This window comes from Rhopalosiphum padi, chromosome 2 (assembly GCF_020882245.1).
Source record: "Rhopalosiphum padi isolate XX-2018 chromosome 2, ASM2088224v1, whole genome shotgun sequence".
In the NCBI taxonomy this organism is placed as follows: Eukaryota; Metazoa; Arthropoda; class Insecta; order Hemiptera; family Aphididae; genus Rhopalosiphum; species Rhopalosiphum padi.
In genome coordinates, this window is record NC_083598.1 from 86,678,555 (window position 1) to 86,804,007 (window position 125,453).

At 29.9% G+C, this 125,453-nt stretch overlaps 5 protein-coding genes across 7 annotated transcripts; 3 read left to right on the forward strand and 2 right to left on the reverse strand.

Annotated features, from left to right (window-relative positions):
• The first annotated feature begins 497 nt into the window (after positions 1 to 497).
• LOC132922007 (ankyrin repeat domain-containing protein SOWAHB-like) lies at positions 498 to 55,913 on the forward strand. 2 transcript variants are annotated; one of them, XM_060985304.1, is made up of 9 exons: positions 501 to 838; positions 907 to 971; positions 1,036 to 1,244; positions 1,321 to 1,486; positions 1,658 to 1,792; positions 10,367 to 10,405; positions 10,465 to 10,566; positions 55,746 to 55,757; positions 55,875 to 55,913. In XM_060985304.1, exons 1-9 carry the CDS (start codon positions 712 to 714, stop codon positions 55,896 to 55,898), a joined length of 879 nt encoding a protein of 292 aa, XP_060841287.1. In that variant the 5' UTR covers positions 501 to 711; the 3' UTR covers positions 55,899 to 55,913. The 2 variants fall into 2 exon arrangements, with proteins under 2 accessions (XP_060841288.1, XP_060841287.1); XM_060985305.1 differs by lacking the exon at positions 1,658 to 1,792 and having other exon boundaries at positions 498 to 838.
• A 7,472-nt stretch (positions 55,914 to 63,385) lies between these two features.
• Positions 63,386 to 89,728, forward strand: LOC132922008 (ankyrin repeat domain-containing protein SOWAHD-like). Of its 2 annotated transcripts, none has more exons than XM_060985306.1 (7): positions 63,386 to 63,436; positions 76,434 to 76,523; positions 82,636 to 82,708; positions 82,832 to 82,924; positions 86,905 to 86,934; positions 87,690 to 87,832; positions 88,550 to 89,728. In XM_060985306.1, the coding sequence occupies exons 1-7, from the start codon at positions 63,401 to 63,403 to the stop codon at positions 88,748 to 88,750; spliced, it is 666 nt and encodes a 221-aa protein (XP_060841289.1). In that variant the 5' UTR covers positions 63,386 to 63,400; the 3' UTR covers positions 88,751 to 89,728. The 2 variants fall into 2 exon arrangements, with proteins under 2 accessions (XP_060841289.1, XP_060841290.1); XM_060985307.1 differs by having other exon boundaries at positions 63,422 to 63,440.
• LOC132922575 (uncharacterized) lies at positions 69,778 to 71,917 on the reverse strand. The gene is made up of 2 exons (XM_060986155.1): positions 71,623 to 71,917; positions 69,778 to 70,321 (listed from the first exon to the last, which is right to left on the reverse strand). Exons 1-2 carry the CDS (start codon positions 71,915 to 71,917, stop codon positions 69,858 to 69,860), a joined length of 759 nt encoding a protein of 252 aa, XP_060842138.1. The 3' UTR covers positions 69,778 to 69,857.
• A 474-nt stretch (positions 89,729 to 90,202) lies between the features above and the next one.
• LOC132922006 (histidine--tRNA ligase, cytoplasmic) lies at positions 90,203 to 91,817 on the reverse strand. The gene has a single exon (XM_060985303.1). The coding sequence runs from the start codon at positions 91,798 to 91,800 to the stop codon at positions 90,316 to 90,318; it is 1,485 nt and encodes a 494-aa protein (XP_060841286.1). The 5' UTR covers positions 91,801 to 91,817; the 3' UTR covers positions 90,203 to 90,315.
• A 134-nt stretch (positions 91,818 to 91,951) lies between these two features.
• Positions 91,952 to 99,385, forward strand: LOC132922005 (ribosome quality control complex subunit TCF25). The gene is made up of 10 exons (XM_060985302.1): positions 91,952 to 92,381; positions 92,466 to 92,657; positions 92,716 to 92,936; positions 93,413 to 93,498; positions 93,564 to 93,694; positions 94,129 to 94,322; positions 95,502 to 95,912; positions 95,993 to 96,245; positions 96,904 to 97,079; positions 97,145 to 99,385. Exons 1-10 carry the CDS (start codon positions 92,244 to 92,246, stop codon positions 97,359 to 97,361), a joined length of 2,019 nt encoding a protein of 672 aa, XP_060841285.1. The 5' UTR covers positions 91,952 to 92,243; the 3' UTR covers positions 97,362 to 99,385.
• The last annotated feature ends 26,068 nt before the right edge of the window (positions 99,386 to 125,453 follow it).

Below are 125,453 nucleotides of genomic sequence, written 5' to 3' on the forward strand. Positions count from 1 at the left end.
TGATATGTTTTTGTTATTGTAAAATATTTTAAAATAAAGGTAGGTATAACTAATAGCAAACTAGATACCTACCTGGCACCTACTTTCAGTATCTATTCGACTTTTTGAGTACCTAACGAGTGACTGTACACTTACAAATTTGAAATTTTTATGGAAACTGTAACAGAATGGTTATGCGTTAAATAATTAATTAACTTATTTTCCAAAAATACATGGAATAAAAAGAAAATGGCATTCAATTTAAGCATTTGGTACTGTTATATATTTAAATAATGTTTGTATAAAAAAAAAAATGTACAATAATATTATTTATGTGCAGGTACTATAGGTACGTTATATAAAATGACATATGAAAATGTTGAGAACCCCTGATATAGACACACGTTACGGTGTTCATATTGTAGCCTAGTATAAGGTACTATTTTTTTTTTTATAACTGTCATAATCACGGTGAATTGATAACGGATTCTTGAATATTTTTTTTTTGTTATCAGTATTTAGTATTTACTAATTATTTTAATTGTTTGGAATTAAATAAAATTATTAATTTAATACTTTGTAGTTTCTTGTGTTAATTGAGAGTTTGTGTTAAGCGTTTACATTTACAAAGCTAGTGTTTTTGGCTATTCACTTTGTAACATTTATATAATTTTTCAGATATTTAAATGCACTTTTAGGTTGTTATATACTTAGTAAAATTATATTGAAATTATGGCTGTTCCGAATGAGTTAAGTTTGGAATCCGTCCGTGATTTCATGATTATGAACGATGGAAAAGTTACTAATCATGATCTAGTGACTCATTTTAAATATTTTCTAACAAATCCACAAAACAGAGGTAAATCCATTTGTTTTACTATTATTATCATAATATAGGTAGTTGGTAAAAACGTTGTTGTTTTCTAGCTGAAGCAAGACTTAAGTTTAAAGAAATTGTGAACACTGTGGCTACCGTTATCTGTGGAGAAGATGTAATACAACAATTTAATCATTCTTGTATAATTATACACAAATATTACTATTTTTAATTTTTAGGGAGAAAAGTATTTAATGCTTAAACGTCGCTTTCGAGTGGCTGGTTGTATTGGTTTATCATTAGAACCCTCCATGAGCACAGCTTCTTCTCTAACTTCACTAACTTCTTATCCTGGATTATCTTCTGTACATCATTCATTATCACAAGATTCTCTTATTGACCCTCCTAGATTTCAACAAAGATCTCCAATGGTATCACCATCGGCTAGGTATGAATGGCAAATAATAATCCGTGTTCTAAGTAATTCATTAAATGTTTAATTAACTCTCAATTTCATTCTATAGACAACCTCCACCTTATCGTCCACCACCTTCTCCTATTGCATCGCCTAAAGAATGTTCACCAACTAAAGAAGCCGCACCACCTGTTCCTCCTAGGCGTAGAAGTTCTGAGAAAATTAAATTGATTGAATTAAGTGATAATGTTATAGTAAATTCTAAGGATAATTATGTAAGTAAACTTTCTTTATATTTTGTTTTGGTTAACTCTTTTTACGGATTTGTTTTCAAATGGTTAAAAGTAGCACAGCCGGATTATTTTGCTTATTTTTTTTTATGTTTATGTGTTTTGCTTATTTTATTATTATTTTGTGTTTTGCTTTTGCGTGTATGTAATGTATAGAAAGAGAATGAACAACCTCAGCAGCCTCAGATAAGCGTAAAGGATCGAACCCAAAAATTCAACCGGATAGCATCTGAAAATGCCTTGCATTTAGCTAGTCAACTACCGTCACCAAATAAGAAAAAAATAGAAAAGGTAATTTTGAATAATTCTTTTGCTTGTTTTATGGTTAAATTTAGTCATAATTATTAAGTGAATTTCTATAGTATGAATATTTATGTTTTTAAAATTTGAAATTGTTGCTTTTTTCTTTATTTACAAGATAATTTTTAAATTGCTTGTTTTATTAAATTACATTAGTAGCAATATAAAATGTTTCATTTTATTTTAAATGAAATAAATAATTTAAGGTCATCTCTTTAGGAATAATTCAATTTTGTAAAATCTTAATTATGGGTATTTAAACTAAAATATTATAAAATAAAAATATTGTGTAAGAACATTAATAGTGGTCAGTGGATTAGTAATATGTGAGTTATGATTTATAGTTTTGGTCATTCAGTCATTGATTTCACTGTGAATGAAGGTAGGTTTATGTATATTATATTTTAGCATAATGAATTTCCATATAATGTAGAATTGTTTTAGATAGAATGATTTATTGTTTAAATAAAAAATTTGATTTTGATTCAAAATTATAATTTTTGACATCAAGATTATTTATTTATTTTATTATTTAATGAGTATGAAGCTTTAATCCTATTAAGTTTCTGATATTGACCAAGTCTGGGTTTCTTATCACTGTATTGTTTATAAATTATACTCATAAAATTTTTATACATAACACTGTATTAGAAAATTTATAAAAACTTATTTTTTTATTTACCATTCAAAATAATTATTTGGGTATTTGTGTAATTGGAAATATGCATACAATAAAATAAAAAAAAGCTTTTAATGTATGTATGCAATATGCATATATTATGTACATTATTTTAAATTTAGATGAAATACATTTTATTTGTTGAAATAGTAATTGATTGTTTAATAGGTATTTTATATTATTTTATAATTTATATCATATTTATTAAAAAAAAAAATATTATTAATTATTGATGTGTATGTATGTCAGTATGTGTGTGTGTGTGTGTGTGTGTGTGTGTGTGTGTGTGTGTGTGTGTGTGTGTGTTGTATGACAGTACTGGCAATTGTGATTAATAAAATATTAATATTATACTTAACGTACCAACTCATATTACTTGCATTATGCATTCAATTAATTATTAAAAACTATTTATATTTTATTATTTATGAAGACATAAACATCACTCTAGTTTCATATTTTACATTAGTAAGATTCTAATTAAATTACACATTTTAGATAATACCTATCGTCTGTTATTCATTTATTTTTTGTAGTATAATATTATATACATAAATATTTATATAAATACAGTAAAATCCCGTTAGAACGAACTCCAGGGACCGAATTTTAGTTTCGTTATAACGGAAATTTCGTTGTAACGAAAATTCGTATAAGCTCTTTATAAGCCCCGATTTTCGGCAGGGGACTTCTATGACTTTCGTTATAACGGGATTTTTTGTTGTAACGGGAATTTACTGTATAACATTCTTTAAATATTTAAAATAATTAAAATTGAAATGTCTCTGTATACAAGGGTTAATTTTTGTAACAGCTGAATCGTTTTTGGCGGTATTTTCAGAGGTAGGCAGAGAACTTTTCAAGGAATGATCTTGACTACATTTTATCCCGTAATTTAAACTTTAAAGGGTGATGTAAACACATCATGTATACGTTTTATTTTTAAAATATGAAAATTTCAGTTGGCCGTTGGTCACACTGAAAAAAAATTATTATTATTATTATTATTATTATTTAATTTGGTTGTCGTTGACTAAAAAGTTTCTTTTTAAAAATATTAGGTACTCTGTTCGTTTATTTAGTTTATTATTCCTTTTTTCCTTGAATAAATTCGAGTAATTCAGCAAGTATTGTTTAATGTAAACAGTGAATCCAATTATTACAATTTATTTAGTAATTTTTGAATCGTAACAAACACCTACAAACTATTTAGACAACGTGTAAATTTAAATGTCTGTGACTATTAAAAAATAAATACATTTGGAAAGATTTTAGTTATTTGGTTGTGATTCAAAAAGTAATTACCATGACTTGACATTATAACTAATAATTAATGAAAGTAGGTACTATATATAGACGTACTTAAATAACTTTTAAATAATTCAATCATTATTGGCTTAGTTTTAAATGTTTTAAACATAAACCACCCACCCCCTGTTTAGCAAAAAAACATTGTATTTGGTCTGGATAACGTAAACAAATTACTGCTTTTAAACATTCACCCCAGGTCTCAATAGTAATTATAAACTTATAATATATATATTTTAGATATTTTTGTCATAATATTGTGTCGGATCTATAAGACAAATTAATATTAATTTTGGATATTTGCCAACCGTTGAGGTATGTACGTAGGGTTTAAACTTCTACGTGATCATTCTTCTTTTTCTGAGTGTTATCCGCCCGGCGCGCGTGTGTGTGTATATACTGTATAGTCTCAAAAACATCGTGACAATAATGGTTGACTAAAAATTACTGCATCCGTATAAGTATATACACGTAATGCTCTCATTAAAAATGAAACGGTTTCCTTTCTATATAAACATCGGGTTAGTTAAAAAAAGAAAAAAAATCGTAAACATGTATACAATATATAATATAGTTTATTATGAAATCAGTGAGAGCCAGCTGGGTGGGTGGGCATGGGGGACGATGAGCTATAAATCAGCCAAGCCAAACCGTATAAAACATACCCCAATGCGCGCCCGTAAGTTGCTGCCACCGGCTGATACTCTAACTCGCGCGTATACAGTGTTTGTGTCGTATTTAGGACGTTCCGTTCGGTGTCGACGCACTTGAGCGCTTGTTACGTTTTCTGCCATCATAATCATCACATTATACGTCATCGTACAATATATATGTATATGTTATTTCGAATTAATAGCATACGAATTTGATATTCAAAACGGAGAGTCGCTGTTTGGTCGTTATTATTATTGTTATAAATTATCATAATTATTATTATTGAGCGGACGATGGGCTTTCCAGTAAATTTTCCGTTTAACATGACCGACTACTACCGTTGTTATTCATAATATTATATGCTGGTGCACGCCATCACTGCCATCGCCGTCGACGCTGCTGCTGGTCGGTGACACATTATGGCGAAGTCCACTCCCAACATTCGGTTTATATAATTTATTGGGCAAGGGCCATAGCCACTGTTATTTATTGTCCACGTCATGGCCACCTAGAGCGGATAATTTTAATTAATTAAATACACCGCGGGACTTAATGAACTCGATTGAAATTTGGGGTGGCGGGGGTAGAGAAAAGTGTAACATTCATTAGTATAGAGCTCCATACCACCACTACCGTCACATTATATATACGCATATATTTTTTTTACAGAAAAATACCCATTGTAATCATTAAAACGTGTATTCCCGAGGATATGTGTGTATATTTTTTTCTCTATGTCAAGAGACATATATACATAACAGGCTTTGAATACATACCTATACATATTACATACACTCTTCATAATCAACAGTAACGTGCATTAATTTTGGCTAATAAATTACTTTCTACCAATAAATAACAATTAAGTTAAATTAAATTAAAAAAAAAAATTAAAAACACATGAACACTGAATTATTATTATTTTTAATGAAACCGTGGCTCTTTGGCTACCAAAGTTGTCTCTCAGGTAATGGATTTTATTCTACTTGTCTTGTGTTGAAAAATGTTTTGTTTGATCTAATGAGTAAATTATATTGCTAAACCTTACAGTCTATTGCTAATATTAATTAAACTAATTATTTAAAAACAAGTAAATCATATTTATTTTACTATTACCAAAACTATATTATACTCATTACAATTTTATACCATTATAATATATAATATTATACGTACTACCTATAGCGTTTAACATATTCATTTCATTTTATTTCCTAATTTTTAAATTTTTAACTTCCAAGAAATTGAACGTATAAGATTATCCCTATAATGTGCCACATTATCACATATTTTCATTAAAGTTATATATATATATATATGATGTAATTGGTAATTGGTATGGAAATTACAATTTATTGACTATGTACATTTTATTTTATTAGATGTGTATATGTATGTGAGTGTGTAAAAAAAATGTCAAAAATCGTTAAACAACGATTAATAACATATTGTTATTAAAGTAGTTTATACAATAAATAACATTGATGAATCATATTTAAACGATAAACATTAAGATATGCCATATATAATGATTTAAATTATTATTTTGATAATTATACGTTTCTGTTTTTTATAGTTTTATTAGATAATGTCATACGTAGCGTATGCCTTATTTTCGAATAAAATTACCATAATATTATAGTTCATTGTGTGTTCTTAACGTGTTTGATCAATTATTCATAATTTTATTGTATGTACTCATATATATTCAGTAAGAAATTAAATTAACTTATAAAATATGTGGTGGAGTTTCTTTTTTTTTAATAAGTGGCTTTCGATAAGACATAAACAACCCGATTTGAATGTAATAGAAAACAAATATGACGATGAAAAGATATGTGTTAATATTTCGCATAAAAAAATATGTAATTTGGTGAGTTACTAAAGTTTATACAATTATTACTTATTAGGCACTTAACGGATAACTTAGATTAAAAAATAACATTTCCCATTGTATGCGTTTTAGTAGTTGTATGTATCTACCAAATACAGCTAGTAGTACGAGTACATAATAATATATAGTTTCATTAGAGCTAAATGTTTTTCACTCTAAATTTATTGTGTCATTAAATTTAAATTTGAATAATAATTTTTTTACTAGTATAAATTTTCTTTGGTAATAATAGGCATTATTATATGACTTTTACTTTAAGTTTGGAAGATTAGGATTTTTAATATTCCCACGGTCCAATGAAGAACATTAATAATTTTTAAGTTGCAAGAATAATATATGTCGTTAAGAAAAAAAATTGATGCGAACAAAACATATAGTTTTAAAATTGTCTCATCAATGTTAATAATTGTATAGTTTTATTAACTTTCTTATTATCTTCTGTTTATTTTCTCTACAATTAGAGAACATCTATGTTACAACTAGAATTAAGGTGCATCTTCAGGCGGTAGTTGGGTAACAAATTGTCTACATTATATGATTATTATCTACAGTTGTGTGCGCGCTTGTATATACAATGTTGCTTTGTTATTGTGTTTTTATTGCACTCGTTGTTGGTAGCATTTATTTTAATAAATAAACATCTATTACTTAAAAATTTTAAACGATACGAGTCGTATAATATATTTTGCTTATCAGATATTTTCAATTTAATAGAAATAATTGTCCTGAAAAAAATCATTAAAATATTTGATGTATTTTATCCAACTATTTTAATAGAATATTTGCAAAATTACAAAAAATAAAATTTATTAAATTTAATACAAACACAGTTTGATAGATAAGATTTTTTTGTTTTGACAAATTGTCGTTATTAAATTAAAAATATATAATCTTTCCATTACATATAAATTATCAAAACGTAGTTTTCGGCCAAGATTTATGTAATTCTTAAAACCATTTGACATCAGACGGCTGAACAGCTTTTCAACTATATTGTTCGTGATTTACGGTCACAAGCAATTATTTTATTTTAAATTACCTCTTTCCCTCTCCTATTAATAGGTGCTATGTCGTAATAAATTACGTCCTGAACAATGTTGGTATAACAATAAACAAAATCAATACCTAGTAGATATCTTGTTGGGGTAAATTCAAATCGAAACCTTATTTCAATATTAAATTTATTTATCAATTGGATTACAGTTCAGTTTTACTGATTTTGCTTACAAGGTGTTTTGAAACGCGGAATATCAATTCGTCATAGTGTTACCAGCATTGTGCGTGTTTTATTGGCTGTGCGAAACCTTATGATATATTGATTCTGTCAATATTGCATGAGGGGATTATTTGGGCGACGGATATAAAATTCAGATAATTTGTGCATTGTGCACATAAAGAAGCCATTTAAAACAATAGAAGCCAAACATTTATAGCGTCTCCAACAGTGTTTAATACTTTTAAGAATGCTATTTCTGTAAATTTGATGAAGTTGAAATATTTATCTTCTTGAAAGTAAAATTATCATCTATAACCATATTGTTACTACTAACATACAATTTAAATATTTAACGGATTCCTTATAATTAAATGCACGTATTTGTATTTTGATTTAGTAAATAAATTTACTTTTTAAAAATATAATTACCTTATAATAGCTTACAATGATAATTATTTAAGCCCATAAAATATATTTTATTTATGTTTTAGCAAAATGTAAACACTTAATTGAAGATGTAGCATCTATAGTTGTTGGTTACTATAAACATTTTAATAATTTGTTTCAAACTGTTAATTTTATACTTATGAAATATTAAAAATTTGGTTTATTATTAAATAATTCACAGTATCCTAATACATTTTTTGATTATATAAATTTTATTAATTATTTTAAAATTCTTATACTTTTCAATTTTAAAATGACTAAAAAACAAGTTGTCTATCTGTGATTACTGATTATCACAAAGTTATTTAAATTGTACAAGTAAGCCTAGTATTACATACATTGGTTTATTTTTATCAGAATATTAAATCATAAGTAGTTAAAAGTCTTACGAATCAAAAATATAACAATAATGATATGTTATTATGGTAATAAGGCACTAAGGCCATTAAGTGATAGTCTTTTAAATTTAATATTATATTTTAAAGACAAAAATACCTATATGCTATATATGGGTGGGTATACGGCAAACTTATGTGGTTGTAAAATTTACTCGATTTTAATTAAATACATATTAAGCTCTATACAATTTTGGGTTTAGTTCTTGTTATATATTTTATGATATAATATTTGAATTCATCATATTTTAATTATACTCAGTTTAAGAAATTTAAATGAGAAAAAACTTGCATTTAGTATTGTATTTTCATTAAGATCAAAATATATGGGTCAAATGACTTTTTTTTGTAATTTTATGTTGCCCAATTGATATTCAATTGGGGTTTGGATATAATTATAAAATATATGTAATTGTAATTATATTTTTACGTCATCACTTATTATAATAAACTTTTTAATTAAATATTACAACAATTATTAATAGGAGATTTTTATGGCTATTTGCTATGAAATATTATCTTAAAAGATATACATTAATAATGTAATATTGGTCGTCGAATTATAATGTATCTTACAAATGATTCTATGCTATATACAATACTTTTAGATAAGAAATAAATATTTGAGTTTAAATACTTTGGTCCTTATTAATATTATAAAATGTTAAATAACTATTATCTCAATATTGTATATATTTCATATTTAATAATGAATAGATAGGTACGGTTTTTTCTGACCAAGTATTGCCGATTTTAATTTTATAAATTAGCCTAAAAAATATGTCTTATAAAACTGTGTAGTCAGTCATTTAAAATTGTTTTATTGATATTTTAATTTTAAACATACTATATTTTATGAGTCACTATTATTTATAATTCTAACATAATTTCCCTTTCAGTTCTATCACTGAATTTTTTTTTTTTTTTGATTTTACTATTACTATATAATACTGTTTTTATTATTATTATTATTATCATCTTTTTTGAAACTTTTAATCCCGTGCTCACATTTTATAATAATAATGATACTAACGAGATATGGCCTCTGGGGGAAAAATATGAAAGAAAAACCACCACTTACCGTGCGGTTTCGAGTGCAATGCGAAAGTCTAATGATCCGCGGCAACAAGTTGCCCGGCGGCTCCGACGCTGTTGCCGCGTGTCCGCACGCCGCCCGAAGACGTTAGCTTTTAATATTTTTCTCCCCTAAATACACGTGCATCGTACACGTGTCCATTAGTTTTTGCAACCCACTTCATTCATTCGATAACTAAAATAAATTTGTCATGGGTCATGATGACGAAATTTTCACGTCACCGATTATAATTTGTTCACACGATGTTATATTAGCTATTTATGAGCATTCCACGCGTGTGCCGTGTATTATGTTGTTTTTTTTATTCTTAATCTAACCTATATTTTATACACATCCATTGTATAAATGTGCGTTTATTATTTATGTTAATTTGGGAGGATGTAATATAGAATTTACTCAAATGTTCATTTTGGATAATTGAGCCGGTTTATAAATATCATATAAAAATGTGTCTGTTGCGCTCTTTACGTATTTATACTAAAACCAACTATTTCTCGTATATAAAATATAGAGAATAAACCATAAATCTCCTGGTCGTCGCGCCCTCTGAAGATTAATAGAGTGACAACATAAAGAGGTCTTGAAATTCTCTCCCTACTGGCTATTAGAGTAATTAATAACTGGCGGCCAAAAAAAGAGGGTTTAAAATATAAACAGGGGGCATGGGGCAAATAGCCAAATATATACAATGTGTATATATGTCTATGTGTCGAAAACTATATCGAGGTCATAAATACGCAATAGGCTGATGAAAACATGCAAGTTAATTTAATTGCTGACCAATGTTTTTAAGTTCACAAACCACAGTTCAACTGTTTTAATATTATATTAGCCTATGTCATTATCCATTATACATATTTGGTTGTTTTTTTACAGAACGATAAAGACGAAGAAGACACTATTTCTATGACATCGGTAAGTGTAAAGTATACATTAGATAATATTTGTATTAATTAATTATTGATTTTCAACAGTTGGATCCCAAAACTAAAGAATGGGTCGTAAAATCAGCAAAATGTGACTATCAAGCTTTAGCAAAACTTGCTTCTGAAAATTCTGGAATTGCAAAATTCAAGGTAAGGTTATTTTTTATTACACGAATTCTGACTTCCAGTATATTTTTCTTAGAAATTAGTAAAAAATATATTTAGGAGAAGGGATTTATAATAATTTAAAATATTTGAATTCAAAAAGCATACAATAACATATCTATCTATCAATACTTAATCTATATGTAGATTTTTAACGCAAATAAAATTTTCTATAGGTTTTAAATAGTATGTATTATTTTGTGACAAAAAAATAAATAAATAAATAATCAAAAATTTGAATTATCATCAATTCATCTACAGTTTAAGGCAAAAATAAGTTTATGTATAACTTATTTTCATCGTATATTTAGAACTGATAATAAGCTTTATATAAGCTGTATTTTACTAAAATTTTAATAACAAAAAAAATAATAACTATTAAGTTTGCTAATTAGATTATATTAAATATACATGTATTTATTACTACTTTATATTATATATTATATAGTATATACAATATATATTCGGTTTACATAAACGACTGAGTAACTTATTTCCTATAAAGATGCTTATTTAGCCAATTTAGTCTTGATAGAAACGTTTGATCATTATCGTGAAGTTCTATTGTTTTTACGATTTTATTGATAAAAGAACAATGGAATTATAATAGTTGGATATAGCGAGTCGACTGATCAGTGATCATTATAAATAATTCTAAAGTTTCAATTTACTATATAGGTAGTAAATAATATACTATTATATTTTTTATATATGATGTATTTATGTGTGCGTGTGTGTGATATAGGTTATTATTAAATAACGAAACATAATCAGTATAACTTATTATGATTAAACATCAAACAATTTTTTATACATAAAAGTATACAGATATACGTGTTTAAATTATTATATCTATTGTATTTGATCATTTTTTAGTTAAATCTTTATGAACATAATCCCGTCATTTATATTTTAGAACATACTATATACATCGTATTTTATTTAAGCTAATAAACTAACTTTGGTAGGTACTAGGTATCCTTATATTAGTTTTATATAATATACTATTTTATATATTATATTTTTAATATCAATTATTGTAACTTTATAAATATTCTTATACCTATATTCTTCTCATATTGTATGGTAAACAACATTACTGAAAATTTGATTGATTACAATTTAATTGGATATTTTTTTGATTCAATTTTTCATACACTGTACAAGCATCTATTTTTTATAGATACCGTATTTCTGTATTTCTTTTATAACAATTGGATATTTTTAAATTAAATATATTTTTATTTGTGAATCGTGTGTTTAAAATACATAAGTCAGTCGTTAATTGCAATCAAATAAAAAAATTTATAATAAATATTATTAAATGTTCCTACATTGTAAATATATTATCTTTAAGTAATATTAAATATTCTGCCGTAAATTATATAAAACATGTATTAAATATCGAGATAAAGATAACAGAAACTGTTTATTCGAACAAAATATATTGTAGTTTTTACTTCACATTTTTATAAATGAACTTATAATATGAGCTTGAACGTTATAAAATGTTATCGATGTTTTAACTTGATAGTGGTCGACGGGAATTGTATTTCTTTTCGCTGCACTTTACCTTAGCACGTCCGCATAACAATCGGATTATAAAGGGACTGGAAAAACTTGTCTCCTAGTTGGGTTATAAGCGATGAATATACATAGTGTATAATATGTATATGGCACGCAACAAATTTGATAATCAAAATCGTTGGCTTTGAATATGCAAATCCCAAAATGTAAATTGATCCTGACGGCCGGGACCTCGTTTCTCTTTGTGTGGCCGATAAACACATACACACACACACACACACACACACATACACCCGTAACACCCGTAATAATTAAATCATCCCGAGGACACAGAGTTCTGTAGTGTGGTGAAAACAGTGTTAAAGAGGAAGAGGGGGGAATTGTCCCCTGCGATTAAAATGCCGGACCCGGGGATATTTTAATTAATGCCCGGGCCCGAAAACCGGGGGACCTGTGCCAAAAGGCGGGAATCTCTTGCCAACCACCGCAAAACAAGTCTGCTGTCATCCCTCTGACTATAATATACAATACCTAACTCCTCTTGCCCATAACTGTGCCCGCGGCCAATGTACTGTCGAATAATACCAACGGGTAGTACAGTTCGCGTGTATAATAATATTATTCGGCCTCCAGGATGCCTCCGGGACGTACATGGGTCTCAATTAATTCCGCCGCCGTTGCTGGACACGGTTTTCCCAAAATGCAACCATCACCACCACCACCGCCCGTCTGCCAGTCCCTTCCAAACAAACCATCGATCCCATTGATTTCCACAATAAACTATACACGCCTCTTTCCGTCTCTCTCGTCTGTTCGCGAAATTAGGTGGCCAATCAGTCCATATATTCTGTATAATATGTTTATTATAATTAACTTTCGTATAATGAATTGGTAAATAGTTTGCATAGAATATGTTCGCATGTTAAAACGTTTTTGAAATTCTGTACATCTGACGTAACAGAATTAGGGGAGACAAGGGTTAACAACGTTAATTGAAACACAAATCTTGATTTACACTTCCTATTGATATTAACATTTTACCAAACTCGTTTGTTATATGAAAACATCGTTAGAATATATTAATAAAGCAATGCGGTAATCTATACAAATATAATTTAAATTTGACTATCACGTAAATAAATAAATATATATATATTATATAGGTTATGACAAGAATTTTAATCTCAATAGTAATATATTTTTTTATTATTTAAAAATGTAGGTGCCTATTACGTATAATTGTTTAACTTGTTAAATTATATTATTATAATTAAATCGTTAAGTGAATAATACAATATAATAAATTATTATCACGTATTTCATATTTTTTTCAGATTAAAATTATTCAGTTTAATAACATATTTCAAATATTTCAAAATAATATATTTTTTAATTTACAAGGAATAAAAAATAGTAAATAGTAATTAAAGACATATATTGAGTTATTTAACTGTGAAATATATTGCATGGTGTCAACGTATTATTTAAAACGAGTAATGTCATAATAAATTATAATTATGTATATATTACTATAATACGTACGTACTAGGTTATATAATGTATTTAATTTTGATTTCTAATTATGACTTGGTAACTATTTATAAGGTCTATATAATATGTTGTTTCTATATTAATGACTTAATAATGCTGTTGACTATTATGAGACATTAAAACGGTAAGTTGTATTTTAAAATGTTTTAATTACATGAAAATTCCAGAAATATAATATTATAGTTAGTTAACATTTTTTTTTTAAATTTATTTGAGATATTTTGATGGAAGAAAATACTAGTTTGATAAATAAATGAATGTTTAATTTATTTATGACTGGAAAAATTGTGCTCAGTTGATGGTCATACTTAATTTTATTTAAAAATAAAAATATATTATTATGATTTTAGCTGTTTTAAATAATACAATAATTAAACGGTTAAAGACTAGTGATTGTGTTGTATTAATTGTATTTAAATATTTAATCAGTGTTTTTTTTTGTAAAATTAAAAATTTTTATTAAACAATATTAAATATAGGTTTAGTATGCTATAATAATTATATTATATTGGTGAATATTAATTTAAATGTACCATTAATACCATATAATATTTATGTTTTGTTTTTCATTAAAATCTTTAATTGTTAGACGCCGAATAAATAGAACTTCAGCTGATATGTTAAATAATTATGTTGAACATCTTTTAAGTAAACTTGAATTTAAATTTTGGGATAATGACAAAATAATATTGCTCACTGTTTCTAATATTGACCAAAATATGTTGTTTTGGAACATTGCAAAACATAATAGTATAAGAATCTTACATCATATATATTTCATATTAATTTAAATTTATGCTTGCGAATTTTCTTGCTAGTCACTAAATTGTCGACCGAAGAAAAGTAACTCATGATTGACATAAATAATGTAATTCGCCCTGCAAATTGAAAGATTCAACCATGACTAGAATAATTCATTAATAATGGTCGTTGGTTTAAAAGTTAGGTTTAAATTTAAAAGGTTTAACTATTTTCTATATAGTTATATTTACTCATTTTTAGTTATGTTTATTAATTATTACTATAGGTAGTAGTTAATCACCTACAATAGTAGGTAATACATTTTAATTTTTGTGTTTACAAATTATATTTATTTACCGGTTAGATCTAAAACGGTTTGACTTTTAATTTTCGTTTAATTTGTTATTAAAACAGAAATGCTTCATAAACATATTTATTGTTTTATTTTAATTTTATATATTTATACACGGTTTTTAATCTAAAAAATTACTGATTGTTGAATTATCTCAGCAATTAGTTTTATCAATAAATATATCAATTAAATAGAGCTTTGTACTACAGAATCAATCTGTCAATTTAGAATTAACGGACTTACAGAGATTTCGGGCTTAAAAAAATCCTTCCCAACAGATGATTGTGGATTATTTTGAAAAATTAAACAACTTACTTACTTAATCGTAGTGATAGGGGTTTTTTTTTATCTATAAAAACGAAAATTCATTAAATGTTTGGCCGTTGTTGTTTATTTAGGCGCACCCAACGGAAATGTATGGTTTGGTTCCCTTTCAAAAACAACAAGTCCATTATTTTAGTGGCCGTACGCGTTTCTGACACCCTTCAAACTTCAATATTATTATCACTGACTCGAGACCGCGCGTGATAGCAGAGCCATAGCAGTGGTAGTATAGATATATGTTTACGTGCGTATATATATATACATATTATACACGGTTCAAGCGCGTGCCGGTGATATATTATTATGGTCCTCGGGGAGAGGCTGTCACAAAGCGAATAGGCGGGTCATAGTGCGATCCGTCTTCTCCAACGAACCCTTTTAATCCGCAGCCACACTCTTCCACTTCGCCCTCGCGGGACCTTTGTTTTACACCGAGTCTGCATCTGTTGTCGTGTCGTATTGTGTGCGAGTGAGCAGCGCGCGCGCTATACTCGCTGGCGGCCGCTGCTGCCGCCTATCCGGCAAATAAATTGGTTGTGCGGAGAAACCGCCAATTTATGGTTTTTCAGCAACACACCCATCCCCCTATATTATTTCCTCTACTTGTTCCCGAAAATACCACCATTGACCCCCTAGTGTGATCGGAGGGGGTGTCAAAAGGATGAGAGGGAGAAAGCGAAAGGCGTTAACCAGCCCCTATTTTTCTTTTACCCCTTCTCCCGTTCTCATTGACGTCTTATCCGAACGACTGTTTTTGGACCTCATTGCAATTCATTGGTAAACATGCTATACGTATATACGATTTTCCTACGCTCATTTGTTTGTATTGCTGCTAATTCTGTCGAGTATTCTTGAATATTAAACTTACAGCATTGTTCTGTAGAATTCAAATTATTTTAAATAAATTGGAATCAAATAGTATATTTATTTTAATTTGATTACTTAAATAGTGGATTTTGTGATCACAATTAATATTATTTTCAATTATGTAATAGATAACGATGATTTATTCTTAAATAGTTCAAATTTAAAATGTATTTTGTTTTAAATGTAATATTTTTATAAGGATAATATATTAGATAATTATATTTTTATTAGTTAGTTTCATGATTAAGTTTTATTTCAAAGCAAATTATTTGTAGCTAATAGTTACATAAAAAAGTGAAATTGTTGAGGTTGAAAATAAGAATCTAGAAAATAAGGCTTTATAATTTATTTTTTATACTAAAATACTGTAAATACCCGAGTAAATTATTTGATTATTTACAAAAAAATGATTATTTCAGAAATATAGTATCCATTAAATTTATCAATACAATGTCTTTTCAATATATTTAAAATTGAATTAAATAATTCAATTTTGAAAATGTATGTTTGAAAATACAATTTTTTCAACTTTATGTTAATGACTATTATAATTTTTTTATGTTTGTATAATAATAAATTATAATTAAAAAAAAAAAATTATAATAATAATATGTATATTCAAATTGCGTAAATCATACGAACATTTATTATATTTTAATCATTGCCAATATGAGTATTAACTTAAGTACAAATAATTAAAATAAATTTAGAGTAAAGGGAAAAATATTTGTGTTCAATATTTAATGTGATCTATGAAACCATATACGTATTTAATTGTTAACTTTTTCAATAATGTTTATGTTATTTGAGAAGAAGGGTATGCCCACACTAAATTATTACCTTATTTTACATTTTAACTCATGTCTAGTTAACTTTAGATTTAACTATGCAATATATGTTAGGGATTTTATGACATGTGTTTTGGATCGACTTTCATCGTGGCATTATAATTACCTAATTTGGCCGGAATATTCTAAAGTGAAGTAGGTTTTACTCAATTAATTTCGATATGAAAAATATTTTTATTTATTAATAATATCCTAACTTGATGATAAGTAGATACTCCATCATGCCACGTGTGTTTATTTGTACATTATAATTCTAAGTTATGTTTGCTTATATATTTTATATTGTTATTATTTTCAAAATATATTAAAATTTGAGTCGTCCTGGAATATTAAAATAAGACATCCTTTTCCAATTTTCTATTACATCTGATAATCATTCATTTTCTACAACATTTAATTATATTTTATTATGATAAACAGATTTAGAGCTATAAATGAAATAATTCAAATTTTATTTTTAGGTATTACAAATTAAATATAACGTGTAACGTTAAATATAGTATATTTTAAAATTTAATTTTGTCACATTCAGTAAATCTGTAGCAAGTTTTATTTATAATTATATTCTTAAATTGCAATTATTTAAATAAGCTGAATTTTGGATTAGAGTGAAAACAAATTTAAATTATTAAAACTTAAAATTTTTTAACTATAAACACACAACTAGCATTTATTTTGTTTCTTGTATATTTTTTATCGTGTCGGATTCGTACACGTGGTCTATTACAAAACGTTTGTAAAAACTTATTGTTTACAAGATGTATGATAATTATATGACATCTGAATAGATACATATACTTTTTGTCAACGCATGTCACGTGCAAACATGAATAATATTTTCAATACAATTTTATCATTTTTGTCAGAAAACACGTGTCGGCGACATTGTTTCTCTGGTATAATATAAAAAATAAGATATATAATTAAAGATATCATCTTAAATTTTTATAATTTGTTCATCGGTCGAATAGTTGATACAACTATGCAGTTACACTGTAGCTTAACAGATCGTAACATTTTTCGAATGTCAACGACTGGCGCTTCGTAATGTTGTAAAGATAATAAGTCATTTTGAAAAAAAGAAAATAGTGTTCTAACATATTATAGCCTTAACATCGTGACTCGATGTTATACGTGAACGATACATTTGTTCGTATATGAAATGCATTAGTATTGCCGATTGCTTGTTGCTGTATTACACGCGCACTGCATATATCGAGTACAAATTTCGTGTGTATTATAATATAGTTTAGTGAAATGTGCCAAAGCCAAATTGTTGTGAGGAGCAAGTAGCCACTGCTGTTTTACACAATCGGAGTTAATTAACCATTTAATATCGGTAGTTTTAAAATAGCATAACGAAGATAAGGAGGGTGATGGGGAGAGTATTGGAAGACTTGCACATGTAGAACAGCTCATATTTTTTTCCCGAGTAGTATCTTTACAGGGGGAGAGGGTTAACAAGCTGTGTTTTACAAGTGCTTTCCGTTGTACGACTTAATGTCGTCTACTTTATACCGCGCGACATTTTGGCACTGACTAATCGCCGTCCATCGTGTCGTCGTCCAATGTATTTTATACGTAGTAGTCGCTTCGGTGTTACGACACCGAAATAATATTATTATTAACGGTCGCCTGTTGGTTTTTGGCAATCAACTTTATAAACAACTATTTTTATTCAAACTCCCGATTTAGGATACGGGGCCATTCGTATAGGTACTTTAAAAACACAATCGTTAAAAATTTTTTTTTTTTTAAAACAGCAAATATTCTCAGTAAAATATTATCATCTGTTCTTCCGAGATGGTATAAATATTAAATTAAATAAAAGACAATGTTATGAATCATACATATTATACGAATAGGTATATATTATGTACCAATTTTTTTGGCTATAGACAACAATCAATCAGTTTGGAATACAGATAAATGTCGATTGATTTATTAATTTCAAATGCAGACATAATTTTTCTTGGTATTTTATGAAGAGGAAAAAAAAATCGCACAATAGCAATAACTTCTGTTGTACATCAAAGAGATTGGTGTTAATTACCGAATTATTAATTGTAGAGGTTGACTTATTTAGGACGGTTAATGCAAGGGAAAAATCATAAAAATAAATGCCGATCTTTACCGTTCGTGGAATAACAATATATAATCGAAAAAAATTGATGGTATCGTTGAAACAAGTTTGCGAATTATAAAAAAAAATACACTTGTCGTCGCATATGCTTTTATGATATTACAGACACGTGGAATGCTATTGGTAAAAAAAATATATTGTATAATATCATAAATTCGTTCACATGACATGATGTATGGATAATATACACATAATATAACCTATAATTTTATAGCTATAGTAGCATACTATAAAACAAGTTCGATATATTATTGCCGAATTGGATGATTTCCTGTTGCTCAATAGTTGCAGAATGAATGTTAATAATGCGATAGATTAGTTGTATTACGACAAGAAGGTATCGGGGAAAATCGGTTTCGTGATTATAGTTTACAATTAAAAATATTATGCTTTACAATAATTGTATAAATATAGTGATTAATTAGTTATTCATTTAATCTAATAACTCTGTAAAAATGCTTGACATTTTTAATTTATTTAAAAATAAGTATTCGTGCATTTTTATTCTATTTTAGTAATTTTAAATTTGGTGGCGTCTGTATTGGTATAGACGATATAACATGTCATACAAGAGCATAAAAATACTGAGTAATGTATGATAGGTGATGTGAAATGAAATTTATTAAGGAGCTAAAGTAAAGATGTATTATACGTAATTGATTTATAAATTAGACAGATTGATATTTGACGGGGATATTTTATGAAAGATGAATCCCCTTGGGTGTTTGTATACTTGTTAGTGCTTAACGTTCCATTAAACGGCCTGCAAATTAGATTCCGACGTTTCATATAGAAAAAGTTCCTGACCCTAATTGCATTTTTAAGTGCAAACCATTGACGCGTGATTTGTGAAATAAGTACGTATATAAGCTGCATTAGACGAAATATATAGTTTTTGACTCGTTTTATAGATTATACCTATATAGTATATTTATTTTGATTTTTGAGAAAAGGACTTTAAAGCATATAGACAAATAAACAGATACGCGTTGTTTAATTTATTTTAACAGTAAGTAGTAGATATGTATAAACAATAGGAACAAATAATAATAGACTTATTATTATATACTGTATATAAATGGTTTTTATAAAACACATTTATATGTCCTTGAAAATGAATACTTAATTAAAATGTCTTAACACATCAATATAGTTTGTATTTAATATCCATTATCCTGTGTCACATTAAGAATTTTTACGATTCATTAAATCGTACGTATACAAAAAAGTGTGTTTTTATGTGATAATTTCTTCTTGTTCAATAAATCATATTCGTACTCGATGACGACGTATAGTCGTAGCATTAATTGTCGTCTGACCATCGCTGACGCATGCCAAGATATATATAACCCATTTGTAGTCAATTTTTACAAATATTTATCTTTTACTGTAATTATTACGATATATGTTTACCTACATCACATTCGTTAGGTTTTTGTCGTTGTTATATTATATCTATACATACATATTATGTTATATTTATTAGATGTGCGCTGTGGTAAACATAGCTGCAGAGTACATCGTTTCTGCGATTTCGGTGAACCGTGCCGTGCACTCGTTAAGTTTAACCGTAATTATATTATTCGAACGATTAAAACTTCATAAGACATTTTCCGAAAACGGTAGCCCGAGGAGAACACGTCATATTTTCCACTCCCACATCGTGGTACATGTTTTTACCATATACTCCTTGCGCCCGCGGCCTCGCGCACAATTAGTGAACCAAAAACGCAATACGACAACGACGACGGATTTCAATATATCTATGATACGTACAATATAATATAGTTACAGTAATAATAAACAGTACGTAACAATAACTCAGTAATATTATTATGAGCTATTTCGTAGATATACCTATAATGTAACGTATATTATATACTAATTAGTATAGCACTATGGATTTTGCCCGCAGGGGGGCTGTATTGGTATCGTTATGAGTATTATGACGCTAAAGTAGCGGAGGACACAAAAATATTATTTCCGTCTGTTTTCGACTGGGTGAAGGACGGCATTACACGCACGCACGAGTGCTCTACTCGTCCGGTTCGAAATACGACGACTATATCATAATATTGTATATACATATATAACACACGGCATCATGATGATATATCCTCACAGTCATAGTCGTGCGTATACATATACACATACTCGACGTCTGACGACTACTGTACGCGTTTAAATATTACATATATACTCCTATTTCCACACCACGTAAGCATAAAACGTACATTGTACGCATAATTAAAACTCGCATATTTAACAACACACTCAGCAGCTCTGCAGTAATAGTCCCTGCTCGACCGCGCGCGCGTCCCGTTCACTACTAATTAACTAGCCATCATCTACCCGCGCGACGGTGTCGAGAATTTCCATTAAACCTGCAGAAAACAAGTCAAAACACGGCCCTGGATACGCATGTACGGCCGCCGACGACCTGTCCAACCTTGGAAGCGAAGGGCAGGAGGGTGATGAACGGGTGACCGGTGGAGGGGGTTGTATGTAGAGGGTTTTTATGCTCTCGCCATGTGTGTCATAATTAGACGGTCGTATATCATGTTATTATATGAGCCGAGTATATATAATAGTGCGTTGGTTTCGGTATAGCCGCGATGGAGGGAGCGGTGAGCGGGGCGCCGAATTAGATCACGTGGCCTTTTTATACTAATTAACGTGAGTTCTCTCCGCAAAAGTGTCGCGTTCCGTGTTCGCGCAATTTGTTTGGGGTTTAAACAAGCAAACTGCACGTCTTCAAGACGTCTTGTACTCTTGTTCGCACCACCACCACCACTACCACCACTACCATCACTACCACCACTAGCCGTGACTTATACACTGCATCCCGTCGACATCGCGGAGTATACGTCCGGACGATCCGTAGTCGCGCTTACCCCATGGTCCGGTTCGTGGGAAACGAATGACGCGCGACTCCACGTGGATATATTTTTTTTCCGACAGGGTTCGTACAAACCTGTACTCAATTATACCACATGTATAATAGTCTCGTCATACGTCGTAATATATCAAAGTCGGGTTTCGTATACAAATCGCATTCAAGATTTACCCCTTCGAACAAAATATTTATATATTTTTTTAGATAGACACAAATGCATATGGTTGACTATGAGCGCCAATATACCTCTATTGGTGCGTTATATACCGTGAACCCAAATCGGGCGGCGGCACCCTGGCGCCACCTCGCCGGATACGATCGGAAATTCATCGCACGAAGAAATACCTGTTTTTTTTTTTGTTCACCCAGAATTATTGTCGTATATTTTTTAATGCGTTTACGATGCAAATTTATTCAATCTCAAAACTAAAGATGCGTGTGTATACTACGGCCACTAGGCGCTTGAAAGTACTAGCCTGAAAAATACGATTTTCGAATTGAAGGTGTTGTCGCACGCATTACGTTTATAAAAACAATATGTTAATGAACACGAAACATTTCTGTGTATAAAATAAGAATAGTATAATAATATACACAATAAACATTTATCAAAATGTTATTTTTTTCTTCAAAATATCGAAATAAATAACTATTTACTAATACAAACAAGTATATAATATAATGTAAACTCTTCGTTTTGTTAATCTGTACAATAGCTGGAGTATTATCTTACAATCGATCGATTATCTAAAGTCCTATGAGATTATATATGTTCGTTAATCGTTTATATGTAGTTTCCAGACTTCAAACTAAATAAAATGTTTTAAATAATCAGTTACAACAAAAATATCTGTATAGTACGTTACGATTTTTGATCATATAACATTACGTTAATCATACCTATATGTATATATAATATGTGAAAATATAATATTCATGTACAATGCAGAATTACCTGTTACACAATGTTTTAGTTTAAAATATATTGAGCTAGTACTCTACAATGTTCGAATATTATTGTTGCTCAATTATATAATATAAAATAAATAGTATACCTTCATAAAATAGCATCTGTTATAATGTTATATAGTATCTATTTAACGTTTTAAATATTAGCGTATATAATATTATGGAACCTCCCCAATCTGTAGCGACGATATCCTTGTTGTGGCCTTATATCGAAGGTGGTTCAATAAGTTAGAACGAAGTCGATGAGACGTGTTCGCGGAATAACGAAATTAAAAACTCTGCAGAGCTGTATATATATATATCGACAGAGAAAATAAAATTGCCGCCGGCGGGTGCGTCCGGGTGATTTGTAGTCACTACTTTTCCACAATAAGCAACAATGTGTGTGCACGCGCGCACGCGTGTACATATAAAATATGCTTTATTCATACACGTAACATATTTTTAATAGGTTGTTAACGGACGGCCGTATAGTGATGATGTTATAAATCAAACTGTGCAGGGAATCTGCTGTGTGGATACCTCTTCGATATAATTCTCTTTGGATCTCATATACATGTAGGTAGGTAGGTTTCTATATGTATATATGTGTAATATATATTTATTTATTATATGAACTGCAGCCACCGCGATAAATATCAACGTAATAATACAATTAGGTATAGGTACGTGAATGATATCGAAATACAGCTGACCGCATTGAAACGATTCGATATTTGTATACATCATCGACGTTTAGATTGGAAAAATTACTCGGTTCACGCCCACCGTTTGTACATACGTATAGGTATCTGGTATATTGTCCGTGCGAGTGACGCGAGAGCGGATGAGGTGGCCGAGTAAAAAAAAATAACGACACGAAACCAATTCCAGATTTCAATTCCGGCGGGTTTAATTAACAAACACGGCTACTTTTTCTATTTGTATATTATTATAATTTTTATTATTTTTACCGTCATACTCCTCCGACACATTGCAGGTCGTGGTGTACCTATGTAATATTTCAAAATAATATACTTTATAATATTCGTATACACACTGGTTGTCGGCCGGTTATTATAGCAGAATGCCAGGTCGGAAGCGCTGAGCGTCCCCCAGACGAATAAACGTCCGCGGGCAGTATTGAATGATAATTGTGCGCTTTTTATTTATGTGATCGCGTATCACTTGTGTACCGGGATAAGCAAATACAAAGACTATTACATTATTTATGTGTATATTATGATACGTCCAATTTGTTTGGAAGCCAATGATACCGCCGGCCGCTGAAAAATTATTGCTTTATCGGAACTTGAATAATATATACACGCATTGTAAATGATTCACTTCAGAGAGATGTATATCATATGGTACACTTCTTAGTATAACGATATTTGCCACCACTAAGGTATGCGATTCCTTACCACAATGTTAAAAATTGTTTTACATTTCTTTTTCATATAATTAATGTACTATAATTTGTATTATCAATTTTAGAATTTGTATCATACCACCAAGAAGAATAGTCTTAATAAACGCAAATAATTATAGCACAGTACATTTTTAAATCCCTAGAATATTTCAATTCCAATTTTTTCCCAACTATTTAAGAGTATACTGAGTATAAAAAAAAATATATAAAGTATAGTCTGCCAAAATTAACCGTCTAAGAAATAATTTTTAATTTTTAACTCTTGTTCGGTTATTATTATTGTAATCAGAAGATTTTCAATTCGAGTTTATGGAGGTAAATATGGTTAAAAGTCCATCTTCTTTCATTTAATATCCATTATTAAAAATTGCAGATAATAATTTAAAAATATTATTGATGTCTGCAAAGTATTATCATCGATTCGAAAACATTATTTTATTGTTCATATGCGTATTGGTGACGGTTTCTGTTGTCCATAGAGTAGTTGGTACATTATTCCCATGCGTGAGTATATTATATTTTATGTGTATAATATATAATATGTGCTGCGTAAGATCCGCCAATGATTCGCTTTTCTGGTCGCTCGGCGTATGCAATAATATATATTATAATATAATACAACTTTGTACGTAGGCGTATGCCGCTGCAGTGAAATAGTGCGGCCGATTTCATTATCGTTATTATTATTGTTCAGTGGGAAAATTGTGTGGCATTGTTGCCTATTTATCTCACTGCGGTGGCATGTGGTACAAAATCGTGAAGATTATAACCACGAATAGTTTCCAGTATAATATAATATACTTACAGTTAAGAGAGAGATAGAGAATTAGTGAGCAGAGCAGAATAAAAAAAAAATACACGGGTACATTTATAGAAAGAAAAAAAATAATAATTGTCCAGTGCAATTAAACGTTACTGTCCGTCTCAGTTATAAATCCCATTTTATTCCAAACAAGGAAATTAGCAATTACAACATTACACATATTATAGGTGTGTGTACAGATATAATTTTCTTGTGACGGCTAAAATAATATCTACGTTACGGGAATTTCAAATAATGTACATGTTTTATAAATATATAACATTTTAATATGTATATAATATTTTGTGTTAAAATCTCGCTTCACAAGTCCAGGGATGTATGGAGAGTGGGATGCTTAGGGTTAGACATGGATTAAAAAAAAAAAATTATTATAAACGATTCATTAGAAAAGTCTTAAAAATAAAATATTGTAATATTGTTGTTCGTATTCATAAAAAAAAATAGTTATTTCATTATAATAAGTAGTGGAAATAAACGATTTTAAATTTTTACCCTGTGGACGGTTCTGGTACTACTAGATTCTTAAATCGAGTTCACATTATGATAATAGTATATCATGGTAATTTAAATAAAAACTGTCATCTCGAGAAGTCTGACTATAATATGATATAGTTGCAGTCACAATGTCATAATATCTGCATAATAAATAAATATAAACATTTTATTATTTATTATTATAGTGATAGGTGTTTATTATATAAGCTAAATAATCCATATATTATTTATATAACTATATAATGTACGCATAGTTTAATTTTAGCTTTTTTTTGTTGAGCATTTGAGTATTTGTACTACCTAATCTTTTTTTCTTTATTATATTATAAATATCTACTTCAAAATGCATATTTTTTTTTATACTTATAGATTGTGTTTTTTCTCACTGATTCCCTCTCAAACATGTTATATTATAATATATGCTACTGGTCAAGTCATCGACCTAAGTATATTTTGTTGTCAGTATATTTATTTAAATAGTATTTAGAACATTTAGATAACACTTGATTTCAATTGAGTTGATTATACAAACATATGTTACTCAACTTTTTTTTTAAATTTCCATTTAATTTGTAAAACCCTATACCAACTTAGCAAATCAGCAAATTTCTTTATTTTGTAAGACTTAAGTAAAAATTACAAATGTTATCAAATTAATAACATTTTTGGCATAGCCTCATTGGTGCCTAATTATTACTTAAGTTTTCTGAACATATCAAGCCTTCGAGTTTAATTGCGTAGGTATAGGCCACTATAAAAACATCTAAATACTTGAATTTTAAATTAAAAAATAAAATAAAATCTTGATAAATTATTTACATTTAACCTTATTCGAGTTAAGTTAATTTGTGTATAAGACCACCCTGTATTACAAAATCGATTTTCTCATCGTACACTGTTATGATTGTGTAGGCGTTTCTCGTATTTTACGTATTTAATTGATATAAAAATAATATCAATAAATCTCTTGAGGGGCGCTGCAGTGTTTGTTTTGATTCGAGTCGACCAACAGAACCGGCTCCCCATCTGGCTCAGACCCCGTGGCAATAATAATGTGCTCGCGTGAAGAACAAACCTCTGGAATTGCCCGCGTTTAGTCCTCATGATCTGCGTTAATGGAGTCGTAAACACATGCGGTATCTAATGTAGTAATGTCCGACTGTTATTAATCCATTGTCTACCCCAACGTGGCGACGTACACACATATATTTATTCAATTACCTTTATAAAGTTTCGTTTTGAAATATATATATATCGAACTTCCTAAGGGAATGTAAAATAAAAATATTTTTTTATGATCCAAATAATAAACGTTAAAATGGTTTTATATGTAAATAATAAGATTTAATTAATTTTACCATTGTGTTTTATTTTACCTAATTTATAACTGTAGTTACATACATATAATATAGTTTCGATTGATTTACACAAATGTATCTATAACCATTATTTAACGATTTCAAACACCGAATATACTAATAGATATAAAGAAGATAATGTGTGTATAATATACAATTAGTCTACATTATATAGCTGGTATACTTCATAATCATGTATATTTTAGATTTGTAACGGAGCGATGATGTTTTCTTTCTTTCAGTTATCACATTATGTGTTTATATGCCTTATGAAGCAGTAAAAACACTTATGTTTTTAATTTTAAGGGTAGTTTTTTACGTGTGTGACTTAGAACAATTATTGTAAATATTTTCATTTTTTAACATATATTAATTATATTAACATTTTCTACATGATATAATTTTTAAGATATTTTTCTAATTTTGAGCTACTTACATGTAAGATTTTTGATAATTTTTTTTCTTTATATTATATCAATAAAAACATTTTTGTTTAATAAAAAAAATTGAAAATTAAATCTAAGATTTTTGCATAATTTTCTATCGTAGGTATTTAAAAATAGGATAACGTTAGATTTATTTTTTTAAGCATTTAAAGTTTAAATTTCGATAAAATTTGTCATAATCACGAAAATTTATAAATTATTTTGTAGTTGAAAATGTATAAAATATATAATTTGTATAACTATAATAGCTTGAAAATTGTGTATACGATTTTTTCATAAGTAGTTTATATTCGAACCTAAATCTAAAAAAATATATTAACTTGATTTTTTATAAACATTTAAAGTTCAAAATTGAACGAAAATAAGGTAAATTATTTGAAGAATAATAGGAATTTTATTTTTTTTTTGTTATTCAAAAATAATTTTGCATGCGTGAAATTTTTAACGTTTATTATTTTGATATATATACTAGCTATTTGTAATCTATAGCAAAGTGTGATTTACTTATTTAAAATCTAATCTAAAAAAAATAACCTTATTTTAATTTTAATTTATTCATATTAAATCTACTATTGAATATTATTGAAAATTGTATAAGTATTTGGAATTGTGAAATTAAGTTAAATGTTGAGGTATCTATCATGTATGTACTATGTATATAACAATTATTATTTTTATTATACCTATGAAATGTGATATTTTATACACAAAAAACTTTGCAATGGATACGATGTAATCGACGAAATATTTTATTTTTGATTTAACATTTTAACACCTACGTGTATTTTTCGTTACTCCTTAGTTCTCATGCTATACGTACACTGCACAGTGTAAGGATATTTTTACTTTCTATACACAGGTCAGTTGTTTGTCAATGAAAACGTATTCCCGGCAGACATCTCTGTCGGGCATCAATTCGCGGCGGGCGCCGGTATGATATCATTGCACCTTAATAATAATACTAATAAAAAAACAACCCTGACCTATACCCAGACCGATATGAATCTCTATCTATATCATCGTCGTCGTCAAAAAAAAAATCGTGTACATTATATTGGTATACGTAATAAAAACCGTCACGACCTGTAAAAACGTATCCTCGTCACATAAGTCTATCTGCAATCTGCATAGGCCCAACGGTATAATGTAATACTTCGACGATAACCGATCGAATGAGTGGTGTGTGGCTACCGTAGTCTACTCTCTTTGCCACAGCTAATTATTTGTCCCTTCGCTGGCTGGCTCTACGCTGCGTATATTATATATTATATATATATATATATAAGTTTGGCAGCGTCGATGCGCCCCCAAAATTTATTACGGTTCCCCGCAGTAAATATTTCTACCCTTCGCGCGCCGTCGGCGTCGTCGTCGCCCCGTCGCCCGTCGGGTTTTTCGGATTTATTGTCGACAATTGTGTAAACTCTACCCCTCCGCCGCTCTTGTCACATGCCAACGCTGTACGGTATTTCCGTATAACTGTGGACGGATTGTGCAAAAATAACCCTTGGGTGATATATCGTGTGCCACTAGACAAATGGCTTTCTTTGGCACGATATATAAAACGCTTTCTTTAATTCTAATTGTTCGATTTTGCAGTTGTTATATTACGTTATGTACTATATAGTAGTATGTACAACTCGATGCTGTGAAATGTGTGCGAGCACTACACCCGTACATTGTATAATTCTAACTTGATAACATTTTCATTTGAATAGAATAAAATACGAACACAAAATAATATACTGAAAATTATAATGAATACGTTTTTGTACCTATACTTTAAACACATAATATTCATATACGTAACTATAATATGTTATGTAAAATATACTTACCTATATTTTAAAATAAATTGACTATAAAACGAACCCAACATTTTTGATTAATGAAAAAAAGTACACTATAGAGTACTCGGTTTTCATAAAAATCTAGTATTTAATTAAATTATTTATTCTTACATGTTTTGTCATAATTTTTTTAGTTCAAAGAATATTTTAAATGTAAATAAATTTAAAATCTTAATAATAATGTAAATAACAATTAAAACGAGATTATAGATTGTTTTTGGTTAGTTCAAATGATATTACTTAAATAATAAGCTATAGGTACTATAATCTTATTGGGTTGTTTGCGTTTATAGAATATTATTATAATATATTATAATAAATTGAACACTGTTATATTTTCATCTTGTTATAATAAAAGAGCTAGTCAATTTTAATCCAATAATCGTGTAACGTATTGTAGTTATTTTATGTTCTGAAATATTTCTATTGACATTCATACATATGTTTTTCTTTGTTCAATAGTCAGTAGAAAAGAGGCTCTAAAATGACAATTTTTCGTTAAGCTCTTTGTTCGTGTACTATAAGTATTTTGTGTACAATTTGTTATTGACGGTTCATCGAAGTTATACAATGTCCAGTTTTGTTGTTCACGGATTAAGGTAGGTACTGTCGTCTCTGACGTACGTGCGAACACTTGGTGGGTGTGGTCACCGCACCGATAGGATTCATCGTACACATCACGTATGTCATATTTGCAAGACAGTTTCGCCATAAATCTTAACGTATACCTTTTATGGGAAAAACGTTCGGATCGTATTTTTTTATGTCTGGTGTGCGTGATAAATGAATCGGAAACCCTTTCAACAAAATAAAAGGAATTGGGTCTATAGTAAACGTTTTTGAAGAGTTGTCAAAATTTTGTGGCCCTCAGAAATGTAATGAATACCTACCTTTTTCCTTCACGAATTTGCCGACAATAAAATAATAATAACAAGTGTAAAACTCGTATTTTTATGTCAATCCCTTTTCGGCCCAAGTCCGTTGCCGCCTTGACGAACAGATGACAAATGGTTATTCAACGTGACGTCTGTGACAATTGCTATCCGCATTGTAGCGCGCAATGTACTTTGTACATACAAAAACAGTGATACACCTGTGTGGGATTTATCGTTTTTTAAATTGGTGTGTTAAGGAGGGCTGATATGTGCTTAAGTCAACAGTGACGAATGTGACTCGGACTACTTAAAATAACAAGACACATGCCTGGAATGGAGGGAGTAAAAAACATTTTTTAGCTGTCCGGAATGTGAAACAGATGACTTAATACGTGTGTGGTTTTCGGATAATTAACTGGGATACATATTTTAAGACGGTCTTGTGAAAAAAACACGGGCCATCTGATGTATGTTTGCATAAATAGCTAGGGTTCTCTATTGTGAATGTATATGAGATTGATGGCTAGCTGTAGTGTCACTGAGCTATATTCGATTTCACTGCGTCGCCGTTACTGCCACCTTTACTGGCTATACTACATTATACACAACCGTCGTTATAAATTATAATATATATAGTAATTGATGATTATAGTATACATTTTAAAATATAATTAATTTATATCTATTATTCATGTACAATATAAGTATAGACTAATGTAGATAATATACCATAAAAACCCTATTGTATAATTGGGCTCGCCCATTTAAATTGTTATAAATAAATAAATATTGATGCCTAATATTATATTTAAATATTTATGTAAACAATTTTAATTAAAGTGTTTGTAATAATACATTTATCATTATTTTGGGCATTTTATAGGTAAAGTCCCAATTTTTTTTTATTCAGATAAAAATATCGAAAATTGTTGTTAGCAATACATCGAACAAATCAGTAATTCCGTTACCATATATCCCGTATTATTGTATAAAGTTCCTTGGAAGAGAAGATAACTTCAAATTCGTTTTTCTCGTTATTTACTTTGCAGAGCAAGTAAAAGTTATCTTTTTCTTTAGTTGTTGTATACTACCCTCGGGACTATTCGGTGCGAAGAGACGAGGCCTTTCAATTTAGAAGCTTAGACCCTTTTGGTTTAAACTAAATACCTATAAAGACGCAGACTAGAGATAACGTATCAACCCCACACTAATGTTCGAGAACAATATAGAAGGGGATACTATGCGTGTTAGGGTCCAATACCCTCCTGATTCAATTAACTAATCAAATTAAATATCATAATTGTTTTGTTAAAGTATTTTACACTGTTGAATGAACTAAACAGATTTTGTCTTAAATTTAACTAATCATAATATTATTTTTAAAAACATGTGTTATATTACATACCTACCTAATAATATTTTTGTGTATTTATTTTTCTGCGGTAGTTAACGATTCAATCCAATTATAATTTTGTTTGTCAAGAACAACACAATTTATCATCTCTCATCGCATATACCTTGTATACGATTCATAGTACTTACGGTATGATAGTTTTTTTTTTTAGTTCACTAACAGGGTCCTATTATAATTCCCCTAAGGCTGTAGCCCACCATTTATATCTTTCCTCTACTTTCCTCACCTAAAATACCCTACGAAGAACCAAAGTATTGTTTCATTCGTTTACAAAAGAGTTTGCTTTTAAATTATTCGATTTGTATCTTAATATATGATAATTGATTACCCGAAATAATATACCACTCTATTCCTTGAATAATTGTCATATTAATAATAATGGTAATGGTGCACCACCAGAAAAAAAATCAGCTTATTATTATTCATCTGATTTATCTGGAAATAAAAACACATTTGTAACGTACCCACTACTACCTATATATGCATATGGATTACTATAATGAACACGGTAGAATTCTTTTCATTCATAAGAAGTTCCATTTGACTGTAGACAGGTTTAGAGTTTTGAAAATGTTTTATCTGATTTGTAGTTTTATTCAGTTTACCTACCACCTAAATTTATACTCTCGTATTTATTTACTTGTTCTACAGTTATTACTTCCATAAAATTCTACAGACCTTGGAATGCAAAATGTTTTGGATGATAACGGGAAAAACTGGCCTACGGCATTATTAAATAAAGAAAATGCACCGGACGCTACGCGTAGTATACCTAGCGCCGAGTTGCAAATCGGATGTCGCAATCACAAACACGTTTGCCAGACCAATAAAATAACCATAATTTCATCTTTCCAACTATAAATTTCATCGTATTTACTATTTACTGACCAGTATATTTTATTTTCTGTACTGCATTGTTGGCACACTTTAAATGTATATTTAACAAAACAAAAATGTTTAGTCAACAATTTAATATGTACCATTATTCAGTTTGATTACCTAGTTACAGTTTATAGTCGTTTATTATGTTTATTAACAACATGAATATATTTTTTAACGTAGGTACCTAAATAAAATATAAGAATTTAACATTTGTGTTAGATTCTAAACGAGGTGAAGAATGTATTTATTTTAATAATTTAACAATGATTTTTGTATGTATAACTACTAACTATTCTCAATAATTGGGCGAAAAAAATGTAAAACAGTGGTGTAAATATTTTATGCAACATTAGTTTTTACTAAAATTGATTTTGTTTTATTGCTGTCTTTCAAAAAAGAAAAAAATTATTTACTTGACATTTTTACCATATATTTATATTAGCGTTTTATAATAATTTTATGATTTTTTAAATATTATGGATTTTTTTTAATATATAATATTTGGAATCTTTTAGTTTTTTCCGATTTATGTTTTTAATATTAGTGTTTTATTGGTTAAAACAACTTGACAATTATTGTATGTTATTATTCATAATATTTATTAAAATAATGATTTTAATTAATTTGTTATAATTTAAAAAATTTAAAGAAGTTACTTTATGCGGTGCGTGGGTTGTTTACATTTTACAAACATGCCATGTAAAAAGTTACGTTTAGGAGAATTATTTTGAGTTGTTAGTTATAATACTATAATAGATTGCCTCAATATCATAACTTTTTTAATCTACGATAAAATCAATTTAAAAAATTCACTCTTGAATAAGGGGATAACATGTGACGAGTTCGATCGACGAAGTACCCATGCCATACGTATGTCTGACGCTGAATATCAGTTCCTTACTGTTGGGTATATAATAATTAATAATTAATAAGCCATCTTATTTATAATAATTAATATATTATTTTGTTTTGGTTCCTCGTATTGGCATCATTGATATGCAATCATAATAATATATAGTATAATTTAGGTACTTATCTGACTTTTATAATTATTGCACACGAATGAACGAAAAACCGCGTTTTTAATTGAAGACTGAAGTATAAGTATTTTTTAGTGCAATTAATTCATAGACCTTTTACTTTTTGAGTAAAAGGTTTATGGATTAATTTATATATGATATATTATGTTCTATCCCGTATTATTTATTTCCTTGAATTAAAATATTGATTGTAAATATTATAAAAACAACTTTTTTTTAATATCTATGTACTTAATTAATAAATATTACTATAGTTTATATTTACAAATATCTTCAAATAGGTAGTTATTATTAGTTATTACTATCATTTATATCTTATTATTAAAGGTATTATATTTTAAATGATGGCTATCTAACCACTGCAACCACGTTTAAATATACTCAGTATATAAAATAATAAAATATCCCCATAAAACTCGTTTAAACTTTAAAATGTAATAAAATTCTGATTTACATCTAATAAAATTTCATATCAAGATTTGTGGCATCGTAAAATAAATATCCAGGTAAAAATTACCTACACATTATATGGGCATGATAATGGTTTTTTTTAAAACGTACAAATTCTTAGTCTATAAGAATTATTTAATGTTTTAAGTTATTGTTTTACACTTTAAAATAAAAAAGGGATCTTTTTATTCTAATTAAATCCAATATAGATGCGCGTGTATTTACAAATGGTTGTCGTTTATTGATTTTTATAACAGTTTTTGTGTATCAATTAACTCATTGAATATTGAATAGGCGTATATAGTTATCAATAAAACAATTATTATCATATCTATAAGTTATAAGTTATGAGGAATACTTGTATGTAATATGTACTGTAGCAGTCATCTGCAGATTAACTTTTTACATTAATTACTTTAAAACGAGTATCTTTCTATAGTTAAATACGCATAAGAGTCTACTTATGTTAATTTTTTAATCCATTTGAGTTATATATATATATATAAATATATTGTTTTTAAAATTTTTATCTTGCCGTCTACTCGGACGCAAGGTAATTTTCCAAAATAGCGCCAACTTGGAATGATTATTATGTTGGGCGTGGGACGAGCGATGAGTTATGATGGGTGATAAATTTTTTTGCCGAAATAAAACGGCCACGATGAACAATAGGGGCCGTCGTATTCTGGAAGAAAACGTCTAAAAATAAAAACCGTTTCTAGCCGAATCGAATAAAAACCACACCAGGGCCCCAGTCGGTGGGCACGGGTATGGCAGTTTATTAGCTGTCTGGCACCATTGGCCCTGTCCCACTGTTTTATTATTATAATATTATATACGATGCGGGCGCCAGTTATAAATTTGCCTACTTAGTTCAATTAACGGTGTTTGTTTTTCGAAATAATATCCCAAAAATTCCACGCGCGAAACCTGACTCTGAAACAGCCGGGTTTTTATCGGTTCCAAGTGCTGGGGGTCGAACAGGAAGTCTCTGATATCCATCGGGATCCATAAATCATTCGGGAGACCTCATGCCGGCCGCCGGCGCCATCGGTCTGTCACATCAGTTATACTACTGTATATATTTGGTTTTCCATCTGTTTATTGCCCGATATTTGGTATGATTGTTTTTTGTAAAAAGATTTCTGGTTAGGTTATTTTATCCTAATTTGTGCTCCCGAGAACAATGCTGTCTGCCTACAGCCGGACTGATCAAGATATCACTGTTGGCCGTAATAATAAATACGTATACTAATTCCGCATTGAATGAAACCCGATTTCTGTCTATACATACATATATAGTATATACATTATACTATACTATACTATAACATAATACAATTTATTCGAACTAAATTATTTTATTATGATAACACTGAATTGTTTTTGATATGATCTACATATACATATACTTATAATAATAAATGTATATGCAACTGCAGCATTCAATTATATTTTAAATTTGTAAAAGCGGAACAGAATATTATGTTTAGGTTGACTTATTGTTTCAGTTTAGTTTGTATTATATATAATTCAAATACTTGTCGATAATAATGAACTGAATTCTTTTAAGCATTTTTTTAATCTATTAGTTATAAACTTATTACTGAATTAAGAATAATTAATTTACAATTTAAAGATAATTCGTGACAGGTATATTTTTATAATTAGTAATAAATGATGTCAACAGTAAAAATTAAAAATATTTATTTTATCGTATTTTATTAATCGATTAAAAACTGGTGCAATGTAATTTATTTTTATTTTTAAAATATTATTTAAATACGTATAATGAAAATAAAAATAATACATACTACCATTATAATATGTACCTATATATATATATTATAGCAAATTAACTTATGGACTGTACGACTTTAATTTTGAATGAATATTGAATAATATATATATAATTATATATTTACTTATACTCTATATAGGACAGTCCTAAAATAATAATATGCATATCCAAAACATTTTTTCCTGTATTTGAAATATACCATTTGTACCTACATTTTCACTTTAAATATATGTGCGATGATTTGAGGGACATGGATAATGCGTGAATAAGAAGCCACCCATTAGTGACACTTGGCTGTATTTTAAGATTAAACGATTTAAATTAATTATCCACGTTATATAAATTATTTTACCTAATGAATGTATTCATTAAGATTTCAAACAAAAAAACTATTAGATATGAATCTAATTTATAGTATTTATTTACTACCTATACCTAATTAGGTTTGAAAAAAATTGAATTGCGTTGCAGATTCATACAGTAACTATATTGCAGCTTTTGAATTGAAATTATTCACGAAATATATAAATGTATTATCTCTGTATAACAGTATTATTATTATATTTATTAACCTATATTTTATGTAGTATATTGAATATTTAAATCAAAATGAATACTTATTCGTATATGGTTTGTAATATAATGTCCTAATAGGTATACATATTTTTATATTTTTAATTAAAACTGATTAAAACTCTAGTTTTTTTTTCGTTTTATACTCGGTTATAGTGAATACATCTTGTATTGTATATTATAGTTTCTGTGTAGTTATATGTATATATAATATTATATACACTATATATATATATATAATGTATGTTTAATCATCATGCATTCCCAGACAGGCGAATTAAACTAGTTTGTATTATTTATATTTTTAACATACTTTACTGCATATTCATAATATAGGAGAATAGTTTAATAACATAATAATATATACAATATACTGTTTTTTTTTTTGTATCTCTTCGCCATCACAGCCATCTATTGCGAGAATTCCTGACTGAGTAGCCTAGCCAAGTTTACCGACGAATTGCTGCTACTGTTATTATATAATGATATCGTTCTAACGTGTCGCGTTCTAATATCGTATGTGCGATTAAAATAAAACCGCTGTCGTCAAACCGGAGCAATAATAATATAAGAGAAGAGCTAACCGCGTGATGTGTATACGTTGCAGACCCACCGTCGTCGTTTATTGTCCCGACTGCGAGGACGATTTTTAATCACGGCGCGCTAACGGACATAACAGCCCTGTTGACGTTTGGATCTGTCAACAAGTCATTTAAAGAGGGAGACTAAAAAAAAAAGAATTAAAATAATAATAATAAAAAAGAATCGTTTTGAAAAATCTCAGAATAAGCCAAAAAAACAACGGAAATAGATGCGCCAGCATCAGCAATATAGCGACGACGTCATATTATTATTATTATGATTATTATTATTACTACTATACAGTATCCAATTTCATTTTCATCGCAGCGTTTTCTGTTGAAAAAAATCTCTTCTAAGATAAGCGCATGTATTTCAGCTCCCGGGGCACACGGCCGCCATTACCGCTGGAGACGTATATATACACATAATAATATAATAAAAACAATAATAATAATAATATTGTCGTAACTCAGCTCCCTGGACAGCAACGGCTATAGGTAGGTAGGTTGGTTATAATATCACATGTATATGTGTACACGTACACATTGTTTCCAGGACCACGGCGGCTGCTGGTCACTATACACTCACACACACTCACATACACATATCATACATATTATACCTATACTGCCGATGTGTATAGATAACGTTCATTACACGCGCACACAATGCTCCCGCCGCCGCCGAGAACATGTTCATTTCGCTTGCTAATTGGTCACCTGTACCGCACTGTTGAACGAAAAATGGGAAAAGAAAAAAATAACATACATACGTACACACTCGCCAGTGCACTGTGTTGGGAGACGGTAGTTGAAATCTTACGGAAATTTAAAAAAAAAAAAATTAAAAAATGTAGACCGATTGCTGTGCCTGGACGGTCATCCGCAGCAACCGCCGCCACAACTCCGGTCGACAATGGGATCGTGACCGCGATCGGTCGTCGTCGTCGTGTACCCCCGCGGTTCACAATGGTGGACCGGCGATAAATTTATGCTCGCGTGACATTTCGACCGCAGAAAAATGCACGCGACCAAAAGAAAACGGACCAAGACAATAATATTATTATCGTGTATACGTTTATTATATATACGCGTACATGCACGCCGTAAACTTACGCTGCTATATAGTATATATACCGCCCGAACGTGTTGCCCATGTTTATATAATATTATAATAAACCCGCTCTTATGCATAATGTTATGCACTAGTCGAAATCGGGTCTTCCGCTCGCTCGTTTGCAGGTTGACCTATTGAATCTATTCCGATGTGGTACCATACCCTATGATTGCACCGTGTATCCGCTAGAGTATATTTAGTTTAAACACCCATCCATATATGAACACTATGTAACATCAGGCAACAGTGTCTTATCATTTGCTATTATATTGATATGCTTCAAAGCACGTGTAAGTCCAGTCTCAATTTGCTGCAGTCTGCTATCAAAACAAATCACTCCGAGTGATCTCTAATAGATTTCTATAAGTTTTATTCGATTTTCATTGGATTTGGTTATTTAAATTTAGTATATTTACATCGAATTTCGCAATTTGCATCATGACAAACGTATAGATATTTTAATAACAGTATAATATAAATATAATATGCCTACGTTATTCAAGTGAAAGGATACAAAAATATATTTTTATTTAAAACAATTCTTTTTTAAATTTTCTATAAATAGTTTAATTAATAAAATTAAAAAAATATATACAAATTTTCCAAATGTATTCGTTACTAAATAATTTAACTTAGTACTCTATTAACCGTAAATTGATGTATACTTTAGATATATGTCCAAAACGTTTTTTTCTCAGTTTAAATACAGCAGGATAACCAAATGTGGTTTGTCGCAAATACATTTAATTACCTTAAATTACACAGAACTCATTTTATATAACTATATAGGTAGTCTTAATAAATCCGATAGTGTAAAGTAAATGTTGTGCGGTATGCCTCTAAAGTCTTCCCCTCGATTATAGGTAGGTAACAAATAAGACACTCCCCCGTAGGTTTCGACTGTCAAGCACGTCTCTGGCTAAAACACGTGTGCCATACACACATGAAAAGCCCTCCCCTCCCACACATTCTTCGGTTAAAAAAGTCTCGAACCACTGCGTATGTGTATCATATACCTACACGGTTTTCGCGATCACACGCGGACACTATAATCTGACGCGGCGTATATATATATATATATATATACAGGATTATAACTTCCCAGCCATTCTCCTCCCTATATCTCTCTCGCGTGCCCAAACCCATAACACCCTGCTCGCGGGTGGTGGCGCTCACTACACACATACACTACGTATATCGCATTATACGTATAGTGTTCGTATTATTATAATATCCAACCCTCACCTCCTCTCGTGCGCTGATGCGCGCGCGTTCTCTCGTGTTTGTGTGTTTGTGCGTGAGCGTGTGCGCGCGCACGCGGGCTCGCAAATCGGGCACACGCCGCGGACGTGGCGGCGCGACTATCTGCCGCCGGAGCAGCCGGAGATGTGGGCCCGCGATAAGGCGGCGGCACAACAATAGGGGCACAGCGCGACGGCGGCGGCGGCGGTGACACGGCGTATGTTAATTCAGCGGCGGGACGCATTGCGGGCGGACGACGACGACGACGCCGACGACGACGACGACGACGGTATTAATTTGCGATCGCCGGGGCAGCAGCAGCGGCAATAATACGCGCGCACACGGGTATATATTATTATTATTATACCTACGAGGCAGTCTCGGGGCGCCAGCGGATAGGTCATATATACGCCACACGAGTACCTCATCCTATATACACTGCAGCGAGCGTATATACTCGCGCGGTGCACACGAAGCGCGCGCCGAGGTCGACGCGGTGGGTCCCCCGGGCTGACGTCTAATTAACGTTACGCGGTCCCCGCATTATATTATATAGTAGCCGCATATGCGTACACACACAGACGACAATTTATATAAAATACAGTGGTGCCACTATATGTATAAAGTGTATATAGGTAGTAGTCGTCGTCGTCGTCGTGTAGGTCTGCCGAGTAATTGGAAGCACGATTTCTCCCTTCGCCTGTATACTGGTCGTGTGTGTATATATATATATATATATGTATTTACGTATATCACTATTATAATATGTACGCGATATTATTTACTCCGTATAATATTATTATAATATTATATTATTACGCGTGTCCGTCGTCTTCTTCGCCCCGCGCGAGATTAATACAACTATTAATACGCGCGTCTATCTGCCGAGCTGATTGCTGTCCGCATATCGCCAATTGTATATTACCTATGTACGACCTAGGTATGGGTTATAAAGGTGTATGATGCGCGCGGTCACGGTCGGTCGCGACAGCGGAGCTTTTCGCGTGCGACAAATAGTAATCCGAAAAAAATAAAACGCACATGCCTCTATACGGGAGAGGAGAAAGGTAGAGCAGTCCATTCGCTCGTCTGTCCGCGCGCTGTTTTATCGTCGTGTATATACGCACATTATAGAAGTTTAGGACTCGCCGCGGCGGCGGTGGCGTGTGCGATTCAGAGCGCGACCGAGTCCCGGTCCGATATGTATATATATATATATTATAAACCGCATACACACTTTATTTTATGTATTATTTTCCCGCCGTGCGCCGTGTCCGACCGACTGGCGGCGCGCCGCCCCCGCCGCACCACGCAGATCGCCGGCGATATACCTATTACGTTTTTGATACAAATCGGTCCGCGTCTGTATAAAATTGTCGCGGTGCTCCGTACCGGTAGAAACGGTGTGCCGGCCTCGAGGTTGTCCACTGTATCGAGGTTGCTGTGCAGGCGGTGTATGTGCGTTTTGGTTTTTTATTTTCTGTTTGCCGTTCTTACGCGGCAAATACGAGGCCTATAAATTATGATAAAGTCTCTCTATATGTATAATACACTCTTGAGAAAATTGTCGCGAGTCTCTGAAAATAGGGACATTAAACCGTGGAAACGGCCGTCACTGTATTATTATTTCGTCCAAATGTGTCACAATACACGTGTTCGTCAATTAAGTTTAATCTTTAAAATATATTTATCGCGTTTTTTATGACATATTTCATGTGCAATTATGTGTTTTACCATTGGTACAATTAATTGTAAATTATAATCGAAAGGTTTACCTCAAACGATTATTGTCGATATAATTATATGGTAATAAATTTATTATACTGGTATATCGATTTAAAAACTATACTCAAAAGACATTTCGTATGTATTTTACGCCACAACCGTACTAAATCGTATATGTATCAGATAAAAAAAGAAGAAATGCAATAATAATATAATTATATACTTTAAATTAATATACATTTTATCAATGACTTCTATAAATGGTTATTTACTTATTTTTATTAACGTTAACGATTGTTTCTAGGCGACAATAATTCGTTCTTTAAATTTGTTTTAATCTCGTCAAACAAGTTTGCAATATATGTCTGTGTTAGTATCTTTCGAATAGGGGCGCGCCTTATAGAAAAGTTTGCAAGTATGTACTTTTTCTCAAAAAAAGTTCTTCAAAATAGCCTAGGGGTTCGATATCTAAAAGTTAAAAAAACTGAAAGGGACGAAAACACACCCTTATTCAGTACTCAGCACGCTTTGGGAGTTTAAGTGCACATATATACCTATAGTCTATAGGTACGTTTGTCGTTTGTACACCAATTGGATATATACATCTTATTCTGTGATACGAAAAAAAACTATTTCACGTAGATTCTTCCCTCGTTTACTATTGAAACTATATGGATATACCTATATAGTATGTAATATATATATTATATACTTTATAGATTTATTTATATATCGCGCGTTGACATTTTGTAAAACATTATTTTTCGCACACAATATACATACTATACAAGGCTTATTGTACTAAATTTTTAAATAATGTATTGTTTATTGTTTATTATACGATCTCGAGTACTTTTTATGAATGTATTATCCTTCATCGTATGATGATTCACCATCTGATTTTAATGCATTCTAGTTATTATTTATACCACCAAAATTGTTTAGTGTAAAAACTAGTTAATTTTAACATTATAATATGAAATATTATTTACCCTAAGAAGTTTTCTATACACATAATTTATGACACTGGTCAAATGATGAATGACGTGTTTTAAGTTTAAATGTGTGTTCGTTTTTACAACATTGTATAGTATAATATAGTAAATTATTAATTAATTTCATTTTTTTTTTTATTGTTTACAAACCCTCAATACCTTGTCAATAATGTCAGTTGCTGTTAAAACAAGTATTTAATTAACAAAAATTGATGAGTTTAAACATAGATCACATTAAAAACCATATCAATCATAATTCATATATAAATTAATTTTTGTGAACATTTCAAGTTATTTAACAAATTATTTTCATTTATACTTTTTTCTATATTTAAATTCTATATGCAGTTATAGATAATTATTATTGACAAGTTTAAGATTTTTGATATCAAATTAGTCGAGTTATTGAACTATAAGACTACTCATAATTGATTTTAAAACATACCTATATTGGCTATATTATACTATATTTAATAATCAATATTCATAATATATTTTTTGTTATGAAATAAATCTTTTCAGAAAATTTATAAGATGTATCATTTTTGTTAATTTTAATTACATAATATACCTCAAAATTCAATAAACGCTTTATCATAAGTAATTTTAATTAAATTTAAAAAATTTTTACTTACACCTACAATCTTCTTAATTGGAGTGCCTATACTTTTGTTTATGATTTTATTTTTGTTCTTCCCCTTTCTATATGGATATAAATTTTGTTTTAATAATTAGTTAGTCAGTTTTTATAAGATTTTTACTATTCATTCTCACATCTAATACTATTCAGTGTATAATAAATATAAAATCTCTCCATAATATGGATACTCTACTGTAGATTCCAAGCAGTATCGATGATATACTTTTATAGAAAAATTAGATTTAACATCAAAATGAGTTAATGTTATAAATATTTGCATCATTATTGTAAATATCTATTATTAATTTTAATGATAAGTGTATTTTAAAATATACCTAGTTCATATATTATAATAATAGTACATTAGTCTTAAGTAAAGAGCATATTGGTGATATTCAAAGAAAATGTATAACATATAGTCTCAACTTTTCTTATAATGTATTTGTTTTAACTGTATTATTCGTACTTAAATTTTTTTAACCTTTAAAAAGAAATAACTTTTCTTAAATTAAATATAAAATGCAGTATTTGTAGATTTATACTTTATTTCACCTGTCAAAACGTTCCATCGAAAGATTTCCCTGTAATATCTAATATTTTTTTAAATATTTATATGATTAAAACACTAAACACTAAGTATTTTTAATCGCAGCTTTTAATTTTAAATTGTAATAAATAATTTCAACATGAGTATAAGGAAGTAAATTTATGTGTAATTATTGATTTATACATCACAAAACTAAATACCAATATAATCGATTTCACTATCGCATTAGCTAGTATTTTTAATTAGGTATTTTTATTTGTTTTATTATTATTATAAACAACATTCAATTGATGTCGTAATTACTGATTAAACTAGCTGTTTTAAAGTTCCCATGGATTATCTGATGATTAAGCGGCACTCATTATAAAGATAGCAATAACTTTGACAGTCACAAAGTTACCGCCATTATACAGCGTAGATAATAATCTTTCAATCACAAATTTGTACTCGATCGTATTATCCGCACGCTAATCGTGGTGTACAAGTCGTTTACATCGTGTTTGGCCATATAAATACATGGTTATTTCATGTCAAGATTAACAACCTAGTTTTTCGAATTATTTTTTAACTGTAACAATGTCATATGCTAGAGAAATTAAAATTGACTCCGTATCATTTTAATCGTTTGAAATACGGTTCAGTGTAATATGATGATTACATTATTTTGAAATATATGTACGCACTCAAGGATTTATAATTTATTCTATACATTTAAATATTATACTTTAATCCGGGACTAGTGCGTAAACCTTATTCAATTTATAAATATATTTTAAAAGGATTTTATTTACATAGCGTTCATATAAAATCAGTGGGAAGATATCGGTGGTAATTTATAAAAAAATAAACTGTAAATAATATATACATTAAATTCCGCCCTAAATTCTATTAAATAAATTTCGAAACGTATATGCGACCCTCTTCGTAATAAGTAACGTTTAATTATTCAGATGGATTTAAAATCGATTGGCCGAGAAACAGCTTTTTGTTAGAATTTTTCTATTTGTATTTAATATATCCATTTCTCTTTCTCGGCCGTTTTCGACTCGTTATTATTCTGTTGAACAAATTCATGGTTGACTGTATGTCAAATCAAAAACCAATTACAAAAAACACCTAAAACCACCTCGGTTTAACGAAAAAATAATTCACTCCTTCCTATGTACCCTCACTCCTGCACAACTCGTGTATCGTTCATTTTCTATTGACAAAAAAATAAAAAACTGTATGTTTTTTCTTTAACTCGTTTCGTAAACTAATGGTTGTCATTAAGTTTTATTTCGTCTCTCTAGAGGAAACCGTGTACGATTAATCAAATATCCGGCCGAGTCGTTATCATTTCCGATCCTAGACTGGCGTCTCGCCGTGTAGATATGTACGTATTACACGTATGTGTGCGCGTGTATATATATATATATTATTTCTATATTATTATTTGCCTCGTCGTATCTCTTAACATACAACCCCTCCGCTCTTTCATCTCCCCTCTTAACGCCAATAAAGCTAACCCAACGTCATTAATCATGAACCCGTCCGGCAATGGCGGCAGTGGTGTGAACCATAAATAAAATAACACTTTAATCTAAAAATAATGGATTGTTACCGGCTAATCTATTTCGATTTTTTTTCCTCTTCCTTTTCTTGGGCCGTGACCGGAAATCCGAGTTTTCCAACAAGTCAAAAGAACAGATGTCCAGGAATCTCACGAACAAAGGCAAAAAGTCAAACTTTTTGTGAAGTTTCGCTTTATACAACTCATTCCCTGAGGATTTAGAATGCTCTGCTCTGTGCACGTTAAATTATTCACGCGCTAAAACGAAAGAACAATACGATATTTCAAGAATTACTTATTTTATTGCATCAATGAATACAATGGCGAAACGGTATTATTTGTACCTATACCTAAATCAAAAACTACAGATTTACTTCATATCGACGTGTTGAAAATATCAATCGTTTAAGAGTAAAATATAATTCATTGCAGTATTTTCGCAATATTTTATTAATTGTACATACTCGTATAGTGATAAATATGATTCTTTTATAAAACCTATAAATCATTTAAATAATTTTATAGAGTGAATTAAGCATACAAAAACGACTGCTACTACTATATTATTATACTGTAATTTGAAATTACTTGTTATAGCTGCAATTTTGTTATATAATGTTATTGCGATATTATGATGCAGAAATGTGAAAAATAAAGACTTAATATAGAAATTATAAAATACGTAAAATATAGTAGTTAAGCTTGTATTTATTTATTATGTAGATACGTTGAACAGATAGCAATCCGTGTGTTTATTGATAATGTGTAAAAAAAATATCTTCTGTCGTATACAGAATTCGCTGTAAAAAAAGCGGTTTAATTCAAATTTGAAATTTGCGCCAAAATCTCCTGCGGTGAGTATATACATCGAATTAAATATGTAAAGGTACCTGGTTTATATAAAAGTAAATACCTATATACTTTATACAACGCTCAATGTCACACACTCACACGCACACACACTCGTCGCGTGCGCGTGATGCATACGATATTTTACGAAGTGAAAACCGAAGAAGGGAAAAAAAATAGAGAAGAAAAGTGGAAGCGGGAAAAAATAGTCTCGCGGATAATAAATCGTCCGATTCAAATGAGAATCGCGTACGGCGGCGATCCGTATCCGTATCTGATCCGGTAATTAATTGTTGTGTGTTTATAATAAAACAGTGCACGGCGGCGGCGAACCCGGAGGAGGATATTTCCATTGGCCGGGCCGCCGCGGCGGACGGGGTCGGGGTCGGTCCCGACAAGCAAATGCACTTAGAGCGGTCAACTATGCAAGGGGTAATAATGTTCCCAAGCTTTACACAATACACACACGCGCACGCGCACTATGTATATATATATATATATATATATGTGTGTGTAATATATGTATTATACGCATGTGTGCGTGTGCATTTATACATGTACGGAGAGGAGAAGTCTATGCGTCGACGACGGCGAAGACAGTCTCTCTCTCTTCTCTCTTTCTCTCTCTCTCTGTCTCTGTCTCTGTCTCTCCTGCAGTCTCTCGAATTCCTTTCGGTATTTATCCTCCTCTTCGTTTTGTTTTGTATTTCTTCTTTATTTCTTATTATTTATTTATTGTTTTTTCTTATTATTTTTTTTTTATATATAGTTACATACTTATATTCCGTATCACGCGGTCTTGGTCGTTAACCGCACATTTATGTTAATCGTGTGTATGTGTGTGTGTGTGTGTGTTTGTGTGTTTTGTAGCCGATTTTATTTATCGCATACAAACGCGTGGCTGTATAATATAATAGGGGACGATGCCGCGCTCCGGTGGAAGAGGGTCGGCCGCGGCGGCGGGACGCGCGTTGGACTTGCGGTGGGCGTCATCGACGGAGCATCGGAATCTTGGCAATCTGCGGATGCAGCGGAATGACTGTCGAATTTTCTGACTTCGAAACGGCGCCCCTAACGTGAAATCTTATCGCGTTTCTTCTATCATCGTTGTTAATACATACTATATCCAGTAAAATATCGGTCACGCGTGTCGATTATTGTTTGTTTTATACACGACGACGTATACAATGTGCACGTTTAATAGGTAAAAATGTATTTACAAACCACAAGTTAAATCATTTTCACGTATACAATACGTTGTATAAACAATTGTACTCGACAGTACACTGAATTTGTGCAAAAGACGTCTTACACGACTTACTAAACCTAACGCATTCGATTATATACGACGGAAAATTCTCTGAAGATAACGTTGGTATGCGGCGTGAATAATAATAATAATAATAATATAATAATAGTCCGACCTTATGCGACGACTTTCGCGCCAAATATTCTAACTTTTCTTTATTCAAAATATACATTAAAACGACTTATTATATATCTGTATATTTGTGTTTACTTTATAGTTTATATACGAATTTTAACGATTTTTCGCTTCTGTTGTAAAATACGTTTAAGTGATCGAAATGAAATTTGACGTCGTAAACCATAACCTGTACGTGTGGTTCAAAATATAATAATTTTTGTATTTAATACCTACAAATAGGTATATGCCTATACCTTAATAAAAAATATTATCGTACGCGCGAAAGCAAGACTTTCGTTTTTTTTTTTTTGTTATTAACCGTTTTAATATATCCGATAGAATTCACTAACGGTGGTAGCGGCGATCAAATATTTTATAAATACGTGTATTACGAAACGATATAATTCGTAGTCGTACAAAACTATATCACTATATAACAATGAAGATATATTATATTTATACGATATCATATGCGCCATCGGCGCGCCGCGGCGTTTGAAAACCGCGTGCTGCAATCCCGGTCATCGGGGGTGGTTGGAGGAGAGGGGGGAGAGAATGCGAGCTAAACCCACTAAATCTTCGGTCCTGTTGGCACCGGGCCACTGTCCGACACCCAATCCTAAAATACCGTCGACGTCGCCGAAAACGACGTCGTAATTAAAAGTCCGTCGCCGCCAAGACCCGTACGTATACCGTCTACGAGGACCGGCCGCGGAGGAGACGTCGCCGAGCAGTTGTTTTATTTATTTTGTTTTTTTTCTTATATTTATATTTATATGTGTGTGTGCGCACAATTATACATACCCTCGACGACGTATATCATGAGTGTGTGTAATAATTTTTTTCCTCCTTTCAAAACACACTGCACACACTCGCACTGTGTGTATAAAATCAAAAAATACTAATATAAATTCGTATAATATACAGTGTACAATAACAGTCGTCTCGCCTTGTATAAGTCACCGTACCCAAATATAACATTTCTTCTAACTGATGCAGTATATTGGATTTGATGTTGGCGGTCGGCCGTTGAGTCCTATTTTTCAGATAAACTAGAAAGCCAAATAATTATTAATTTTCATTCAGAATATACTTATAATATATAGTTACAGACCAAATCATCAACGGTATACGCTGATCCTTCTATACGTTATATGTATGAACATTAATAGACCTGAATAAATAAATTCTTTAGCGCTTTGCACTTTTTTTGTTCGAGAAAAATTTGACCTTAAAACGATCAGGTTATCTCGAGTTCTTAATTACTCGAACAATTACAAAAAACAATTATTTTCAGGGACACCCTGTAGCTAAAGCATTCGCCACGGTATTTGCTGGCGGTCGTCGTCGGTCTGGCAATTAAACAGCCCATTAAACAACGGGCGCGCGCACGATGCGTCTATATACGATATTGTAATAATAATTTGAGATCCTCTCATGCCGGCCGGCGCGAGCGCTCGCGGTATAATATAATGCTTAGAAATCGGACCAAGGTGAAAAAAGCGTTAAGTCCCGGACGCCGGTAATTTATTGATGGTTAATTTTTTTTTCCTTCTTTCCGACATCCGGTCGTTTGATAGAAGTATTTTTATTATTATTTGAGCGACTTTGTCACTGAATTATACTAGACGCGCGCCGTTTATATACTTGTATGTATCATGTATATACTTATTATATTATTATAGCTGTGCTGCACTTTTCGGCGCAAAAACACGCTCCGTTTCTTAAACATATATATAGTCTTGGTTCGCTCAATGATTTACGGTTCTTGTTTACTCTGTGTCGTAAATCCTACTGCAGCTTAGTTTTATTGCATCATTTTTTTTTTTATCGACCATTATAATTATAAAAAAAACACAATATTTGAGTTTATCTGTATAATGTTTACGACAAACCCCACGTCCAATTTTGAACTGGTTTACAACTTTATTTTTTCCACCGATTTACGATCCCCCTCCACCCCTTCGTAATTATAATAGACATAGACACGTAGTTTAGAGTTTAGACAATAATATAAAGATATAACATCCTCAAATATCAAAATATCGTGTAAGTTTATTTTTCTTTCTTTTACCTTTTTTTTTTCACCTGCAGCATTTATTAAACATTTTGGCAACTTTCAGCTTGGCTGCAGGTTGAGCAACTATATTTAAACCGTAAGTCATAGCTTGCTAGTACTTACCTTTTTTTGTAATAGGTATAATGGTGCGGCATGTGATTTATTTTTCAATTATTAATTTTACTTAAGTATCAATTTTTTCTATAGTTTAAAACTAATAAAAAAAAGTTAGCATCTATTTTTACTTGCGAAATCTTCATTATTTTTGGATATCAAAATCACACAAAATTCAAAAACATATTTTTTATTGAAAAAGGTTATAAAGGATCTATATAATATTTTATAGATTAGATATAAATTACCTTTGGTTGGTAAGTAGATTGATTCTTAAAATAACTTTACACTTTAATTCTTTTTTGATTAACTATTAATCTGCTGAAGTGTACTGTGTAAATATTGAATTAATGCCTTTTTAAAGATTCCCAATTATTTCTGATTCCACGTATATATAACCATTCAAATTGGCTTATTTAACTAAAACATTTATCTTTATTTGCTTCAAGTACAACAGTAAAAATCTATTTATATTATACATATATTTATTGTTCCAATAAAAATTTGGTGAAAATTTCAAGAATTATAATTGTTATTATATAGTTTTTGAATTAGATATTAGATACATCAAAATATCGAAAATCGTTTGAGTAGGAATTGTTATTTTACGAGTGATTATGCAATGTAAAAATTTCAATATAATAATATTATATATAAAGCTAATATTTTTTAATTAGCATATGAACAACATATGACGAACCTTTTATTCAATTTTCGAGCATTTTTACCTAGTAAATAATTTTTGATCTAAATTTATAAAAACAAAATACAAATTGGAAAATTTCAAATAGCTGTAAATTAACAAATCAAATCAAAAACAATCAAAATATTTTGAAATTTATATTGTGTATAAAAAAATTTTATATAAATATTTTGTAAAAATGTTAAATATCTACATTGATTAGTATTTTGAAAAAATTATCGATTTTGTCGAAAACTATTTTTTCCAAAATTGAAGTTTTCTTTAATTTTTAATTTTTTTTTTAATTATTCTGGAAAATACTGTTAATTAAATAGATTCAATTTTTTTTATTAAAAACTACCCTCAAAGTTGAAAACTTAATTATATTTTGGAATACTAATATATTATATATATTATAAAATAGACTCAAAAAAATAAATAACACATAGTAAAATTAACACAATGATCGCTCTATACTCAAATTTTAAAACAAGTGATTTATACTTTATAATATAATGATGTGTTAACATTTTTAAGCTACAATTATATTTTTATGTTATATTCTATTATGATAAAAAAATCTGATTTCTCTATTGCTTCATTTTTTCTCAAACTTCAGCAAGTCACTAATGAGTAATGACATTTATAAATACAAATACAATATATATATATATTTTTATAGCTGGCAGGTATTTTTACTCGGAAATATGTAATCACTCAACAATGTTTTATGTAGTAAACATTATTTTACTCGATAATACAGCGCCCCGGAACCTAATATTTATCGTTTTGAACAAAAGATAAAAAAGGTCAACTTTCATATTTTCTCCTTTATCAAAGAAAATAATGGTTTAACAGTATCTTAAAAATAAGTTATTTTTCTATAGTTCATTAGATTTTCTTATAACAGTTATAACCATCAATATTTCTTATTCTTCAACACATAATGAATTACATATAATAATACTATTAAATGCATAAATTACAGATAAACATGTTATTTTTTTCATGATTTGTTTCAATGTTTTATTAAGTTTTAACTTACACAATAAATTAACTTCCATATTATTTTTATGAATTTATGTGAGTTTGATTGGAGACCATAATTTTTTGAAATTTGTTTTTATTTTAATTTAATTTAGCATACTTGGGAAATAACTAGCAGTGATTATGAAATAATTTCTTTTTAATTTCTAACTGACTGACATATTAAAAAAAAAAGTAATAGTCTGCATGTTACGAATTTACGATATTATCATGTATATATTCGAGTGGGAATTGACATTATGTTAAACTATAGACTCGATTACGTCAGTGGTGTTGACCTAATTGCGTTGGTGGAGTCTTAAGTCTTAAACATAGTATATTGTGATACAAGTATACGTAGGAATACAAAATTTATTAAATTTCATCGCACATAATATTGTATAATGTATAGGTATGTATGTAGAGATCACAAACATATCAACAGTAAGTATTGCTGCTGCTGCCCGTGTCGTTACAGAACGATGACAATGAGGATGGACGTACATATACGTGCATATAATATTATATCTTAGTATACACGTGTTCTCGCGAGCTGCAATAACAATATAATAATAGTAATAATAATTGTAATTGTATACAATAAAATAATAACAATGATGATCATAATAATAATAATAATAATGTGATCGTGTATATACAGGCATTCGAGACGCAAATGCGACGAGCACCCGCCACTGATGCGTTTACGAGAGGTGTTATTAATATCCACTTAGGACGGTGACTAGATAATGGGCACCCGTGGTATAGCGTATATTCTATGTAATTGAGCGCAGACGATTTGTATTTTCATATTTTCTTCGTATATTGTTCCTTCGCGGTAGCCTCGCGCGCGCGCACACACACACAAATATATAGTGTCAGTCGGTGTGTACATTACACTGTACACGTCATAATAAACCTACCGACGAAAATTACAATGCTTTGGGTTGTTTCCTATTAATCACTGCTGCCGGTGCAAGTTGGTGATGCTGCTGGTACCCCCAAAAATATCTGCCGCGAGCCGAGCGTCTTTATCAAATCTCACTCGGGAGCTCGCGCGCGCGCCAATGATGGCCACGACGCTGCACCGGTAGCCTTCTTCTCTTCTCGTGCACGCGTCCGCGTCCGCTCGCTCACCGGAGGAGTCCGATCTAATGACTGCGTGCTTATCTCAGTGTATTAATACCACGATATCCACCAGATGTATATTATTATATATTATGATACCGTTGGATTTTACCCGACGAACCGTGAGAAAATCGTGTAAATTGACACGTTGATGGTTGATGCGATGGTCGTCAACGGCGAGAGTTTGTCGGTTCGTCGTGGTCGTATAGTCCATAATATTATAGGTAGGTTAAAGTAATAACGATAGTAATACACGAAAAACCACGGCTTACGTGAAACTTTTTAATGACTCTTTGAGTAGAAATTATATTTCGTATATTAGTTCGATAACTACGCGAATCGCGGTGATGTTGTATTACGGTAAATATGTCGAAGAATATTTAACGCGTTTAACATTATTACATTAATATATAATACCTACATAAGTTAGTCTAGGTGACCCCAGATCTGGCAAACTCGATAGATGAGGTTTATTCGTGTACTTGTTTATAAATATGTGGGAAATATACATATTATTGTACCTTTCATAATATTATGTTTTACTGCCGTCACTGCAGCTATATTACGTTATATTTATATTCTTATTCAACGAGATATAATTATATAATGTTATTTACTCCTATTTGTATTTTAAAATGTTTTTAGGTAAGCTGATTAGTACCTAGTTAATGGGTTGTAAGAAAACATAATTATACTTAAAGCAAATAATTGACCAAGGACTATTAATGTGCACATGTTTGGTTTTTTTTAATTAGTTTACGAAATAATTCAATTTAAATGCAATTTATTGAATATTATTATTATAAATTTCACGCGACTTAAATAAAATCAAAAAAAAAAAAAAATCTTGAAGTACTTAGAAAATTAAAATGTATTTTACATTATAATTTTAAGTATTTGAAGCACTCGGAACTATATAAGTATACATAGAGTAATTATTTTATGAAACAACACTCAATATTTCAAAATCTATTAGTTACTTAATTTCCAGTCGAAATAAAACAATTTTGTTAAGTATTTTACTTTTTTGAATGATAATTCAATTTTTAATTTCATATTCTAATTCAGAATATGAAATTAAAAATGTACGTTATTGTCATTAAAGAAATTAAAAACTTAAAAAATTATAACAATAATAAATATAATGTTTTATTGTGACCAGAAATTAAGTAAAATTTTTTTTTTTTTTTTTAATAATAGATTATAAAATAGTGAATTTTATTCGATCAATGAATCATTCAATAAAGAACAATGCTATATTAATGATACTTTTATTTATACACTATGTGTGTATGTATATATGTTATAAATGGATTTCCATTTATGAATAAGTAGACCGTAAAATCCGTCCATACTACCAAAATCTGGAGTTAAAAATTTCACATTAAAAAAAAATAAAATAGTTTACAATAGTTAGCACCTACATAAATAGTAAAATGACTAAAATGATTAAATGTTAAATAAAAACATATACATTATGGGACATTGAGTTTAGACCGTGCATTATGTACGCATGCATATTATAATATAGTATAATATGATACTTATTGGCTATTATTATGTAGAATCATCTTTTGACAAAAAATGTACTCTGAATAAAGCTCTGTTTTCTCTTAACTGTACTTATTAAAATGAATAAAAATTTTATTGTAATGTACAAAAAAAATAGTCGTTGTAAGATATTTGAATTTAAAAATAATTCATAACTCATGAACAAATTATAAAAAAATAATGTTAGATAATACTCAAGCCCCCTAAATTCAAAGGCCTATTCTTATATAAATAAATAAATTACCAATGAATTATCTACGAATTGTGCATATTTTTTAGCAACTGAACTGTATTGTAATAATTATAATATTATATAATATACTTATATACATTAAAACGTACAATTTGAAATTATTAATATGTTAATTATCATATGCTGTCTCTTATATAAAATTATAAGATTAAAAGTGATATCATTTAATTGTCAAAATTCCAGTGCCAATGAAGTTTAAAAATGGTCACTTTAAAAAAAAAATATGTCACAACTATTTGAAAAAAAATTAATTGGTGTCTATCTTTAATGACATTAACTACAATAATTAACAAATTATCCAAAATGTCATGCATTAAATTCAATCATTCTCCCTTAAAATTATTAGTAGATATCCTTAGGGATATAAAAACTTATGAGAAAATTAAAAAAACAACATTTTTAAGATACCTATTGTTGTTTTTTTTTTTTTTTAATATTTCATATTATAATTTATACATATACTTTACTTTGTTAAGAATAAAAAGTTAAACTAACAACAATTTTTTAAAAAGATGTTTAATTTAGTTATTAGATTTAAATGTTAGTGTACCTAATATTGTGTATTTGTGTATACTAATTGAATTAACAAGTACACTTATATTTACCAAAATTGTGAACAAAAAGTTTATCTGACTGTTGGTTATAAATTATAACTTATAATACTTTAATAGATGCCGGAACATTAGTAACATATAATACGTATAATATCCACTTTATCTGAATATAAATCCAAACGTGTTTGACTTGTATAATTTGTAGTTATTTTCGAACCTTTTAAAAAAATCGTTAGAGTAATTATAGCAATTCTAACTGATGAAATTGTTTGATTAACAATATAATAATGAATTATTTTGTTTACGTTTGATATTTGTTATTAACATAACATTATACGAGTAGCATTATTACATATTTATTGCAGTTAAATTAAAAAAATAATTTTAAAATTAATTAATATTTTTTTTATCATTATTATTATTCTTTTTAAACATTTTATACATAGGTACATTGTTTCATTAACTTAATTACGTTCATAATGATGTTAATCATTCGTTTTATTAACATTTAGCTGTAGGTATAATTGGCAAATAATACACTTTAAAGCATAATTATAATCAACAAATATATAATATAATATATTATTATTATAAATTAAATTTTAAAATTATATACATTATTAATTATTAATTCTCTCTCTCTCTCTCTCTCTCTCTTTCTATGATTTAAATTTTGCACGTTTACGTTGTGTCCAAAAAATATATTTATTTGTTTCATATTATTATAAAAAAAATTTCAAATGCAATTCACCGTGAATAGATTAAAACCAACGTTAAACTTCAAAATATATGTTTATAGATATCATGTTATTAATAACTCGGTAATTAACAGGATACTTTACGTTTTTATTGCGTGAAATAAAGATCATGTTAATAAGATAAATTACAAACATTATTTACAGTACTTATAATATGTCGTACCTATAGGTATTTAAATTTATTTAGTGATATTTAAACATTTTAAGTCATGTGTGAACCTCTAATTATTATTTATTACTTATATTTGTAACTTCATGAATATATAAAATATATATAATATATATATAGTAACTATCAAGTGTGGGCGAATATTGATGCATTCAATTTAATCTTAAACCATTATATATATATTTATTTTAAAAAAGCTGTTTCTCTTGACGGCTAATAAATTGTTATCAAACAGTTGGGAAGATTATAAATTTTTTTTTATTTTAATTCTTAGATATTTTTCTCAGATATCAATTTTATATATTGTTAAGTGTATAAAAATGTATGCCTAAATATTTAAAAATGTATTGGTACTTTAATCAAGTATCAATTTTCAGTTAATCATAACATTTTTTTTTTTTATAAAGTTACTATATTTATAAACATAATACTATATATAGCTTTGTACTCATACATTAAATGTATAAATATCATATAAGAGTCAGTTTAATTAAATTGTATAATAATTCAGTATGTTTTTTTTTTTGTTTCCGGTCGGATTTTGTTATTCTCAAACTCAGGACCCTATCACTGTAAGTAAACACTTTTTATACGACCTATTTCTTATTTGAAACCGTATATATTAATTATTGTTGTTTTCGCATTTTTCATCACCTGTTGACTTGGCCTTTTTCCGGATACTACAACAGAGCGTGAGTATTGGTTATATTTAGTATCTATTAAAATAATTAATAATAGTATAATAGTGGTAAGTAACCAAACTATTAACTAAACCTATGTATTATGCAAATCAGGAATATAATTAATTTATATCAATACATTGGAATTTTTTATCAATGTGTTGCTTAGAAACTACGTTTGAACTTCTCAACTTAATTATGCTGTTCTATAGTAATAATAATGTGCCTTTGTGTTCCTGTAGACGCTTTAAAGTTTGAAATTGAGCATTGTAAGGTATTAATTGCAGAGACGGTATTATTATTATTTTTTTTTTTTTTTTGACAATTTTTAATGCACTTATCTAATGATTGATATTCTCAGCAGTTTTCCTATAATTATACAACATTAACCAAAACGCGTTTTTTCTCTTGTCCACATTTACATAATGTACAGAATTATATGCATATCTAAATAACTGCGTACGAGTGTACCTATACGGTTAGGTTTTTTTTCTTCAGACGTATTTGTTGACGTGTTAAAATATCGTTTTCATCAATTTTTTTTCCACCGTCGTCCACTATGTAATGTAGTGGGAAAAAAACTGATCGATTTCATAAATAATAAAACAAAATGATCAGAGTGGAAACATGAACTGAACAACGTTCCGGTTTAGTAGGTTTAACTCTTGATTAAAAGTATACTTGTAAACATATTCGTTGTAAAGAGATGATAAAATTAATATAGGTACATACACACATTATATTATTATGCCGAATGAAATATTAACCAACTGCAATTGTACGTTTACGCATAACGCTTGTGTTTATTTTAATAATTTGATTTTAAAAAAAAATTTAAAAAACTGTAAGTACATATTATTATATAATATTGTGTATGTAAATACTATTCCTTAATTTGTTGTATGATTATATGGTAGTTGGATCCTAACCCTTTAAAATACAAACCGTACTTGAGTCGTTAAGCGGTTTCTGTTTCCTATGTATATATATCCGAAAGATATATTTTGTCGTTCGCAAGAGTTTTGGTTAAAGCGCATTAACTTGCAGGGTAGATGAAACTTATATATAGGGTACATAGTATCTCACCGTTATTGTCTCACCCGTTGACAACTTTATTATTACATAATGTTTTTGAAATATGATATAATTTACGAAAATTTTGACTGTTTGATGAAGTTACAATTAGCACTTTATAGTTGACCTTATATCTCTAAATAATTAATAAATAATTATTTTGTTTTCGTGTTTCTTATAAATCTGTGGTACGCAATATGAAATATAACGAAATTTATTTCTAGCTATAGTTGTTTTAATTTAAAGTCCATATATATTATATACTCATTTGTCGTTAGTCGTTAATATATTCGAGCTGATTATATAGTAAAGGATGTGTTTGCAGTTTGCACTATGACACACTCAATAAGACACCAAACAATGTCTATTGATACTTCTGTAATTTACAAAGATAACTTTTATTGTTCACGTGGTATATATTATACTGTATATTTAATATTGTGTATGTACATGATATATTGTAAACATTACAGTGTAGTAAAGAGTAAACTAAATCCTGTCCGTGTTGACAATATCGCTAACGTCCGGATTTAAGTCCAGTTTATAACCAGTAGTAGGGACGTGTATTGTAATATTATTATTATGTAGTAATAATATACCTATTAATATAATGTATAATACCTACGTATTATACGTGTATTATAATATGGTACACCCGCGTATTATAACGTGTCTGCCGATGATCGGCCGTTTGTCGATCGTGTAGATATGATTTCAGGTGGGTTTTCTAATCTTTCGGAATCTCTATCGTTTTTGATATTTAAAAATATTTATTCTTTTATACATTATATTAATATGTGTATGTATATATTAAGAACGTTATCCGGCCCCGGGTGGCCATTAATTCGGAGCACATAATACGCGATGACCGGCGTATCTGTATCTGTTATAATAGGTATATATATGAACGTATAATACCCCATACCTGCAATAATGTACTTATATAAACTGCACCGATATTATATTTTATCATATACGAATAAACGCGCGTATATAAACCATTGTAGCGTACTTTTTTTGTATACACATAATATACCTATATATTATATTATATATAAAATTATAAAATATTCTCTGCGATCGAACCGTTCGATAGTGTCCGCGGGAGGACTATTAAGAAATAACATATCGTATACATTATATATACCTATATACGTACGTATTATATATATATATATTTTTTTTTCCCCTTGAAATTTGTTCCGCGAGCGCGCGCCCGCGTGAGAAGGCGTCCGGCCGGGGGCTTCGGGGGGGCTGCGGCGTCGGGTGCGCGTCTATATAATATAACCGACAATTAGAGCGTTAATACGACGGACGGCAGAGATTGCCCAAGGGCTGCCGGCCGGCCAGGGATGGTATTCGGTCAGAGATCCGCCGCGCCGATAAGAGGTGATGTACGCATATATACGAAGCCACGGAAGCCGTTTCGGGTCGGATGAGGAAAAAAAATTACTCCTAGTGTACATGTAATATTTATATGTAATATGTATGTATTTATGCGTCTGTGTGTGTGTGCGCGCATGTGTATATGCCGTCGTAAGTACTACCCGCCGCCGCAATAACTCCCTCCGGGTCTAGGTTCATGCTAATGAGGACACCTGTCCTAATAAAATTTACATTCATTTTACATAAACATTTTTGTTTTTTTTTTATCACGTTATAATAACCGCGTTTAGAAAACGTATATAATACACACACGCGCGTAATGTGCGTTTGTGTGTGTATATGTGTGTGTTGATATTATTATTTCGTTGTATAGTCTCGCGAGAAATTGTTGTTGTATAGCAACGGTTTATTATATATACTATATAGTATATAATATACGGTATGTATGTATGTATACATCACGTGCGTATATAATATGTTTGTCGCGACTCTTCAAATGTCATCGGTAGACAGTATTATACACAGTACAACTACTAACTACTAGTAGTGTTATATAGTAGTTTTTGTATTTATTTACACGATACTTTCGGTGTACCCATAACGTACGGTAGCTGCAACAGATGTCACAGTTGACGTTTTCACTGATTATAAAAATGAAAAGAAAATAAACAGCAAAGTAAATTATACCCACTCGACGCGATCGAAATTAGACGTGTTCGTATATGTACGAGTATTATTATTATGGTGTACGTTGTATATTATATATAGTTGTGACTTGTGTCCATTGCAGCACCGTATACAGCCGAGTAATCACGATGCATGTGATGCGGACGATGACTATATATTTCGTGCGTCTACTTGTTTTTATAATACAATATAATACGTATATTTACGATTTCCAGGGCTTGGAACTTAATGCTCTTAAAAAGTACTATAATATATTCGTAGGTAATGCGCTTTAAATAGTATAATAATATTAATTATTATTATTATTATTATTATACACATATTTTTTTTAATTAAAACTTTTATAAAGCTATATTTATAGTAAAGCCCTGAGATATTTTATTATTTATTTATTTAATTAATTTAATGTGGCTTTACAACTTCATTCTAAAATCACATTAATACTAAAATAAATAGTAATAATATGTTTATTTACGAATCATTTTTGTGTCAACCTTACAATACATAGATATATAGATAAAATACAATAAAATAAAATAAAAAAAGAATCAAGTAAGAGTTTATAATATTTTCATTCATCTAATAAGCTATATTAGCTTGTGATAGAGGTTTTTATAAGAAGTTCATAAAGAACTTTAAACATTTTCCTTTAATGAAAATATTATTATAATAATTTTTAGTTCTTCCATTCGGTAATACATCTTTAAAACAAATAAATAATATAGAAATTTAAATTTAAATCAAGCACCATTATTTAATCTCGATTAAAAATAATTTAAATTCAATTTCGTGGAAACACGAATCAATTAACCAACGAACAGAGGTATAGTCAAAATAACTACCTTAAAGTGCTTATCTTATCACTTATCAACTATGGTAATTGAACAGCATTTTTGAATACAATTATATTTTGATAAAATGTATAAAATATAGATTATTATATATTGTTTTTTATACAAATTGAAGTACTTCAAATTAATCTAATTAATTATATTTTGATTTACAAATTTCGATTATCATTATTCATCCAATAGGTATGCTTTAAAAATTAAAAATGGAAAAATAAAATATATGTGACTAAGACTTAGAAATACATAATATGTAATATAACTTTTAAATTTTTTTTCCATAGTGTCGAAATACATTTTTAACTTATTATTATAGCAATAAATCTAACAGTCCATAAAAAAACATGCAAATGCAACAACTTCCAAATCCCAAATATTGATATTCACTTGAATATATTACTATTATTATTCTGTCTTTCCAATCCCTTTTGTCGACGTAATAAAACGCTCTATTATGTAATGATAACATAGTGGAATTCGTTTTCGTTTAAAAATAAAATAATTCTTACGTTTTAGTACTTTAGCGAAGTGTATAATAAATCATTCGTAATTAAGTGGTATTTGCGACTTACGATTTTCTACTACACGTTCCCGCTAGAAATTCGAAAAATCCTAATAATTTTTAAATCTTCCAAAAATATTTCTATTCTATATAGTCCATACACTCTGTTTTACGTTATTCGTACTTAAACTTAAAATACTCTAACAGAAATTGATAATTTCAATATTTTTTTTTGTTTTACATCAATATAATCTTGTAACTACCATAATAAAATAAAAAAATAATAAAAAATAATAATATAAAATCTTATATTTTATTGTATTTCAGTATTTGTATTAAAAATGATAAGAGCACTTATTACTGTTATCGAAGTATATATTTACTATTAATTTGTACTTGGTTATAGAAACTATGTTTTGTTTTAATATAATAATTGAATTGTGTGGCCTTTTTCAACTAGTTATAACTTAATAGTATAGATACCTATATATTTTAAGCAATTTACGGTCGTTATTAGTAATAATTGTTGATGTTTACAAAATTAATAAGTCCTTAATAGCAAATTTATGAAAATATTCTTTGAATTATTAAAATATAATTATCATGTATTACGTATAAATACAATCGTTAAATAGATATTTGAAAATAATAAAACTATAATTATTATATTGGCATGCCGATAAAATTATGAACATTTACGCAACAAAATACAGAATAGTATATTATATTAATAGATTACTTAGATTTATTAGTTATTATTATACTTGAATGTCGATTGACTAAATTTTTCAAGTTTTTAACGTAAAAATATTTTCAATTATTCTAGTTATATCGAATGGAACAATAATTGAGTATGGCTCGTGTTGTTTGTACTACTACATATCGTACAGATAAAACTTTTTGTTACTGTTTTTGAAACGAAACAAGTATAATTTATGTAGAATGTTGTAAATGAATTTGTCAGTTGCAAAAAAGATGGATCGTGTTTTTTATACAGACACACACGCACACATACAGTGCATAGCATTGCCAACATATCATGCGTATATATGAATAACCGAGCCACAATGATGGATTATAAGATAATTGCTCGGGTTATAATATAAAATTAAAACAGAAAAAAAAACAAAACAGTAGATGAGGATAGTATATACATTCGTGTAATATTTTTTCGAAATTTATAACTGCCCGGTTGGTTGTCCGTCCAATTAATTTTTTTAGAAGCCCGGGAAAAAAATAATGTAATATATAAACAATATAAACATTTATTTTCTTTTAGTTCTTATTTTTCCGCGCCCCGCCGCCGTCACCAAAACATTCGGAAAATGTGGTGGTGATCTTTCACGATGCAACGCTTGCACACGTTTAGAATACGAAATGATAAGCAAACTTACAAACGTGCGCGCGCGTGTGTGTATTTTTTCGGTTATAATTTCTGAAGAATGTGGTTTTACAAACGCGCATACGCGGTCTTGTATTTATATACTATATATATATATATTTATATATAACTACACGTAATATTTACATACCACGTTCTCAGCGTCTACACACGTAGGCTAAACTTTTTTCGGTAGGCGTCATCGTTTCTGTATATGGCCGAGGTAAAACAATATATATAAAATATGTTGTGCTAGTATAATTTTTTTTTTTTTATTATTATTATTATTATTATTATTTATATTTCGTTATTTTTTTTATTTTTATGATATATGTTTCCTCGGGTTTTCTACCGTGGTGCTCACCATAATTCAGATCCACCGCACAGATATCCGCGTATAATTTATGTGTGTTCAACCAACACGGTAGCCTACGAGACATGCGTGGATATTACGGCGTGGGGCTCTTATCACGAATCGAGATTTTTCGACGTTGTTTGAAATTGGCTTCTAAACACACACACACACACACACATATACATACATACTTACATACATACATACATATGAGTTTATTATATATATTATTATCGTATAATATATATATATACACGAGTGCGTGTGTGTGTAATAATAATAATTTTATTATTATACGACACTCTTATATATATATACGATTATTGCGTTCGCGGCGCAAGGGATGTCCTTAATTTTTGTTCACCCGAAATTTATGGGCTCATGACTTTTGGCGCTGTCGGTCCTGAACACGGGTGCCCGTGAAGTATATAGATAACGATTTTGGCGACATAAAAAAAAAACTTTATGTTTTCTAAAAATATCTAAGACTTTTGTATTTTATTTTTTCTACCATAATATAATAATGACGTTCCCAGAATAAATTAGAAGTCGCTGGTTTTACAGTGTTCAAAAAATAAACGCAGAGGCTTTTTAAAAGCCCACAATATTTTATTTAAAACAAAAAAATAACGTTTCACTTCATGTTCGTACATAGGTATGATATAAACATGTATAAGGCGATTTCACTCTTTATTCCTAATATTTGTGTAGTGTTTTATTATTATTAATATTGTTACATTATAACCCGTATCTCAATAATATTTTCATATTAACTATTTAATCTAAAATAAATATCAACATAATAATCGCATATTTGGGATATGATAAAAATACCAGCGAAATTATATATTTAGATGTAATAAACATATTTCAAAGAACGAACAATTTATTAGTTTATAAATTAAAACGTTAAAACATGTATTTTTTTTATGTATAAAATATGTAGTTTAGTGTGCACATAATTCAAAAAAGACATTTATCAAAAAGAAAAATGTATATATTTTGAAAGTTTGTATATACATTATACATACTTCATATTATTATCATTAACCTACAATCATTATGATCTCCGTGTTTTATAAATGTGTTTTTGTGTCTTATAATTTATATTATTTATAAAGGTATATTGTATATAATATGCTATCTTATAATATAAAGTGCTATAGTCGAACGTAGTTATGGGTTTTGAACATCAAATTGCCGTATACTTAAAACAATATAATAATATCATAATATTGATGTGTATTATAACTAATTTGTGTAATGTATTTTGTTCCATGTGGACGACTCGGCCGTTCCCGAATGAATTCGGACATGCAACTGCGTCTGTCTACTGCAGTATGTGAGTATTATATTTCCATTTATTATTTTTTAATATGACTTATTCGTTAAATTTTTATATCAAGTTTAATAGTATTTAAATAATTTTTTATACAAATATAATATTTCTATTATTGCACATGTACACATTATGAGAAATAAATAAATTTAAAATGCGCAATAACCCGCGGTGAAAGAGCGAAAAAGAAAAATGTCTACTCGTATCCGCGTGGCGACCACCGGAACTTTGACCGACAGTTTCCTCACACGCGCACACATACACCGACGCACTGTTGAATAATGCTAATTAAAATCGGCCTGCCATTGTTTCCAATTAATTATCATATTTGTATAATATGAGTTAAGCGTATTAAACAGTTTAATGCAATACATAGTGCAGGTATATAATATACAGTCGTAGTGTGCGTGAGTGTGGGAGGGAGAGGGTTTGATTATCATATATACCGTGTCAGGACGTGTTACAGTTTATGGGTTGTTTTCGTAGGAGTGCAAGCGCAGACTTGTAAAGTTATTGGCCTAATGTAAAACACCCCCGCCACCGACATCCGGGTTCATGGCTTTATCCGGCACGTGTTTTGTGGTCAGTGTAAAATAATAAATATTTAAAAATGCATATTTCGATAATATTCACACCGACCGCATTATAAAGTGTTAAGTGTACAATACCTATATGCATGTTATATGTAGATTAGTATTGGTATACGTGCATTGTGCATGGTAACAGAGCTGGCCCAACTTTATTGATTGTTAGCGCGGTAGCTAAAACTTTCGTATTTAGATTAATATAAACAACTCTATAGCATATCAATAACATGTTTTAATAAAAATAAATTTAAAACACATTTCTTGAGAAAAAAATCAGTTTTGGTCGATCTTCTATTTGGCAGTTACATTTGTGACATATATTTATATCTGTCTAATGTATATTATGTTTCATCATTATTTAGTTCGCAAACATGAGGGTCATTTAAAAAAAAATAGCTAGGAAAAAATCATTAATAATATATAATTATATAAAATATGTGCTAAACCAGCTACTTAGCGGTACCTATTTATTTTACTTACAAATATAATTGATTTTTTGTTTATTGGAATATTAATTAATATAAATATTTTATTTTTTATTCGTAGTATTTTTATGCTTATGAAAATAATTTATTTTTGTTGGTTTCCCCGCATATAACGTCTCACTAATTTTGTAATAGAGTTCGAGTTTAGTGTTCATTAAAAATTATTGTTTTGCCGTCGGCAGTTTTCTACATCACGATATAATATGTAATTAAAATGTATTCTCTAAAATACGCGGTTTGTGCGATATTTTTTTACTATAATTTCCGGCAATTTAACAGTAAACATTTAGGTGTATATATCACTATGTGTGTGTGTGTGTGTGTCTATATATCTACATGTAACTATGTAAAATGTTCATTACAATTTTAAATTTTATTAAAAATATAAAATAATTGAAAAAACTAAAACAAGTTTATAAAGAATAGGTATGTTTTAATTTATCCTGGAATGTTTTTTTTACCATACAAAAATGCAACAAACCTAAAGAAAAATATTATTCTAAAAAACCTATATTTTCAATATTACAATTCATTATTATTGTTTAAACTTATTGTAGTACCTATATACGATGGAAAATATAATGGCGATATCCAATATAATATTTTTTTTTAAATAAATCTATGTGGTCATATTATATTATTACAAAACCAAAATTTAAGTTCATACGTATAGGTAGGTATATAGGGATATACATATTTCCAGGGAAAAGATATTCTGAATAATGTAATCACAATGATATGTGTGTAGGTAAAATTATAATAATAGTAGCTAGTACCTATGTGCAGTAATACACCAAACGAGAGGTAATATTTAGTATGCATGCCGCCACCACCGCGGTAGCCGTTGTTATAAATTCCAGAGTTTCCACCGGTAATTGTCTCTAATATATCCCCCGGAGTAACCTATACACAAACCTAATATATTATATAGGATGCATTATCACCTGTTTTTTTTCTACCCCGCCGCACGTTTTATGAAAATCACCTGTTACTACAATTAAAGTCAAATTCGATAACTCGTTATTAAAAGTCATTAAGCGGACGGTTTGCATTTACTCCAATGGCCGCGCAGGTGTCTCGAGCTTCTCAAACAAACAACCACAAAAAAAAAACAAAAACCGAAAATGACCACTTGTAATAATTATATACCTACTCATACGTGCGGCTCATTTATCTTTTGTGTAAATCACCGTGTTTAACCTTATGACAATATTTGATTTTTTTTCGTGCTAAAAAATTACTGTAAGTACACATAATTATTATAAAAACGTCGTTTATTAGGTCATATTTTTTTTTAATTTAATTTTTTTACTTTCACACCTCGCCTTTTCTAGTTGCAATTTTTTATACGGTGCAGTCAATTTGACGCTCCACATCCAAAAGGTGCTTATTATTAATTTTTAAAAATCAAATGTTATTTTTTCAATTTTTTTTACGATGTACCCGTATAATATTACATTTAATTTTTAAACTTCACTTATACAGTGTATCTGTGTATTCAATATTAGAATCGTTTACCCGTACAGTTAGTACTCAGGAATCGTTTTCGATTATTGTACAGCACTTTATGTACCTATAACCGAAAAAACGTCACGACGACAAAACAATACTTTCCTGAAGGACGCCAAAGCACCTGTCCTACCATCAGTGCCTGTATAATAGTAACATTATATATATACATGTAGATGTTTGTGCAAAAATTAAAATTCTGTTCTTGATTAATGTTATGTACTGCCAATATGATATGACCATGGCGTTTGTAGCAAATGGTAGTTTATAATATAAACGGGTAACGACAGGATATAAAATCATATTTATTCATCATGAATTCTGTTGTATTTGCTATATGTACAAGAGTTGTTCCTATACAACTACGTGTCATATATATGTATATGCAATATGCATATGTATAATACTTATAAGTATAAATTTTAAAAGTTGCATAAACGATTGACTTCATTTCGGTTTGTGAATTTTTAAGTTATGCAAATGTTTTTTATATATCTGTTATATTGGTCGTTGTTAAACATGAATCGTATAATCGTTCATATTTTTTCCAATGTGCTTAGAATTTTTTTAAATCGTCTAGTGTACGTATTTGTAACGTACTTTGCGACGTCAAACTATTGTTTTCACTACTTAATTCTAAGTTTTGCTCGTGAGAAATTATTAAGACGCTTTTTCTAAACACACATATTATAAGTTAATAAGTTTATAACTGTTATAACATAAAAGCGTTCAATATAAATATTAAATAGGTACCTGAAAGATATTTCAAAATAAATATACTGTGTGCATATTCTATAGTTTAATATTCTAATTTATATGTCTAGTATACATTTATGTAAAAAACACATGCCGTTAAATTAAGAAATGCAAAAAAACATCTGTCAAAAGACATAATTATTCAACTCAAGTTTTAAATAATATTATCTGGTATAATAAAGTATACATATGTAATATATATAATAATACGTAATACGCGTTATCGTTACTTTAGTATGCATTGTGTTTAATATGCGTACGCATTTACTACAGACTAGTGTTTTTACTTTTCGGCACAACGAAACATTTCGTATATAGTATTTTATTACCTATCAATTATTATTATTATTATTATTAAATACAGGCCGTTGAGATACAACGTATTTTTACAAATGCAAATCAAATTTTACTCATGTTTTAGAGAACAGTTTTCTCTCCACAAAGGCTATATATAATAATAATAAGTACGTATTATATATACTATATATAGTTACATTGTGCGCACTCCGCGTCGTTATCCTTTGTGAATATACTCATCACAATTGTACGTGGTGAACATTTCGAATTTTCGATTCGTATCTCGTGCGGGCGCGGCGGCGGCGGCGTCCACCACTAAATATCTGTGTACACACGAGGATTATATACAATGATATTATTATGTACACCGCAGCATCATAAATAATAATATATACCTACCCGGTGTGTAATCTTATTATTACTATTACATTTCTACCGAATCGTTGACGAATTTCGGATAACCGCGTTTAAGTGTGCCGCGGTCGCTTTCATGTTTCCGCGAGACGATCGCGTGTGTACAATATAATATAATAGGCGCATCGTACACACCGCGGTCGTGTATAGGTATAATGTATATATTATATTATGCGTACATTATTGTGTGATGATGATCGACAACAACGCACCCGCGCACCGCTGTGTCGAACGCGAATTGTAATCCCGTTTAAAGCGCGCCGGCCCGCGGCCGCGTGTTACTGCAACAGCAGCAGCAGCAGCAGCAGCATACGTCGTATCACATAAATGTGTGTACATCGTTTTCGGCGTACATTTGTGAAGATCGTCGCGCCGATATCATCCTCCATTTATATAATATTATAACAACTCGTCCGTCGTTGCCCATTGTCGGCGCTACATACATTATATTATATCTGAAGTCTTTGGCCGCAACACACTTTTGTGTCCCGCAAACGCGGTGCGTGTGTGCATCAAAATCCACTACCGAATGGAAAAACAAAACCAAACAAAACAACCCCTCGTTCTAGTTCTTATTTTTTTTTCCGCGCCGAGTGTCATCGCGCACGGGGCGCTGAACTCCAATAGTACCGCCACGAGGAAACGAAACCGACAAAGGTTGGTTAATATATTATATTGCAGTAGGTGGGTATCGTGCGTTGCGATTTCGCGTTCCCCTTTGAGAAATCTCCGTTTCGTTAAAATGGTATAAAATCCGCTTAAAAAATTATGTCCGTCGTTTATTGTGTCTGTGTAACATGTACACTATCGTCTCCCGCGTGCATGTGTGTGTATCTATTATATATTATATATAAATATATACGTGATCCGATGCTGCGCCGCAACGAGACCAGTTTGCGGAGGAAGCAATAAACCACCGCGCGTTCAGCCGGTTATCTCTCGGCAGTCGGCACTCTATTGTATATATTATATACCTGTACATAATAATATACATTGACGCACACGTTTATATATATGCGCGTACTTACGACCGACCGTCCGTGGGGATAAAAATCGTACAGATTTATCGGACCCGGTCCGTACAGGTACACAGGGAGGGCCGCACTCGATTTATTGAGATCCGTTCGGGTCTTCGGGAGGTCTGCGCGAAATGTGTGCGTCTGCGTATATACGTTAACGGATGTGTGTGTGTGTGTGTGTGTGTATGATATGTGCACTAGTCGTAACTTTTGCGATTCGAAATTCAACACCGAAAATTTACCATCTCGTCGCCGTCTAAATTAAACTATATAAATTACGTTTTTTCCCTCTCGTATATAATGCACATGAATATATTTATATATTCTTAACGTTAAAACGTATTGGAAATCGTAGATATATCGTATAATATGGAATAATACGGACGGAAAAAAAGTAAACCGTGTAAATTATATAAACTGAGAAATGGTAAAAGAACGGTTCATGAATTGATTTTTTAATTCACACTATAATATTATACATTAAAATATCATCTACGGTTCGATTCAAATGCATATATTTTTCAGTGCGTACACGTGTTTAAAGTACATTATACGTATGGCGATATCTAATAGTAGTTGATAATAAAGGATTGGTAATATTATTATCTAAAAACATGTCGTCCTGCAGACTTTAATTGAATTTCCCATGTATAGTCGTATTTTGCGTGTCGTGTGTTGCTAAGACGTTTTAATTATTCGAAAATATTTTATTGCTCGACGTATAGTATAGCGTATGTTACTCGACGACGGGTATACCCGTGTATGACTTGTTGCATGGTGCGTTTAATTGTACTTGCTCTGTAGAGAAAACTAGCTACGTAGTATAAATTGCATTTTAGGGGATATTAACGGCGTGCAATTTGCTACAGATGATAGCCTTGTGATTTACTGATCGTGCTTAATTGTGCGGGTGAAAAGCACACGATGCAAATGCACATTCAAACCGCAACAGTGCAGCCATAATATAATATACAACAGGAAGCTATGTTGGGTGTCATAATTTGTACGTCCGTTGCATTTTAGGGGTGTAAGAATTTAACACGATATACCGCGCGTTATGCACATAATGCACACAATTTATTGTCACGTTATAGGGGCGTTGCGGCAAATTTAGTATTTCGAATTTAATTTTAAAATGTCTAATAAATCTCAAAATAACTTATTACTACCGATTTCCTATTTTCCCACATAGTACCTATTTATGTATCGTATTTCTCTTCTCGTGTTTATATTCAGCCGTACTGCACAATATGCAATATGTATATTATTATCAATATATTTGTATTACCTATCACATATTGTAATAACTACAATTTAGAACTAAAAACTCATTATTCAAATAAGTACGAGTATTTATGTTGCGTGTTGGATTTTTCTCGTACATTTAACCAATTTATTACTATTCTTATTTATTTTATTGTCGTGAACTCTTGGCATTCTATTTGAATCCTGCATCTCAAGCATTTTTGCTGGTATCGGTCCTAGAAGTTTTAAATTTGGATGTCTCGTATAATATGAGGTCGTATAAGTGGTGTGACTTTTGATGGGCATCGTGGATCTTAGCGACTCGTCAACAAAGGCGCGTCTAGGACAGATATCAGCCTTTGCTTTTGAATCAAAATTACACGGTGGTGGCTTGTAACTCGCTCGGTGCACTGATGTCGTTTCTATCGGTTCCGATGACACTATATAAGTACTCGAAGGGCGTCGCCAAAGTTTCATCGTAACGGGATGGCGGTACGCGTTGCCGGTAGACGTTTCTACTTCCATTGGAACGTGTACTAACGACCGTCGGACGGGAGGTGTGACCGGCCGAGCTGTCAAAAATAATATTTTTAACGTTTTAACAGTGAAATTATACATACAACTTAAACATATAACATAATATTATATAATTATAACACCGTAAAAGTTCGTTGTAGCCGTAGCCGCATATCTGTCTATGTACCTAATATTATATTGTATATTATTATTACACTCATTTTTACGACTTTTGGACTATAAGCGATGATAAACTTCTGTTTTGTATTTGTACTGTATAGTGTATACGTTTATTTACCAGCATGCGCCGGCCACCACCATTTAATAATGTTTAAGTCTTCTGTTTAGTAGTTTTTAGAATTCATAGTAGGTACATTTTATGTATTAGAGATACCATAGTTTCGGATATTTCAAGGTTTTTAAGAAGTGGCATGTAATATAAAGCTCCTGACGGTATTTTTCAAATAGAATTTTCCTCTGTATATTTTTTAATGTTAAGCTTTAAAAGAATTATTTTATTCGGTGAATATTGTGCAGTAATATTGAAACCTTGTTTCAAATCACCATTTTTCTCATTAATTTAATAGATACCTATATTACATAATTAGTAACTCGAGTGACGAATGAAGTGAATAATTTTATGTATCTAAATAACGATGTTCAAAATTCTCATAAAATGTCTATACATTTCATAGATACTGATATTGTATTACCTACATATCTTCTATTTTTATATAAAATTCAATGTTTATGCATGTAGTATAATATGCAGTGTATGGTTCTAAAATTTGTTACATAGGTAATATCCTATACCCAAAAATTTTCACTTTGAAGCCAAATTTTTAAAATTTGCATTTTAAAGACGGGCTCATATAACGATTTATTAGCTCACGAAAAACGAATATTTTTTTGTTTGTATTATGAGTTTATATTGGCTACAAAAAAAAATAGTTATTAATAATTATAGGTAATTTCTTATAATTTTAGACCCGTATTTTATACTTGGTCAAAACTCAAAACCACCCAAATGACTGCGTGTTAGCATTATGTGTTGGCGTGTAAATTATATTAAACGGCGCTTAAGACGAAGTAAGTCTACTGACATTTAATTTTTCATGGACAATGCTATGATGGTGCAGGAGCCGATATAATATTATAGATATATTTACTTTGTTTACGCCTAACGATTAGACTTAACGCGTTTTTTTGCGAATCGTATATAATACTATAATATATATATATATGTGTGTGTGTGTCTAATGAATGCGTTATTAAACTATAATGATCGCTTGCTCTCTGAGTTCTCTGGTGGAGAGGGGGATGATGAAGTCAAACAACTACTGAGCGCAATTATTACCGCGGTGCAGTCCATCTTTTACTGGGTAATGCATTTTGTACGACGTGCAGTTGAAACGGTCAATTCCGTCTCCGGCCAGGAATTCATGGTCTCGAGGTGGGTTCGACTTGATCGGTTCCTGAGGATCTCTCACACGGTATGCTTCCCGATGTGCAGTGATAATGGCCGAAGGAGCGAGCGTCCTTATTACGGGAGTCCGACAGCGGTGCACCGGCAATGGGAGGGGAATTGGCCGGTAGGAGGCACTGTGCACGGTCAACTGTTCCATGACCGCACTGACCCCGTTCGGTGCCATAATTTTCAAACGATATACTGTAGGATGCAGTTAGTGAATTCATGTAATGACTATATGTTATAGATATGCCTAAGTTCCTCTATCGTAACAATAATATTGTAATATTATTATATACTACGCGAGTACTCGCTGTAATCTATTGTTCTATCGCCGAGGTAACCACGCTACAAAAACTATACTGCAAAAAACTCGTTGGAAAATATTCAATTCAGTAATATCCGTGGGATCCCTTTTGACTAAAAATCTCTATATATATATATATATATATATATACTATATAACTAAATGGATATTAAAAATATACCACGAATAATTTAAAAATGTATTTCTACAAGAGTCTACAAGTTGACTGTATATTTTATGTGACCTCTTTCTTTATTTTGTCCAAAAAGAATATTTGTGCCCATATGAAACGATTTTAAAATACTACATTTTTCATGCTGTCAAATAAGTCTTCCGTACGCGTACCTTCACGCCCGCCATAAACACAAAAATAAGATAGACATACGTCTTGCATTTGCTCAATCCTGCCACACCCGTACGTGTAATGACATGTATGCATAACACATAGATCATAAATCTCTGCAAACCCCTATGTATTATTACATATTATTATGCTTTCAGTACTCGCGACTACGCGGTCAGGATTAGGTGGTACGCGACGACCAACTCGACGGCGACAATCACACTATATGGATACTCGCGCGAGTTGTGCTGCCGTCGACGGTATAATCTACTGCAAAGCGATAATAATAACACAATGCGATGCAGATAGTGCGCGCGAGATAAGAAGATCTGCAGCAGAAGAAACTATTTAGAAAACTCGCCGCCAACCGTACAACAATATAATATAATAACGTATATAATATAGTAGCCGTTTGCGTGCGGTTACACGTGTTAAATCGAGAACGGGCTTCGCATAATATAATATGTATTTACCTATATATATATATATATATATGTATATATATGTATACATTATATGGGGTCAAATGTCACACGGCATGTTCATCGCGCGCGTTCATTGTAGAATAATAGTAATACAGGTAATTTATCGATGTATGGTATATAGTAAATTGCTACGGCGTACAAATATGCACTATTATCATATATATACGCTACACGTGTACTTCTATATAAAGACTTCTGTATGCAGCCGGAAGAAATAGAGTCGTTTTACGCGAGGCGAACAATGGTCACACTCGTACAGGAAAGTCTTGGGACTCGGCACGGCGTAGCCCGTAGAATATTATACACGGCGGCGCGCGTTTCCTTTATTATTCGCACATTACAGTATACAATAATAATAGTATAATATTATACTAATAGGCGCGATTGTCGTAAACGAGATTCGACGGCTGCTCGCATAGTGTGTATTATTACTATGGTCTGGAATCTGGATACTGTCAAGTGTTGTACAAACGACGACGACTATGATACGTTTCCCGGCACCGGAACCAGCTATATACCTTGCAGACGGCCGAAAAACGTTTTTATTTTATTTTTTTCATCTCCTACTCTCGTTTCCCCGAATCACACGTGCGTCCGACCTTTTAGCGTTGACAACCCGACCGCGATTTATCGTCTCGTTCAGAGGAGTCCGATTGCACTGCAGCAGACAACCGATTATATTATACGTACACGCTCGTCTAAACATTTGGCGTTCCGGGTCAGTGTATCATTTAGTAGGCCCGTTCAGTAATGTGCATGGTTATATTACGTATACGATATTGCAGCAATGTGCATCGACGTATGCGCGACGGTCGACGACAGTGCCAGTATCCTTCCGCGAACACGGCGGGGCAATATGGTCTTCGGCGGATGCGGTGGGGTTTCGGGTGAGGAACATATTGAGCAAAAAAAATTTGACTCGGGGTACGCACATTTTTCTTCTTGATTTATACTCGTCCTCGGGGAGCCAACCAACAACCCCCTGCCTCACCACGTGTCCAACAAAAGTCCTGCAGCCGTAATGGAAGCGTTTATATTACATTTTATTATATACGCACGGCTGCGATGCGATCGGTGTGTCAAAATTTAAGTGTCTCGAACGAGCCGTTTTTGTACGTATAAAGGTTACGTACCTACATAGCCTGCCTTCTGTTTTTTTGAATTGTTTCTATTTTGGAGAGTTGAGCTCTCCGAGAAACGCTCGGTTAATTCACACATAATATATTTTGTATACTTCGAGTATACGAAGTCCGACTTCGCGATGATCTTATTTTAAATTAACGATCCGTGTAATGTTTGCATATTTCTGATAGGCGATAGCATAACACAATAAAATAACTAGCACAATCATATTATGTAAATATTGAATGCACATAGGTACACATATGCGGTGCATATGGATTGTGCAGCATTATCGTATACATTTTCATTTATACATTTCATCTTATAATATATATCTATGTAAAATGTATATTTCCCAACGACGTTATTATTATAAATTATCATATAAACGACCAGTTAAATAACTGTGTATAATATGTATATATATATATAATTATGTGTGTGTGGACCCGGGTGTGCGCGCAGCGATATATACCTATAATAATAATAAAAACCATTAGTATAGGAATACAATTATTGTATACATAGGTATTGGCGTGCGTATTTTTATGCATTTTCAAACCGGTCGATTATAATAAAGTTTTTCTATTCCAACAAAACGAGCTATTGTGTATAATTATTATTATTGTCGTACATACGCAAAACGTAATTTTTGCCGAGCGATTTCGATTGCTGTACCATGTCTTCGTGGGATATATATAACATTCATAATATTATATATGTATATGATAACTGGTGGTAGAGACCTGCTTGTATAATAATATATGTGTATGTATATTATATTTATATATCGTTGTTAGATTGTTTGTTTTAATTACGTATCATATACTATTATACACTTTATATATTTATGCAGTAAGCACTAAGTATAAAAACGTGCGAAAAAAAACCAGTATCACGACGGATGAACTTGATTACGGCACAAATAAATTATAACTTTCATAACTTATTCAAATACTATAATAATAATAGTATGTAATATTTATGTTAAATAATCTTCAAATTGTGTTAATTTACCCGGTCGCAGCAACTATCCGCATACACGTATGTTTGCGTGTAACTTTAATATACAATGTAAAATGAAGTTATGCGTGCGGATAATAATGAGTAGTTATATTTCTATATATACATTTAGAGGGCCATCGTATGTTATTTATTTATTATATTTTTATTTAATTGGGTCCAAGGAAAAGCGCGCTTCTAGACGTAACGAAAATTACCCGACATGTTTAACGAGAAATTGCAGAAGCATTCAAGTAGATATGTATATTCTTAGTGAAGTTTATACTCCATGCGTGTATAAATAGTATATGAATGTAAATACTCTTGAGTCTGGGGGATATTTATGTAGGTATACTCAATGTACTATATAAGTATGTACTAAATTCATGAATCAGTAAACCGCACAGCTTCTCAGTTTAAGGAACACTATTTAAGATGAAGGCATAACCAGTTCTCTCCAAAAGTACACGTTCCCCTTTCCCCACAAAAAAAAAAAATCATACAAATACAAGGAGATTTTGCAGCATAGTTTACCTACATTTTCGGAGGTACAATTTTCAGTTCATTTGGTTCGCCCACGAACTTAATACGTCCACGCGTATAAAATCTTAGCGTATACTCGTACTTCTATATAATACACGTATATATATATATATGAGTATACTGTACAATATGGTGTAAAGACTAATGACAAGATGTATATACTATATGATATATAGATTGTACGCCTGAGTGTGTGTTTTCGTGCACAGTGTGCGTGTGCAATTAAATAATGAACCGAGTCCCTTGGGGGCGCGTATAGTGTAATGTCTGTTTAACGAGTGTACCACTGTAGTACCTATACGATATATAATATAGTATACATGTATATACATGTACACACACACACACACACACACACACACACACAACTACTGGAATAGTATTACTACGGTCACTACTATACAGCGCGCAATATCGCGGGAAAGGTTTATCGTTGTCGTGTACAGGTGTAAATTAAACAAAATAATAATAATTATATTATTATCCGGAGCCGCGCACGGAATCGTCACAGCCGCGCGCGCCACCGTTCGAAGAGCCGAGGAGGAGCTGGCAACTGTAGGCAGCAGCTGATACAATGCCCGTTGCGTTTGGGAACAACAAACTATGCGCGTATAATAATATATTTTAATATATAATGTGCATACGAAAATTATTATTCCTCGAGAACTAGTTTTATGTGGCTAATAACCTACAAATTAGTGTGCAACATGCAAGATTAATTAGTCGTTCGAGCGGATTAGGTATATTATAATAATATTATATAATATAATATTATTATGTGCGTGCGAGTAAAATAATAATACTACACGGCTCGCACTGTAAACATACACACACGACAAATAAATAAATAATATTATAATTTATAATAATACATTGTGGGTTGCGTTTTTTTTTTCAGACGGCGTTACACTGGGCGGCGAAACACGGCAACATGGACCTGGTGAAAATGCTGGCCGGCACGTATAGCGTCAACGTCAACGCTAAAACGGTAAGCCAAACCAACGAAGTACGAACGAGTGCTTTTCATGTTTTTATGTTATATTATTTTCCTCACGCCCCGCCCGAGCCACGATAATATAACTATTTTTTTTTTCATATTGTTTACATACAAATACACAAGTGGACATAACATTATTATGTAGTGTGGTTTCCTTACCATCAAACGGTCAGAAAAGTAAAAAATACAGTTTTTAAATTAATAAATAATAATAACATATAGAACTATAGACTACGCTGTTAGTTATAGATGTAAAACATCAACAATTAAAAATTTTAATCCATAAAATAATTAATGTAGGAATATATTATATACAAGTAATCCCATTCAGTTATAACGCACTAGATCCATTATTATAAAATAATAAATGTTATTTAAATTTTTAAGTCGCTACCGCGATCATTTTTGTGTTTTCGTACTATGATGATGTTATGCAGGTTAGATTGCATTTGTGATACAGTTTTGGCCAATTGGTTCGTCTCGTAAATGTAAATGTAAATGTTATATTCTTAAGTGCAATGTATAATGGTTATTTGCATTGGATGTGCTATAAAGGATTATAGTGATTTTTTATGTCATAAATCAGTGAATGGTAGTAGCGAACTTTTCTTTCTTGGACTGATACAAGTTGCTTTAGTGCAACTAACTTTTTTTGTTTCTTTGGGCTGTATAGCATTTAGTAAGAACGACACAATTGAACACTATAAATGTAAATAACGCATATTTTTCTACTTTTTACGAGCACTTGCAGTTTTTAACTAAAATAAACAACTTTCATTTTAAATTTAAATAAATGAAAATTATACTATAATGGACACCGACAGAAATAACTGTTTTCCTTGAATTATTTTGTTCTATAACCAAAGCCTATATTATACGGTACCAAAAGATATTTTTTTTTAAAAAATTGAAAATTAATATTACGGAGTGACCCATGCATTATTGCATAGATCATCGGAAATTTTATTGAAGTAGCGCACGTTTGTTACTATATTATCATGTAGTTCACTACCTATATCAAAAGTATAGTCACTTCTAATCACTATTACCACCTATGAATTATGCTTAACCTGCAGCATTGTTATAACATCTGTGATGAAACCGTGTAAACAGAAGTGAAGAATAATAGTAATAAATAATGATAATTCGTAAGGCGATCGTACCGAAAAATAGTGCTGCTGGTATATCTGCACACTTTGTGTAGTGTACCTATATAATATTATGCACATACGTCTTACACGAATCGATGAGACGGCTTACATAGTTATATATTTTAAGTATGTTTACGAACGATTACTTTTGCGAATCGTCCGAATTCCTGAGATTCTCGCCAGTTGCCGTACAGTGTATACTATATGCATATTATATACACATATATATATTTACCTACGTTGCCTGGGGTCCGAAACGATTAGTATATTATAATATAATAATAAAATATTTATAATATTTTTAGTAACATTCCTGCGGAGCGAGCTCCCTATACGCAGGAGATAACTATAGCGATAATATAATAACGATTTTTAATAATACATTATTCATTATATACATATATATGCACGCAGTTGTGCCGTGTATGTACTTACTATGTATCTATATCATATTATATTTTTATTATTATTATCATTATGTATATTATATTGTGTATGTGTGTGTGTGTAGAATAATACTCGTCCCAGTAATAACAATAATTATATGTATACAGAGATTTGGTTTAATAATAATTATATAATAGCAGGGCGACCCGACCGCTCGCGCGCGCGTACGCCGCACATCGTCTCCTCGTCCTCGACATATCCAGTTTTATAAAAATATTATAATATCCGTCGTCTGTTCGCGTTGTCGATTTTTATACATAATGATATCGTTGTGGTCATCGTCATAATCGCCTCCCCAGAAAAAACGCGGTCGGCTTATTATTCTAATCTCTGCAGCGGAGAGAAAAAACGCGAAGAAGTCGTCCCCCGTAACGAAGACAACGACGCCCCCGGGAATTACTATAAAACGATCGCACTGGCTCTGTTGTACATTGCTGCGCCGTGGCACCGTACATATATACTGGGTGATACATTTAACGCAAGACGCCTATTATACGTTTAAAACGTGTTTCAAAATATTTTTGTTACATAAAATTTTAAGTCGTTAAAAAACTTTTAAAAAAAATATGCGTCAGAATATTTGTTGAAGTAAATATGTACCTAATTTGATTTATAAAAATCGAATTTTTTAAACGAGTAGTTTATGGGTAATAATTATTTAAAGTTTTGATGAACGTAGTTACACCACAAAATGTTGGTCCACTACAGTGCTCGTCTAAACTTTAAATAGGTACTTGTAACAAGTATATAACTAATAAACTATTCGTCCGAATTTTGATTTTGATAGATCGAAATACTCCGAATAATGTTTTCCTAAGGAATAATTTGTTTTGTCTTTTATTTTAAATTAAACAATATAGTTATACATAGTTTGTACAACAAGTGTAATTTATTACAAGGTTCTTACAAAAAACTTGATAGGAGAAGCTACTGACAACACTCCTGGAGTTAAGCTAGAGGAGCCGGTCGTGACACCGTTTTCTTTTAAATCTTTCAAGTGTATTATCGGATATTAGTTTTGATTAGATTTTTGCTAGAATATTTGGGTGATGAAAGAGTGAGTTGTGGTAACGTGAATTATAGGAGTTTATAGCAGTTTAAGGCACTTTTAGGGCTGTGTGTAGTGATAGATTAGATGCATAGAAGGGGACTATTTAATATTAAATTAAAAATTATATTGTCATTCAAAAAGGTATAATAAAACTTATAAAATGATAAAAAAGATAATTTTATTTTCAAAAATGATATGCTAAAGAATTATTTTTAATACCGTAGGTTTTTTCTGAAATAATACGTGTCTTACGTTAAATGGATCACCCCGTATACCTACGAGGTAGTACCTATATTGTGGTGTTTTTACAACGAATATCGATTCACCGTCCAGATACGCGACCGCGATAATATCTAAGCGACGGCTACCGTTAAGCCAGTTTCGTCGATTTACATGTAAAACTGCGGGGCGGGACGAAAGTGCTACGGAGTCGTCGGCGGGTGGAGGTAAAACAAAAATTATTATTATTAAAAAGAAAAAAAATAGAAATCACCGCCACTGCTGCAACCCGTACACGTAATAATATTTTGTGGGCAGCGCGTGTATCGCACATTCTTATCTCAGCGCGTGTTTCCCATCAGTGTGGCGCGGTGCAAACCTGACTATATGAATACATACCATATTATACCTATACTATAATACTACACCGACGCTATACCTACCTATTCCGTTTCAGAGTTGAGTGTAAAAATTTGATTTTATAACTTAATGCTCGTTTTATATAATAAAATATTATTTATAATATTAAAAATATATTTCAAATGCAAGTGTTGGTATAATTGCTAATTAATTTTCCAAAACCATAACAATATTCGTTCGATGTGGAAGTTGCGGCATGTTCTTCGCCAAAACTTTTTCTCGATTAAATTTGTTACCGTTAATAGTTGTAATGTTTACGTTACATCCCTCGGAATTTGATTTGTGATTGTTATCAACCCTTGGCTATCCTTGTAGTGTAAACATCTAACTTTCTTCTAAATACACTCAATATATATTATTTTAATATAAATAAATGTATATGCTGTAAGTAATTGATATCTATACTTCTACTGATTACAATTACTATTAATATTATTTTTTATTATAATATTTAAAAAAAATCTATATAATAAGGAATAATATAATATTGTTACGCATGTGTTTAAATGAATCGGATGAATATGTTTACATCAAAATGTCCGTACAACATTTATAGGTATAAGTTCTTATTTATTTATTAATTGTTTATATTTATTGGAAACTTTAACGACAATTTATGGATTCTAATTATATTAATCAAAACCTCTGTGTTTACAATTAAAATTTATAAAAATCTAAAATTTAAAAATAAGTTATAAAACTAAATACATAATATTTATAAATAAAAAAATATACAGTGAAACCTTTCTTACCAAGCAAATATCGAACATCTCCAAATAGAGAACTTTTTTAGGGGGGACAAACTACAAGACTCTTTCTACAGATTGCAGAACTTTATTCTGAAATGTAGACACCTCCAAACAGTGAACAAAATTTCAACAATCAAGTGTCCGGTATTATAAGGTTTCACTGTATATATTAATTGTAATCGTATGTGCATAATTATTATATAGCTCCTAATATATTCATCTACATATTTCTATTTAAGTTCTTCACATAGAAAGTTTATTCAGCAAATCATTATATTAAACTCGGTATATTTTAGTTTTACTGAAAACTGATGTTGAACGAAATTAAATCTGGGATTTCCATTTACACGATAGGCATTCTTGAAAATTAAAATGCTTTCTTTTTGAAGAGATGACCGAATACCGTAAAAAGTTCTACATTGTGTGTACGCAAAAATGAAGTTCCATTGGGATTTCAAAAGTTTACCCCCTTTTCCTGAACGAACAAAATCATAACTCCCGAGACTTATAAACTGAATGTTTATTATTAATTCAAGCTCTTATTTTTGTTTTTTTTTTTTTTTTACATGGATCCATGCACAACAATTGGAACAAATTAGAATGGAGTAAGTATAAAGCTAATTTTCAATAATATTGCGCAGAAAGGGTTTGGCATTTAAACAATAAACGGCTGAGAAGTGTGACGAACCGCATAATATTTGAAAAACAAGAGAGAATTTAAAATCACGTATATAATACTATATAATATGTATACCTACCCTCTTTGTACAAACCCCTTGACACTGTTGTCATTTTTTTTTTATGCGTATGTACGCTCGTTTCATTCAATTTCCATATATATAAATAGAATACAATACTTGGCCGACGACATCTGTTCGAAATTTTAATTGTCCTCTAGGACGTTTACGAAACGATTTAAAAATCAAAAAGGGTGACAAATCATAGCACTCTCGCGACAATCCTGCGCCCCTGCAACAGCAACACCATCCTTTAATACAATATATACATATATATTATATATGTGAATTTGTATATTAGCATAAAAGATATTATTGTTGTTGAATAATGTTCGCACCCCTTTCTGGGTGTCGATTCACTTATTATTATTATATATATATATACGCAATAATAATATATATTTCTACTCTTTTTCGCTAACAATTATAACATATCGAAATAACGAAAGACGGCGACCCTTATTCTGATACTATACAATTTATATAAAGTAATTCAAATCGAAACGATGTGTTGCAGAAAAACTTTTTCGGTACAATAAAGGATGTGTTTGACGTTAATTAAAATTATTAAAGTGCTGCATCAAACTGCAGAAACATTAGATAAAAGATTAATAATATATATTATTATAACGCATATTAACATTATATATTTATATGCACCGCGATGCAGTTTCGTCATTGACGTCATTATACCTTTCGCCCCTTCGGCTATGACACCTCCGCCGTCGGACATTATTATCATTTATAGTATATATATATATATATAATAATAATGGTAGTAAAATAGCATTATTATTATTATTATTATATATGTACATTCTTGTTGCCAGGCGGGCGTTTGTGGGGCGGCTAAATCGTTAGCCGCCCACAAAAGGATATTTCCGCAACTTTCTTACTCCCGAGAACTGAACGCACAGTGAACCTATATATTGTTCTAAAGTGTCTTAATTATGGTGAACCGCTATTATCACATTATTAGATACCATACCCATCGATGACTGTTTTCTAATTAATGTTTCTAAATGTGATTTTGGAAAATGTATAGTTACTTATATTTATACTAGAGAGCCACTATAATAATTATAATTATACATAATATTATATACTTAACTAGTTAGAGTTTTTCGATTTACCTAAATTCAAAATAAGAAAGTTAAAATCGTCTTTTTGCGTGTTCCCTAAAATTGTAAGTTGGTGTACTTGCATGTTACATAGAATTAATCGATGTGAATACTTTAAATATTGGCTTTTTAAATTCTATTAAATATTTGAACGTGTATGAGTGTATGTGTGTGTTAAGTATTCTAACGACAAGATCAATTTCCGCAGGGTTACACGCCATGTCACTTGGCATTACAGTTCGGACACGAAGAGATTTACAAGATACTGGTCGAATCGTACGGTAAGCGCGAAATACGCCGTTAATAATATTTTATAATTACAACATAACAACGACGGCGAGTCCGTTACTTATCAAACACCTATAATACTATATTATAATATTTGATTTCCGCGGCGCTGACAGGAGCCGACCCGAACGTACGGGACTACAGCGGACGCAAGCCCAGGCAGTACCAGACGAACCAGGACACGAGCCTGTCGGCGGACACGTATCGCAGTGAGTATGCCCGCGAAAAGCCCTCGACGGCCGCTAAGCTCCTGTTGTTCAGCTCTTTGCCGAGGCCGAAGCGGCGCGCTAAAAAAGCCGGCAACATGTCTTCCTTGTCGTTCTCGCATGCCGTCCAAGTAGTAACCCCGTCGTCCAAACTCGCCAGAGACAAACACTGCGGTGGTGGTGGCAGTGGTGGCGACAGCGCTAGGCCGTCTTCCGCCCTGTACTACTTCTCCGCTCTGTCTTAGTATTTTAAAAATAATAACAATAACGATACGCAACACGATATAATGTTATTTACAGTTCACACACACACACACATCTATGTAATCGCAAAACTCGCATTATACGATACGTAGGTATTATTCACATTGTATATATACTATAATATAATATATAAATGATATGCGACTTACCTATTTGCATATAATATATTGTAGGTACACACACCGTAATAATAATAATAATTATACCGCACGCATCGCCCCCCTAACCCTCGCCACCCTCTCCTCATTCCGACACCCTCCTGACTGCCGCACGAACACCGATCGTCGTTGCACGCACATTTAATAATAAATAATAATAATAATAATAATAATACTCGACTTTTCTGTAATCCTTCATGTCGGCCCGTATCGAGTTCAGATATATAATATAATAATAGCTGCCGACACCACAATATAATATAATATAATAATATAAAGTATATCTTATTATAATGCATAGGTACACCGCCTACACGTCGTTGACGAAATCGATATTATATTATTATTGTTAGTTATGTCATACGACATGGTATAATAATTATATACGAGTCGTCAAATTGTATCATAAAGTTTAATTCGAATCCAATAAAATCGTCATTATATACTATTACATAATAATTTATACATAAACATTCATTTTATATCTTTTTGCGGTAAATCACATTATACAATTTTTTTTCGGCAACAAAATATTATAAAATAATAAAATATGTATAATGAACGCGTGTAATGAAACAATAAAAAAAATCCCCCTGCTACGTTCGTCTACATCACTATGCGTTTTCTGTAGACAGTATAGTGTATAGTAATATAATACTATTATTATTATATGTAGATGTCGTATTTTCGCGGTGCATGGTTTTCACTTTCACGAACTAACTATATAGATATCTAATAATATTGCTTACACATAATATGCGTATTAATAATTGTACATTTAGTCGTAGTTACTGGGACAAGGCGTTTAATCCTAATAATTTAGATGTTATTTAATAATATGTGTTTTTTTCTAAAATATATCGAATATTTTTTATCAACGTTATATATATATAATATGTTATTATTGTTTTAGTTAATTATTGTTTAAGAATTACTCGACAATTCGAATACGTTACTTATACTCGAGTCATCTTCGTTATTGTTATATATTTTATTAAATTTGAATTGACATGGAGAGCTATTTTATAAATATATTAAGTTATATTTATTAATTTTATTTTACCTATTGTGCGATGAAAACATAATGCAATTAGCAATATATAATGATTGTGTACTATCTATATTATTATCTGTCTTAATTATTTAAACAAAGTCTAATACTCTAATGTATTGGAAAAACAAATTTAATAATTAGGTAAAATACGTTAATGCCTTGTACCATTTTATAACTATACAACAAAATTGTCTCCGCCGGTAATTCTATACTGCCTATATTTATCTGTGTATGACTATATAGCATATAAATACTTTTAGTTAATCTTTCAAAAAATCTACACATTTATCTCAATTAAGTTTCAGTAAAAATAATAGATATGAAATATAATTTAGGTATTTTATTTTAAGTCACATAATATAATATACTATCGTCATACTTATTTGACCAACCATCATCGTTATTTATACATTTATTATAAAATCGAGTGATGTTTTAAAACAAATGTTTATATTTTATTGATTGACTTCAATGTTTTTTCAATATTAAAGGTTAGGTCATTTTTAATTTGTTTCATATTATGTACCCATATTTAATTGTCTGAATTTTCCGGTCTTTTGTGAATATTTTGATATTTGTAGATAATACTGGGATATTTTCATTTAAACATCTTTCATTTAATATAAAGTTCATTATAACCAATAGAATATATTTGTTTATTTTCTTTTGATCTCTGTAAAAAGTTATCTTTTAAAGTTTTAGTAAAACAAATAATACGACAACCATTATAATTTAATTACCTGCATTGTAACTGAATACTTTTTATCATAATCGTATTATTTAGTTTAAAATTATTTTTATGTAAATTTACTCGTTACATGAATAATCTCGAATATACGTTCAAACATTAGAGTGTATTGATAAGTGTTTTGATCAAATTAATTCAGGGATTAGAAAAATAATAATAAAATATTTTTTAGTTTTATAATTATTTGAAACAAATATTATTTTTTTATTTATGTACAAGCAACCACTTAACAACCTCAATCCGAGAGATGATGTTTATATTAAGTAGGTAAAAAAGTTAACACAGTAAATAAAGTTGTATGCCAAATAAATTGCCAGCGGCAGACGTTTAAATATTTTTTCACCAGTCCAAGAAACTCTTGGCTCAGCGAAAAATAATTATCTATTTTCATTGTTTACTGTTTATTGGTTTAGGTGAATATATTTCACGTGCAATTTTGATTAGGACGTCTTGTCCTAATCCTCTAACTTACAGCATTATTGCAGTCATCTTTGCTTCCATACATAAATATTATAAATGTAAATTATTGTTTTGCATGCGCATGTATAACCTGCTCCTGCTGCATGCCAATCACAGTAGGTACATTTCTATAAACGTGTAAATAATACCGCAAAGTAATAATTAATAATAATGAACATTTTTCTGCGTTGTGCCTACGTTTTGCGACCGGTCCGCGGTACAGCTGCAGTGTAACTCCTATATATCTATAATATATAGACGGTACTCGTGTGCAGAGCATGTGACGACTGCTGTTCGATTACCTATGTAATACAATAACAATACTAATTATATGTTTTTACTTCGACTAGTGTTAACATTTCGCGCGCCGACGAAATGAATAATATGTTTGTAGGTTATTCACGTTTGTTAAATATTAATTTTCTACACGTTCTGGACTTGATATTTTTATACATGATATGTATAAAATATCATGTACCTATTATTATTATACTATCTTCATGCTAAGGAAAATATTATTGTTGTCATCTCCTCTAATACCGTGTATACGACGAAACCCGACGATACTTAACCGTACTTATTTGTTTTGCTTATAGGGCTGTTGGATGCGGAAAGGCAAGTACAATTTTTTTATAAGAGTGGTGTGGCTTTCATTTTCTGTACATATACTTACATATTATTATTATTATTATTATTGTGATGCTATGTGTTCTTGTAGCAGTACTCGGCACCATAGCACAAAGACATTATAATAATATATTATTACAAGTAGTATAACCTATACAACATACATATTATATATTATGCATGTGTGTGTGTGTTTATATAAATGTATGATAATAATTCGTATAGCCTCTTCGTGTATTATATAATATATATACATATATTATGTATATTAAACTGACGCTATGCAATTATACAAATCGCGCATGCTGTACTGTAATATGCTACTACCTGCAGAAACAATTCTACTATAGAAACTTTTATGAAATATCATAACAACGCTGTTCGTCTAAAAGTTTGCTGAAAACAATATATACGTATACGTATATATATAGCTGCTGTAATATAATACGTACAATGTACGTACATGCACGAATGGCTCTGTCGGGTAGACAATTAGTTAACACGGTGTATAGACCGCAGTCTCTGTCCTCTTTAATAATATCCATACCGTCTTATGTTTCCGATCGAGTTTTCTCCGACTTTAAGTCTAGACACGTTTTTTTTTTTGTTTTTTTTTTGTCTCGTTTTTTTGTACTTTCGTTCATAATATACTTTAGTGTTTGTTTGTTTGCAGAACTAAACGCCCGAAAACACAAACACATGGGTAAGTCTCGAGCACATCTAATCGCTTTACGATTTCACGTAACACATAAAATATATAACAGTGGCGCCATTTCTGGGTGTTGAAATAAGATTTTAGTTTTACATCTGTATTATTTAACGTTTTGACGTAAGTGCAACGTTCTCACCAGTGATCAGAACAATGTTCACACTTCTAATTTCACAATATCTAAATCAGTTTATTTAAATTCTGGTTAGTATTACTTAAGTTATTTCAATGAAGAACTCTTTATCAACTGTGAGATTATAGAGTTTTAGTGAACAATTCCTAAATAAATGTTCAAAGTGGATAAAATGGACATTGTCCCTTTTCAGCCTACCCCGTATGGGCTTATATACATTTTCCCACTTCGAAATGGCACCCCTAATATATATTATTATTTATATTTACACTGCAATGCATTACGCCATATTATATTATAATATCATTTATATATATATTTATATATTATAGTAAATTACCGTAAAAAATACATGTGCTCAAATTAGACGCAAATCTTTTTATGACATGGCCCACCAACTCAAACAATTTTAACAATTTATTCTTACCTATTTCGATTGTATTATCGAGGTATCCAAACCCTTTGTTTATTATTATATGTATAAATATATATTATTATGTATATGATATGACGTGTAATATGTGCCGAACAAGCTGCAGTAATGTTTTACTAAAAAAAAAATCGTCTCGTCGGTTTTGTTTTATTGTATTGTCGTTTTTACCTTCTCGGCGTGCAGAAAAGGATCTAAGATTCCTGCGGATCGGGTCCCTGAACGTGCGCGTTAAACGGACCACAGAAGCGTTCAGCAACTTCCTGGGCGTCGGACACAACGCAGAGAAGATTCACAAGACTTGGGGTTCTGCCGACAACATACAACAGGTTTACTACAATCACGTCCGTGTATACGGCGTCGATAATAAATCAATAAATAAAAAAAATATATTACATTTTTAACTTTAACGCCACGTCACATCGACTATTGCAATAATTCAACTGCGTATACTTACTGTTTTTGTAATAGTGACGTGTCCGCATATGATGTAGGAATTTACAAGAGCAACTAAAAAATTAAAATTCTCGGGAACGATGTATACACTCAAAAATATTTATTTAAGCGAACCCCCACCAACACTTCATTTTAATGAATATAATAAATCAGTTATAATTTAAATATCATATAAAAAAAATTGTTCAGAACAAACTGTAGGTATAATTGTATTTGTATATAAAATAATTTGATTGGTATTTTAATATTATCAAAGTTTGCTATCTTACTCTATTGTTGCAAGTTGATTTTAAATGTTTGCTACTTTATAATTGTATTTGCTATATATTTATATAATCATATAATATTGTGATTGCCAAATTTGTAAGCATCACTTATTACGTATTTTCGTCTAAAAATAAATCTAGTGAAAAAAATAATAGTAAATTATATTATAAACAAAAAAAATTATCATCGAACTTTTAAAACCATCAATACAGATTTTGATTGCTATACGTATGTTTGGTGGGGGTGGGGTGCTCGCTATGCCATCTTAGATGCGTATTCATGTGCGGCATATTAATTGGTGTGAATTTTTGTTTTCGGTGTAGAACGACGCCAAGAGAATGCCCCCTCCGAAAAGCGTTACGATTAAGAAAAGGAAGTCCAAACGGCCGCAAGACTTTTTGAGGAGGGCCTCGGCCCCGGCCGACCGATCGCCAGACAAGAGGAAATCCGCGGAAATCGTCGTCACTGGCGACTCGGACTCGGACACGGCTTGCGGATTCGGCACGAATTGGCAACCGTCGTGACCGACATGTCGTGTAGGACATCACTGGTGTACCCACATGTCGGTCGTGGCTTTGCTGTTGAAATTCAAGACGCTTTTCTGCAATCATTCTCTGCAGCTGATCATCGTTCTCATCGAGTGATGATCGCACTAACAGCATCGCCAATAACGGCATACTCTCTCGTCGTCTCGTCCGCAGCATAATATTATCACGATCAATACTGCACCCCAAGTATTATTAGCAATAAGTAACGATCATCTGTGTACTATAGATATTATTTTTATTATTATTATTATTATCATAATATTATTTAGTCTGTTGATTTTTATGTCGTCGGTCAGAGGACGTTTTTTTTTTAAGTTTAATCTTTTTTTTTTTGTGCGCCAACACTTTTAATATTTTGTTTTTTTTGTTTTACTGTGTATACAACTAACGTTTAAAACCCGTTGGTACAAATTTATGTGACTTAATCGGCCGAATCGAATATAGTATTGTATTCAGTTCAGTGTACACTTTTACCAAATGTTTTTTGAGCATTGAGCTACTTACTTTACCGATATCATTGACGTGATCATAAATGTGTTTAATTTTGCATAGGTACCGTTTATAATATTGATATTTGATTGTACTTATAAATTATTATAATATTACGTTTTTATTATTTATTTAATTATGTTATTTATAACTATGAATGTGTTAGTATTAGACAGTTATTATTGTTTAGGCGGACTTTGATAGATTGTAGTCCGTGTTGTAAATTGTATTGACGATCAGCTTTTTTAAGATTAATGATTATATAGTAGGTAATAATAGTTACGTTATCGGGTTATAAATAATGCTCACTGTTATTATAATTTTATCTAGGTATTTTATTATTTGATTATGTTGTATTTGTCGTTAAGTTCTTTAAATGTGTACTAGTGTTAACTTACTCTACGGTATAACATTTTCATTAGGTGCCTAATTATTCAAATACAGTCTTCAATGATTTTTGATCAACCATGTTTACATACATACCACAACTATTTTTATCTACTAACTACAAACATAATTAATACTGTTGACAATTATTATTGACATGCTGTCGCCACACATAGAAGCCAGTAACCATGTAAATAATATGTTTGGATATACTGTCCTTTAGACCATAATCAGTATTGTCAGGTGTGAGTTTACCTTTTGAACAATTCTTGATTTCACCTTACTCAAGGAAACCTTCATTCTCCAATAATTTGAGCAATGACACTTTTTAAATATGTTTAAGTGTAAACATAAAGATTAATATTTTGTGTGTAACTTAACATTAATAATAGACAATAGTATGCGTTAACGACTCTGGTTGTAATGACGCTTGAACGTTTACAATTTAAATAATACACAGCATGAAAAATTTGGGATTATTAAATATGCAGCATGATTAACTTGGGATTATAGCTATAAACCAAGCATAATATGTAATAATAAGATAAATAATAAAAAATAGATTGTTTTTATTTTTATTAGGAATAAACCACTCAACAAACCACTTAATAAAAAAAAAAAATACTTAATACCAAAAAGTTTACTTTAAAAAAAATAGTATATAATTAGTTTTTAATATTTAATCTTTTGAATACTTCTTCAACGAGGTCTTCCCTTTTAACTTCATCCTCTTGCCTAGTAATAACATTTCTTAATTTAACTACACCTTTAGCTACTTCTTCTTCACCGATTATGACAGCCCATGGAATTTCATTCTCCTCACAATGCTGTAGTTGAGCCAACAATTTGGGGTTTTTCTTATACGAATGTTCAGCTTTTACACCGGCATTCCACAAGTCTTTGCACACTGTCATTCTGTGTTCAACTAAGTTTTTCTGAGCAGCAGCTACAAACACTTGCACTTCTGTTGTACGCACCTTTTGTTTCTCTTTAGCGAGTTTGGCTTCGATTACAGTGAACAACCTTTCAACACCAATAGATATGCCCACACATGGTATGGTTTTGTTTTTCGGGTGGAACATACCCACAAGGTTATCATAGCGGCCACCGCCAGCAACACTGCCAACAGACTCGCCTTTATCTAATAACACTACTTCATAAATTATTCCTGTATAGTAATCTAAACCTCTAGCTAAACTTAAATCAAAAGATACAAGATCTTCAATTCCAAAAACTTTAATGTATTCGAAAAACAGTTTCATCGATTCAAGTCCCTGTACTGCCATTTTAGACTTAGTAAGCAGTTCGTCTTTGAACAGAGCTGTGACCAGTTCATCAGTTCCGTTCATCTGCACATATGTTCCGATTTGGTTGGCTACTTCTTCGGCCAATCCTTTTTCGTTAATCATTTCGTTTTTAACTTCTTCCCACGGTGATTTGTCCAGTTTGTCTACTGAAGAACAAATTGTCCTAAACTTCTCTGTCGGTACTCCACAAGATTCAAAAAGACCGTCCAACAGTAGCCTGTGATTAACTTTCACTTTGAACTTGCCTGCATCTAACGATTTCAATATTTCAGCGGCGACAAACACGCATTCAGCTTCCGGTATCATCTCATCGTATTGGCCGGCTATGTCGTAATCACACTGGTAAAATTCCCTGTAACGGCCCCTGGTGATTGACGGATTATCTCGCCTGTACACCTTGGCAATTTGGTACCGTTTGATGTTGGTGATTTTGTTCATGGCCAGGTAACGTGCAAACGGCACGGTCAGGTCGTAGCGCAACGACAGCGATTCGCCACCTTGATCGGCAAGATCGTAGATGAGCTTTGAGTCCTCGCCGTACTTACCCGTCAGCACGTCTTTGAGCTCAAATATCGGTGTGTCGATGTTGACGGCGCCGTGACGCTTGAACACTTCTGTGATCCGTCCGAGTACATCATTCCGTATGGCCGTGTGTTCGGGGCCGTAGTCTCGTGTACCCTTGGGCGTCTTCAATTGGACTTTGGAAGGCTTCTCCTGCGCCTTTTCTCGAGGCTTCTCCTGTTCGTTGGACATATTGGCACAATACGAATTCGTACACGAGCGAAAGCCACAAAATTTCACTTTGTTCGAAAACCGTGAAAGCGTGCGTATATTTTTCAACATACTGATTAGTGATTATATTGGGTTATCACTTATCAGTCATGGCACTGGCGACACTGATATGAATTTACTTAAAGAGTAATTCCCTAACCAACAAATTGTTCAGCTGTTATTTAAGATAATATTGTGAATTGTGATAAGTGATAAAGTAAATTTCAATCCAATCAGTAAAATTGTAGTGGTGTGAATGCAAATTAAGTAAATTATCATTGTGACGTCTACCACGACTGACTGTTGGTGTTTTTCAATAATAATTATTATTATTATTGCTCGGTTTTCAGTTTTCGTAAATGTCCAAAATATTTATATAATAGCATAATCACTTGTATTATCATAAATTCTTATAATCACTGAATCTCCAAAAAAGAATCGTTTCATTTTTTGATGTCGCTGCGAAATATGTGAGAAAATAATCTTTCAAGTGTCAGTCAGCTACAAAATTCACAATGTCTTCGAGAGTGTTGCGAAAAATGGGCCTACAGGACGATCGTGACCTGCCACCTGTTAAAGACGATGCGAGCGATGATACTGAAACGAGTTCTGGCGGTGTAAATAAAAAACGGCACTTAAACATGTATGATTTGGTGAGTTTGAAAGTCTTATTTAAATAGAAACCTTTACTGAAAGACAGTATTATTATTACTGTCATGTTGACTTTTGCTTTATAGCTAAATAATGGTTCTATGTCTGAGTCCGAAGTGAAAGAAGACGATGACCATGAGACTACTGGTTCCGTAAACAAGAAAGATGAAAACATGTCATACGATAAAGAAAACATTAGAAGGAAAAAGAAGAAAAAAAGAAAGAAGTCGGGTAAAGTATTGTCATCACATACTCGTAGCAGTGAAGATAATGTTGAAGTAAGTAAATAACAAATTTATCAAAAATATTAAGTATAGTTTAATAACATCTTTTTAGGACGAAGTGGAAAGGAGTGTACGTGAAGTGAATAAAATATTGGGTGAAGTACCGGACAAAGGTGAAGATGAAGATGATGAAGCTACTTCATCACAGAATATGTTGCACAATCGTGACACTATATTTTTCAAAAATATATTGTCTGTACAGCATCGTAATCTTAACCCAAATAATGAACTTCGTAAAATGTTTGGACGTGTTGTTCATCAAGCTGAGCTTAGGTAAAAATGAGTAATTTCATTGATTATATTTAAAAAAATTTAGGTTATAAAATATAACTATAAATTAATTGTTAGTATAATTAGTAACTACCTGATATTGGATTCCAATAATTTCAATATTTAAAGTTTCTACCTTAAATATTTTTTAAATTATAATTAATATTGTTATTTCCGTTTCAATTTTCAATTTTGTTAAGATCTAAACTTTGCTTACTAAACTTTTTATTTTGCCCTATTATCGAATAGTTATTAAATTACTAATTTTAATTTAATGTTTTAATCCATATAGATAACAATAAACTTGAATGAGCATATTTTGTTTTTCTGCAAAAAAGTATTAATGAAGTATAAATCTAGTTTGATTGGTTGTACAATCTAATTGTGTAATTGCTAATTTTATAGTTACTTACTGATAACTAATAGTGAATTAAAATAAAACAAACATTTTATGTAAATATTATCATTTAAATTTTTAGCAAACGCAAGTTTAGAGGAAGAAATCATTTGAAAACTACATGGTTAGTTACACCTAAAGACAATTGGCCACCTGTCGGAAAATCAGGTACCTACATTCATATTTCAGTAACATAATTGTTTAAATCACATTAAAATAACAATCCATTGTAGGTTCAACAATGAAATATTTGGAAAGCAAAAATGGTATTATGTATTTTGCCTTTGAAAATAGTACAGAATATCAACATGTTCAGTTGCAACTCTTTACAGCTGTGGCTCACATGGCATCTAGAAATCTGGTGGTTGGTTTCAATTAGATTTAAGAGGACGTAGAACCTGCATGTGTTGTCTCTGTCTTACACACGTGCAACATAGCAAATTTTTGTTAACCAGTATCAATATTGTGCTGTTAGTTTTGATATTAAAGTGAACTGACCTATTATAAAATGTATAAGTAAGTTATGATCAATTTAAAATGTACAGTTTCAAAAAGATCATAACTAACTTAAAAATAATAATATCAATAAAAGGCTACGTGGGGCCCTGGATAATAATCTTGCCTTTTAATTTTATAATAGGTCAGTTCACTCTAATATCAAAACTAACAGCACAATATTGAAATTGGTGAACTAAAATTTGGTATGTCACCGTGTGTAAGACAGAAGCAACACATGCGGGTACTACGTCCTCTTAAGGTATATTATAAGATCTTGTACATAACTTAATTTAATTTTAGAACATTATCAATAACCATCCATACCATGTTGACGTACTTTTACAAATGACAGAATGGGCACGACTTAGTGAAGACTTGCCAGTCGCAGCTGAACTCACTGAACAGGCACTGTACTCATTGGAAAATTCATTCCATCCCATGTTTAGTTTGTCAAATGGGAAATGTCGTTTAGACTACCGTTTACATGAAAATAGGTATTTTATTAATTTACAAAAGTTTATCATTAGTATATTAAGGCTTTCATGGATTGGTTTATTTCTGTTGACATTATTAAAAATATCAATCTATAAGTTTTGATTTTAATGAAACCTGGCCATTTTGATAAATAATTTTTTTTGTTAGTTTATGGTACCGAGTGTACAAGATAGTGTAGTTATGGTTAGATTAGTATACAATCAATGACTATTTTGTAATTATTTTTTTTAAGTTATACGTGATTATAATGTTGTATAGGTAATAATAAATATTAATAATAATAATAATAGTGTTAAATATGCACAAAAGTAACCATTAATGTATAATTTAGAAAAAAATATTTTTCACAGAATAATTTAAGAATTATAATTCCTTGGTATGCAAGTACATTGACTAGTAATCATTAACTACTGTAGTTGACTGCTCAAATATAAATGGATATACTTATTTCATATTATTTATAATTTATCACTACCTTGCCGACAGTGTTGACCTATGCTTATGATTTTCAATTTTTATTGTACTTAGGTTGTTATTTGAACCTTAAAGAACATAAGATTAATTTACTAGAACAATAAATCTGAGCTACAGGATTTTGATCCTGATGGTATTAAATTTATTATTGCAATAAACTAATCGATGGGTTGTGAAATTTGTATTAGTGATTGATATATTATATAACTAATAGACTTGATAGCTGTATTATATTTTTGCAATAAATTTAATTTCAAATGTATTTTACTAATTTAATTTAACTTTGTCTTCTCTTATTATATTAAAATAGCAGGTCAACTTTTTTATTTTATTGAAAACTATTGGATTATTTAAAAAAAATAAAATTAACTTGTACAGTGAGTTTTGCTTAATTTTATCAAGTAAAATATGTAGAAATATAAAATAAAGATAAAAACATTTTATGGAATTATTCAATTAATAGAATCAAAACAACCAGTACCGATGTAATTAAATTAAACGGAATTGAATTAGCATTTGCCCAACTAAATATAATTTTAATATGGATTTTATGAATATTAGTAGTAATAATGTAGATGAGCATTATGATTATTCAGTTAGTTTAAATTTAGGATTAGTATGTTAATTTATGTTTAAATTAGTATTAATATTAAAGTTAGATAAATATAATTATAATTGTATTTATTTATTATTGTTGATTTTAGAGCACTGTTCCTGACTTTATACAGACATTTAACATTTGTTGGACTTAGAGCCTGTTATCGTACAGCTTTGGAATTCTGCAAACTTCTTTTATCCCTATCTCCAATGGATGATCCTCTTGCTGTAGTTCTATGTATTGATTTTTACGCTTTACGCTCGTCCGAATATACATGGTTCATTCATTTTGTGAATGCTTTTGATTCCGCAAGAAATCTAACACAGCTTCCTAATATCAAGTTTTCTCTTGCGGTTGCTAAATGGCAAAAAGGTGATGTTGAAACTGCTCATACATTATTACAAGAAGCATTAATGATGTTTCCTGGCGTTCTAATACCTCTGTTAGAAAAGTGTTCCATCCAGGCTGACAAACGAGTCAATGCACATTCATTCTTCACTACATATGCTACAGACACGTAGGTTTACATATTACATTATATACAGTGTGTATAACAGAATTTATCATACATTAATATATAAAAATATGATTTTATAGTCAACCGAAATCATTGTCTTACTTAATATCCATGTATATAACGAGGAGTTATCATATATGGAAAGAAGTTCAGCTGTTACCATGGCTTGAGCGCAATGTGCAAATTGTACTTGATAGAGTAGATGCTAAGGACCCATTAGTGAAAAACATGGAAATCTTACGAACAACTTTGTACAGTGCCAAACCACCATTGAACATACACCGACATTTGTTATTGTCAGATATGAGTGACACAATTGCACCACCGGCTGAGGTAATTTTAGAATAATAATAATATTTAAAGTTCAATGACTAGACAAGACAAAACCAAACGAGCCACAGAAATAATCTAGTTTAAATTTTTTTTTTTTATGTAAGATTCTTGTTTTTTTTTTTTTAATTTTAAATAATTCATTACGAAATACTTAAAAATATTTGATTGTATACATACTATAGACCTTAATTATATCTTCTCATAATCTAGTTCAAAATTAAAGTTTAATTTAACTTGCATAAACTTCATCATTAATACATTTTTAAAGATAAAATCATTTTCACTGTTTCATGTTTTAATGTAATTACATTCATTATTATTTATATTAATATGAAGTTAAAACTTGTCTTGGAAATTAAATTAAAATATTTCTTATGTTTTTAATATTTAAAATAATATTATGTTTGAAAATTAAAAACAATAGAAACCTATAAGCTAAATACATTTTATAAAACTTTTTCCTTTTACAGTAAACCTAGTAATATTATGTATTATACTTACAAAAATCTAATAAAACAAAGAATAAAACATAGCAATAATATTATAATTTTTAGTTTTTAATTATAGACTTTTTTTTTTAGCAATATTAATAAAACAATTAACTCAACATAATCATTATTTTTGTTTAATGTTTCTCTAATTTATGTTTTGTTCTCAGGCGGTAACAAATCCAATTCTCATTATGGACCCATTTCCACCACCAGACGGAACATCATTTTACAATTCCAGAACTACAAACGATAGTCTCAGTAGAGCAGCTGTGGAAAATCATTCTCTTTTTTCTACATTTTTCCGTTCATTAAATCCTGTGTTTCAAGCCCTTTCTGATGAAAGGTGATTAATCAACTTTATGTATATTGTACATTTTATAAAAACAATTGTATTATTTTAAATTTCAGTAATGTTGACGAAGAGTTAGCAGCTGAGGCTGAAGCTGTCGCAAGACCTGTAATAACAATGGTTGGTGAGCAAATTGAAGAAATGAGAAGTGATTTACGTCAGAGTGTCAACTCTTTGTTAGATGCTATGAGGGATTTACTATCCAACGTTCACTCACCAAATATACCAGCAGATGGTGATATTGATGATGATTCTGAGCTCACGGATACAGCATAATAGTAAAATTGAATAAACTTTTAAATTTTATGAGATTTTTTTTTGTGTTCCGATTATATTTAAATTATTTTTAAGTTTGATTGAATTTAAATTATTTTGCATTAGAAGGCTGGGCTCATTCTTATGTGTGTATTATATTCTATTGTAATCCTATTTTAACTATATTAAATTTTGTGTATAGACAAAATATAAAAAAAAATTATTTTCATCACAAAATTTCAAACAATTTTAACTCTACCCAAACTACTCAATAAAACCATTTTCTTATTTCTTTATGCCACAATAACTATAATTAATCTTTAAGGTATCATTATACTTACATTTTGATTTGATATTTTATTACCATATATTATTGTTTTTTTTTAGCTCTTTCTCGATGTGTATTTAATAAATAACATTAGAGCACAGAATTAATTTTTTTTATTTTCTCTCTTGATATACAATTTACATATTTAGACTTGAACAACAAGTAAAATCTTGAAATAACTTTTGGTTTTTAGTATGATACTTGACTAACAACCCACAGGCTATACCCATTACCATATGACCTACAAAATAAATCTAAATTAGTATGCAAATTTTATTATTGGCTATAACCTATATTGTAACACATCATATAAGATCTCTTTAAAAAAAAATTAAATTTTATCGCTAATAAACTAATGCTAAGAGATTTTGATTTATTTCATAGATTATAGTTATGTTTATCATGGCTCACTGAGAAACAATAATTTCTTAAATCATAATTGTCAATAATCAATATAAAAAAGAGTAATTATAATACTAATTCTACATTAAATACATAGATAATATAAATGTATATTTATGTTATATAATAACTGCAGTTAGTTTTTTGATTATTAGAGTTAATGAAAATAAAATAAATTGAATTTTTGAATTTGTCTTTAAATAATTTTATAAAAATGTTAAGTTGAACAGACATAATCTTAGCATTTATTATCTAATCCCATTAGTAATTACCTAATTTAATTCTAGTGTCACTAACAATTAAATGAAACTATAAAGAAAGTATATCGAACATAATTATAAACATTGAGCGAACATTTTTGTACTTAATTTGTTATTGTATTTAAAAAAATATATATCCAATAGTATTTTATTTTAAAATAAAGATTCAACAATATTGTTTATCAAAATGTGCATCAAATACATCAAATGATATTTATCAAAAGTAATTTTACACTCAGAAAGGTTAATGAGGGTAAAGGGTTCAATGCTTGAAGTATAAGACCCATTTAGAGATTTTCTTTTAATCAAAATATAACTGCTTCAATTGTGGGTAGAACAAATATATTTGTTTCAAGATTCCAAAACTAAAATCAATAACCAAATTTAAAGATTATTTACTTTTGATACCTTGATTAAATATTTTTGTACAATTAATTTATTATGTTATTTTGTACGCTATTTAGTCTTGCCCGTTACATTTCTAACAAAAATAATTAAAAACTTATTTAATTCTGATTATTTTTTCCAAAAATGCCTGTGTATATATTATATAATTATTGTTGCTTGTATTGGACTATTTTCTTGATTTGTATCAAAAAAATATACTCATATATTCATTTAAAATTGACAAAAGATTTAAGGGAATACATTTTTTCTTAATATATGTTATATATTTATATTTTGTATAATAATAATTATTCATTTTCAATATTTTAATAATTATTCTCAGCATACTTATTAATGTTAAAATAGATATTCTTGCAATTTTTTGAAAAGAGTTAATACTATTTTATAGTTTTTAATTTAACTTCAGAAAATTTTGGAATAAAAAAAATTTAGTTGGTGTTAATTAATACAAAAATTTAATCATTTTTTTTAATCCAATAAGCAAAAATATTGATCTTCATTTTGTGTTTTATGTTTGTTAAAGTACTTTCATTTTGTCTAAGAATATGTTTTATTTAAAAAGAACTTTCTAATTAATTTTGTAAAACCAATGCATTTATCAAATTATATATCATGTAATAAATAAAATACCTATACTACAATTATAACTAGTCTACATTATTATTAAAAAAAATCTTGTTAATTTTACAACTAAAAAAAAATATATTGCCTGTTATTTTAGACATACTTAATATTATTTAGCTACTAATTAGTAATAAGCAGTAGTGCTGAACTACAAAAAAAAATTTAAATGACAAATATTAAATTGTAATAATATTTATCACTATTACAGCTTGTATCAGCAGGGTCGGCTTATAGCAACTGTTGTATTTTAATATTCAATACTCTCATATTATTTACAAATGGGTTATGGGTACCAAACTATGTTATTCTCACCCATCCACCATATTACTTTCTAAGGTATTCACTATACTACGGATAATAAGTAATATACATTAGTACTATATATTATTCACGATTCCTTACATTTTATTTTCATGTATTTTAACAAACCATAGTTTTAAAGTAAATAAAAATAAACTTAAACAGTGATGTAACTAAAACCATAATCAATAATTATGATTATATAATTTTCCATAGTTATTGTCTAAATAATCCATCCAGATTTTTTTTGAAATTTCCATTCTCAATATAAACATAATTTAGCCATTTTTTTATAATTCTAGATTATTATTTTTTTTTTATTTTTCATGCACTTACTCACTACGCCTATTTACTTAGTTGTAAGTAACAAATAAATATATTTTATGATAAATAATGATTTGTTGCCTTTCTTTCATATTTTTTTATTACCATTTGAAAAACTTGTTAATTACATCTTACCTTGAGTCAGAAATTCAAACTGTTATTGCTGAACTATTAATGTAGCATGTAATGTAATAAAATTGTTTCCAGTATGTTTAATACATTAATAACATAGGTTCATTTATCCTTTGTTTCACAATTTACCATTGTTTTTAATAGACTAATTTTCATTATGAAATTCACTAAAGACTCAAATACTGAAAACAGTGAAACACGGAGATACTAAAACTAATAAAATTATTATATATAATATCTTTTTATACTTTAACTGGTTTACACTAATGGCTTTAAAAGATCTAAAAGAGACTATGAGAGAAGAATTTCTTCTGAAAAATGTCAACTAATGTAGTAATGTAAAATAAAATAAAAATAGCATTATATTACAACATACCTAGGTACTTATCTATATTAAGATTAATTAAATTCAAATCTTACACTTGGATTATAAACAGGTGATTTTTTTTTTTTAATGTTAAACGTTAATAACTCTTACTCATAGAAACTAAAAGACTTTTACATTTTTTAAAAGTCAAAAGCTTTAAATTTCAGTGTTTTATATGTCTAAAAGTATATAAAGTGGCTCATATGGCCATGTTCTACTATAATATATCATTATAGATATTATAATATTTTTCATTTATTATATATCCAACTGGTTACATGTTTTACTCAATTATTATAGAATAATTCTTAGAATATAAATGTATAATATTTAAAACATTTAATATACCTAACTAATATTTTTTAGATAAATAAGTCAGTGTTCTCATTTCATCTATATCTATATTTATTTTGTTAATTTTTTCCTAACTTCGTCTCAAATTTCGAACAATACCTACCTGCAACGGAAGGTAGTCTTAATTAAAATTTCTTTTTCAAAACGGTGAGTTCTAATTATAATGTATATATTTTTATTTTTTAAATATATTTAATTTTAGCGTTTACACCATTATTGATGTTTAATATTTCCAAAACTACTCAGTACTCACTACTTAACAACAAAGTTTGATAGGTACCTATTGAATAATAAAACATTCATGTAGAGTTACACGTTATCATGAAATTATATTCAAACTCCGTTAGATTTATATTTTATAGTGAATAAACAAGTAACAATCATTGGCATATTTAAGATTTCTTAGAGGGGAAAATGTAACTAAAAAAAATTGTCTCCCACCACTCGAAACACATAAATAGGTAGGTAATCTTTCAATGTAATATACCACTATTACCACTACGAGTGCAATGAGTGCGTTGTTTCCGCCAAGATGAAAAAAAGCTTGACTTTCGTTTCAACTAAATCATTTTTGTTTCCAAAATTATTGTTTGAAATTTGGGAATCACTAACCATAATTATTAATTCTGGTTAAATGTTGTTACTGTGTTATGGTATTCTTCTATATATTTCCAAGTATAGTCTGTTTCTATACAATTTCAATAATAACTTAATATGTAGAAAAACAAATCATTGCAAATCATTTCACATTCCATGAACAACTCTATAAATAATTATCGTATTATTCTAATATAAAAATATCTTTAAAAGTTCCAAGTGCTCAAGATAATGTGTTTGTAAAAATAACTAATAAATAGTTCTAAATTAAATATTCAAGAACGAAATAATAATCATAACATTCATAACAGATTAATTAAGAACGCGTCAACTGCAGTCTGCAATAACAAAGTAGGTATAAAACTAAAACTATTACAATTTACTATTCTTGAAAACAGTACCTATGTAATAACTATTATAAATTATGACTGTAATAATAACTATAAAGACTAGAAAAATATATAGGTGCATAAGATGAAATTAATTAATAGGTACATAAAAACAAGTGAAAAAATCGTTAGGGTCAGCGAGAATCGCCTCCTTGTAGTGTCCCTTGCCAGGGTAATTCTAAATGATCTCAAAGTATGATTTTAAGAAGAATTATAAAGTTTGGTAAAAAATGAAAATAATACATGTTTATTAAAACGAATAACCATTATAATAACTACATAATATAAATTAAATAATGATAATCATTTTTATTCACGAAAATAAATTCCAATTACGATGAAATAGTCACAGTAGGTAGCTTGTAAATGGGTAGCAGATCAACTATAATCAAAAGGTATCCTGTATAATACATAAACAAGGATTATATAATTATTAAGCACACAAATTCAAAAATAGAAAATAGTGTTTAACATAATATACTATTTAAATTAGTTATGAAAATTAGATAAGATAAAACAATAAGTTTAAATATAATAAAATATTAATTATAAATAGCAGAGAAGAAATTTGGACATTTAGTGTTAAATAATAAGTATATATTATTATTTAAGTTACCCGTAGACAAATAACATTTGCAGGAGTGTTTAACATACATATTATATATTTTGTTTTAATGGGAAATTAAATTATGATTTGTTTTTTTAAAAATTTAAGTGTTTCGAAGTAGGTATAATTGGTAATGTTATGCAATAATTTAAATAACAATTTAAGATTCAAAATATTGTATCTTTTAATGTCATTATTTTAAAGATGCTACAAATATTATATATATAACGAAGAATTCTTTCAATTTGATATTTATAAGATAAATACCGTAAAAAGCTATATTTTGGACTATAATTAAACTTTGATTTTGAGCGATTTATCCATCAACTTGAATTAATTTGTTCTACTCTTTTGAACTTGAAATCTATTTCCTTATTATCTGTGACATTCCAGAGATGGATTTTGTTAGTTGTTAAGTTAAACTGTCAGAAAAAAAGTATTTTTATTATTCTCATTTTATTCATAAGTGCATATGTTTTAAATGCATACTTACCTATAAGTGCAATGTAAATATTGTGCTTGAGCAAAACTTGACTTACTAATTAGTACCAATTTAAATTATTATTTATAGCAAATAACAAGTATTAATAATATATTTTATATCATAATGACATAATATCATATTAATTAATATCATACCCTCAGTTATTCACTTGTTCATTGTTACCTTCGTCTTGCAATACAATACATAATATTAAAATCGACAAATTATGGTCAGATGCTAACAATTAATATAGCTATTAGCTAGTATAGCTAGTATTAATAATATTATAATCATATTTAAATCTTAAATGTAACAAAATCGTTTGTGCTTTACTGGAAGACGTGTATTTTTTGAATTATGGACATTTTTTTTTAAAGAGACTTCAGACTACTCGTGTACCAACTTCAGTGACGCCAGTGGCATCATTTGAGGGGGGCAAGGTGGGCATTTGCCCCTGTCTGATTTTAAAAGCAGCCCAATGGACCGGTGTCCGGTCTTTGCCATTTAACCATTATTATATTTTATTAGTGAAAAAACATGATTATTTTTATATTTTCAGAAAATATTTCACTGTCTAACTAGGTACTAAAAAATTATTGTCGCAATGATACATTTTTAATTAATTGATAGTTGGAATAAATTTATATTTAGACGTATGCGGGACGTGCATGTATGTTTGTGTGTGTGTGTGTGTGTGTGTGTGTTTTGTGAAGAAAAAGGAAGTAGGAACACAATATTGTTGTACGCAATGTAGAAATTCTATAAATTTACAAATTCTAAAAACAACAATCGATTGACACTCTTATTTATCCTTGATCTCAGTCCTCAGACTTCAGTTAACTTGCGACAGTCGTGTATCACAAATTCACAATTCACAATTCACAGTAAACTATTATTTTGTTAATTTAGTTCAGTTTCAGTAACCGCTTATTCTACATACCTAGTATTAATTTTTTTTCTTGTCGTGTGTTTTCATTATTTTTTTGATATGGACAAAAATAATTCTTAAAATAAAATAAATGGGTGGTGCGGCTAAAAACCATCGTGCAAAAAAAAAAAAAAACTACAGCAAGTCGCCCAAGAATCAAAAACAATTACTGAAATGTTTAATAAACAAACAAAACTTGAACCAGTCATTAAGCAATAAAAAATTAAAAAATAAATATAACATAAGATAATATTAATTTCTAAATTCGATTTTATGTACCTATTTTTTAGATTGAAAAAAAGAATATACGAATATACCTATCATTTAACAAATTAATAATATTTTTCTTTTTTTTATATTTAATAGTTTACAGAGTTTTAATTGGTATAGGATTGTATAATTGTTTTTATAAAATAAATATAAATATAATAAGTCTATCACACGCTGTAACATGATATATTATATATTATACAAAGAAAAATGACTAAAATACATTACAAGTGCAACGTAGATAATTAAATATATACATAGTCCAATTGATTATAGGCATAACGCATAAACAATAATTATAAAGTGTCATCAAATACATAAATACATTATTAGGTCCCGTGAATGTGCTATATTATATTTATATTAAAATAGATAAGACATAGTCGAGATAATAATTTAATTTGAATAACTATTGAAAATAATAAATACATTATTTATACTTTGTACGGACCACAATCAAGAGTCGCCCAGAAAATCTATGAGATCTCCGAACTTTTGTCTAATATTCAAAATGATTGAAAAATAACCGATACTTGTTATATATAATGTATTCTTCAAAGTTAAAATTAATGTAATGTTCAATTGTTTTAATATATTTTCACTGCATTCGAATTTAAATAATGCAATTGAGTATAAATAGCTAAAGAAAATCGTTTAAAAAAATATTAATAATTAGAGGAACGGGTAGAATACTCGTATTATATTATTACCAATCTGCACGCATGAAATAAAAAACCATCATGAATGAAAAACGGATCTATATAGGTAATATGTTTGGAGCGAAAATTTAAATTATTTTAGATTTATTATTAACTTAATATGGTATAGGTACTCCGGTACTCGTAATGTTATAACAGTTTGATAACATTTCATTCATAGTAATGTAAAAATTTAAACTTATAATTCATATTAGCATATATAATAAAAATAAAAATAAAATTGAGTATACCATTATTTATATCGTACTTTCTCGACTATTTCGAGATCTGTATGAAAAATAATACCATATATCAAAATTACCATAATAAATTATTATGATATTACTAAATAATATAATACCAATATCGATAAATAATAGTGTTCAGAAAAATATAAACGGGCCCAAAATCCTAATGTCGACCGCGATTAGAATTGATGAATATACAGGTATTTGCTGGCTTGTACCTAATAAACAACGCTGTGCTGATCGTCAGGACGATTTTGCCACGGCGGTGACCGACGATATTCTAAACAAGTTTATTTGTCAATCATAATCCCAAGATGTCTATACACAACTGCACATTTCTTCATTAAAAAATGGCTTCTCAATTCACCGATATCAGCACGTTCTTGGACTACGCGTTCCAGGAGCTTCAAACCATATCCAAGACCGGATCACAGAAATCGAAAACATTATGATTGAAGTTGATAAGTCCACTAACGAGTTTGCTGATGAATCTGCCGACAAGGCCACTGATTAATTGATTCGCGATGTCGTCGAACATTTGTTGTCGTCGGTGTGTGGAACTGTGGACCGCCGGCCAGCGAGGACACGCCGCCCCTTGTCGCGCTGCTGCAGGATGTCATCGATACCTCTTGCACACCAGGAACGCCTGCCGTAGTCGACGAAAACGGGCTGTCAGGCAACCGGAAACTCGCGGAGGACTTTTTCGAGGTCGACCAAAGCACCGGAAGTCAAAAATAGTCTTAGCGAGATTGTGGGTTGGCTTCGCCTTAACAGTTTTTTCACTGTTACCGCAGTATTGCACTGAACTTTTTAATTTCGTAGGTATTACACATACCTATATATAGTATACGTATATATATTGTGCACATATATATAATTTTAGTTATTGGATGTATATTGTGTGCACATTCGATGATTCATTGTTGACCTTTAAAAATAAATAAAAACATACAATATGTCTTGAACATGGTTTTTAAGTACACAAAGCTTCTATACACATCGATAAACGTGAAACATTATGTGAGCACGAGCTTTTGTACACGAAATACATTATTAGTTAGTATGTTGGATACAAAAATACAAATAATAATTAAGTAATAAGTATCGTTTAGAAAAATCTGAAAATTACCATAGAAATATTACATTTTTATGTATGAAAAAAAATATAAGATATTACTACAGGACCTATAAATACTTGTATAACATCATTGATAGTAGTATTTATAATCAATGATAATATATTATATTATTTGTGATGTCACTCGTCATGAGATGTAATGTTGTTTTAATGAAGTGTTAAGGTTCATAATTTTATTCGACTTATCGGCCGTTCCCTAACAGTCATTATCATGCCGCTTTTTATATAATAAAGATGCACGCTTCCATCCCATCGATGGTCCCGAGAACCCGCAACTGTTTCTCTGGGACCTCGCAACGAACTGCTTGCGAGCGTCACCGCCATAAAAACCATATTATCAGATATCTGTAAGGACAGCCATACCACACAATGTCTATAAGTGTGCTAGGACAGTTTTGTGTGCCCGGCACCTCTTTTTGACTTCGAAACTGACCGACGACCGTCATTGTCCAAAGTGGTTCAGAACAGTTTCCGGCCGCGACTATTAATCGGCTACTGATTTTAAAGACACAGTGAAAGAAGTTCACGAAGGCAACTCGACAGCTGGCTTTGAAGTATTAGAGGCAACTGGCCACAAAGACCTAGATGCACCAGGCCGCAAATGTCCAAGTGCAACAGCATCAGAGCATGAAGGCGATATGCCTATACAGTGAAGTGTCCAAAAATAAGTGGGTAGTCGCTATAATTGGTGGGTTCTGCATTATTAGCGGCAGCTTGTAGAAGTGATACGGAACAAACCAGGTGACCGCTGAAAGACGGCCAACTACGGGGATCGTCATATCATCAATCAACGGGTACTCGTCGTGTATAACCGTCACAAAATATGTCATATTTCTACACCTTTTCAACTCGTTGCGAGTCGCGCACATCCTGCACACGAAACGTTGGTCATCAATAATTAGTAATGAGATTTGGTGATAAATATTTTCATTTCCGACGTATCTTTATTGTCCACGAAACAACATGGGTATTATTATATTATGTTCAGTTTTTCCAACTTTTCGTCGTATAGTCACCGTGACAGTCAGCGCGTGATGTATGATCCACGGTTTGGGCAGATCCGTCACGAGTGTCACGACGTTCAGCAAGCAACACTCATCGGTCGTTCTGCACTCCAGCGAATGCCAAACGCATCTGGATATAATAAATCTTGCATTCAACATATTCATAAATGGTTTTTAACGAGAGAACCAAATATTTATAGCGGTTATTACGATGTGTCAGGTCAAAAAATGTACCTACACATAAAACCACATATTTTAATATGTTTTGTTTAAAAACAATTTTTTTTACGTCGGAGTAACCACATTGTGTTAAAAAGATTTAGAAATAAATACAGACGCCTGAATATTATTATAATTTATAATTAAACTTCAATTATTATAACTTATGTATAAGGTATGATATAATATCGATATATAATTATAATTAAACTTAAGTTATTGCAACTTATGTATGAAATATGGCATAATATCGATGTATAAATTGTGTAATATACGTAAGTATACAATAAAAATAATAAAATATTATATCAAGTATCAATAGATTTTTATTTATTTTACTCAGAGAAAGATAGCTCGTGAAAAACTTGATTTTATAATATACGTAGATACCTATATATATTATCTAAAATATTTCGATATTTCATATATTATTTTTATTGCTTTATATAGGTATACCTAAATGTTATTATAACAATGAATACATTTATTACTTGATTCGGAGGCGTATTTATGATTTTTGCATCTTTTTTCCCCCTAAAAAAAAGCGCGTTGCCCCTTTAAGAGACTTACTACTTGGCGCCCGTGGAGATTTCCCACATTCGCCCTCACCTAAATACGCCACTGACTTGATTTCATAAACTGAAAGATTGTTAATCGATACATTCTATTTACTTGTATTAATTGTTCCATTTTACCGTAGTATATACATGATAATAATAAAATAAAATAATACAATATATAATAGAGTATTAGCATTGATTATATAAACCGTGGTTTATATAATCAATGGTATTAGTTATTGTTATTTAATTGATGCTTATATGATATATAGTTTAATGTATTTTTTTTTTTAAAAATAACGATATTTCATAATACATAAAAAACCGAAATTTAGACAAGAAGTTTATAAGTTAAACTTATATACGTATACTAGGTTTAAATGATCTGAAATCTAAATAATAGACCCAACATTTTGAAATTACCATAAAATTCAATACCACTTCCCAAAACTTTAAATATATATTTATAAATTTTATTTATATGTTTCGAAATATTCCTAAGAATATTTTGCTTCAGGATATGACATTAAAAATTAATTATGTTATCGTCCAGAAAAAAAAAAATGTTATTTTATTTTGACTGGATTATTTAAAAAATATAATTTTAAAATTGTTAATTGATTTTGGAATAATGAGTGTTGTTAGATAAAACACTATATTATGAGTATCTTTAATTTTTATAAATAACAATATAACAATTCTTTCTTCTTATAATATAATATATATATATATCATATGCATAATTATATAATAATGTGTATCTAGTATATATATATGTATATTTATAGGTAGGTACAATAAATTATATTGTTTATAAATTATAAAATTTAAAAATAATAAAACAAAATGTCAAGGGAGAAGATATATAGGTATCTCTCTAATCTCCCCCGTATAATACGTCACTGTAAACAACAACATCAACAACAACAATAACAACAATAATAATGTTGTCATGCCTCATCGTGTGACCAACGATAATATAATAAGTAATAAAAACATCAATCCGATTGTTACCTTTTTTACGGCACCAAATTTATGCGACCAAACGTACGTATATGCGCTTCCGAATATGCCGACCTGCCGCCGCCGCCACCCGCACCGCAGTTGACGTCAGAGGCGACTCGCCGTTTCCATGGTATCCCGAACGGACAAGGATTGACGTCATCGTTACGAAGCCTTTTTGTTTGAATCCTTTTTTTTTTTTAATTCACACTATAACGAAATGCACACACAGCGGAGTTGAGTCGGGCCACTGTGCAGCTATCGTTTCAAAGAGAATGCGACTTTTACGCCGGTCCTTTTATTATATAACCAATATAATAATACGACTATACGAGTATTATAAAGGTACATCATCGTCTGTCCTGCGCGGCTCGTTCAATGCGATGCGCCGGCTACCATACTGTTGAACCGTCAAGGTTTTATGTGAATATATAAAATAAGTTTAATAAGTTTCTGCTACTACGAGCGATTCACGGTTTTTGTTCAAATTAAAATAATTATATTTGTTTATTTTTTAGATTTTTAGTTTCAGTTATAAAATACCTTTTACAACCATAAAATGTATTATTTTTTTAAACCTTGACTAAAAATTAAAGATTTTATACATTTTTTATTTCTTACAATATAGGTATTTATATAGTTCAAAAATGTTCTTAGTTTTGATGAATTTCATTAAAATTTGAACGTATAAAAGACGTATAAAAAAAATTGTACCGTAAATTTATACGTATTTTTATACGAATGAGAAATATTTAAATGATAATATTATAATATAACCATTTATTGAAATTTTCAAGTAACTAAAGTTATTTGTTTTTGAATAATAACCAAATTGATTTTGTTGAATACTGGTGTCTAGTTTTGCGTTAAACTTCCGTTTTATCTTGATTTTGATTTTTTAATTTTTCCCTACGATTTTGTAAAGAACTGTGAATGTATTACTCTTCACCTCCTAAAATACCAACTAAATTCTACCAGAATCGATTCTCAAAGTTGAAAATCACAGCATTTTTACTGCCCCAAATGATGATGACAGACAGAAAAAAACTACACATCATTGTAAAATCAATACATTCATTCTCCTGTCAGGATTTAAAATATACTGGTACGTGATAAAATAGATTTTGCATAGCATATATTATAATATTTTATAAATAAATTGTATACATTTTACATTATACATAGGCAGGTTTGCCAAATAACATAACAATATAAAATATGATGGAAAATTTAAAACATAGTGTTTAGTATTATTACATTTTAGCTTACATAAAAATATAAAAGACACATGCATCATTTACAAAGACATATTTTTTTACAACAAATCTTTGTTTGAAAATATTTTTATTTTATAAAATCGATTTGCAAAATAAACGCTGGGCAATATTGTTTATTATTAACGTTATAATAAGTATAAATTACATCAAAGCCCGAACACAAAATCAATTTAGTTTATAGAACATAGCCAGTAAATATAATAGGAATAACTATACTGGAAATATGTTAAACCAAAAACGGCAAAATCTTATTAGGTAGGTATACGATTTAAAATCTTGATTATATCTGTATTCAAATTGCAATAATATTGTACAATAAAAATTAATTAAAAAAAAAAACTTACAACGTAGTTGCGTACTGTGTCATCATATACCTACGTAGCAATGTAGCATCATCAATAACAACGGAAAAGAGAGTTTGTCCGTACACGGACTTGAAAGGTCCAAAACGACAATAGTGGAACAGTAGGTACATAAGTATATTAGTATACATTCTATGTTTATGCACTTAATGAAACCACTAACTGATGCGTTGACTGAATATCAAAAATCGTTGTTGGCACTAATTGTAGTTGTACACTTTAGTAAGGTACACACACTGAGTTAATTTAATGTCAAACTGTCGGTTGCTATTAAAAGTCAAAAGTTATAAGCCATTGTTAGGTGACGAGTTAAAAAACCGACAGGCAGTTCATTTAATGACAAGATGCTAGAAGCCCGGAAGTGGAAATCTCTAAAGCTATATAATGTGACACTATATATATTATCTACTATGACCTATCTTATCTATATACTTAACGTCTGCTCGTCAATTCATGATGTGTTAGGACAGTATTTATGTGTATAAAAATAATATTAAATTATCGTATAGGTAATATCGTATTGTTAAATATTATTTTATTGTATGAAAATTAAAATGTTGATTTGTGATAAAAAAAAAAAAAATGTGGTAGTGTATATGAGTATATCAATAAACTTTATAAGACCAAACAATTATATCCTTGGGCTGTGTTATTAATTTTAAACTATGTATAGATAGATTATGTACTTAAACTATATTGAAAATAACATATTGTATCAAGAATAGGTCGCAATACTCGCAATAGATTTATTGGAACGAAAATGTAAATTTGAGGTAAACTAATTATTATGATGAAATATCTAAATTATATTACATTATATATAACAAGTAACAACTAACAGCTAAATATTATATAGGAACAAATATAATTACATTGTGGTAATGCTCATTCAAACAAGCTTATTGAAGAAACTGCAATTATAAAACAAAAAATAAATAAATTAAAAACAACGTTCATATTATATAGATACTTACCCGGCAGCCCACCAATTTGAAATAGAAGGCAATAATGAAATTATATATACGAAAAGCATAAATACAATTGCATATCCAACCCAAACATACCAATATTGAAATGATGATAATATTATATTATTATATAATACCGTTATCAAAGCTACGCAGACCAGAAATGACACAAATTACTTATAGAAAGTTTCCTATTAGAAACCACAAAACAGTAAACTATATACTTGTAAATAAAATAAAAAAACACATTTTACGATGGAAAAATCCCAATTTTCAATCATTACAAACCGTCTCCGACTCCGAATAGTCCATAACCGCAAAACCCACTGTTTTATTTGTATGGCTAAAGAAAAACCCTCCTCCTTCTTCCAATGGGAATTTTCCGGTGCCAGTATAATATTATACGGTTCGTTGGTCTCCGGACATTTTTTTTTCTATTTTTGATACATTTCATCGAAATTTTTTTTAATATTATAATACATTTAAAAAATAGAAACTATGATATCACTTAGTATCACCATTGATTAAATATACCAGTATAGTAGTATATAGGTACTTAACCAATATGGTATATCACTAACAAACATAGTGTACCTATATTTATTAACAGCTGAGTAGCATTTTTTAATAGGATAGGATGAGATATTTATGAACCTCAATATCATAGGTTATAAATTATTATAACTAATACTTTCTATTTTTAACGAACTCACAGACCACGATCTACATTCTTATGCATTCAATAATAAAATTATGACGGTGCGGGTCATATACAATAGTCCGCATACGGTGTTTATTTCGAGGCTATCAGCAGCAATATTATTGTCCTAAACTCGCAATAAATAATTTTGCGTAATAAAACGTATTAATGATAACACTAACTACTTGTATTCTCTTTTTGTATAATTTAACTTGCACTGCGAACTACTCTTTATATTTTTTAGAAGCGATGTATTGTATATAAATAAATAATAATAACACTTGATAGAGTCGATCTGGAATTCTAGTAGGTACCTGAAAATGAATTTCGTTTTAGAAAAATGTTGACCCCGAGTCATCTTGCAGACTGTGGGTGATGTTTTATTTATATTCCGGCAAGCATATCAACACAATATGTGTATGATGATATTATATACATAATATATATGTGCGTTATTTTTTCTTGTCAAACTTTACAAACGCGAATTTAAAATTTATTTCGGATCTCGTAAATTCGATTCGAGCCGATTCCGTTCAAGTGAGCGTTTATACGTCTCTTGCTCCGGGTATTCATCGATGCGCGTCTCACCATAACCCGCAGGTTCTCAAGTATACAACATTGTGTAAATGTAATAAGTATAGACGTACACGGTTACTATGACAACTACGACGGACGCGTCGTAAACTTTTATGGCGCTGATCGTCCGACCTCGAACCACACGTGTATTACAATATATTATATCGTATTTTACCAGTAGTATAATATACTATTATTTATAAAAATCTTTTCCGCCGACCGCGTCTATAATAAAATCACACGCATTGTATATAGTGTTATTATTATGATGCGCGAACGCGTGGACGTAAGGAAAAAAAAACCCTAAACGACGATATAAAATCGACGTCTCCCGTATAGCAGCTAGTCGTAATTTTACCATACACGCGGTGTTTGTTTTTTGTCTTCTACCGAAAACCGATATGGTGTTGTTGGACGTGCGGGCGGGGGAGAGGGCGAGAGAAATACTGGACGGATATTTCACAGTCGGGCATACGGGGAGGTTGTAAAAATGAAAAATAATTTACGCGGGGGTCGAGCCGCGACCGAAAGTAACCAGAACTACTATACTATACGCTACCCCTGTTGAGTTTTATCGGTGACGACGACGACGACGAAGATGACGATGACGGTCGCGCAATAAAAATCACAAGGGAAATCCCTTCGACGACGAGCTGTCGAACGCCCGTAAATATATTATATAATATATATATATATATATATATACGTACGTCGCTCACTGGCAATAAATCCTTTTTTTTTTTTTATGGAGGTGATGAGTAAACAGGAAGAACAGATATTTTGGTCCGTGCGGAGGACGAGAGGAAAAAAAATTCTCAACGTTCTGTTTTTAATCATCGCGTTGCCGCCACCGGTCGTCGACGGCAGCCCATGGAAACCCATCATGCGCTCTTACTTCGTGTAAACACCCGAACGCTCATTATGCGCTTACGGAAGGCGTCCGTTGTCCGTATGCACATGTACAACAAACTTATACTTATTACTATGTATAAATGTAATAAATTGTATTTATATATGTATTTGACTATTGTGTTATACTGTCTTATTGTTATGCATATAAACATAATATAATGCACTACACGAGAGCGACGTCGGAGTTTTAATATTTGCATTGTTCTTTATATTAAACTCGTATTTATTAGAAACCCGATAAAAGTGATAAATTGTTTATATTGTTAGTGAGTTATACATATAATTATAAAAATGTTTATTTTTTATAGATATATTATTGATAATAATGTTATTATTGTTATTATTTATTCCAGAATTTCTACAATTTAGGCTGCACTATATTAGAACATATTGAAATTAGTAACCAAAATATTAAATAATATAAACTATTACTTATTGTTATTCATATTTATTCATTCGTTATGATGTATTTAATGTATGTATATTTTTATGATTAATGTAAACGTGAACGAATAATAATATTATTCTTTTCGTGGTTTTGTTTTGCATTGTATTATTTTTAAATTTTTAATAATATAAGAACCCTCTAAATTGTGCACAGACCCTAAAATAGATGTGCCAATCAACCTATTCTACGGCTGCTGTAATATGTAAATAATAATAAATGGATTCACAGAAAATAATATTGTACTATGTATCGCGCCGTAGAGTAATCTTTAGCAGTTTGGCATCGATAAAAATATACACGTGCGCGACGATCTTGAATAGCGATATTCAAAGTGACAATAAGTGCTTTTATTTATTTCTTATTTTTAAATTTTTTTTTTATCTCCATAATCCAATGTTCACCCCTCTCCCGATCGCCATTCGGATCGCATTTATATCTACGAGGTGCGAACGAGTGCACTTAGAACACGATTTGACAAACACTAAAGAATATTTGATTTGTCGTTCATAAAAAAAAAAAAAAATACATACCTACCGAAAACAATTATCGTGTCAAACTTACTTAGCAGCATCGTGTTGCGTGAATTATTATACAATTTATTGTTGCTCACGGTTATATTATAGAAAATTAATCCATATATCAACTATACATTATGTACTTATACCTATACCTCGAAACTATCAATAACATCCATTATTTTTTTTAAACCCATTGAAAATATCTTCTCGACGAAAATTATTGAATAAATCTTCCAAGCATAACAAACATAATCATAATAGTTATATATATGATTTTAAAACGATAGAAATGTAATTTTCTAAAAAAATATAGTATTCAGTTTTTTATTGGTTTTATTTGAACATTTTGAAACGATATTAAAACATTTACGTTTTTAAATCATTGTAGTCGATAATCAGTTTTTTTTTTACTAATTTTTTTCTATATTAGACAATTTAAACAATTTAAATAAATGTGATAAATAATATTATGAATAATTTGTTTGATGATTGGTACTTAATTATAAACAATTTCATAGATTAATATATTATAATGTATTTTTTATGAATAATTATTATTCAAATATTAATTTAATAATTTTTAATTTAAATTCATAAATTATACCTAATTACCTATTGAAAATAATAAATTATCTATAGCAATAGATAGGGATATGAGTAAATTATAAATTTGTTACTTGAAAATCTTAACTTCTATGTATTTATGCATCGGTTCTCATATAAAATTATTTATTTATTTATTTAATAATCGCAATTTACTATATTTTTTTTATTAAAATCGAATAGTGTGCACGTTTTATGTTTAAAATTCATGATATAATAATATGCATTAAGCATAATAATATTATATAATATGAGGTTCAATACAAAAAATATGATCACGTATTATATTAACATCATCTTTGTGCACATGTCAACACGTGTATTATTGTTATAACGATGTAATTTGTATGTAACCACGACAAGTAAAAATAAATGTCATTTAGATGTCAATAAAATATTTGTTTTGTTTCTCAGATCTATATGCAAAATGTAAAGTATAAAAGACATTAATTTAAAATTGTTTTTTTAAGATTTTTGAGTTAGTAATCTTAGGGTAAAATTACCTATTATAAAATTAATTTTGAAAGTTTGACATGTCAGTTTTATATGTTATTACTTATTATCATTTGACTTTAAAAGTAAAATATTTTTTCCAAATGCAATTAGATATTAAATTGTTTTGTGACAATATTTAGACAAACCGATATGTCAAAAATATTATTTTCTATGACTTTTGTAACAGGTGTTTTTATTTTAAGATTATCAAATACTGAAAATAACATAAAAAAAAATGATTTTGCGAGATGTCTTTTGTCTATGTTGCGTGTGGATCAGAGTGAGAAAACGAACAGTGCGCTGAATTCTTATAATGCATGTAATAATTTAGATAATTCTTCAAGGAGAAGAATTGTTGGTCAGAAATAGTTCAGTTCAAAAAGCTTTGCTCATGACGTCGTAAAATACTGCTGCAAAAGAGACGAGATTCACCCCAGTGAGATACTTAGACCTGGTCACTAAATTTTTAATTGGTTTTCTGTTCTATACTACAATATTTAACTTTCAAGATAAAAGAGTACTTAAGTTTTCGAGATAACAAACGGTTATTTTGACAGGTTAGAACTCTGTCTGTTATTCGGATTTATAACCTTTATTACGCCCTTACTCTCTAGATAAATACTTTCTAGGACATTAAACCAAAAATAATTACATTTCACAATTTTAACTTTTAACATGATAGATCTTATAAAAATCTGTTCAGTTTAATCATTCAATAATCTATTTACAATATTTGCTAAACGACATACAATTTATTTTCTTGAAACCTATTACAAATTAACTCTTAAACTATATAACAGTTTTAAATCCACTAACTATGGTGGATTACTATATATAACTACATCGATTTATTTCGTTAGTCTTAAAAAGATAATTTTTTCAACAAAATCATTTTTACTAGAAACATATTTCATGAAAAGTTAGTATGTAAACTGTTCAAATGGTTGTTGATGTACTTACTTACAATTATGCAATTAATCTATCATTTCTATGCATAGTGACAGTTGTAAAATATACATTATGACATTTGTATAATATGACTTTTTACAATTTAATTATAAGGTATAGCCATATAGGTAAATAAAATTAAAAATTTAAAACAAAATTTTTTTTTAAATTTACAAATTGTATATTATTACAATGTAGTATTAAATTGCGGTTTGCTTAATGATTGTAGTCCTAATTGCCATGTATAATTTATATAAAAAAAAAAATTCTAAATTCCATCAATTTGAAACAAATATTTTGATTATGATGTAATAAATTAAGCGAATAATACATTTTGAATTGTATAATGTGTACCTAATATTCGTTTTAAACACTGTACTGTTTGCACTGCGTTGTTTGACGTTCGCTGTTTATACTATTTGTTTAAGTTGAGTTTACGAATTACGAAATAACTTACTTAGTTATTCAGTAAAACATTGATTACAAATATATATACGTATATTAGGCAGTGGCGGATCTAGGATTTTTTTTTGGGGGGGGCCCATTATTTTTTTTTACATTAGTACATATTTTTATAAAAACACTTGTATTAGTATAATAGTATTTTAAAATGTATAATTATGTATAATGTATTATATAAATGTATGCACATAAAAAAGTATTAACATTAAAAATATTTGTATATAAAAAAAAATATAATTAAAAGTAGTGTTTTATAGACAAAATTGTAAACGTCTCGAATGTTGTTTGGCAAACAAATCTATTACTTCTTCTGGTTTTATATCAATTTGATAATGAATATTTAATAATGATAACCCATTCAAACGATTTTCTTCCATTGTAGTACTAAACCAAATCATACAATATATTAACCTAGCTATTACTAATAATTGTTCATTTCAGATAAGATATTTGACACTTTCTGCAAGTTATGTCGTTTTACGTCAATCTAATAGGCGATCAGATAAGACGTTACATTATAGCAGCTATAGCATGTAACGTCTTATCTTATAGTATAGCTACAGCCTATTTAGTTTCAACTTTTAAGGATGACTTATAAATATAACCGGAATTTTTCGTGAATTGTGATTATAAGTTTCATGTCATAGTTATATTTTTAAACATCTTAGGGGCCATGGGGGGGGCCCAGGCCCCTCTGGCCCCCTCCTTAAATCCGCCACTGATATTAGGGATGTTAAAACCAACAATGGCAACATCCGTTTTATGCGGATCTTATATACGCTAGAAAAATGTTATCTATTACAGTATTATCGATAAAAAAAAATAATAATTATTTTACCCGAAATCAATAATTGAAAATCGAATAGTTGAGTATGTTAGCGTGTTAGCATACATTATAGTCGTAGTGTATAAACAGTAAAGTAAAGACCAACTTTATTTATAAATCAAAATCATTCGTGTAATACGAAAGTCTCGTGTGAACTTTCAGTAAAATAAAACTTATTCGTGTAATACATGTATTTTGATTAGACAAAAGTTCCCGATAAACTTTCAGTTTATTTTGTAATACAATTTACAACGAAAATAATACACTTAATATTATACATTATATGTTTATGTAGATTTTACCGTCGTCGTCGATTTCACGCTCTAATTTTAAGTGGTGAATCATTGTGGCATCGATTTAACACGAAATCGTACAACACCGCGCGAGATAGATAGCAATATTATTTATTATATATTATAAGGCGTCACTGATCATCGCATATTATATGTCATGTCACCAAATCTGAATACGTACACATTGTAGCCGATGATTGTATATTATATTAAACTTACGTCGATTATTATATTATATACATCTGCAAACAGTGCAAACGTAATCAAAGGTGAATGTATAGTAACTAAATAATTATAATATAATATAATATCGTATGCAATTCAAATATATCTATAACAAAGTTGATTTAATCTACAGTTAAATAACTGAAAAATATTCAAATAATTTCTTATTCGAATACGATTGTAATTAAATGATTACCTGAAGATTATTGTATTTATCAACTTGCACTAAAAAAACCGTCTCACTATAATTCCATTAGGAATTGAGTGTCATATAATATTATATAGGTTATTGATGTCATTGCCGTTGCATTTTCATTATTTGTTTTGGATTTTAGGTTATGTTTGGATTTTCAAACTAAGCGAGTGGGGATAAGATATATGGTTCGCGTTGTGAAATTTATTTCAAATGATATACGCCACTGTACCTATAACCAGCCGTACGAAATCGAAATTAATATAATATTAATGGGTATAGCCGTGTATATAGCTCCTACTAGTCCTACTAGATAATTTTAACCTATTACCGTTTTTCCGTGTTCTCCGTATAGAACATTTTCAGAATTTTCTTGTTATTCGTCAAATTACAAATAATATTGTTAAAATTATTTCACTAGTCATTCGGCGAATTTGATAAATATTTTAAACTATTTGGTATCGATATATCATAATATACGGTAACGTACTAGCGTGTTATCGACACGGACACACAGTTAACATAATATTAGAATACGACGGCAGTGTAATAATACTACCTCTACGCGGTATAGCGTGGCTTGTAGTACGGTACCCGCGGTGTCCCGAGTCACGAGTGCATTAAAGAATAAGCACCGTTAGTAACTACTCCAAGAAAATAAACGGATCATGGATAATCGAAATCGAACTGAAATTTTAATATATTTGATGGCTCCCAGCTACTCGGAGAAAAATAATATCGTTAATGGTGTGTTACTTCGGAAACCACACGAATATAGACAACAAAAACAGAAAATTGTGACTTCGATAAGAATAATTTATTCATTGATACGACGACTACCGTCTCTTGACAACCAACGTTTATTTTATAATAAATTGTTTTATATATATCTGTGACGTAGGTATATTATATAATTTTAGTCTCGAGTGTAATTCCGGCCTCGTCTACTTATATCATGTAAATTTAATGCTTGAAATTTACTGCTGGAAATTGTTTTTACTATATTCTTTTAATTATACAACTATGTACCTATATTATAATATCGGTATATAATTGTTTTTAATGTCAAACATATTTACATTTATAAGAAGTGGGTGACAAAAGTGTAGAGCTGCAGGTGTAGTGGAATACAAGTACATTATATTATTATGTCCGAATATAGTCTGAAAGCCTATGTATCCTCATCTCTAGCATTTATCTCGCTCTTGAGTGGTTTAATATAATAATGTATACAAACATATTGTGTACCATCCGCGTATACATATACAGATGCCGGTATAAAAGAATTAGTTATTAATTATAATAACAATAAAGTATGTATTGATTTAACTAATATAACGCAAATTTATTGGTATAACTATATAGTAACAACAAAATACAACAGTAATATATTAATATATTGTATTGCAGGATATTAGTTTACTCGTAATTAGGGTTAGGATTTATATTATGTGTTGACATGTTTTTTTTAACAACTTTTGATTACTGCTTTTGTTTATAATGTCCACGAATCACGTCATATTGAAGCAAATGGTGGTTATTTAATTTTGAATGAAATACGTATAATTGTATATTTTAATTATTAATGTATAAAATAGATTTATATGGTATATTATAGCGGTGTTGGCCAGCAAGAGAAACGATTAGATTATTATATTTATCAAAAATAAACCCAAGTTTTTAAATAGATGTAATAAAGGTATATTAATTTAATTTATATATATATATTCTCATTTTATTATATAGTATACTTGTCATGTACTTGTAAGTACAACTGCAATAGATTATTCTATAACTATAGGCTACAGCATTTGTGTTTTGACAGTCTTCATCGTGTATTCCGAGAGCGTCGAGCGTTGCTTATGAATCAAAGTAATTTTGGTTTTTATAATTTAAAATACAAAAAAATACAAAGCACCCGCAGTGCATAATATCGGCAGTCGGCAGTGTGTTGAAGAATTTTCTAATACAGTTTTCAAGATCAGTGGAAACAACTATTTTGTGATATTATTGTGCGACCTGGCTTGGTTGTAGCATAAAAACATTAAAAATGATTTCGAATCATTCAACGTCAGATTTTTGTTCTACAAACTTGTATTTTTTTAATAAACAAAATTCATATTTTACCATTTTTATTGCATATAATTCATAGCCCTACTTACTATAATTATTATGTTATATAATAGGTGTCACTGCGGTTATTATACAGGTATGTCTTTGTAAAACGAATTTTATAATATGCCGATTTTTAAGCATACTCACCGCCATTTTTTTAGTTTAATTTAAAATCTATTTCATTCATTTTTCACGTAATAATAATACACCCACTAAAAATTGACGGATAGACAATATATATAAAAGATGTAGTCAACGCTAGTATACGACTATTTTATCAAGTTTCATCACGTATTTCACAAATACGTCTAGATATAGATGCAACGTAGATACCGTATTATAATAAATGAATGCCTACCATAAATTATAAATAACAGTATATCAATGGCCCTATCCTTACAACGAGAAATGTATGAATAATAATATATAAATAAGAGATCGCATAATATTATAATATATATATGCATAATCTATTGACACTATAGTTTTGGATCATATACGTCCTTGGGAAACTATCATAGACATATTTTTTCGGACCTTAAATCGAGAAACTAACGCATATTTTATGTACAACACTATCGTTCTGTTGGGTTCACGTCGCAGTGCACGTCACTGTATAATATATTATGACAAATCTATACGACGCGAAAACCGTTTAATCGAGGAACTCTGAGAAATTGGCGGCGACGACCTTATTTTCCCAGTCGGACGGTCATGGCGGAAATTATCGGCTCGCGTTTATCGCATACAAGATACAACGTGGACCGCGTTTGCCGAATTCATACCACGGTCACCGGACTTAATCACGATCGAGACAACCTCCTACGACCATAATATTATGGTTTACCGTTTACGTTACCGGTTTACACCTTTTCGAGTCGTGTTCAGTATAATATACAATTATAATACCTAGGTAACAAATAATACAATTTCGGTAACACGTCATCTACAAGTGGACTATTCAACTGTACACAACACGGTGTAGTAGAAACCAAATTTTATATTCCCGAGCAGTAACCACAGTATATTTTCCGTTGACCAGTGATGATGGAAAACGGTGTATATAATAATATATAGGAAGCTGCCAACCGTTTTCTCCGCGTTACCATTATATTATGTTATACACACACATTATTACGCGCGGTCGGCGCAACACAACTACGAAAACGTGAAAAAACATTTCGTCAGAGTCGTTAATAATAAACCAATCAAAGTCTAGTCAGACCGTATAAATAGTCGACCCTAATGACCGCGTGATGTTTATTTTTAAATATAATTCAATGGATAATAACACAGATCGCATCATATACATAATAATAGGAGAAGGCGCGAGAAGAAAACTGATCTGTAAAATATTATACATCTCTACCACCTGCTCATGTACTCAGTATAAGGTCCACGCCTATATCATACTATTATTATTACATATATATACTGTACGCAACTGGTGTGTTAGCTGTCGGCAGCGGCTGTGGCAAACTGGCAACTGATCGGAAGACGACTGTTCGGCCCGTCTACTATTTACAATCCCTTGACGATTGAACATTTCACTAAAGCATCGTATGTATACATATATACTATAACGTAATATATTATCATTATTATTACGGTATCGCGTCGGAAAAAGGCGTATATTATCGAATCGCCGCAAAGCTGCAGCGTCGTACGCGCGTTTTATACTGTACAGACTACTTAATGCGTTATAGACCGTCTACAGCTGCTGCGTAGGTATATGATTTTGAAACTTCACAGTACCATGCCGTATCCGTTGCGGTCGACCGAATGAAATGTGGATCATACTCTCGTACATATATCTGTATAACATAATGTAATACGCAATCATCACGGTTCGTGGACGGGCAACGTTCTTGCAAGAACATGCATGCATACATAATAAGACAATGTATGTAGGTATCTACAAGAGCTGAGCCATAGATTCTTTGAATTTATCAACACCAGATACAATATATTTTTTAGTTTTAAATACAGCTTAAATGATCACATCGATTTCTTAAACTATTACAACGCGTTTGCGCGCGTATATTGGTAATATTTAATTAAAGTAAGCGACATAAATATGTTTATACTCAAACTATAACGAAATACGTATTTCTAGGTAGGTAGGTACTAGGTTATACTGAAGTTCATGTTTGATCATATTACATTGAGTATAATTAAAATGGATTAAGAAAAAGGGAAAATGTAGATAACCACTCTGCTGTAGGTATAGTAGGGGTCAAGTGTACTTCGTCATATATATAATATATATTAAGCCACCGTTATTTTGAATTATTATTTATTGATAAATTATTGCATATAAAAATTAATTTTTATAGCGAAGACGATCTGTCAGAACCTATAGTACTTAAAAGTTAAAGTAAATTGTAAGATGTATTTATATATTCCTATTATATATATATATATAGTAATCAATATTACTTCAATGATAATGTATGGCAGACTGAATTAATTTTTGAGGGAAATTCTGTAGTTATTATATTATCAATATTTAATTTTTTTATAATAGCTTATATTATATCATATTATATAGTATTTCATTTTTATTAATATTATAATATCATAATATATTGTTTACATTAACCTTTGTGTCAATACCGGTTTAGAACAATGTGAATAGGTTAATTGTATATAAATACGTAATATGATAAAATAAGTCAAAATATTTTGAAAATGTCATTGTGTATAATATAAAACATAATAATATACGCAAAAGTTTCGAATCCCCATGGAAATCACAACAAAATAACTAAAATTATTATTTTTCGTTCATGTATAATTTCGTTTTATTTTAAATTTAAAATGACTATAACATTTTTTTAGTTTTAGTTTGAACTACTTATATGAGGACCTTGTTTATATGTTTAAGCATTTTTACAGAGTTTATAATTTTATTGAAAATTATAGAAAAATATTTAAAATGTCTATAAATCAGTGGTTCCCAAACTTTCTTGGCCTCGGAGCCTTTTTTAAGTAGAAGTTTCTCGTGGAGCTTCTAAGAAATATTAAACGTTAATTTTTATCTGCCTGTGTTCTGTGTAAATTTTTTGTGGTATTGTGAACGGAGCCCTTGGTAAGCCATTGCGGAGCACCAAAGGCTCTCCGGAGCACAGTTTGGGAATCGCTGCTATAAATTATAACTCAAATAAAAAAAGTAGAATCATTTTTAAAATTATAAAATGTATAAAAAGAAATACTAATGTGAACACTTGGTAGTATTTTCAAGTACCCGCGGTTATTTTGTATGAATTAAAATAATATAAGAAAATCATTTTTATCAACAACTATTTTTGTGTTATTTCAAAGTTTTTTTTATGTTTTTCTCAATTATTTTGTAAATCAATAATAATAATGTGATTATTGCCTATTGGTCACTTATTTTTAAGAAAATATTTTGTGCATAAGCATAACTGCATAGGTAGAAGTACAGAGTAATAAACATATATATAAAATAAGTATAATAACTTAAAATTAAATATGAAAATAAACAGTTAAGGTATAATAAAACAGTACCTATATAATTATAACATAAAAAAAATATACCTATGATGTGCGAATGTGCCATAATGAAAAAAAAACAATAATTTGAAATGTATTATAAGAATATTCAATTATCTTGCATAAATATAATAATAAAACCAGAAATTGTTTTAAAGAATTTAAACATTTTTCATTTTGTTCGTAGATATTTTAACCTCTTTGTCGTCTTTGACAGTATCACTGCAGTGTCCCTTGAGTTGTATATATTTTATTTCATCGTAGGTACTCTTTATAATATATTCATGTAAAATAATAAAATTTCTCTACGTGCAAAGGTACATTTTACGATTATCTTAAACCGACATCGAAGTCAAATGTAATGCTGACTTTCTTTATATCGCTACAACTGCGGTGTAAATTCATTTTAAATATATTATATTTCCCATCTGAATACATCATCACTTCTTTTAAAAAGTTCGCATCACATGTTTTTACTCTTTTTTTATTTTCTGACTACTTTTATCTTGGTAGGTACCTATAATATTGATTTTCAGTGTAATCGTTTAATTATTTACTTTCTTGGAAACGTTTCTTCAAGTCATTTGGCAATGGGTGGCTTATATCCCGATACTGCGCCATTATTGTTACCCGAGTAAAATAATTTATGTGCTGTATATACAACGGTGGTTTATATAGTTTGTTCCTATTTTGCCAAATATATTTGACGTGTTAACATACGTAGTTATATATACGCACCATTTTACTATACCTGTACAGTGTACATTATTGAAATTGGAATTATTATACATAATTTATGATAAAAACTATAAAACTGTTGATCGAATCATCAACAGATTATACGTGCATCTATTATAAATTCACACATGATTTGACTGTATAGTATATATGTATATTAAAGGCTATATGACTATAAATTCTTTTGAAACGCGCAGTGCATTACTGGTCCATTCCACTACGAGTACCTATTGCAGCTAAATCGAAGCTTACACTGGGAACTTTAATATTTGTTATCAATCATATATTACTACGA

Coding starts and splice junctions, on each gene's coding strand:
- LOC132922007 (XM_060985304.1), top strand. CDS start 712: ATGGCTGTTCCGAATGAGTTAAGTTTGGAATCCGTCCGTGATTTCATG. Junction 972..1,035: donor CCGTTATCTGTGGAGAAGAT/GTAATACAACAA, acceptor TTTAATTTTTAG/GGAGAAAAGTATTTAATGCT. Junction 1,245..1,320: donor ATGGTATCACCATCGGCTAG/GTATGAATGGCA, acceptor TTCATTCTATAG/ACAACCTCCACCTTATCGTC.
- LOC132922005 (XM_060985302.1), top strand. CDS start 92,244: ATGTCTTCGAGAGTGTTGCGAAAAATGGGCCTACAGGACGATCGTGAC. Junction 93,695..94,128: donor TGGCATCTAGAAATCTGGTG/GTTGGTTTCAAT, acceptor ATTTAATTTTAG/AACATTATCAATAACCATCC. Junction 94,323..95,501: donor TACCGTTTACATGAAAATAG/GTATTTTATTAA, acceptor TGTTGATTTTAG/AGCACTGTTCCTGACTTTAT.
- LOC132922575 (XM_060986155.1), bottom strand. CDS start 71,917: ATGGCACCGAACGGGGTCAGTGCGGTCATGGAACAGTTGACCGTGCAC. Junction 70,322..71,622: donor AAAAGATGGACTGCACCGCG/GTAATAATTGCG, acceptor TATTTTTGACAG/CTCGGCCGGTCACACCTCCC.
- LOC132922008 (XM_060985306.1), top strand. CDS start 63,401: ATGAATTCGGACATGCAACTGCGTCTGTCTACTGCA. Junction 76,524..82,635: donor TCAACGTCAACGCTAAAACG/GTAAGCCAAACC, acceptor CAATTTCCGCAG/GGTTACACGCCATGTCACTT. Junction 82,925..86,904: donor GTCGGCGGACACGTATCGCA/GTGAGTATGCCC, acceptor GTTTGTTTGCAG/AACTAAACGCCCGAAAACAC.
- LOC132922006 (XM_060985303.1), bottom strand. CDS start 91,800: ATGTTGAAAAATATACGCACGCTTTCACGGTTTTCGAACAAAGTGAAA.